Below are 142,196 nucleotides of genomic sequence, written 5' to 3'. Positions count from 1 at the left end.
CAGGAATAATCTTTGGGTGCAAGAGGAGTCTAGAGCGGAGTGTGGAAAGAATAGACCTCTTGTGTCCTCAGTATATTTTACAGTGAAATGCTTCACATAGCTCTACGTCCCATCATTTTATTGTCGAAACGCTAAAACTGCAGGGAGCCAAGGTGTCTCCTAACCATGTGCTGGCTCCCGTCAACCCCACGGTGTTCAGATTTACAGGGCGGAACCTTGTGACCCGCCAACACTTGGCCCCTGCAGCTGTTTCTCATCTTTAAAGCTTGCCTGTGTTCGGCTCATGTGCTGTGGTGACACCACATATGATTGAACGCTGACAGCCATATGCTGCCAAATGGAGCCATGGTCATCCAGACGAAGATAGGGGAAGCAGACCTGGCTCATGCGTGGCTTAACTGGGCCTCAGTTTTATGTTTTTTATGTTAAAGCACAAGTTGTCCCTGACTTCACCAGGTTTAATGAGTTATAGAGATGCATGGAGTAGATGCAAACGTTAGCCAAAAACAACAAAGTCACAAAAGCCAGACTAGTTCAGTTCCTGTCAGGGCCAGCAATCGCCAAAAGCTCTCATGCACAGACCAGTTTTATCCCTACAGAGAACATCTCATACATTCATCTTTTTAAAGAACAGCCTGCAATATATCCATGGATCAAAGGTTATACATACAAATGCAAGGTCAGGTTTGCCACTTAAGTTTTAGTATTCCAGCTAGCTTCTGAAACCATACCTTAGCCTGAATTATGGGAAAGCTGTGACAGAGGAACACTTAAAGCTGCCTCTTCTGTCAGAGAAACATGTATGACCAGAGCAAATGATTAGTTTCACAATCTACTATTGGCAAAATGGAAGAGAAGCACTAGTAAAGGACAACTGCAAGTCAACAGCTAACCAGCCATTTTCCAGAGTTGGGACAGTGGAGACACCACATATTAAAAATTTTCAATGTGAGAAAAGACAAAAGAATTGTTTTGGATTCAAGTAAGCACAGATGTGTTAGCATATATATGGAGGCAGAACCAGAAGGGTCTGAGAAAAGATATTGTCTCATAAAACAAGAATTAGAAAACAAAAAGCAGTATGCATAAGCACTTATGAGGGAAGAGTGAAGGGAACCGTGAAAAGCCTTTGTGTCAGAAGTGAACACATGCTATGCAGCATTAGCCTCGGCTTGGCTGCAGTTGGGCTTTAACAGCCTTATCTTGATGTCTTGAAACCTCCACATCCAGAAACAGTAGTTTGAGAGCTAGGGAAAACAACCTGAACTTATTTAGGATTTGTCTATCATCAGTTAAAAATAAACTAACATTAATAGAAGCAAAACAGATGCATTAAGTACACTAGAGCCATGGCTTGAATCAATCATTAAAATATTTAGCATAAATGGCAAAAAGGTATGGGATGAGAAGTCTCTTAATCACCAATAAATACAGTCAATGTTAACTTTGCGAAAAGAAAGAAAGATGTCATCCATTAGTCTTCTTTGATCATCCCAACAGTAAGAAAAATGAAACCACAGTACCACAGAAATGAAACATCAACCACTGTCCCAGTCATATTTTCTTTACCCTGTAGGTGTCAGACCCTGTTTCCTATTATCATGCCACTCTTGTCTGCTCTTATCATGCAAAATTATATCTTAAAATCTTTGGAAAATTCATTATGCCTTTGATAGCAATTGATTCCATTTAACTCTTTCCTCTACATTTTGATTATTTCACAGGACAAATATCACTACCACACCAAAAAGAAATTACTTTATCATCTCTAACCTCCATGTGTTTATCTTATCAGGAAGAGTGTGTGGTGGTGAGATATGAGTGGCTGAGAGAAAGCGGCAGGGAGAGAAAGTCAAAGGGGGGGTGAGGGTGCCGTGAGACTCTGAGTTAGCAGGACAAAAAAGTTGTAAAAAATGCTGAGAGCAGCAATGTCTTAGGAGTTGGCAGACAGTAGTAGGACAATAAGAAATATCCTGATCTAAAACAAGTTCATCCTAGATTAAAATATAGCATTTTAAGCACAAGATCTTTACTTCTTTTTTTTTTATCAAAATAAAGGGATTTTGTTAAATAAAGGGTTATATATAACCTATATGGGTTATATATATAACCTATTTGCAAATAACTCTGTGAAATGTTTTTAAAGTTTATCAGACTTATTAATCTATGTATAAATAAGGTTTCTAAAATCAAGTTCATTCTGGGGAAATTCAGATCACTGTCAAGTGAATACAGGAATGACTTAATGTATGGTAAATTACAGTGTAATGATTCCAAATAGCAGCCTCTTCCTGTTTATTTGTACCAGAAGTCTCTGATGACTATAGCGGCAAAGCACCCCCCCCCCCCCACTAAAAAAAGAAAAAGAAAGAAAAGGAAATTCTGATTTTGGAATGAGATTAAATTGGCAACAATGTTCTTTATGGTGCATGGTGCATGGATGCATTCCTCTGCAATCAGCATTTTACAGCTTCACTCCATAAATGCTCTCTGGCTTTCTGACACAGACACAAACGTCAAGAGATTTTATCATTAAAAGAAATACTTTAGAATTGAGGTGCACCAAGACAGCTGACTCTGCACACACTGGAGAACCTAAGATTTTTAAAGATAATGCGAAAGAAAACCAAAAGATGAGAAAAGAAAACAAATTAGAGAATTTCAGTAGATACAGGGCTACTGAATAATTAATACAATTAATTATATAATTGTTCCTATAATTAATACAATTAAGTCATCAAAGGGCAGTCAATTAGTTGCTAGTGCAGTCAGAATGACAATGGATCAAATTAATGGCATTTTATGGTGGTTGTATTAAATTAAAATAGTAATTAATACTCTACTTCCAGAGGCTGTTGATCAAAGTTAGAGGGGAGCAGCTTGACAATATAGGATTGCAATGTCCTGTAAAGTCCAGCCTAAAAGCTATTTCCTGAGGCCAGCAGCCTAGGGTGTAATGGAAGGAAAATGACTCCAAGACTTTCTGAAGTTCCTTTCATTATACCCATGTGCATTGATGTCATTCCTAGAGATTCAAAGACTAACGCTAAAGAAGTTCATTAAAGCAACACTAAAACCCTCAATTTGCACACAGTATATTGTCACATAATAAAGTGTCATGTAGTGTCACAGTGCAACCTAGTATCTCCTGCACTGATGGGCCAACTTTATTACACACAGAACATACATAAACTCACATCCACAAGTCAATGTCACGTCTGATCTTTAGGAAGAAACCTTTTACAAACTCAATTCATCTTAAAGGTTACATTGTGCATGAGTTACATGTGTGAGTCAAAATGCCACCTAAGAGTTGAGTCAATGAGCGAGAGCTCTAGTGTTACAGGAGGTGGCTGTGGGCTCATGACAGGCAGCCAGGGTCATGGCCAGCCTCCTCAAACAGGGAAGGAAATCCCATGACCTCAGGGTCCTGCCTTTCCACCCAACTGAGGAACAACAAACCAGGAATATTAGTGCAACCACTCTTTTAATCTATGGACACATCTCTCTCTCTCACACACACAGACTGGGCACCTAAAATAACACCACCATTTCTGGAAACATTTGCAGCAGGAACAAAACAAGCCAAGCAGTGAACATTAGCAAGAAAGTAAAGATAGTAATTGATTACGGCACTAAAAATACAGATAAAGATAAAGATGTTATTGTAGCTCCGGGCTCATGGGATGCATGAAATCTGGAAACTTTGTTGGTGCATGTTACTGTAAACAAAAACCTAAAGGCAGGAACTTGGGCAACTATAGAAGGCCTGTGCATCTGGAATACTTTTCTATTCAGGCAAACTTATGAGAGCTTTGCATTTCATTAGGATCCTTAGTAATTACAGGGCCAGTGTGAACCTCCAAACAATTAAATTAGTTTAAGTCTTAAAACTTTTATAATATTTTCCCACACTGCTCTTTTTAACCAGTGTTTGCAGTTAAGAGAGTTTATTTCCATCTCTTTCCCAATTAAAGTTAGGGGAAAATGTGAGAGGAGGGATGAGGAGAATAAAGAGAGATTTTTTTTTTACAAAAGCTGTGTTGTCATATTGACAAAGAAAACAAATGGTCAGAATTTTGCTCCTCAAGTGGACTACCCTTGTGAGGTCACTATAAGACATCAATCAACCCATTACTGCAACTTTCCCATACAATACAGACCACATCTAATGTTTAGTTTCATGATGCCACTGCTTGAGTCACATGGTGTGTTTTAACATTCATTCAGAGGTGTGAGGTATTTGTTCAATCAATGCATGTTAGTTATCCACCACACTGCATGCAAATGAATGGGTGATCAGTAAACACAAAAGAAAGCAGCACCAAATGTCTGACCTAAGATCTGCATAAGCATAATGAAGTTAGCCATACAAAGCATTCACAAACTCAGCCTAATGCTATCACTGCTATTTGCATACTAATGAAGCAATGTGCACTGCAATTGTCCAACACTGCAAATTGTCCTGCTTATCTTAAAAGCATCAAAATCCCTTTGAAATCATTTGCTGAACCAGAAAGGAAAACTCACTAGGAACAATTTTGTATATACAAATGTCAAGCACTTCTGTAGGGTGTTGTCCACAAGAGAGCAAACTGACAGCAATAAACAAACAACAACAACAACAACAACAACAAGTTTACAAATGTCCATCATTGATGGGCGCTTTTGCCAACTTCCTCATTTCAAGAGCACTCACTTTACATGCGCAAATCACCAGGAGTGGCAAAGCACATAGTATAAACTGATGGTGGTTACTGTAAAGACCTGAAGTTCCAAGCCCTGATGATGAAGGGAGGAGCCCGGCCATGTGCCTGTAAGCCTTCGTAGAAGGCAGTCAAAGCAGAGCATGATAATGCTTTTGTGTGCTAATGCAGGTAACATGCTGAGCCCATGACACGCAGACTAGGAGGGGCAAACGTTTGTTTGCTGTGGTGCCGGTGGGTGTCAGTGGAAGGGCCTGGGAGCAGGGGACAGAGAGGACATAAAGATAAGTGTCCACCCACTGATGGCAGCGTGACCCCCAACACGAAATCACTAGAATACGTTGAATGCTTTAAAAGGAATGACCCTTTTTAGAACAGGTGAATGGTGCAGATACACAGGGTACTCTGAACTCCAGATGCCAGATGTCAAAGAGTGCAAGAAGGTCCAAATTTTCCAAGGAACAAAATGTGCAGGAAAAATAGTTGGAATGTGTCCTCTGTGCCTTTCTCTGACACTATGCAATGTTGGCATGTGTTTCTATTGTTCTGTGAAGTACTCTGCTGAGGGGAGAAGTGGTGGTCAGTCAAATTGAGAGGACAGTGTGTTCCCCCTGGAGTGAGTGCTCCGTCCGGTCCAACCTAGCATGACCTCATAAGTGTTTCTCAAGGAAATAGCTCTCCCATCGAGGCACAATGACAGAGGTTCCTGTTTAAAGAAAGCAGTCCACCTACCAGTCAGTGTAGACTAAATACATAATTTCCATATACATCATTACTTGTAGTTAACATCCAATATGTAATTTTTATACCAGAACTATAAAAAAAATGGTAAAGTACTTTACTACTTCTGTTAGGACAATGAGTCAGTCAGTATCACAAAAAAATCTTTTTTATTGAGCCTTTATTTATGCACTTAGTATTTATTTTTCTTTAAATGTTTTTTTTTTTAACTTACAAGTGGTATTCTCGGAATCTTCACAAAAATTAATGTCTTTGTGCTTAGTTGAGTGGAAAAGAGTTGTACTGTGAAAACATTCAAAACGTAAAAGGTCTGAGTTATTAATTAATTCCTATCTCAGTATTCCGAAGAATCTTTATATATCAAAACACACATCGGTAAGATTTAACAGATCATATTCTGTCTATTTTCATTAAAACGTTTGTTCTTTCATCTAATTTCTACTCAACGACGCTATATAAACTCCGAATGGCTAACATTTGACGAATAATAATGTTTACGTAGGGTAATTCAAAGCGTAGGCTGATTCATTTTTCACCTCCCGTGTGCCGCTTAAGCAACCAAGTAGAGGAGAAGGGAGACTAAGAAGGTTGAGGGCAAGAGCCATCCCACTTCATGTCTAATCCTGTTCGAAACTACTCCTTTTCACCATCACCTTTTGTAAGATCAGTTTGTCAATAGCGCGCAGATCGTGAAGACCGTTCGGGGGCTCCAATTTTTTTGGTACATTTTCGCACATAGGCCTGCAGGAAAAGGTGCGTATATTTTGTATATTTTACAGGTGTTTGAACAAGTTTTTAAAACCTGCGAAAAGGGAATAATGTTGAACACGTTGTAGTAACATGAGCAGCTGTGACATGTTTGCTAAATAAAATGCATTTTGCGTATAGGGTAATGCTTTATTAAATTGTTACTTTTGGTTTTCGATACAGTATCTTATGCTAATTATAATCAAAGTTTATGCCGCGTTTTATATGTTACGCGCATTTTACACGTTAGGTTCACATGCATGTGATTCCTTAAATTTTGTTACAGGCTGTTTATAAGCTAAGGGATACACGTATAAAGTAATAAATACCAGTCTTAATTATTTCAGAAACGACCCAACGATCGTAAGCGTCATGTAAAGTTAATTGTAGATAACTACCTTAGAAATGTAACTAAGCTTCATAATGTTTATCGATAGAGCACCACCACCCCTTACAAACACGCACGTCGTGAAAGCATGATATGTAAAGGTGAGAACATTTTTCATTGTTTTGCTCGAGGGCTTTACCTTCTGAGATATCAAACACACCCGTCTTCTTTAGTCATACTCAGACTAATACTTTAGTTTTGCGTCACTATCTGCCCAACAGATTCTTTACCTTGGCTTCCTTATTTTTCCTTACGTTTCTTCTAATATTAACTCTCTCTATTAATCTCTGATGTGACACAATTAAAAAAAAAGTTTTTGCATATATATTGCAAAAAAAAGTCATTTGCCCCTGCACCTATTTATCTGTTATTTATTTGATTACTGTGATGCTTTTCCTGTTCCTTGTACATTTATACCATAGTTGGTTAGTAATGTCAGTTCGCTTGTTCCGGCATTGCAGCGGTTCATTGCTTCTTGTATGCCCAAGCACTTTTCTGACAATCACTGGAGAATAAATATTGATTTTGATTCTGTTTGTACTGTAGATTTCTATAACATGTTTTAAGCTTTTAAAAATATATATTCTTAATTCCATTCTTTTAGGTTCTGAAAACTCCAAACTGTCCAAAGGGTAAATATTCAATAAATCTTCCAGCCTCAATCTTCTGTGGATTTATTACTTTCATCTTTGATGTTGGAATAATGAGACCCCAAAGGACTAATGTGTGAGCAGAGAACATAAAGAAAGTTTCACATGAACAAATGAAACATCACCCCACACCTCCTACAGCGGTTCTCATGACACCAGCTGCAGGACACCTCAACATGTTTCAGGAGTACCAAAACAATGCAGTCATTGTAACCCATTACAACTTCACAGGGAAGCTTAAAGAGAACAAGTACAAGGATGGACTAAAACCAGAAGCCATTGTTTTCCTCATTATCTGTTTGCTCATCGTCCTAGAGAATTCTGTGGTTCTTGCAGCAATTTGGAAGAATAAGAAGTTCCATCTTCCCATGTATTACCTTTTGGGCAACTTGACTTTCTCAGATCTGCTGGCAGGCTTCACCTACATGGTGAATATTGTAACATCTGGAGCAAACACATTGAAAATGACCCCTATTCAGTGGTTTATAAGAGAAGGTGGTGTCTTCATCACACTAGCTGCCTCCATCATCAGCCTATTGGCCATTGCTATTGAACGCCACGTTACCATGGTGCAGATGAAGCCATACCAGGGGAGCAAGCGTGGGCGCATGTTTGCTCTGATTGTTGCTAGCTGGGTGCTTTCTGTCTTCCTGGGTGTGCTACCCATTATGGGCTGGAACTGCATAGACATCTTGGACCAGTGCTCCACCGTCTTGCCACTGTATTCCAAAAGCTTCATTCTCTGCTGCATCACAGTCTTCTCTGCAATATTATTAGCCATTGTGGTGCTCTATGTACGTATCTTCTGCATTGTAAAGTCAACCACACCACGTTTAGTGTGGGGACCGCAGCGCAAAAGTTCTATAAGGAAAGCCCAGAAGTACATGGCTCTGCTAAAAACTGTCACCATAGTGGTTGGGGTTTTCATCATCTGCTGGCTCCCCCTCTTTGTACTCCTTCTTTTGGACTTCTGTTGTCCGGCCCAAAGCTGCCAGGTGCTCTTGAAGGCAGACTACTTTCTGGGTGTTGCTATGCTTAACTCATTGTTCAACCCCATCATCTACACATTAACCAGTAAAGACATGCGAAGGGCCATCCTGAGGTTGATCTTTAGCTACTGTCTGCTGACTAAGGATGGAGAGGTGAAGAGGTTTGGAGTACTTTTCCTGGAGTGCAGCACAAGTAAGACTGAGATGCCATCCCAGAAGCTGGAGGGCCTGGAGACCACTGTGACATCAGGGAACTTTACACCATCCACAATCAAAGCTATTTATCCCAGAATGTCAAAGACTTGAATTTTTAGAAATTTGTATCAAGGTAATTTCATCATGGACTGGTATAGTCAAGTGTGTTTTGACAAGAAGGTGAAGTGTGAGTCAGTTGGCCAGCTCAAACTGTACTGAAAGTGCTTTCTTATCATTCATTAGAGCTTTAAGCAACATGCACTTAAGACCAAACAAACTGAGATGGCAGCAATTTGTGGTGGCTTCAATGGTGTCCCATATGATTTACTATCTGCAGCTTTAAAATATATAAATATATATAAAATGGGGAGAAAAACAGTTATACACCTGGCCAGAGGTGAGCACCTAACTGCCTGCATACCAAGAGTGCACTTACGAGAGCATCAGTTTCATCTTCATGCAAAGAAAGCTGTTCATCTGTCCCCTTTTCTCGGGACTAACTTCAAATTTTACATAAAGCATATTTTGTGTTCCAAAACTACCAGAGTAAATACATTAAAGAGCATTATAAATTAATTGTAAGGATGCTTCAGTAGAGAGTGAGAGTGCAATGTGGAGAGTGATAATTTCAGCGTTATGTAGTCTTCTGTGTATACTTGTAAAGATTTTAGTGTTGTGAATAAAATAAAGAAGCATTTGTTGGTCGAGGTTGTGTTTCAGCTATTCCTAATTTATACTCATGTGCGTGTGTAAATATATGTACATTGACAATAAAGTGATATTTTTTTTGTATTTTGTTTTACTTCTTTTCACTTTACCCCCACATATGACAAAGGTATTGAACATTTACATTTAAGACATTTGGCAAACGCCCTAACTGTAAATGCTCGAATTCCAGAGTGACTTGTATATTTCAGTACAACAGTACATACTGATTTATTTATCTTTTATATACTTCCACTTCACAAACTGGCTAAAACATGTTCTTGCAATAGGTGTGAGATATAGTCTCCCTTTGATTATTCACATCGCACACATGCTGTTTTGCCTCGTCAACACACGTAAAGAAACATGGTCAACCTTGGAGTTTTACCAGATAATTAAAGGCCTAGTGTTTAGTGACACTGAGGCAAAAGCTAGAGAATGGTTAGCATTGCATACAATTTTTTTCCAGGTTATTTAATGTTGCCCAATAGTTGCTGAATTTTTAAATTACATTGTACAAAAATAAATATTTAAAAAAGTGGTGACAAAAAAACCAAAACAAAAGACAAAAAATAGAACCTAATAATCAGCAGTGATGACAGGAAAGAGACACTATAGCATATTCACTGAAAATATTAAAATATTTGGCATATGTCTGACCTGTTATGCTTGCACTTCACTGATGTTTAAATAGCTGCTGCTTAAAAAAAAATAAAAAAGGTTTTTAATCAAGTTTTTGAAAACAACACACATTTATTGAGAATATATTGATTTAATATGTATGGGGGACAGTGAGACATAGTAAAAATTGCAGAGTAGTACACGAGAATTCTAAAGATATAGGACTAGAACTTCAAAAGGACCTCTGTCCAGTCTGGCCCTGTACATGATTATATATCAATATCCAAAGATTATTCCATGTAATTGTAGTGTAGACATTCAAAATTGCAGTGAAATTTGCCCTTCAAAATGATGTTTCCTTGGTTTTTCCATAAACTACTGAAATTTCTCACAAATTCCAAATAAAAATGTGTGTCATTTAGAGCATTAATTTGCAGAAAATGACAACAAATGGTTTTCAGGCCTCATCTAATGCAAAGAAAACACATTCATTTTAAAACAACACAATGTTTTAACTTAGGAAGCTGGTCCAGGAATCAGTTTGGCAGAATAACCCCAATATATGGACACACACATGAAAACTGTAGGTCTATATGTAGATTAAAATTTTACAGTTCTTTTCTAAACTCAAACTACTGTATGACTTACATCAATCTTTCCCATGACAGTTTCATGCCCTACTGCTCTCTGGCATACCACTGAGATACTCTGCATTCAGTGTGGTTTAATCACTACACAACACATGTGCCAACTGTGCCACTGCTGCCTTGACAGGAAACAGCAAAACAAGGTCACTGGCTCATGCCAGGTCACATCTAGATGAGGTGCAAAGGCCTGAAACCCTGGTACATGCCCACCTCACCACAGAAAGAGAAAAGTTGCATTCTGACTCATTTGTGAAGTAACAGAGAAAGAAAAAACATCAGACCATCACACAAGCAAGGTTATGGCTGTCTGATTTACTTCTGCTGTAACATTTACACATTAAGTTCAACTTAGAAAAAGGGTGAGAAGAAAAAAAAAAAAACAATTTAGGGAAAGTGTCAAGGATGTCACAAACGTCCATAAAACATTTGTTGTTGTACAAAGCCAGTCCATTAAGGCACCCCAGAATGTGGTGATGTACATTAGGAAAACAAAAGATTTAGAGGGCAGACTGCACAAAAGATGAACATCTACTCCACTGCTTCCAGAGTAGTTATAACCAAAATTTGAAGGGTTTATTTAATAAATATAAATGACAGAAAAATAACATGAATAAACAAAAAGAAATTTAAAATAGGATGGCAATGGCTAAACAGAATTCTACCAGTCTGTGTTGACCAAACTCCAGAGCTCATCACTCGTTTCACAGGTGGAGCGAGTGGATGTGTCTATGTTGATAGGGGTTGCCACATCTGCACCATAGTGGACTGTGATTAAATAAATAATAAATTAGTGAAAAGGTATTCCTGCCATAGGTGCTCAAATATGTTATAACCTATTATAATTAGGATTCAACTTCGCACACTCAAGTAATAGGCCAGTGAAAATAGTATACTTATATCTGATAAACATTCAGATCTTAAATCCAGATGTAAAGTTAAATCTTTAAGAACATCTAAAAGGTTAAAATAAAGTGTAATAGATTTGGAGTGATCTTGATCCTCAAGAGGAAATTTGATCTCCTATAATTGGGTTTTGATTGCCCCCTAGTGACGTATTTGAGAGTATATCATCTTCCTTACAATATCACAATGCCACATTAAATCCAGAACATATGAAATTTACAACTAAGGCCAGCAGAGTAGCTTTGTTCTTAAAGTAAATCATTAAACAACTTCCCATTTCACAACTACAAAACACTAACATATAGAAACTGCACTAAATGTGGTCACTCGAACACAAAAATGAAACTCACATGGTGCCACTGCTGTCATACAACTGTAAAATTCACTAAACCTACATAACTTTCATTATCTGATCTCTGTTCTAAGCAAAGTTACTTGAAAGAGACAGAAAGTACGACTGAACTTGAGTGATTTACCTCCCCGCAATATGTGTGGTTCTGTGTCCAACTCCAGCTTTATTCCAGTAACTTTAAGATAGAGCTGAGCTAAATATCTGCAACAAATGCAATAAAGAAAAGTTAATTATAAAGAGATATAACTGTAACCCCCCCCCCCCCCCCCAAATATTAGGGACATTAATACTGGTACTTTTAATCAAACCGATTGTTAGTTCCAGTCCTGACAACGTACTGTGTCAAAGCCTAGTAGTTTCCCTGTCCAATTCATCTCATTATCTAATTATAAAGTAATTCATGTTAATACAGGTATGTTAGAAAATAGTATGACATTAAATGTGAAGTATGACAGTAAATGTGAAGCACATTGCAGGTGACCACGATCCTGGCTAATTTAAATGGCAAGTTAGTCAGCAGTTGGTCCTTACATGGCTGAGGGAATGACTTCTGTAGTGTCCTCATCTACTTCCTGCTGCAGACTTTGAATCTCCTTCTCACTTTCCTTAAGTTTTTCCAACTCTTTCTGAAGGAATCTGATGTATGAAGTCAAAGAAACAACACCAGGAAAAGCAAAAACAACCACAAGTGCATCTACATGCAAATGTACCAAAGTTGTTTTTTTGCATTTCATCAAGTCTGACCAGAAGTTCTTGTGAAACAATCATTGAGATGCACAGTGAGGATAGAACGGTGTGATGCACTCCCTTGGCTGTCAACAGTGTCACATGATGAGGAGGACTACATCCCCCCCTAATTTGGGATTAGTATGCTGATTGTACATACAATTTGTTTAAAAAAAAAAGACTGATTTACAGCTAGTATAAAAATAATAATCTCTTACAATGTGTGCAACTCAGTAACAGGTTTGTTTCCAGAATCTCAAAAGGCTGAAAACCATGCTAACTCCATACCTTTTCCATACATCAAAGACGAATATTCTTTCACATACTGATGTTACTGATGTAGAAGATTAAGATGGTTGAGGTTTGGTTAATTTTGCACAACCTTTCTTGATTTATTACACTATCAATGATAGCAAATGTGTGATAGCAGTCTACAGTAGATGTCTACTGATGACAAACTTCAGATACAATGATATTTAAGACACCAGTAGGTGCTATTCACAAACTATGCCATAGCTTTCACAAACAGGTCTGGTACATAGAACTTGTACCTTTGTAAAAGTTGCAGGACAGAGCACCTTCCATGTGGAGTGTAACTAAAGGATACTCCATCTCTGAGTCCAGAGTGAGACTCTTGGCCAGACTCTGCTGCACCTCCTGATCTACCTTGTATAGCTCCCTTGTCATTTGGGTCTTCTGACCCTCCAAATCCAGAAGCTTCTGGCCTACAACTTCTTCAGAGTGCACCAGGCCTGGGGTGGGGTAGGTATTGGTTTTTACCAACAAGCTTACATTTCCTTTTAATGACATCATATACAATGCCCTGTGAATTCAATATTTGATTAAAGAGAGAAACATTTTGAACTCGGTTTCATAATGGTCCATTAAAGGCTGAAATGTGCATATTACATCCTAGGGTAACAAAATATGCAATATCAAAGACCATCAAACCAAGTGCAAGTTGTATAGTCATTACTTACTATTTAAGAGCTGGGTGACTATTTTCTTGGTCTCTAGGTGGTGGTCAAAGAGCGCCTGCTGCTTCTTTCTTGCTGCCCTCAGCGCGTCCTCGGCTTTACTGCTCTCAATGAGCTTGATAACCATCTCCCCTGTGTTCTCGAGATCATGATCTAATGCGTCGTTTTGTAACATGTTTATCGTGCCGCTGAAGTTACCTTACTCCTACGAGGAATAAAGGAATTATGGCGATAACTATAGCTAGCTATGGAACTTAGCTAGTTAGATAACTAGCTAGCGTTAACCTAGTTAGCCAAGTCGCTCTGGATAAGCGCGTCCACCAAATGCTGAATGTAAATATATATATGACGTTAAGACAGTAAGACAGCTATTGCTAAATCCACTGAGATAACTTAGTTGTCTGCTGTAAACATTCAGAGAAGCTTTCATGCATTCTGGAAATGAGAACTTAAATTCACACTGTCGAGCTACCTAAAGCTACCAATACTTCATGCATAACGGGACAAAACGACTAGGGTTACCACAGACATCCTAACAGCTAGTTAGCTAAAGTAGTTAGGTGGCTAGCTTGCTGTCTAGAGTTTACAAAACAATGCAGTTGTTTTGAATTTTAGCTGAAAAACGTTAGCCTGTTAATTAATAATATTGTATCTGACAACAGACAAAAATAAGCTTTACTCTCTAGATAGGTTATCTAACCTAGATAGGGTTAGCTTAGATACATTACCAAGTTAAGTTAGTTAGCTAACTATTTTCATACTTTAGCTAAGCTATCTATATCAAATTGTATATCTTACTGGATGCTATGTTCCAGTATGCATTTGTTATTAGGTAGAGATACGTTTAAACGTTTGTTTTTCCTGTTCTAGCCAACTACTCAAAAATATATAGCCATCGAGAAGTATTACACCAACCTCCCTCGTTTAGTTTTCAAACTGCGCTGTTCATTGCCGCGCTTTACGATGCTGTGCCTGGACGACGTCTTAGGTCTTTACCTTACGAAGTAGCATTTTTTCTTTCCAAATTCTGTTTGCATAATTAATACGTCTTTTTGCATAATTTAAACACTATTTGTGTATTAGGCACTAGATATTACAAAATCAACACTTACTTACAGATTTTCTTTTTCCACCAGCATTTACTATCAGGCAAACAACCCCAATGCCTCACCTTCGATGACGCTTTTCTCTGGTCAAAGCTGCGACTTGTGGGACTTGCCAAGAATGTCTACAAAACACAAGAGTGGCAGGTACGATACCCCCTTGTGTAGATTTGTATATCCAAGGTCGAGCGCTGCTGAGTAAACCAGGGGCCTCTTTAGAGCTGCTTCCATCATTTTCTTTTTTACAGGCGCCTAAAGCAAACCTCTCAATTAGTTAAAATGCTACTCAGCTTTAACTGGAGAAACATCTCAAAGTGAAGAGATGTCGTAAAATAGAATAAGAAATAGAGGACTTGACGTTGTGGGCTTCGCCACACCCAATAAAACTGCTAAAAATAATTGTATTAAGTCTTAGTAGCATAACTATTCAGATACTTGGAATTATCCGACAACCTAATATTCTTTTTCCAACAAGTCTCGGGGATCGGAATTCTTTCTTAGATACCCTTACAACATTGCCAGATTACCTAGAAAATTATCGGTTTTCCACAACTCACACATACTGTCTTTTATTTTTTTTAAACTAGCTAATGAAGGACCTGTCTGGAACGCCCTGACCAGCGCTAGAATACATTTAGTTATATTAAATACCCTTTATATACACAAACCAATTTTCCAAGATACTATGGTATACTCCTTTTATACAGACGAATTGTTTCAACCTTGATCTTACATTCCCAATTAAATAAGAAACTGCAAAACACTTAACTTTGACACCCCTATCTAACTTTTCTTTTTTTTGTAAGTCTAACAGTTCATGTAGGCCTATTTGTTTTTAATTATTTTTCTTATTTGGTGTACGGCTGTCGTACCTCCATCTTATCTGGTAACGATCACGGACGGACGTGTACTGTCATGTAAGCATCAAGGAAAATCCTTACGGCCCAAATAAGTAATTAAATTAGAGGCTCTAATTATTATTATTATTGAGTTTAATAAGTGTAAAACGAAACGTACCAACCTATATTAAGAAAGGGAATTACTTAATAGAAACTGATATTCTTTGTCATTGCTAGAAGGTAATCTTGTAGTAAAACAAGTAACTAACGTCAAACTAGTTAAAATGAAGAAAAAAAAAAAAGGACACCTAATTGTTGGGCTTGTTATTCATGACGCAAATCTGCTGAAATTACAATCATGGAGGATGCAACAAATGCTCCGATATCAAAGGAGTTGAGTTGATAAAAGATTTATTAAAATATTAAACAATTAAATCAATCAATCAATCTGAAAGGTAACACTACAGTATGTAATACTGAATTTTTACAAATGGTCAGAAATCTACCATTTTTTCTCTATAGGCTTTTGTTACAACAAAAACACGTTCAGTAATCCGCCATTGCTTGTGTGCAGAGCAATAAAAGTTGGTTAACCTTAGCTCTCAGTCACTTTGCTTTTGTTTTTCATCTTTTCTCTCTTTTCCCTGTCTTTTCGTTTCTGCCTGTAGAATTCCCTGAAATGCAGCCTCTTAGGATTCAGGCCATAGGCTCGCAATCTCTGTCCACTAAACTCTTTGCCACCCATTTTCACCTTGAAAAGACCAGGGGTCCTTTTACCTGGTCGCCTCTTCTGCTTCTTTGGCCATTTATCCTTTTCAGTCCGGGGTTTATCTTTGGTGGCTTCTGGAATGCTTTCCATTTTCATCTTTTTCTTAGGCACCAAGAACTCAGCATCACCTTCCTCTGCCGCTGTCTTATTCAAAGCCTGGTCTGCCCTTTTGTCAGCTGAGAAGGGTGTAGGAGCTTCCTGATTAGAGGCCGCTTCTTTGTCCCCCTCCAGTGCCTCTTCCTGTTCACTTTGCTCTCTCGTCTCCTTTTCCATCTCTGCTTTCTTCAGGCGATCTCTCCTCTTCTTACCAACTTTCACCTTAGCATCCATTTGCCCCTCATCATTCCTGAAAAGTACAAAGTACTTGTTAACCTAAGAGGCATGTGCCATTCCCCCCTATAGCCACATAAATTAATATATTACAACTTTTGAAGAAAGATCAAGGTTTTTAAAACAAGTAATCAAATAATAGTGATCTCATTGGTTTGTATTCAACAAGCATAATACCAAACACTAATGCTGTAATACCCTCCCATGTTACAGAAAGCTTTTTGATTTCATAAAACCGTTGGATGCATAGCCTATTCTTGCAATCCACATGGGCTTGAATACTCACTCATTATATAAGGAATTCAATACATGTTTCTTCTTTTTGATGTTCTGAGCTTTGATCTGATAGTTCTTCACATCACAGAGCTCTTCTCCCTCAGGCCTGCCACACATCACCATTAGAGACAAATACAAATGACAGTCTTTCAAAAACATCTTAATTCTCTGTCCATTGTGAACCATTTACCTGTACATACAGGTCTTCTTCAAAGAGCACCATCGATTCAACTCTCTCTCGTCTGCCCCCAAGATCTACAAGGGAGGAGAAAGTTAGCCAAGTAGCATATGATTAGATGCAGTTTAGCAGCGAGTATTCCTGCAATGTTTGCTCAGAGAGAAGATTAAGTCCTCAGGCCCTGGTCAGAGTTATTCCCAGAGGAACAGCAATACCAGGTCAGACAAACCATAGTTCATCACTGCAAGATGGGCTTTTCCCAGTCAAACCTGTGACCCAATCTGGTCAATAATCATGTATGAATAAAGTGTTCTCACCTCTTCAGTGGTCAGACCAAAATCATTGGGTACCACTTGTCTGTAGCGGAACCGGCAAGGCAGGTCATGTATGAGGTCCTCATAGTCCAGTTTGTAGTACTCATCTAGGTACTGCTCAAATGTCTTCTCCTCTGAAAGATGCAATACAACAACAACATAAAATACTTAAAATGTTACATTATGTACAATACCAAACCAAAATATTTTTTGGAGAGTTTTAATACTGCAAGGTGCATCATGATGAAAGCTGGAGAAATCTGCATAAAATGTTCTGAAAAACAGAATGCATCTACAAAGTAAAACTTATTGAACTCCGTTCACTGAGCTAAATTTACCTGGATTAAAAACTGGTTTGTTTTTAGTAACAATTTCAGCAAAGTGAGATTTCTTCCCCTTCTTGCCCATGAGAGGAGCGTCGTCTTTGGTCATCTTTCTCCTCAGATTTTTATCTTTCTTTTTCTTCTTAGATAGTGGCTGCAGACTTGGTTCATAGTCAGCATCCATCTGTCAAAGCAGGTCAACATACCTCAGACAAGCTCCCTCTAGTCAAGACAAATGCTATGAGCTACTCAGCACTGGAACAGACACACAACTGCTTCAAAAAGCACTTACAATGAAATCTGGATCTTCACAGTTAGGCTCGTAGCTCTCAGATTCACCTTCATAAGCCTCCTCCTCTTCGCATCCTTCATCCTCACCTGTCCATGTATCCCAATTCCAGTGACCTGATGCACAAAATGTTGAGACCGCTGCACGCTGGCTCCGCAATACTGTTTCAACCACTGTGCCCCAAAAGTTGGTCACTCAAAGAAAAAAAAACCACCTTACCCTCCAGCTCATCATCATCAAACTGAGGCTTCTCCTCCTCATTCTCTGCATAGTATTCATCTCCAAAAACTTTCTGTAGATGTAAAAAAAATAATAACAATAAAGCCATCATGTTCAATTCAAATGTAACTAAAACATCTATGACAGATAACATTGTAATACATAAAACTAATAAAATAACATCGAGAATCTGGGCCCTGGATAAGAAACAAACAGAGGTAAAAAAAAAATTAGTTACCAACAAGAAAAAATAAATTTGAAAATTCCTTAAATAAATTCTTACAGCATCTTTAGTAGATCTACATGCACACAGAACAATCTCCCCCCCCCCCCCACCCCCCACCCCCCACACCCAGCCCAGCCAAGCGCTAGTTGCAGTGATCCAAACACGTTCATCTGTCCTTCTCGTCACACCTGCATGAGCCGGTCATGTTGCTGCGGGTTGAAGTCTCCCTCCAAGTCTCCCTCTCTGAATGCAAGCTGTTCATTCCCTGTCAGCTCTTGCAGTTTCTTCAGCTTGTCCATGATCTCAGTTCGCTTCAGGTTCTTCAGCTCCTTCAGCTGCTGGCGTTTCTGTTCCTTCTCCTACGCATCCCAGACCAAAGCAGAGGTTGCGTCATACCTTCAGATGCCACTTCCATAGAAGGATGCTTTCTGCGGGTATTTTCTGTGCATGACTACTGGCTACTGAGAGAATTGACTTACAAACCATGACTTGATTGTATCTCCAAGGAGTATGCTTACCACTGAGGTCAAATGCCATGAACTGATCAGAACAGTGTTCATGACCACTACTAAATATATGTAACAAATGTTTAGTATGATTAAAGTTGTAATTTTTCAGTTGTGATTTTTTGGTGAAGCCCTGCTTTACTTGGTCACCATGCCACTGTCCTTTTATACTTGCCTATTAACATTAGTAAATTGATTTAAACAAGGTTGGATCATTCTGCTGTAGACCTGCTAATTAAGTAATTACTTCCAAACAGTAGCAAATGATTAAAAAGTGTGTTTGTTTTTTTTATATATATATATATATATATATATATATATATATATATATATATATATATATATATATATATATATATATATATATATATAAAAAAACAAACAAACTGATCCATCGTAATCCAAGGAGTGTCTGTAGTTACAAAGTATGACTGCCTATTTTTTTAAAAATTTATTCCAAGTTACTTGTAAACACCGATATTAAGTACCATTGATAATAGCTCAAAGACAACCATAAACATATCTGATGTATTAATTATATAATATGAAAACTGATTAGAATTTACCTTTCTCTTTCTCTCCTTTACCTCATCCCTCTTCCTCCTTCTCCTGTCGTCTTTGCTTCGGACAGAAGTGGCAATATTGCGGGGGAAAGTTTGGATCTGGGATTAACAGTGTACACAAGAGAAACTGATCAAAACATCAAATGAACAGAGACTGCCATTCTCTCCCATTATCTCTGACACAGACACATAATGCTGGGTTATTTGCGCCAGCTAGCATGAGCTGGGTGTTACCGTATGAAAACACATTTACTTTAGTCACCACAGCCAACATTTTTGTAGTTTTACACTAAATCTGTTTTTGGAGTTTTACACTATATCTTAATTTTATTCTTTTCTTTTTTTAAAGTAGCTAGTCGCCAGGAACTACACCTGAGCAATGAACTATGCATTTTATCACACACCACAGACTTGCACTTTAAAAACAAAAAGACATGCCTTATGAGCACCAGGCTCCTCAAACCGAAAATTGTAGTGCCTCTCAAATTCCTCTTGTTTCTGCAGGAAGGACTCCCCCTCCTCCTCAGAGTCCTCCACATCCTCCTGCATCAGCTCATCATAGGTGGGAATTCTGAACAGCAGCCACACACAATTCAGTCCAATTCTAGTGCAAGGTTCTGCTATTTAACAGCAATTCAAGAATCTTCCTCTGCTTGTTAGCAATACTTTATTTCAATAATAATGCCATCATCATCATCATCATCATCACCACTCTTGGCCATGTTGAGCTGCCCTGCTAAACCTGGCGCTCTAAAAGAACCGATTAGGCTGAGTGAAAATAATTCTTACATCATGCAAATAATGCAAAATGCAATGCATTTTTACAGTGCCTATGCAGACAGCCATGCAAAAAAGAGATACAGATCAATAAGGCCCACCTTTCTTCCTTATCTTGATCAAGGTATCCCTTATTGAGGATATAGTCACGTAAAAAAGATTCCTTCTCATCCAGATGGGGGTCATTCCAGTAATCTTTCAGATATTTCTGCAAAAACAGTACTAGTGTCACACCAGTGACTCTTCATGGCTACAGCTATGAACTAGATCTTCCTCATATGCAGAAGGCATGCAAATCCCATATAGGCACAAGTTTCAAGCAAACGGAATAACCAGAGAGAAAATGAGGCAGGACTTTGCCACTGTCTTACATGATATGCTTAACCGTTCTCACCTGTGCACCAGGTGAAAGACAGCTGCGATGGTACAGAGCAAGATGGACGTGACTGATGCAGTCTGCACTTACCATGTCCTGAATCTCTTCCTTCTCCTCTAGCTCTGCTTGTCCTTTCAGCCACTCCATGTAGTCGGCCTCCTCTCGGTCCTAGGACAATTATCCAGAATACTTTACACTATTACAGATGCAAACAAGCAGCCAACGCTCATCTTAAGCTCATCAGTCCATCACTGAAAGCATGAGGCAGAGGAGGGTCATGGCTGGGGTACCTTCTCGTCTTGGGTTTTGGTCCTGCGTCTCAGCAGCTGGTCCTCTTCATCGCTGGCCTCAGTATCACTGTCCTGCACAAACCTGCGAAAGCTACCAGGACAACGAGGCAACGGGTCTGCTTAAGTCACAGACATGGGCAAAGCGCTTTTAACAAAGCTCTTTTAGTCTAATACCTTATCAAATACCTGACTTTATATCCATATTCCTACCTCTCTTTCAGTTCTTTCTGTTCTTGGATGTAGCTGGGAGATGCAGCTCTCTGTGAGAGGAAACAAGGTTAAGCAAGACAGTGCTGAAGTAGAAATTTCATTGTGAAATATGACTATAGCACAAGTTACCTTCTTCATCCATCTGGAAACCTCTTCATCAGCACTGTCTTCCTCATCATCATATTTTCTAAAATAAGCAAAAATAGCCAGCTTTCAAGAAACTTTCTGCATGGAATTTCACAAAGTAAAAGTAGAGTTTTAGATCTATTAAAAATGTGACTTACCCTCCCCTTTCCAAAATGACTTTACGCTCAAAGTCCTTCAGGAACATGGCTCTCTCAGTCTTTTTAGAAGTGGAGGGTTTTTCATCGCTGGAAGATGATGCTATCAGTAAAGAGAAGACACTGAAAATCTAGAGTAAAAATGTTTCACACCATATCAGTTATGGATATGCTACTTCACATACCCTGCTCTGTATAGAAATTTACATCCTTCTGATAGATCTTTGGGTCCTTCTTCTTCAGTAGAGAGAGTGTTCTGTAAAAATCCCTCTCAAGTCTGGGATCAAGTTCCTAAAAGTTAATTTAGAAAACATAAGTATTGTTTTATGATGAATACAAGTAAGAGATAGCACAAAACCTGGACAGATCAGCTCGTTATTACAGCAATACAAGTTCTTACCATTTCACTCTCATCATCGGACTCTGAATCTGAGGAGCTGGAGGAACCTTCCCTGTCCTGGTCCCCATATCGATCTTTCACTGGAATTATACAGACAAAAGAACAAGTCAGGTATACATTTTACTTTGAGATTTGCATTAACCGATAGTTTTAACAGTAGTGCGTCTGCAGTAGATCACTCCGAATGGTAATGATAATCAAAAACTCCAAGAAAGAGGTGGGCGTCAAAACAAATAAGAGAGCGAGAGAGAGAAAAAGAGAGAGTCTCAAAGCCACATTCTTGAAAAATGTTTTAATTTCTGGAAATTACAAATATAAGAAACAAAAAGTCTGAAATGTTTTAAAGAACCCTGACGAATGTTGGATCAAGATACAGTTAAATCTATCCAGCTAGCTATATAAAATATACCTCGAGACAGAGAAAGATTATGTGAAATCCACAAATTTATAAGTAGGCACTCCCGTGATTATTAATGCATGCGATCCTTGCGAACGGAAGCACCAAGACTGCATACTGAAAACATTTAAATATCATTAACTTATACAAACATATCCTGGCCTAGCTGACCATCTAGCTAGCTAGATAACTAGTTACGTAGGTTAGCTAACCTCAATAAACAACAATTGCACAGTGATGAGTTAGCCAGCCCGCTAAATATCATTCTATGTAAAAATCCAAATTTCCTAACAGATAGCTAGCTAGCTAACCTACATGTGGCGCAGTACCATCGACAGCTAACTCGAATAAGCAATGAGCAACAAGAAAAAAAAAAAAAAAAAAAGACACCAATTACGACTAGCTGGTTAGCAAGCTAACCTAAACAGCTAGCAAAATTTGCCACATTTGAAAGACCTACGTTTCTGTAGTTCTTCCTTCTGTCTATACTTGTCGTAGTTTTCCGCGAACTTCTTGTTAACTTTCAGTTCCGACATTATAACTCGGTATTAATATTCTATATAGATATCTAATATTCTAAAAACAGCATATTTTTTAAAATACACATAAGGAAGTACACAACGTCCTCACACCTCCCAAACACACCAGCATGGTCAAGAAAGTGTCCTGAACTAGAGATATGGTCGCGAGGAGGTACCACGTGACCACGACGTCATACAGTTCAAGGACCAAACATTTCACGAATGTGAAAAAAAACGTTTGGGTGTAAATATAAAGGTAGATGTTTGTATCAGCGAAGTCTGGTTTAAATCTGAAATACTAAATTACGCTGATGAAAATTAGACATTGGTATATTGTTTTACTACCAGCAGGGTAAGGGAACTGAACTGAACGTCAGAGTTGTAAGCTTGTTTGCATATTACGTCATGTCGGCGTTGCTGTGGCGCGAACTGCAAGTGGAGGGGGAAAAAAGGTACAGATGAACAGCAGGAATTGGTTTTGTGTATGGGACGCACTATTACACGCTATCAAAACGCCTGTGGTTTGCGTCCTTTACAGTTGCTCAAATCGATCTAACCGAAAGAGCACGAGGAGATTTTATCGACTACCCAAAATTGTTGTTCATAAGGGGGAAACTGACCAAAAAATGCTTGCGAACCATTGTGTGCAGTGACCACTTCGTCACAGGAAACGTAGCTTGGCTACCTATTTTATGTGGTTAGCTAGAAAATCGTTTCCATATTTTATAACGTTAGCCAAAGTTAGTTTTTCTTTACTCAGGGGATCCCCGAGTATCGACAAGGTAAATTAATTGTATTATTAAGTGTAGCCAGTATCTTAGATTATAGTTGGATAAGGCAGATGTGATTCTGACAGCGCAATGTATTTAACCTTTGAATTAGGCTTACACAATTTAGTTAACAGTTTCTTCTGATTGAATCTGCAAATACACTGGACTAGACTTGTACTTTTTATAAGTATGTTGACAACTAAGAACACTTCTAGACAACAGTTCACAGCATTAATAATTTGGAGAGTAATTTGAATACCTAATACCACTCTCTACCACCATATATTGTATGCAAATGCAGGATTCCAGACACTACGGCTGACAGAGGATTTAGGATGTTCTGAAGCAAACCACTACAGAACTGGATGATCTTGGGACTAAAGCATTAAAACACACAGTTTAGCCAAGAGTCTTTTCAGAAGAATGAAGGCAAGACAAAAAAGTTTCACACTGGGCTCCCCAACTTCTTAGATTTAATGTAAAAAATGTGAATTAAATGTGATGTGGTGGGATCATCTGCTTGCACGTTTCCTTTGTGCAGGAGGCTCAAGTTGTGCATCTTGCATCTTAACACCAGCTGCAGGTGCAGTGGAAAATATCCACCCCAACATGGGAACGGGGTTCTGACAATCTGTGAGTAGAATAGAATAGACATTTCATTATTGTTTACAAATGGAAATTGTAGTTTGCCCAGTTCATCTGTGGGTCTGCAATGGTGATGGCAACACCACTAATACTTATATCAGGGTTAACAGTTACTCAAAAGACAGGCAAGCATAAATAACATCCTGCCATGCAAGTGCAATGAGCTACAATGCCATCTCGGTCTTGTTTCGTGATTATCCATGACTTTAGTGGCGTTTCACTGGACCTTTTGAAGGTGGTTAAGCTACTGTGGCATATGAAACCCAGCCCCAATTATGCCACTCTCATTTGAGGGATGAGAGCAACATATTGATTGATTGTAGTCACAAGGAAATAGATATAAAGCACTAACAATTAATCATTCCCCCTCACAATTAAATGAATATCAGCTGGCAGAGGTGCAAGAAATAGTTTTTTAGCCAATGTTATAAAATCTGAACTATGAGTAAAAACAGCTCATGTGTAATTTATTTGCATCTTCCAAATCACAAATATTTATGTTAAGATGATCTCCGACATTTCCTAAGCATAAAAAGGATATCCACTGGGGCCTTAGACTAAACCCTCCAATCACAGTAACATCACCAAACCAATAACAAATAGATGAAATCCACAGCAAATCAAAAGAACACACAAAGGAAAACAACAATACATAGCACTCATGCATACCAGTGGGCTCCACCACTATCAGCAGGGGAAAGTGCAAAACTATACTGTAAAAAATAAACTTTAATCTTCATTTATAATAGCAGGCCTTAGAGAGACAACAGAAACCAGAAAATATTACAAGTCCAAAAAAAACCCATACTACAAAACAAAATAAATGTATCACAAAACAATATTACAAAACAGTGGTTAGTGCTAAGTGCTAAGCTGCTGTACACCCTTGGCAAAAGGAGAAAGAACTATCCGAGCCTCCAAACCTTTTACCACCGTAGGCAACTGCCTATGCCACCATAACGCATCCCATACCTGTATTGCTAACGGGCTCTATTTTATAAGCAGTTATTTACCATCTGGACACCCTCCCAGCATCTCAGGATCACCATTACAGTCAGGAAGGCTCTAAATAAATAGAGCACAACAAAAATTAACAAAAAGAAACTAGAGAAACAAAGAAACTAACCTTTACCACTACTCAATTTATTAAAAAAAACAAAAACAATATTACAAAATATGTATTAAAAAATAATAAAACCCCCACCTTTTTGCCTTTTGTCGTCTCAACAATAATAAAATTCCATGGGAACACCAACCAGGTTAAAATTGAAAAGAAACACTGATCTTTCTGGGGCTTTTTGCGGGTCTCCCACTCGCTATAGTTACCCAACAAAACAAGATCTTATTATTCGAATGAACCAACACTGCGATAAAAAGTACACAGCGTATGTGAGCATTTACTCATCTCTGGTTTCTGTCGCTTTAAGGGCAGAAAACATGGGTTAAAACAGCAAGCAAACCTTTCCCGATAAAGTTTACCTTCACTTCCACACAGGCAGGCCAGAAACAAACGGAATGTAAAACAAATGTAGCACTCAATTTCAATTAGACTTCATCCTCTTTTCTAGCAAGCCGATTCAGAACGCCAAACTCACCACGTTCTCCCGTACATGCGCATGAATTACAAACTCAAAATGAGCCCCATTTGTGTTATGAAACTGTAAGGAATTTTGACAAAAAATAAAGACTGGCTTGAGACTATCCATGCTGATGAAAATGCGAAATAAATTTATCGACACGTATTAAACGGCCAGTAGGTGGTGCTACAGCATCCTTTAAATTCTGTGCTCGTCCTCCTAATCACACACTTCTGCAGTATTTGTTCTGTTAAAGAACGTAACATTAATAATTTTTACTGGTCTGTATTTTCAATTGTGCCCATAGCCTTTTTGACCTTATTTTCTTTTTCTGTCGTTTTCACTAATATTGTCTTAGCAAAATCGGTTTTGTGATTGTCTCCCGGGACTAGCAGATTTCCCATAATAACCCTCCGTGTCCTTTATCTGTTTTTGACAGATGTGATTTTTGTATATTAAATCCCAGCTGTTTCTTTGTAATCGCTGGGATTTTTATACATTTGATAAATAATTAAGGATTATTAATACATGGTAACATACAATTTGGTTTCATGATTAAAAAAAACTGTTGAATTTAGATCCACTCAGTTTCTCAACAACATGTAACAGTTCATTATTTGCTCCTAAATTGTCAGTAATCTTAAGTCTCTCTCTCTCTCTCTCTCTCTCTCTCTCTCTCTCTCTATCTTCCCCCCTCCCCACACCACCCCAGAAGATACTTAACAGCAAGAGGATAAAGTTGTTGTTTTTTTTTTAAACCTAATTTCCTATTATTTTTAATTTCTGAAAGTATCATCCACAAGTTTCTTGGATTTCCAGGCAGTTGGGCGAGCAGCTAGGTTCTCCCATAATGAGCTGCTGTTTGTTTGGACTTGGGGTAGAAAACTCCACCTGTGAGCAGTGTGGACAGGCAGGGAAGTTGAAATTTAAATTTAGTTATTGAAAATAGGATAAATAGTAGAGCCAAAATAATTTGTGTATTCATGCTTATATAAATTGAGCAGTGGATCATACCATCAACATATTTCATTGAATGTCCTTAAGATAATATATAACAAACGTTTTGTATGCTGGTTCTATAGCAAGGTGGTATACCTTTGCTTACAAGGTCATTATTGAAGTAAACAGATGAGTATTAAAGATCTGTTATGGGTTTGATCTTTGGGTCTTTTGAAGAACTTGGGAGCTACACACATCTGGGGGAATTCTCTTTGCCTCTAGCCCTGTTTCCCTTCTACTCAGAACTGCCCTGCATCTCCTGGAAATGTAAATAATTTTCACCACACTATATATATATATACACCTGGCAAGGTGCCAAGGTACATAAAGACAAAAAGGGCAGAGTCCTTCCTTGCATGTGTACTGCCACTGTTTTCTGTTGATACAGCTCTGAGGTCTCCCTGGGAAGTATCTGCAGATGGAGGTGTTTGTGAATGTTGGCCATAGAGGCCATAATGGTTTAGTACCACTGTTGCTTTTTCTGTGTGTTTGGAAGTGCAGACAAAAACAGCCATGTATCTTTAGGCAAATAGGTTAAATATGTACATGGCAGGTCAAAGCCTGTTTTTTTTTTTTTTTTTTTTGTCACAAAAATTTAAATATTTGTGTATAATTCACCTTATTTTGCTATAACTTCATAAAGACTTATTAAGTCAGCTTAAATATTAAATTTTTTAGCCTTCTTTTACAAGACTAGGTAAATCTCCAGCCCATCCAAGTGTCCCCTGCCAATTTGGCACACGTCTAAGAATGTGATTTTTTTTGTTTGTTTTATTATCAGAGTTTTGTTGCTTAGTGACTGCTTTTGCCATTGTTTAGAGAAATGTATCAGGATGGAGAATGCACAATAAAGTAAAATTTTAATTTGTTTGTTAAAATTGGTTAATTAAAACAAATTACCTCTAGCTTTAACTCTTATGGTTTGTATTTGAATTTGAGGTAGTTTTTGTACACCTCGGCTGTAACCTTTTTCAAAATTTATAATTAAAAAAAAAAATTCTGTGTTTAATGGTTAATCATTAATAATGCTTTTCTGAAAAGTTTCATACCAGGAATAACATGCTGTACTGGAACTCTGATGTAAGCTAAGCAGTTCTGCCATTGGTCTCATGTGTTTACATTCACATAACAAGAACTTTATAACAGGAATCAATCTCACCGATAAGGGAGAGAGATTAATGAAACCACGCGTTTATCTTATTTTATAAAATTTACTTGGACATGATATCAGCAGGGTGCATCAAATAAGGCAACCCGTACAAACGGACATACACACAGACAGTGCAAGGAAGCCAAGAGCAGGCCCTGGACTTTGCCTGCCAGGGGCAGCTGTGGTAGACTCACATGACTGACGAAACAACACTAGCCCTTATTGGCTGGAAGCCCTTCCCTTTTCCCTTTCACAGATATTGTTTTACTGGACAGCAGGTTTTGAAGGATAATACTCAAAAGAGCCATATGATTATCACAGAAGTGAGTGCCAGAAACTCAAGGCTGACAAAACTGGCCCATCGGAGGTGGAGCTGCTTGACCAATCACGTTGAACAGAAACTATGTGTATAGTTGGGTGAGAGACATCCTCTCCTCTCATTGGCTAGATCTAGTGGTTGGCCACTCTCTCTGCTGGGCTGTTGTGAATCATAGAAGGGCATAGTGTGATGGGTTTATTTGGGGAAGGAAGATATAGGCTAAGGATTCACCTCATGTTTGCTTGTTTCTGTTGTGTCCAAGTCATGGTTTGATATGACTATCTTATACATTCAGACAGTAGCTCTTCCACAGATCTGAAATCAAGTGTTCTCAAACTGACCAGGTAATGCTCTAGTATAAGGACTAGACATGATCCAAGAGAACAGCAAATGAAAATCAGGTTTTCTACAAGTAAATACATGATCCCTTAGTTGTTGTTTTTTTAAACATGCTATTTAAACTGAATTACAACTGAGAAGCTGAGGTTTTAAAATATGACACTTTATAAAGGGTCTCATATTTGATTGTCTTGGTAGCCCCTCAGTAGGAAACAGTATTATAGACCCATATAGAGTAAATATTGTGGTGGCTCATACAAAAATCTGATCTTCAGTGATTCTGTAGTGTTTCATTTGATGTTTTTGGTGACCAAGTAAACCATAAAGAACAAATATTAAAATGTAACCAATAGCATACTTTATAAATAATAACAATAAAGCATGGTTGAGTGGACCAAAGCTAAGAAATATACAAATGTCTGAATAAGATGTGACCAGAAACTCAACTTGAATACTGGAATATTAAGCAGGAAATAACAATGTATGACACTAAAACAACAACAGCAAACATATTTGGAAACATAAATTCTTGGACATTTTCTGCATTTGGAAGATGCAAGAAAGATAACTGTAAGGAGCCTGATATTATTTTTTTAAAGGGCTGTCATGCAACAGAAACACCAAATGAACAATTCTGAGCAAGCTACATTCTCTTTAGCACTTTTAACTTCTGAAGTCTTCTGAAATAACTAGGGTTCAAGTCTAGTAGGATTTCCAAGTGTGCCTCTCACAAACTAAAAATGAGTCATACACATACTTAATACTATTAATGTTTATCCAGTATGTAGTTGACTGACTCATACAAAGCAATTGAAAATAAATAGTTATATGTATGCATTTGGCAGGCACTCTTATCCAGAGCAGCATACAGTCATGTTACAGAGGTATGCGAATGTGGTGAAAGGAGTCTTGCCCAAGGACTTTTATTGTTATAGCATGGTGCACTTGCACAGTGGACAGGGAATCAGTCCTCCGCAGGAGAGAAGAGAGGGTATAATAAGAAACTATCACCCATCTGTGGCCATGCATTATTTGTTTTAGCCAGTCTCCAGCTCTTCACTGCTGGACCATTGTTAGCTAGATGTGTTTGGACAGCGGATGACTCCAGTAACACTGCTGTGCGTGATCCATGGCCAGTGCAATGCCCACTACCATGTCACATGTTTAGAATGGTTTGCCACCAAAACAAAATCCATGGCTGGCAAAATGTACACAGCAGCAGACAAGCTAGAGTTTCACAAAATGCACCTATAAGTGGTTCCAATAAAGCAGCTGGTGCTTTAATGTTTTATATGGTAAATCTTGCTCTTTAGATTGTAGATGGTTTAACCTAATCTGTAGTAATTCATTGAATATAATAATACTACAACAACCAATGAGAAAATATAGCAGACATTTATTTACTTTTCAGAAAATCAGAATGATACACAGGCTAAGAAATATTTTTAACTATTTCATAAAAAAGTGTCAGTCATAGTCCATGAATGCTCAGGGCATGTAGTTCTCTACTAAACAGATCGCTGTGTACAACTATGTCAGCCATTCAGAACATACAATGTTACACGTAGTTGTATACAGAAGACACTGTATACTTTAAGATATTTCAGATTTTCACACACAAGAGGCAATCTATGTAGAGTCTACAATAAATAATGGTATTTGTTTATATACATCAGACTTAAATGTACAGACTAGAATAATGTACAGACAGAATAATAAAGTGCATTTACATTTGTAGATAAACATTTAACAAATCTTCACACAGTACTTTAACCAGCAGTGGTTCAATGCTATAAATGTAGTGATCTAATCCAGCTCCTCATTTATCAAACCAATACACAACACCTCTAAATCTCCCAGAATGGCATCAATCAAAACAACATTTACACATCCCTGCTGCAAAACTAGCCGTAACAGCTAGGGAGACTGTTGTGCTGTCTGGTGTCTAATCCCTTACAGGCCAATTCTGCCTGTAGTATTTTTTATCTTAACATACTGTTCTAAATACACAAATATCAATTTCTACCTATACTTCTCTGTGATCCAAAATTAGACAAAAATGACAGCCTTAATTATTGTATTTACAAGCACTTAACAGTGATATACTGAATATTTGTGGAGGCTTTGTTAAGTATTTTCATCATTAGATGAAATTGAAGAAAGACAGATATGACAGATGTGAATAAGGGATAAAGTTGAAGGAGATTTTTAGTATTGCAGAGAATAATAAAATAAAAAACAAAACAAAATGAAATTCCAACTCACAGACAAAATATACCTTTGTGTGTTAACATCACAAATATTGCCACATTGGTCACCAATGCTGAACATTTTATAAGAGTTTAAAAAGGTTTTACAGTTCTCTATATAGTCAGCAATGGTGTGATGTTAAATTATATTAAATTGATGCTGATTTGTGTCCAACAGCTTTCCAGTATTTATAGACTGTGGGTTATTGATAATCTGCTGTTGTGGTACAGTTAAAAAATTTAAAAAAGTACCACTCATTTAGAAAAAGTATTGTGTTATACATGCTGGCAGAATTGTTTTTTAGGTGGAGGCGGTCCTGGCACTATTCCATTCTACCGAAAAGAGTCTGTTAGGCTTTTGTTTTATGTAACTGTATGTCCTGAGGTTTTGCTAGTTACATGTTAGTAGTGTTAAAAGTAGTATTTACATTTAATGAAATATATTTTAAAAAGGTACACTCACAAAGGTAGAACATAAAATATTTACAATACCTCAAAACTCAAAATGCATTGAAAAAGGTTATTTTACAGGAGAGTTTGCTGTTGTCTGATGTTACTTTGTTTTTAGCCATTTACTAGAAGCTGCTATGAGCTGCACTGGCCTGATGACCTTGTTTGTGCCCCTGGAATTGTCTTTCATCAGTGAAACGTGTTCTCAAACTCTGAATGTCCATTTGATAATGTTGTACAAAAAAGGAAAGGTCCTCTTTTGACCTTGAGGCAGAATTTCATTTTTCAGCCTTAGCAATCTTATTGAATAACTTATAATTCATCATCAAGACTGACAACTTGCCGCTGGAAAAAAGATGAAAGATGAATTAGTTAACAATGTTGTGCACCAGTGATCATGAGCATTGACTTAACACTAAAACTCTGCTTTTCAAAGTTCAAAGATCATTACATGGCCTTTTCTTGACTAGTAAATCACTTTCAATTTTGCCTTTCAAGGGTTTGTTACAGACAACCAGACACTGCTAATTCTAAAAGTACACTAATGAATTATAGTAAAGAAGTTTTCGTGCCTTACAGGTGGATAGGAGTATCCATCTAAACTGTAGCTTCTGCATATATGGACCGTGTCCTCTGTGGTTTTCTGGTAGACTGGGTTCTCAAAGTGAATGCTATTAGTGTTTCTCATCTTCCAGTTCCTCCACAGTAACACAGCAGCAAATGTAACCAAACATGACACCACTTTAGGAAGAAAGTAAAATGTTAGTTAGGGAGTAATCAGGGTTTCTAAGATAAATTATTCGGATCTTACAGATACAATTAATCTATACTCTTTAATTATACTGACCCAAAGGCAAGGCAATATAAAGAGCGACTGGTGTTGAAGATTCAGTTTGGGGCATGGCAACAGCATTGCCATTGTGGCTGCCTACAAGAACAAAACAATCCCAACTCTGAGAATTTCAAATGAGAATTTCACATTTTTGGAATGACTGAAATTCCTTAAATTCATGGGGTTACTGGCTACAATGCTGCAGGTCAAAAAAGTTTATTATAAATATGAAGGGATCCTTACTTATATGAGTGGACACTTCAAAAGGTGAGTTCGTCTGGGTCATTTTGACATTGCCAATTTGTGTGATCTGGCTGTAAAGGACAGGCATGGTTGTGCATGGAGCTGCTGGACTGGTACTAGTAGAAGCAGAAAGTTTTTGAGAAGTATCTGAGGGTATATAAAGATGACCATTGGTCTGGTTTGGACTAGCTTTGGAGTGGTCTGGTGCTGCTGTGGTTGGAACAACTGTCCAAAACAAAAAACACAGTACAGAGGATGAGGACCATGACATTAAAGGTACTTAAATGATTATCTGCTAATAATACATATCAAATAAACTTTGGAATACATTTTGAATGAATTATTCAATTACTGTAAACCATATTATAAATGACTATACTACATTGAGCTTACCAGGAATACATTTCCTCATATCCTTGTCCAGCATCATATGGTCAGGACAGGCACATGTGTACTTGGGTGAGAACCTGCTAACCTGTGGGGCAGCTAAACACAGGAACTCACAACCTCCATTGCTGGCCTTGCACCAATTCATAGCTAGAAGAAGAAGAAGAAGAAGAAGAAGACAATAATATAAAACAAGAATACTGGTCAAACCCTACACCTTACAAGAGGTAGATTAAATTCTTAAGAAATAGGTAAAATACATTTTTGCTGTATTATTTATTGGGGACCGGTATGTATGTAGGACACAATATGTATGTAGGATTTGGCATTGTGGTAAAACTGGCCAACGCACCACTGGGTTGCTTGAGGTTGTGGTACAGCACAATATCCTCTGGAGATGAGAGGTGCTCTGCCATTTTAGTGATGTCTCCCCCTGTCAGACGGTTTGCACTCAGAATGACATTGTTGCTGATATCAGTCCAGAACACTTTCTCCTGAAAATGTGAAATTAATTTAATGTTTAATTTTTGCAAAGTATTTCTGTATTCTTTCCAAATGACACTTCATTAGTACCTGAAATAATAATTTAAAAATTATTTTATATTGTATATTTTACGGTTCCATCTGTCTGAATTTCAGAGAAAGGTGTACTGAATAAATATTAAAGAAATTATTGTTTTAAAGTTCAAAGTTGTGAACTTTTGAACTGGGTTCTAAGTGATATTCTCACTTCAAAAACAGTGACACTCAGTGGGTGGGTCAGTCTGCCCTGGTCTATAATGAGAACCCGACGACTCCCTCCCTGCACATCTATACTGGAGAGGGTATGAAGCTTGGAGTCCACCCAGTATAGGCGCTGGTTCAGCAAATCTGAGCATAGGGAAGGAAAAGGAAACAGGTAAAATTATTGACCAAACTTACCAGCATCCATGGCAATATGGTTCTCAAAGCTATGCAATGAAAGATAACAATTTCAGCCATTAAGGACACTTGTCATTGACCTGTGAGGTGCCATGATACAGCCAAAGATGTTTTTACCAAGCGTTATTCCATTGGGACAGACAATGTCCTCAGTCACTAAGGCAGTACGATCAGCTCCATTCATTCCACCCCTCTCAATCTTAGCTGGTGTACCCCAGTCAGTCCAGTACACAAAGCTATAATAGATACAATATATCATCTACTCATTCTAAATCATTACAGTTGGTAAAGTAGCTGGCACACATGGGTGCTCATTTTGCTTCAAGTTTGGGCCTTGACTCACTTTTTGATTGGGTCAACCACAATAGCTCTGGGCTTCCCCAGGCCTTTTTTAAAGAGTGTCTTCCACTTCTTTCCATCTGAAGTTGTTACAGAGATGGTCCTATGTATACTGTCTGTCCAGTAAATAGTACCATGGATCCAGTCCACAGCAATCCCCTCAGGTGCAGCTAAACCAGTGTCAATCACAACACTATGCTGGGAGGAGTCTGCTGCAGAATCTATAGGTGCTCTAGGACATACAGTGTAGTTTGTAAGGAACTGGAAAGTGATGTCTTTTATTGCTTTGACTCTATGAAATAAAGCAATGACTATGAAATTAAAGTGCAAATAAAAGTAAGCGTATTTGGGTCTATGATTAGTGTATTATCACAGTATTTAAAGGTATTTAAAGTATTTAAATGTATTTTAGATTTTGACTTTCTAAAATACACCAATAGAAGTTCAAAGCTTTCTGTGAATAAACCAGTATCCAGTGTGAAACATCTTTCATATTACCTATAAATCTTCTTCAAGGACAGGTCAGACCAAAAGATCTCTTTGGTAGCAACATTTATGTCCAGTGCAACTACATTCTTCAAGCGAGACATGACACGTGTGTACTCGCTACGATCCAGTGTCATCTTTCTCACCTCATGGCGATTGGTGAAAAATAGGTAGGCTATAGTTCCTGAATATGGTCAAGAGGACAAGGAATAAAGATAGAGAAAACCAGGGAAAAAATGAAACTACACTATTGTAACAGCTTTATAATTTGTGTGTGATGACAATGTAAATCTAAAGTTTCATGCTAGAGTTTGAACACATACCAATAGCTTTGCAAGCTTTGGTTGCTGGATCTATTTTGTAGCCTTCCTTGCATTCACACTTGTAGCTGCCCATCTGGTTGACACAGATTTGGCTGCAGGTGTCTGGGTTGGCACACTCATCAATGTCTAAGTGGGAGAGAAAAACAGATAAGATCCTAATATTCACGTTAACATTATGTGTCAGGGTAGCAAGAACAATGTTAGGATAAGCCAAAATCTGTACACAAAACCATAAAATGATTATTGATGGATTTAGTTGTAGCCTGAATGAAATATGAGCAGTATGATAACTACTTCAGGTATTTTGCAGTACATTTTAGCCACTGCTGTATCATCGCTCTTTTACCTTCACAGCGTTTCTTGGTCACTAAGCGGAATCCATTGGGGCACAAACATTCATAGCTGATCTTCAGGTCGTTACAGATATGAGAGCAGCCACCATTGTTGTACAGACACTCATTAGAATCTGTTGGTTTGAAAGTCAAGACTTTATACATTGTGGACCAAAAACCACAGGTTGTTGTAAGAAAATAGCAAAATCAGGTCTGGAACATTTAAAGAAAAGGAAATGTTTGTGTTAAGCATTTCACTCACCACACTCACGCAAGGGCTCATCAGACCAATCCCTGCAGTCACGCTGCTTGTCGCAAACTTTGTCCATGCTGATACATTCTCCACTGCGGCATTTAAACCTGGATGGTGCTTCACAGTGCGATGCTGAAAAATAGATGGGATAGATATTATTAAGAAGTTAGCATGCTGTATTCATATTGTAGCTCTAACTACAGAGCTTTTTATGAAAAGAACTGGGTGAGTGTTGACTTACCATTAACACAACCCAGTTCATCACTCATGTCTCTACAGTCATACACTTGGTTGCACTGACGGCTGCCATGGATACAGGATCCATCATCGCACTGAAATTCATCCAGCTGGCATGTGGAAAAGGCTATTCAAATACAAAGCATCCAGGGTAGTTAAGCAGCAGTCTGAGCAGAGAAAATCCTCTACAAAGAGTTGAATCATAACAGTTTTCCAAACAGGATGATGAAGACTGTCCCAGACACCAAGAAAGCTTTTTGACTTACAGCAGTTTTTCTCATCTGATCCATCCAGGCAGTCTGCATCTCCATCGCATTTCCAGATGTTGGGAATGCAGTTGCCGTTGCCACACTGGAACTCCATGGAGGAGCAGGGTATGCTGGGAGCCATAGATGGCTGCAGGGCGCAGGTCTGGGGTCTCTCGTCAGAGCCATCAGTGCAGTCCTGGTCTCCGTCACAGGCCCACAAGCGTGGGATGCACATAGAATTGTTGCAGCGAAAGGAAGAGACGCTGCAGGTGGTGGGCGGGCAGTGGACTTCATCACTGCCGTCCTCGCAATCTGGCTCCTTGTCGCAGGCAAATGACCTTGACACACATTGCCCACTGTCACAGCGGAATTCACCATTCAAACACTGCCTGGGACCTATCACAGACAGGTAAAGGAGGGCAAAGACATTGTAGATATATTTTATCCCTTGACGCAGTCTCTCATTGTAATGTTATGAACATGAGTAATTGATTAAAGCTTTTCCCACCACAGCCAGCCTCATCTGCTCCATTCTCGCAGTCTGCCTTTCCATCACACTTCCAGCTGTTGGGCACACACTGGTTTAACCGCCCACCACAGCCGAATTCACTGAGTTTGCACGTCTTTGCTACTGAGGAAGCAAGGACAGAACATAAACTGAGATTAGGACGTACCAGCTCAGTCCTTAGTAGGCTAAACAAAATCTGTTCATAAAACTGATGCTTGCAATATCTACAGTGCAGCGTTGCATCACTGAAAGGGGTGTTGTTGCTCTGAGAAACAATAACAATACCAATAAATACTGACATTGAATACAGAATACTAATACTGAATACTCACAGCAGGCAGCAGGGAGCTCATCAGTGCCATCACCACAGTCATCTGAGCCATCACATGTCCATCTCATCGTAATGCACCTGCCATTGCCACACTGGAAATTCCTGGAGCCACAAGCCACAGCTTCTGTAGAATAGGAATATTTTTAACATTCATTTATCTGTAATGTGCCACACAGACATTTACAAACCCTGCCTTGCTTAACACAGTTTAGCAGCTTATAAGATGAATGTGATGAGAAATGAATTTAGGAAAATGAGCCAACTGGACTGAAAGTCCAGCTCTTTAGCACAGATTTAGCAAGCGTTCCCAAACAGACAGACGCAAAGAGAAGCCCCTGTTAAGCATACAATGTCCTTGCTTATTGGGTGCCAACCACCAACGTTTCAGGGTCCAACTGGTCCAACAGGAGTTAATTGAATCCCATGACCTTTTAATGTCCTTGGTTCATGACCACACATATAAATACAAAATATGAGACAAAGCCTGTTGGGTTTAACCAGTGTGGTAATGGCATATCATGTCCTTCCTTTTTTGCCCCATCCCCCCCACCCCCTTGACTCATTTAAAGGACCACAGTCTGTTTGTTTAGTCAACCAAAAAAAACAAAAAAACAAAAAGAAATCTCTTCCCAACCCCAAGCTCATCACTCAGCCAAGTGAATTATGCCCTGTTCAGCTCCCAGAGAATTGTCAGGGTAGGGATGGTGCCATTGGGAATATCTTTATGGTGTCCTGTAGCCACTGTATAGCTGAACACCTGTTTCTGACAAGCATGTTAGGGGAGGGGCTAATGGATCACACCACTTCTTATTGATTGGGTTAACCGGACACAATGTATAATTAAACCATGCAAGGTCTACAGTGCTTTTACAGTGGGGAAGGATATATGCATAATTGATTCTTTATGATTTTTGCATAAGGTTTTAGGAATCGTTGGGGGACAAATGGTCATTTGTGCACTAATAAACAAGTTTCAAGAATTCAAAAAGAATGCCCTTCCGAACCCTGCATAGCCAGTAGTAATACTCGGCTTGGTTTGTTTCTTATCAATGATAAACCAGTTTGGAAGTTGAGCCCTCTAATCATGCTCTGTTAGAGAATCAGGGTCATAAAGGATAATATCACTCATTTATCATCTATACACATTTATAAAATACATTTTAATCATTATTATCTCTGCAATCTAAAATCAAGAGAGTCATTGGAAGTTATAGGGAGAGCTCTCAGCTTCACACCATGAAGATAAATTGTTATGACAGTTAATCACTGGACATGTTATAAACTAATTAAATTACTCAAATTGGTTTGTAGGCTTTGGATAAACCATTTTAAAATGTGTAGCGTGAGCCACTCCTCTGGTGATCTATATGTTCAGGTCATATGACCATAAGCAGGCAATCTGCCACGGAAGACCTGCACACTGTTTGGCTAAAGATTCTACTGTAGCCAGCTGTCCTGTAGTGACATGGCCTGTAGTTACCATGAGCCATATATTTATCATTTGGTATAATGAGCCAGTTGTTTGTGTCTGAATGTGGAATATAGCAACAATCATGGAGTAACATCGATACTTGATATATCAATAATGCAGACTGAAACAATGACGGACTAAGAAGCAAATAACATTAAACTGAGTAAATAGGAAAAAAGCTTAAATATCCCCATCAGCACAAAACCATAGTCAACACTCGCGTAGCGTTTCCAGATGGAGAGCCCTAGCTGAAGGAAAAGGAACTTCAGAGTGATGACGAAGCTGCATGTTTCTTTTGTAAAATCCAGCTAGCTAACTAATCGAATATATTCTTCCTTATTTCTTTATGCTTGTATGTGTGTGCATAACTCTGCAACAAGAGAGACAAAGATATGATGACACCAAACTTAGAATATGACAGGCCTTGCTTTTTCACAGTTACTCCATTACTGACAAGGTGATTGATTCTTTATATTGAATTCAGTAGTTACTGTGATACAGCCACAATATTGGGTATTACAAGCTTTCCAATTAATTTTTTATCCAGTTACCGGTTTCCTTGTATACAATGTCTCTGAATTGGTATAGTTATCCATCGTATGATAATGTAAACGATATTGTCTAAACCTCTCCACAGCACTGGGGCAGTAGAGACATTACAGTCAGTAGAAACTCTGCTACACCCAAACCAATAGGTGTCAGTACAGAGTGCAAAGAAAACTGATATCAGTTATTTCATAAGGCGAAGAACCTTCAGAGATAATTGCTTATTGCTCCTTTAATGCCAGTGTCTAACAATAGGTGGAGCAATACAGGGGGAGCAAAGAAATGTGAATCTAAACAATGAACAGTGTGGATGTGGGGCATGTCTGTCATTACTCCTGTTCAGGCTCAAGGCCCCCCATAAAGTAAAAATCTCTGTTTTGGTTCATACATTTAGGGGAATGAAGACAATGCTAGAGCTTTCATACATCTGGGGTAACGTGGCAGCACACATACACAGATAATATTAGAAATGCTTCAGAAAAGCATCTCGAGGAATAGGAGGAATGCCACAGCAAAGGAAGCCACACACGTGTTCTCATGGGTGATGGGTCAATGGCATAGAAAATGAGCTGGCGCGCGCAGGTATGCTGTGGTGAGAGAATCCAAAGATGAGCTGCACTGTGTGATGCAATATTAAACCTGTTCTGCAAGCCCTCAACGGTACATAATCTCTTGTAACAATTATTCTCTTTAACCTAGGAAGATGCCTATAAAAGTGTTAAATTGATAATAATTAAAAAAAAAAATTTAAACTTGTGCAACCGCAAACTGAAGTAAAAACGTAAATACAAAAGATTATAAACTGGAAATATATATTAACAACAACCTTTTCGAAAAAGTATGATAAATAATCAATCAAGCGTAAAATAACGCCTCCGGCATCTTACCTGTTTGAATAGGACAGAATAGAAGCACTACGAAGAGCAAAAATAAGACTTTCTCCATTGTTTCGGAGCGTAGTGTCAAGAGCATCTACACTTTGCTCCGTGCGCTGTTCTGTACAGTGACTACCAGCAGTAGAAACTCTTGTCTTTTACTCGACAAGTTGATTCAACTTCGATAAACAACACAGATAAAGTTTATATGACGGGAAATTTTCCTCCGTTGCACGACAGCGCTAGTAATACATTTGTAATATTGTAAATTTGTTCAATTTGAAATGTGTTTGTAGAGTAGGCGGGATTTATTGACGGCAAGGCGGAGTTGGGTGGTGTGATTTTAGAAGTGCATGTTTTTGAATATAAGAGGGCGTGGTTTGAGGGGCCACTAAAATCCCAGTCCAAATTTTCCATCATTATGTTTTTTTCTTTTGTTTTTTTCCCCGAAGATAAAGAAGAGAGGCTCAGAAGATAAGACTCGAACAAAACGAATTAAAATAAATGTATTAGTCTGGCCAGCACTGATATGGTCAATGCTGAATTATAGCCTCAGCGTGGTGAATGCAAAAAGTCACTATATTCAGTCTCACGCCAATTTCTGAAAGAAATGACAGTAAAACTATTCCAGCAATTATTTTCATAAAATGAAGGAACAAAAATGAGGTTTTTGCAGCTACTCACTAAAACATTGCAATACCATCTAAATTAACTGTCAGCAATAAGATAAAGCATAAGAGCCTTGTGTCCTTTTGTTGGCAGGACTATCTCAGCCAATCAAGGACAGGGAAAGTCATCAAAATATTAGAACTCCATCATACTGAATACCATCTAGCCTATTTACTAGTCAGTTTTCAACAGCCCTTATTATGGTAACTAGGAGCCCCAGCAGATGGATTTATGAGGGAAAAAAAGGAAAATAAATAAATAATCAGTGAACTCAAGGCATTTATAAGATCATTTGAAAAGATTATGTTCTCTGGTCTCTGGTTCTGCTCTTCAGCCAAGATATGTTTGGTGTCCAAGTTTTGTTTCTTTACTCTAAGGTAGCCAACAAGCAAATGAAGCATGCGTAGTTAACTGCATTGAGCCATTAAATCATCTTAAACAGACCTGCTTATTTGGTTTCTGACACTTTATTACATACTTAACACCCGCTTGTCCATAATTAACTCAACATGGAGGATTATCACACATGGGTTTGACATGTGCTAGGTTGTGAGCATAAGCTTCCATTCGTGGTTAACTATATTGACCTCTCCAGCACAAAACTGAAGAAGCAAAATTTGGATTAACATGACCAAATATGTTTTGGTTGACTAATTACATCGCAGGAAAGGGTGAAACTGTGTAAATTACACGTTATTCTGAACTGTTCTTCTAAGGATCAAACACTGGTCTCTTCTATTTCCCTGTTCCTCAAAGGCATAATCCTAACCACCCCTTAACTGTTCTGAAGCTCCCTGGTTATGGTTTGGTTTTAAACACTCACAGGAAAGAGAAGAATCACAGCAGCTTTGAACAAAACACAGAGACTACAGAGTCTGCTTAAGGATACTAATAATACCTAGCTCTTAAAAGTAATATTAGTCTGAGATGACTGAATGCAACAGTATATTAGGTTTCCATGTATATATAGGCTAAGGAACACTTAGAAATGAAGACTTGCATCATTCCCTACACATCTCTGAAAGAAACGTCAGGTCGCATGATATGTATCCACATGCTGTCCCTTTAAACAAAATACATGTCAGCCATTGGAAGACCTTAAAGATATCTGGTGAATAAATGAATAACAAACTGACCACCTCCCTGCCATTTGCATGTGGAGTTCTAAAACACTGCTCTGCTCAGTCAAAAACATTACCATACAGAACAAAGTAGTGTGTTAAATGACAAGGAGGAACCAGAATATAAATGATGAACATAGTAAATAACACATGAAAGTGGCCTCTTACGCTCACATAATTCAGCCCATGACAGCAGAGAAAAAACAGTAAGGTGTAACCACAGTACAAATTATCAAATAGATTTTTTTAGCATCAAGATTGCTAAACGAACAGGAACAATTGCAGGTTCTCACCCAACCTTTAACAGCTGAGATATTTTTCTTTACCACCATTTTGAAAGCCGTTGTCTTTTCTGCAAAGGTGAAGTTGGAACAATCTGTTTTATTTCAGCCTTACAAAAGAAGACATGATTTACACAGTACTTTTTAAACAAGGCTTTTATATATTTGTGCATGTGCAATAACATACCACCAGTTGTATTTTGGAGGAGAATTACACTGTAAAACTACAAAGTACAAACTGAAAACACCACAGAAAGGGGAGTGGTCCAGAGAAGAGGAGTTCTCCAGAGTGCCCCTTCAGTGCAGAAACAGAAGCCTGGAGCTGCAGATGGTGTGTGTCAGAGAGAAGGGGCTCCCTCACATTTCCAGGCGTTACATGCAAGGCCTACTTTGTGTTAACTGTGATCATGAACGGCCTAGGTACCATGTGTGAGTAAATAGAGAATAAGAAGAAAATATTACTAAGCTATGAAATAAGCATCAGAGTCATTGGCACTTCTGCAAAGCAAAAGAGAATCCCCTTTGCAAATATTCTCAAAGAATGCATAAATGTGGAAAATAGTACATAAAAACTATTCCAAAACAATTTAAAAAAAAATGATAATTTGAATCAAACTCCCTCAACTTTGTTTGGCTAAGCATAGGTTACAAAAAAATAACATTCCTTGTTGATCTTGAGGTAGGTCCATTCCTGTCCTATGGCAAGAAAACATTAAAAATGGGGCACTACAAAAGCACTACAATGACACAAGCAGCTAATAAAAAAAAGGTACCGAATAAATGTGTCCTTGATGGTGCCAGTTACAGCTGCTTAGACAATTTAAATATACACAGAAAGATATAATTATATACATCATACAACTATGACTGTGTATGATCTGCATCATTCATTTCACAGCCTAGCTCATGTTTATGCTGATCAGATTGAGCTGATTGTCAGATGTTGGAAGAGCAAAATTTGCTTTCTCAGGTTTGCTTAACAAGTGTCAAACCTCCCCAGGTCAGTGTCCCTTGAGCTTTCAGTCACGAATATCGACAATGACCTCTGAGCTGATGAAAACACCATGCTACTTGGTTGTTTTTGCATGTATTGAATTGTAAAACATTTAGTGCAGGTTTGAACATTCAGAATACACCCACATGTGCAAGTGAGTGGATGAGCTACAGCAATTTAGGTGATGCCAGGATAGCTAGCACAAACACTAGATTTACAAGCCACTTGGACATTCATCCAAATGAAGAGGACTTTTGAAGTCAGGCGCAAGACCTTTTTTTTTTTTTACTGCACTGCTGTTATTGTGTAACACAGCCTGACACAGTCACATCAACATAAAAATAATTTGCAAAATCCTTGTCTCTTTAGGGAATTTTAAAATATTCCATAAAAATGTCATAAAAATATGAGTATAAATGTACTTATATTCCTCTTGAATGAGAGCACCACCTAGTGTCAAATTTGCAGAAGCCAATATGAGAAACAGATGCAATATTTGACATATTGCTGACAAATATGTGATCAAGTTCACTCTATTAAACATATTTAAAAACATATTTACAGCATAAATGCATGCAGGCTGTACTTCTGTCCCCCGAGAGCCTACGCATGTGCATTTGTTTTTACTGGGAACAACCTGCTAAATGTAAATTTCTTTTTGTTACGTTAATCGGGTCACTGATAAGTCTACCACATGCTGATGCAGGGAAATAGGGAAACAGTCAAGTGCAAAGACCAACATTCACATACTGCTTTTAGTTTTAACCAGACGTATGGTTAATGCTCCAATACTAAAAATGGTCAGGGAAAAAAACAAAAAACAAAACAAAACTCTGGCCTCATCGGTGCAGAACAGCTTCAACATGTATAATGCATCCTTCCTTCTAAGATAAAACACTATTATGAAAGCAAAAAAACAGCAGCAATAAAAACACCCACCAAGCTTGTTGCATGGAGACCAACTGGAGACAAATAAATCTACATGTGTCCAGAGAAAATATTTGAGAGATGCCTTTATTGTTTTTGAAATCCAGTGACACCGACACAGTACTGAGTTCTAAGCTCTACTCCCCTCTTTAGCCAAATGGAGCTCAACATGGGATGACGTACCTTGATCCTGCTAATATTCTTAAATTAACCTCAGGGAAGAAACAGACAGGACAAGAGAAAAAACACTGACAGAATAAACCATTCACTGTGCTTTTTCTTCACACTCATAGGAGACGCACTCTGGAGCAAGCGTGTAAAAAAACAAACAAAAAAACAAACAAACAAAAAAAAAAACCACCCCAGCAACTATTGTACACTTCTCACAAAATGACAGAGGTCATAATGAAAAAGCAATCCATCTAAAAACACGCATACAGATATTAAAAATAGGAATGCCTGCTTAAAATGTGATACTGGGGTCTTTCCTTGGTCTTAAATTGCAGTGTCTGCTTTTGCATCCAGGATTAAGGGGTTGCTTTTGCTGATCCTCCTTTAAAAAGACTTCCTAGTCAGGGACTGGGCCTTAACTGTGTCTGCAAAAAACTGACATTTAATCATTCTGGATGTAATTTGTCAATAAAAAAAAAAAAACAACAAAAAAAAACAAAACAAAAACACCCAAACAAAAGATCTAGGGTAAAACTAGATTTCATCACTGGGTTGGTCTGGTCTACAGTAAAAATGATGTCCAGATCAGGTTCTCCAAAGTGAGGAGAAAAAGGAAGATTTGATCAAGCTGCAGACTTAATCTTCCTCACTGCCACTAGCAGAACGTTCCTGTGAGAACAAAAGCAAGCAACATGGAGAAAAAGAAGATTAGCACTGCTAGCATGTACCTGTGTACACACACTTTCATTACAATTCCCAGTATTTTACTGACTGGAAAACAAAATTATCTATGCGGTGGATAATATAAATGGACCATTTAATAGAAGGTTCAATCCATTGTGAGCATGTAATTTAATATAAATCGGGTGTGTGACTCCAGTGCGTGTTTATAGATAAGCATGCGTGTACGTCGGTGTGTGCACCTCCATTGGTTGTGCATGGATAAGCACGTGTGTGACCCCAGTGGGTGTCTATGGATAAGCACGTGAGTGTTACCTCCTCCTGCTCTTCCTCGCTGTCGTCGTCGCTCACCACAGGTTTTGGCCGTGAGCTTCGTCCAGTGCGCCGCCTGCCTTTGGCCCTTTCCAGAGCTTTCTCCTTACGGCTGAGCTTGATCTTTACCTTCACCGAGCGCGCTGGACGGACGGACGGACGGACGGACACACACACACACACACACACACACACACACACACACACACACACACACACACACATTCATGCCACTCCTTGGCCCATATATACTCTTATATTATCTCTTTCTCTAGGAATAAGAGGTTGCTCACATTCAGACTCTGACCCTTCATCTGCCTCCTCTTCCTCTTCCTCACTGTCCTCCCCCTCACTGTCCTCTTCCTTCTCAATCTTCTGTCGCACGCTGGTGAACACAGACTGCAGCACAATGGAGTCCTCATAGATCTGAGACACACAGTCACAAAACACTGAGCAGGCTGGGGGAAACTGTTCTTCCTGCCTATGTGCTGTGATATGCTGAGCCTGAGCGCAGCGTAGCTATTTAGAAGCACGTTTGCTTCATGGCTCACGTTGCAGTGGAGACCCTTACCAGCGATCCCTCCAGGTTGAAGGTCTGAGCGTTCTGGCAGAGGAGCATGACATCCTTCTCCAGGTCGTTGAGACTGCGGTACTTGTGGATCCTAATGCGCTCCTGCACACGCGCACACACACACCAACACCTCTGTATGGTTTATCCAACACAGTTGTAGAAACTGCTGATGTATGCATGCTTGAATCCATTAATCTTAAAACAGATTAAATCTAAAAGGTTACAGTCCATGTAATGCTGTCAATTTTCTAACGTAGTAACTTAAATTTAAGTTGTAAGCTGTATTTTTACTTAGAACCACTTACAGGTTTTTTTGTTATTGGGTAAAGAAAAACAAATGCACAAACACACATGCAAGTTCAGTACCAGCTGGTGGACCTGTAAGGTACCTTTATTTTACGGAAGTCCACGGGCTTGCGAATGAGCTCGTAGTACTCAGGCAGCTCCTTGCGAGAAGGCAGCTGGATGAAGACTTCACTCAGTTGCCTGCCATTGCTATCATTGACAGCAAACAAGACAGACTTAGCACACTATACAAGTCCAAACATAAGGACCTGGGAGAAAACTCTAAACTCAACATGAACACTACATCTGTGACTCAGGACATACTCAACAAATCACAGTACTTGTACTACCCTAATCAATCTGGCAAATTAGCTAATCATCTATATTAAACAGTAGACATCATTGGTAAGTCTAGCAAGCTGATATGACTTGCCTGTCCTTATACTTGATGACGGCATCGACAATTTTCTTCATCTTCTTGGTGAGGGAAGGGGGGTTGGGTGAAAGTTTCTCTGCAGGAGGTCGGCCCCGTTTCTTCTGTTTCTTACTGTCATCATCCTTATCTCTGCTCCGCCCACCACTGGAGCTGGGTGTGGCCGGGCCTGGGTCAATGTCCCGGTCTCTTTTCCTCTTCCGAGTCGTCTTCTTGTGCCGCACTTCTTCCTCAATCTCTTCTAGTGTGCCCTCCTCTATGGCCTGAGAGAGAAGAGAGAGCGTGCAATGTCTATGAAAGGTATTTAAACAAAGTAGTTTAAAAACTGCAGGCATAGTGTATGCAATACAAAGCACAATGAATCTTTAAAAGCATGACAGCTGAAAACATAACTGAATTATATACATTCCACACAGAACTCTCAATTTTACTGAGGTTCTTCCATCTAAGTATCTAATCAGAAGGAAGTAGGCAAAACCTGAGGGAAAAGATCAGCAGTGGGATGGAGACAATTGCCCATTCTTTCCACTCACCTTTAGCCACTGTTTCTCTGTGAGTGAGTCGCTATAGTCAACCTCCTTCCTTTGCCGGGAGCCGCGACCAAACATCTTCTCCTCCTCTTCCTCACAGGTGAGTCGCTCAACCTCGGCGTCGTCCTTCATGATCCAGGTGGGCAGCTCATCCTCCTCCATGAGCCGGGGCTTGCGCTTGGGGTTGCGCGCCTCCTCACGGCGCCGGTCCAGATCCATCCGCTTCAGGGAGGGCAGGGCAAAAGAATGCAAATGAGTGTGGTAGAGGAGAAGAACATGGTCAGAGTTTGAACAAAACAAAGACAGGTGTAGTCTGGGTCAGCTGATGTTAGAGCCACAATGGATGTTAGCGAGTTGAAACACTTACCATGAAGTGATCAAACTCCTCCTCACTTCTGGCTATCATCTGATTGACGGTCTCATCATCTGGTACCTCATCCTCCTCCTACATTGAGCGGGAAATAAAACAAAACAAAAAAACAAATCAGGAAACAAGGAAGCCTGTTTAAGCCAGTGGTCAAGGAAAATCAATGGAAAGGAACAATTTATTCATAAAAGAAGCCACTATCATCTAAAATTGACTTTATTTTGGATATCATCAGTTGCCACCTAGATACTCCCACCCCACAAAAAATAGCTGGCATATTAATTATAAATATGTTTTGGGTAGTTGCAGCACATGGATCAGCATATAACAGCCACAGCAGAAAGGAGACTGCACCTCGTCCTGCTCCTCATGTTCCAGGATGGCTTGCAGGAAGGCCCGGCGCTCATGACTGGACGATTTCTGGTCAAACATGCCCGCCTGGATGACCTTCTGGTCCACATTGAGCTTATACTTGGCTGCAGCCAGGATTTTCTCTTCCACGCTGTTGACAGTGCAGAGGCGCAGCACGCGTACCTCGTTCTGCTGCCCAATGCGGTGGGCGCGGTCCTGGGCCTGCAGGTCCTGCAAGACACCAGAGGAGGAGTTAGGAGAACAGGGTGGGGCAGAGTTGAGGAGTGAAAGGAAGAAAAATGCAGGCAGGAGGAAGTGAGCTCACAACAGGAATGTATGAAGAGAGAGAAGGGAACCTAAGGGGTACAAAGTTAACGTCAGGGGGCCCCTCTCTCTCTCGCCCCACTGAGTAACTGGCTTACCTGATGGGGGTTCCAGTCGCTATCGAAAATGATGACAGTGTCAGCAGACTGCAGGTTGAGCCCCAGGCCTCCGGCTCTGGTACTCAGCAGGAACACAAAGTACTGAAAGGCTGGATCATTAAAGTTCTTCAATAGCATGCCACGGTCCTCAGCCTTAGTGGTTCCTACACGCACGCGCACGCACACAAATTTATTTAAGCTCGAAAAAGATCTTAGGTAGCATAGAACAGATTTGATTTAGCTAGATTGTGTCAGGTAATTGGAAAGGCATGAGGCAGAAAGAGGGGTGCACTCACCATCCAGACGCAGGTATTTGAAATTGCGGTATGCAAAATAGTCCTCCATTATAGTCATGAGGGAGGTCATCTGACAAAAGAGCAGGACTTTGTGGTTGGTGGCACGGAGCTTGGGCAGAATGCGGTCTAGGAGCTCAAACTTCCCAGATGCCCGATATAGGTCTGGCCTGGACAGCGAGCGGAAATGCACTGGTTGGTAGGTAGACCTTTATTTGAAACCTCTGTTCAACAAGAGCACTTTAAATATTGTGCTTACCCCTGAACAATACCTCCTGTAAAGCCCAAGTGCTCAGAGAAGGACTCCTAAAAACCCAAGCACAAGAAATGTGGTTTTACAGGCCAAAAGTCAGGCTCATCCAATAAACAAGCAGCAACAGAAGCAAAGATGCTAGATATGTTTGTATTACCTCAATGTGTTGGAACATGTATGGGTGGTTACAGATCTTCCTTAGCTGCATAATGGTGTTCATCAGTGTCTTCGTGCCTCCTTTACCCTGCAGTACATATAATCAATGATGTTACCCCACTTTAGTGTTCAGCATAAGCCAATCCACTGCGCTGATGAAACGGGTCAACCATAACATTACCTTTTTGTCTTTCTCTGAGCCATCTGTGAGCAGGACTCCCTTGGCCTGCATATGCCGGTACAGTACTCTCTGCAGAGCTGACATGTCACACTTAATCACATACTCCACCTAGAGACAGAGAAACAGTCACAGCTCAACATCAGATAATCTGGAATTTCACAAAACATACACAGAGAAAATTGTCACAGTTCAAAAACTGAATGAAAGTGTGTGTGTGTGTGTGTGTGTGTGTGTGTGTGTGTGTGTGTGTGTGTGTAAGCAAGCGACATACCTTTTCAGGCAGCTGGGCCTCTACTTCCTTCTTAAGCCTCCTGAGCAGGAAGGGGCGGAGCACTTTGTGCAGGCGGCGGATGATGAGAATTGTCTCCTCTTCATTCAGGTCCACCTGCAGAGTGAGAGGAAAGGGCAGGGGCAGGCACTCAGTGTCCTGGTCACTAACCAAACACTCAGTTGCCCAGGAGCATGCTTGAGATCCAGAACTTTGCAGAATCAACAACATGAACTGTAATATCACAATATCTAATATCAGAGCAAAGCTGCTACACATTTGCCAACAAGCATTCTCTTTTCATCTGTGAAAGTTTAGTGAAAAACGGGACCTTCTCGCCGGTCATGGCGAAGGGCGCGTTGAACCACTGCTCGAAGGTGCTGCAGCTCTTGAAGATGGTGGGCAACAGGAAGTTGAGCAGGGCCCAGAGCTCAGGCAGTTTGTTCTGCAGCGGCGTGCCCGTAAGCAGCAGGCGCCGGGGCGCCAGGTAGTGTGTGTTCAGCACCTGCGTCAGCTTGCAGTGGTGGTTCTTCATCCGGTGGCCCTCATCCACGATCATGTACTTCCAGCGGATCTGAGAGAAAGGGAGTACATGACATGAAATGAATTCTTCCGAAATGTCTTTATCCTATCCAAAAGAGGATGCAAACCATCCTAAAATGAAGTCTCAACACCTCCACCCTACCAAATAAATAAATAAATAAAAGAGCGATTAAAATGACAAAGCTAACTCTGGAAAACCTCAACTTAAAATGAACCAATATCCCTTCTATTCTAGGAGAATGCAGCTAACACATTCCCATCTCTACATTTGCTCTACTCTGGTGTGAAGATAAGGGCCGCTGGCTCCACCTTGGCCAGCACTTGCTTGTCTTTGATGATGTACTCATAGGTGGTGAGCAGCACATTGAACTTGCCGCTGCGCAGGATGGGGACGAAGGCACGGCGAGCAGCGGGAGATCCCTGAGGAGATGACCACAGGAAACAACTTCACTCAGATAAACACACACCTCACTTCTTTTCCATTTAGAGGTCACCAGGTCCATTTGTTTTGCAAGATACATCAGCCCTGTGGTTTTTATTTTTGAAAATGCCCAACAGATTTAATTACCTTGTATGAAACTTTTACCACAGATGGGGCCCACTTATCAAACTCATACACCCAGTTTGACAGAGTCCTGTGGAATGAAAACACTGATGATGGCATCAGAACAAAAAAGGGATAGGCAGTTTCTGGATTCTATTATATGCTGGGCTTAATATAAACTAGCAAACCTAACAGACACTCTACATCAAGCACGCACACACACACACAAATTCCCATGTGGGAGCACTTTAATGCATAGGAAATGCAAAGATAGATAGACAGAAAGAGAGGGAGAACAGGGACAGGCGAGAAAGTCAGACTCACGAGAGTGGGACGATGATGAGGAAGGGCCCATTGATACGCTTGTACTCCATGAGGTAGGTAATGAGTGCAATGGTCTGGATGGTCTTTCCCAAGCCCATCTCATCAGCAAGAATGCCATTCAGATTATTATTATAAAGAGACACAAGCCACTCCAGTCCTTTAATCTGTTAAACAGAGGGGGGCATGGGAGACAGATAGATGGGGGGTTTGGAGGAGTGGGAAAGCGTGAGAAAGTGAATTAGTTACTCTGTTGGCATAGTAATAAAGTTTGAATAAGATGATGCTTCTCATTCTGTGGGTGCTATTACCTGGTATTGCTTAAGTGTCCCATTAACCATGAGGGAGGACTGTCTGTCCACCTTCTCAGTCACGGCGTGGGCTACAGAGTAGTAGGACTGCAGGCCCACGGCAAACGCAGCGCTACCATATTCATCATCCACATCCTGCTTAGCATTCCTTTAGGGGAGCCAGGCAGGAGACTTAGAACTACCTCCACCTCCAGGATACACCAATACCATATGCATGCTGCACTACAGACTGAAAGGAATGTATTCCAAGGCTATGAAGGTGCTTAGTTACTCACTCAATTATGTGGCGAGCATCCACCTCGGACACGTCCTCGCTGTCAGGATCTGGAATTTTCTTCTTCTCGTCTGCTGGTGTCTGGGCAGGCTGTGGCTCCTCCTCTTCCTCCTGCAGAGTTCAGAGAGAGGTCAGGGAACTGCACATCTCTCTCTACATACACACAGTCACAAGATTACAGGCACTGTGATTAGCAGTTTGTGCATGTATGTGTGTATACATGTACACACACGCGCACTTTAGTACCTCTTCCTCCTCTGAACCACTGTCTTCACTATCAGAGCGTGGGGCCACCTCATACCTACAAAGGACAAACGCATGACTACATTTCTTTCAAAACAGCCATTAACCACAGTGCAACAAAGAAGAAAAAGAGGTCATACTGTATGTAGCAATGTATTGGTGATGGTATCAATAATTAAGCGCTGGGTTACAAATGCTTGTGCTTTAACTTCAATGCAATAGAGTCCACACCTTCACCAGCACATCAAGAAAAAAAGACCACTCACACAAAAACACTACTACACATTCAAAAACAAACAAACAGACAAAACCTCTCAGAACCTTAGGCAAACTAATGTCCACATGGAAACTGATGTCGCAGATTGACCCCCTTGTTCACACCCACCCAGGGTTCATCTCTAGCCAGGCCTCCAGCTGGCCAGCTTTTGGAGCGTCCACTCCGGTCAGGATCTTGCCACTGTCTACATGAATGACCTTCACTGGGAGGTCACTCATCTGACTTGTCTCGTCAAGAGGCTACGGCACATGGGACAAATGTCTGTTAGGCAGGCGTAAATGTTTTAACACAGCACACTTCTAGTGGGCACTTCACTCACAAGCATATACAAATAGATATAAACAATACAGCAGTGGAAATAATGAAACCTTCCCACAAGGCAAGGAACTTGCACAGTGAATTTAAAAACTCTCCATTTGACAGAAACAATTTACAAAACCTTCAGTATTCATGCTCCTTACCATGTTTAAAGGATGGAGTGTGTGCGAGTGTGTTTTAGTTTTACCTCTCCATCTGGACCCAGTGCAGGTGCTCCACCCTCACCATTCTCTGTCTTCTATAACAAGCCAAAAACATTTATCAATATCACTGTGGGGAGCAGTGGAGAAGCTTCCAGAATGTGAGCAGCCTGTTATCCACAGAAGGGAGTTGTACCTTTTTCTTCTTCTTCTTCTTCTTCTTGTCTTTGAGGGCCTGTGCAGCCTTGTGGGCACGGACAAGCTCAGTGAGGTTCGCCACATACTCGTCGGTTTGCTGCAGCAGATAGGCCAGACGCTTGTCCTTCTTCTGGTCAATCAGCTTCCTGTAACCTTCCTCATCCTCAGCCTGGCCAAGACATGTTATTTAGAGGCGAGCATGAATTTGTGCGTCATGTGTCGCCATGCGCTTGCATGCACAGGTGTGTGTCCTCACCATTAGTCTCCGCATTCTCTCCTTCTCAATCCTCTCATTCTCCTTCTTCTGTTCCCTCTCCGTGTTGGCGTGGTAGGTGGCCACAGCTTTGGTCAGCTTTTGGAGCTTTCCTGTGATGGAGCGATGGTACTCCTTGAAATCCTTTGCATGCTGGAGGATACTGTTCAGATATTCCTGAAGGAGGAGGAGGGGAAACGAAAAAACAATTCCATCATCAAATGACCATTGTGTTAAGTTTGCTTTCATCTACTGAGTGAAACCTGTAACTGAAGTGATTTAAAACAATCTTGTACCTGATGTTTCTGACGGCGCTTGCGCTCCTGCTCGATCTTCTGCTGCTTCTCCAACTTCTCTGTGATCCGGGCCTCACGCAATGACTGACGTTTGCTGCGCTTGTACGCTTTGGCGTTGAGCGCCGTCTCCAGTGCTGTGTCACGACGCATGCACACCACCACTTCCTGTCGGAGCTGTAGGGGAGAGAGACCACAATCATAGCCTACAAACAGTCCTAGACAGGGATGGGTGACAGGACAGGGCAATTATTCTCATGAGACTCCGATTTGCTAAGTTCGTCATGGCAGTGTGGTACCTGTCTCTGGAAGTTGAGGAGTCTCAGTGCCTTCAGCTCAATATTGGCTTTGGTCCTCAGGTCTCCAGGCAGAGCTCCAGGAAGGTTATCCAGCTCCTGGATACGATGAGCTATACGTGCTTGCAGTCTAGAGGAGAAAAGCGAAAGTTACAGGTTGGTTTCAAAAACCAGAGTGCAAGAATACTAATCACAAAAATCTCTCTGTCTCACCTGTACTCCCTCTCCTGCAGGATCTCTACAGGGTCAAGGCCTCTAGGCTTCTGGATGGGTGTTATGCGGTTTTGTTTTGGATGAAGCATCATGGGTGGAGGTGGGGCTTGTTGCCCCGGGGACTGGGTCTGAGGCGGCAATACAGGAGATGCAGCTGGAGGGACAGAGGGAGGGGCAGGGGAGGGCCGACCAGTGGGCTGGGGTGGGATTAGCTTCTGAGGAGCACTGGCTGGAGCAGCAGCATTCACCATGGGTCCTGAGTATATGCGCATTCACACGCGCACACAAACACACAATATGAAATACCTGAAAATACACAGGAAATGTTTCAGAAGTATTTGAATACAAATATAGAACAACTACGGGCCTCACCTTCAGGCCATGATTTAGGCGGTCCGTTGGGAGGCTGTCCCTGCATAACAGGGGGAACTCCAGATGGTCCTGGAGGAGGCATGTTGGGTCCTACCATTCCTGCAAGAGGAGCACATACAGCCTGTTGTTTCTATCCCCGTAACACATCATTATACTTAAGGTCTTAACAGCTTCATCTTAGAACTGCACCTGAAACAGTCAAGTGAAGGGCAAGATAAAATCTTTAGCAGTGCCAGAATCTCTCAAACATACCAGTGCACACAGTCCCATGGGCTGGACATTTGGGCAAATATAACACACTGGCGAGGATCGCTAGTCATTTTAGTTGGCCATTGCTATATACTGATGTAACTGAATTCTACAAGACAAACATTGAATGTTAACTGATCTCAGGGAGAGGAGTGGCTCAGTTACAAAATCTACCAGTGATTTAAACGCTGTTTAAGAGAATAGGCATGGATATAGTGGGGCCATTAGAAAGAAATAAGAGTGGGAATAGGTTGGGTCACAATAGGATCACAGAAAATGTAAGCATGACTACTGCTGTTTTACCATGTGGCCTGCTGTAGTTGGGGCCTGCTGGACCAGGTCCTCCAGGGCCAGGAGGGCCAGATCCAGGCCCTGTTGTTGGGGGCATATTGGGCATGCCCTGCTGCATGCCTGGCATGGGCCTCTTGCCTTGCACTGCCATCTGCAGGTGGTCAGGCAGGGGTTGTCCCCGGGCCAGCATCTTGTAGGCCATAATCTGTGCACGGAGCTGGTGGAGCTGATTCTGGTTGAAGGGTGTGGGGCCTCCAGTGCCGCCTGGCCCTCCAGCACCTGTGGGCCCGCCACTGGGCCCCGATCCTGGGCCAGCCGAGGGACCACCAGCTCGGTTCTGCTGGCCCATGGCTTGAGGGTCCCCACCCTCAATGGGCATGCCACCTGGGGCCGAGGGCATCATGGGGCCAGAGGAAGGGCCGTTAGCGGGCACAGGGCTTGGAGCATGTTCAGAACCACCAAGTGGAGAAGGATAACCTGCAGTAACCAGTCAAAGAAACAGACAAAATATACAATATACAATATATACAATAAACAAAATATACAATAAACCAAAACATGGAAAACAAAAACATTTAGTTAATGTGAGCTACACTTTCGATCCAAAATTATCTCTACTAAGTATAGGTTCATATGTAAATATTGGGTGTAGTTGTAAGCAAAGCAAACACTGAGTGTCCACCACATTTGCTTTCTTTTAAATCTTGACATAACTTATTTATAGCTGTCGAGGCTCATCATGCAGAATTTCTCCTGCTTTTCAGTTTAAAATGCTACTGGACACTATCCTCTGTAAACATGTGCACTTTAATAAACAACCTATTCTGGTAGGACAGCAAATAGTTTATTTCTTTAACCAATGGCAGGCCAGTGAATTACCTTGGGAATGTTGATCCATGGGGCTGGGGGGTGGTCCCATGGCACTGTGGCCACCCTGCCTCATGCCCATGCCCTTCATCTGGCCATACCTAGGGTCATCTGCCATGCCCTTTTCGTGCATACTGTCAATAGGCTATATAAAGAAAAGGTAGACATCAGCTTGAAGTTTATTTAGCATTGCACCAACAAACAGAATTCTAAAGTAAAAACACCCAAAAGGTTATGTAAATATTAACTCTGTGCATGTAATCCATATCAAATTTAAAATCAGAATGTCAACACAAATTACAACAAATCACACATTTAAAGATAATATCACTAACACAACAAATCCAAAACAGAGTAGTACAAAAACCAAAAACAAGGGACATTATTTACTATATCCACTTATCCATATTCACCTTGTGCATCTGGTGCATGCTATCTGGGGGGTAGCCAGAGGGTCCCTGTGGTGGTCCTGTATGATGTCCTGAAGATGGTGGTCCTGGGCTGGGGCCCATCAGTCCATGAGCAGAGCCAGGAGAAGGCCCAGGACTAGGGCCCAGCAGGCTCCCTGGAGACGGCCCAGGGCCTGGGGAAGGGCCGGGCCGAGGTGTCCCTCCCATGGGGGGGTCCGGAGTGGACATCTCAGCAGAACCAGGAGGAGTGAGTGAAGCAAAGCACTAAACATGTAAACAGATAATAATTAAACCCTCTTTGAAATGTTACAATTAACATGATATAACTATGTATACAATAATAACACATAGTATGAAGACATCTAGATACAAAAGTAAAGCTTTACTTTAGAATGGGGATTTACAAATATACATCAAGCTGCTTGCACTGGTGATGCATATATCTTTTTTCTAACTCCAATGTTAGCCAAACAAACAAAAGTTCTATGTTAGCAAGTGGTTTAACTTGATTTAAAGACCATTCTTATTAGAGAGAGCAAACTGTAAACAGGAAATTTGTGGACATGGCAACCATGAATAGAATGATTTCTGCTTTAATATGGCTTCTTAGCTTCACCCACAGTAATATACCTGGCCTTGGTATATTGTCAGACTGTTATTAAATGGTATTAAACCAGCATTAAACCAGCCAGGCATTTAATTTCTTTGATCTGAAACAAACGTCCGAATTCCAACATTTCAGAAATAACTTAAAACACAAAAACTCACCACAGAAAATACTTCTCATGTGTTTTTTAAGGTATTACTGGAAATAGACAACTGATTTACGTCTGGCTCAACCCAGGATTTAGAATTAGCAAGCAATTAGACACCAATTAGATATTTGGTATCTAATTTGGAATATTAGCTATCTAATATTAGGTATCTTATCTGCTCTGCTAAGAACCTATTAATCACACGTTGAAATATTTTATATATACACACACACACATATATATATATATATACACACATATACACATATATATATACACACATATACATATATATATACACACATATACATATATATATACACACATATACATATACACACATATACATATATATATATATATATATATATATATATATATATATATATATATACATATACATACACACACACACACACACACAGTTATTAGGCACAGGCTTGTGATATAGCCGCGTCGTTTTACTTGTCAATTGTAGGTTGACCAGCTGCAATACTATCGTATTGCAAAGCACCGAACTGATCGCAGGATAAAACGTTGTGTAATGAACTATACCCAACCAAGTCGAGAATATGCAGCCGTACTAATATTCAGATGCCAAATCCTGTTTATCATTTGTTACAACACAAATATGAATAACTGAGGTACAAAGAGATGTCCTATGTAGATAACTCCATTGTTATACCAACTGGTTTACCTAGCTAGCTAACCTATAGTCGTGTGAATGTGTAACAAGAAACGAAAAAACGTTACTCGAATAAATATATCGCGTGCTACTTAAAAAGCTTTAATTACCACACGTAAACACCCATTTTGATATCACTTTAGCTGGCCTTATCTTATTTGCAAACAAATCATGTAATCAATGGGACGTGTGGGTTCACAAAAGTTAACCATTGTAGCTAGCGTTATATAGCTAGTTCAGGTAAACTACCCAACATTCTTCTATGTATTGCCGTAGCTATTTCAGACGGGTAAAAGAAAAAGGTAGCTTAAACACTCACAACCATTATCATTTCACGGTCAATTTGCATAGCTAACTAGCAAGAATTTTCGGTAGACCGATCGCTAGCTGGCTAACATCTTAACTGCTAACGCTGTGTCTAGGTGGATAGTGAGCCGGCAACTTGAATGGCTCACTCATTAGTTCACTAGTCCTAGCTGAAACCTCTACTGAGTAGCACTTCGGGTTCGCTTCATGACTTGTGTCGCTAAGCATTTTATTAATGCAATTGTTCAATTGTAAACATGCGCTAAGCAGGACAATGCTAAACAGTTAAGCTAGCCAGCTAACGTTAGCTTAGCTAGGGTCTAGCAAGTTCATCGCGTTCCTATTTAGCTAGCGAGCGTTATCTAGCTAGCAGTGAGAGCGAAATACATAGAGACAAATTGGTGCTGAAACAAGTTATGGAAAAACTAGCCAAGTCTCTAATTCTGCCCCATTATATGCCGCTCACACAGCGTGTTCGTGGACAGCTGTGGGAATATTTCGACAAATAAACGACAAAAGTATTCCATACTAGCTAGCTACATATCGGGCCATGCTTACCTCCCCCAATTCCATGTTTAGACAGGGCTTATTTAAATAAAAAGCTACTTTTTAAAGAGAGGAGCAAAAGCCGAACCTACCAACGTCTTTCTTTTTTCAAGCTGATCGACCCAACCCGCCTCCTGTACCCTTTGCTCAGTCCTTCGTTCAAGCTACACTTCCAAATAAAATTCATTCATTCCCCTCTCGCCACCACTGTAGCGGCTAGGATGTAATGTCCATTTTACCATGACTCCTAACCAGGCAAACTGTATCGTTTTAATACTTTAGTTAATATTACATCTTTAGTATTTGTTTAGTTTAAAAGTCAATTATCTATCTAAATTTTCTGTGATGATCATAACAATCATAAATGACTTACAGTCTGTAGATTTACGTTTCGCCGGCGACTCCCCCGTATTCTTCTGCTAGCTAGCTAGCTAGAAACAAAGAGTGGCTCAGCCTGTTTCTTTTTTTTCCCTCTCGCACCCCCAGTCTACTGTCTGATTGTGTTAGTTGCCATAACGCACCATAGTGGATCACTAGCGCCCCCTTCCCCCAACGACCGGAAAGTCATAGCGCAAGATTAATTCTACTTTCATTGCAGGGTGGAATGCGGGCTTCATGAGCACATGGGGGATGGGTTCTGCTACTAGGGAAGCAAATTAATTCTGAAGATTTACAATACCGAAAGGGATGCAGTTATATGGAAGCGTAACTTTTTAAATAACCGTACTGTTATCAGCACCACACAAAAGTTGTGACAAAAAACCCCAAAAACTCTTCCCCTATAGTATGCTGTACCATTTGCTGATCCCACCCTTCTGGCTAGCATATTCAATGGTAAAGGTAAATGGTAAATGGTCTTAAGTTAAAGTCTAAATGAGTTCAAGGATGCAGAATCGTGCAATTGAGTGGAGTGACTGGTAATGACACAAGTTGAAATCAATTATTAGAGGACAGAATAGCAAGCATTTAGCTAAATGTGTTAGAAAATTATAAGGAAATGTGTTTAATATGATAGAATAAAAATAACATTATATAATTGTAAAAAGAACAAAACAAATAAACATTTAAAAACGTTTTAAGATAAAAACAATGACAAACACTAAGACCTGGTTTTACACATCTCTAAAAGTTTCAGGAGAGTCCAGCTCTGATCACAGTAGTGGAAGCTGTTCATGTGCGTAAGTTGTGGCAAAAACCCATGACTTTGCATGGCTTCTTCTTCCCGATATAAAAAGCTAGTCACAATATCTTTGACATTTTTATGAATGTCAAAGTGCATGCTCTGAATATGAAATTCAATTTGCATGCCCCTGCATTACATAATTTCAAATGTACCACAAAAAGTACAATATTGGAATCAATGCAATAGCCATTTCTATGGCAACACATAAGAATCAAGGTTCCGGGTACACAAAGCCAGTCACATGCAAGGCAAAAAATGTCTCTCATAGTCTGAGGGGTGTGGCTGCTCGTCCCATTCCTCATCCTCTTCGCCGCCCTGCTCGTAATCACTGTCAATCACCTGGCTGTAGTCTTTCCTTCTGTGAACCACTGCAGAACTGGTTCTCTTGAATCCTCCAGATTCCTGCTCATGAACTTCGCCCACTCCAGACTCTGGCTCCTCCTCCAGCTGGGCTGGATGCTGCTCCACCTCCGGTACCTCTGGTAACCCAACTATCTGTTTGCTGTCATCCTCCAGAACACGGGGGCTGTCAGAAACTATTACTTCCTCCACATTAGAAATCTTTAAGCTGTGCTCCACAAGGGTGCAAGCAGTAGGCCATGAGTGGTGGAACTGTAATACAAATGTGGACAGACTGTGAAAGTGCAGAGTCACTCTGATCTAATGAAAGGTATCTGCATGTATTGAACAAAAGTTACTGAATTCAAGGTACTAAACTCTGGTTTTCTTAATTAAAAGTGTATAGTGCTTACTTTGTAACACTTGATGACATGCATAAAAAACTTAATTAAAGAATAAATATTGAAGAATATAAATAGCTATCCTCACAATAGAAAATGTGGTAAATGCAGACTATTGGGGATGAAAATTGGAGTAAGTTTATTTCAGAATGGGGCACTGAATTTAATTTGAAAAAAAAAAATTAAGTAATTGAAAAGTTGAAACAAAGATGGCTGTAATGAAGGCTGAAGGCAGACACCCTACCCAGGAAACAAACCCAGGGCTGACAGGAGCCAGCTCCCTGTCACAGCAGCCAGAGCACCCATTTAACTTTCCTAAGTGATGGTCTCCATCACACTATCCTCCCCTTCAGAGGGTGACGGTCCCCATCACAATGCCTTAACCTCTGGGGGGTGCCCCACCACATGACACTGTTCACATGTCCCTCAATACAGAACTGCCCTTTCTATCAGGGCTCCGCCCATGCCCCTGATCAGGGGTCCTCACACTGGGCTACACCATCCCTTCACAGGAGGGGTGGGTTCATTAACCTGGGGCACGTTCCTGATAGCTTTGCCACCATCCCACCACTGCCACCAACTGTGAAAGATTCCCATCAGAGAATAGTATAATCCACAGTATCCCATTTGTGCTTTTGCATCAAGGATGGAGTACGGGGTTCACTGCACCATGAGTACAGGACACCTCCATCATATAAGTTTTTTTAAAAAGGAAAATAAATGGTTTTAAAAGTAAACAACAGTTCAGTAGGACTCTGATGCTCCTCAAACATTAATCAATAGTCCTAAGACTAGGCTTCAGTACCAAGCTGAAATAGAATGAGCAGCTGGTCAGCTGGCAGACAATCATTAAATGACTTAGACTCCCATCTCACCACCCTCTAACTTCTGTTTTACACCCCCTTAAATACAGGAAATCCCCTGCCCTGAGCTAAACCAACATCTCAGGCAGGTGGCTCTACAGAAGAACAATAAAATCAGCCTCAATTTGTTACAATGTGTCAATGTCAGTCCTATGCATGGTTCAATGGCCATTACATCAGTACATTTACCAGTAAATCTGAACATTTATTGACTCCTGACTATTGAGTCCTTTTCTCTATATAGGTGTTCTTGTTTAGCAACTCCCCCTACCCTTGTATGGTCATGGGCCCTTATGACCTGTACAAGGGCTGGAGCTGCTTCAGCTTCCACTCTTTTGGAACTCAGGTAAGTCTACTTATTTGATTCACTGCATGTTGTATCAGGTATCTCTACTCTCTGGCAGGTGACACGGTGATGGGGCAGGTCTCTGACTTCATCACAATGGCTAAATACATTTTACCCCATTAATGCAGACTGTCCCAGTCATAGTCCCAGCATGTCCTTTCACTGTACACTTTGATTCTTTCCCTGTTCTATCACACTATCAATCTGATTCAACTTAACAGCTAATTATCAAGCTCCTTGTGTGCTCCACTGGGAGGGTAAGAACAGGAAACCATTAAAGCCTTCAGGATAGGGCTCCATCAGGACTCGCTCTTGCCTATCCCGTACAAAAGGACGCAAAAAATACATACTGGACTGCTACTCATTTGGGCATGAAGGTTCTCCCCTTTAAACAAGCTGCTGTTGTTGGGGTCTGGAATTCTGTGGGGCCATGTGGACCATTGCTGTGATGAACAGCACCTGGACAATGGAGAGCAGACATCAGTTCTGCAAGTGCAACAACCATTTGGCTAAACTGATATTTTAAGGCTTTAATCGGGATTATTCATATACAGAAACAATATGTAACAGCAACAGAACTTACCAGACAATCACAATTATGCATGAAATGATGAGTATAGAAATCACTATGACTGTGACAAAGATAGGGTTATCTGAAACAAACCAGACACATGGACAAAATATCATGGGATAAGACATCATCCTATACGCATAACATAGTCTCTACTATAGTAAAGGGTTAACAAACATAGCAGATCAAGACCTGGACAAAGAAGACATACGTGTGAGGCCTGGTGATCAAGGCATTGACTTGAGTGATGATATCTAAAAATAGCAGCCATTCTGGTAAATAAGAGTTGCTGCAGTCCCAAATCAATCTGTCTTAACAAAAATGTGAAGTGATATTTCCCCAGATTTCAGGTCTGCTTTTAAACCGATTTCCTTAGAAACAATGATGGGACTGAAGTGAATAAGCCAATAAGCAAAGTGGCACTAGTATTACATGGTATGAACACAGCTGAAGCCAGGCTAACTGCTGGGAGAAGAGTATGTGTTCAATAAGGCTTGAAATGAAGACACCTGTTATAAGTTCAGAAAACATTCTTTTACCTTCATATACTGCATATAATTAGTAATATTTGAAGAACTGGTTCATGTTAGAATACTCCATAAATGAAATGTCCTTATTTATTAAGTAAGTAATAAGTAATAAACATACAGAAACATGACAGTGAAACAGAAATGAGTATTTTGATGCAGAGGAGGTACCAGGGGTTTTTGTGGTGAAACTGGTAGTTGCCTTCTCTCCCTCACCAGCTTCGGTCATAGCGCTGATCCAGACGTCGTAATGCTGACCGGGCTTTAACTCACGCAACTGGACACTGCTCATGTGCCTGCTCACATTTACCACTGATGAAAAGACACAAGCTGCCAGTTAGAGATGGAGACAACACAGTTTTCTCAGCCCTGCATTTGAACATTACAGCTTTGCTAGCACCCATAACACTAAATGGCTTGAACACATAGACAGACAGAGCTCTATTTTAATGAATAAAAACATTTAAATGTAACAGCAGTCATGTTTCACTCTTTCAGTAGTTTCATGGATGCCCAATTAGGAAGCATATTCCTAGGCACTCTTAAGTTCGCCATCAGAAAGCATGGCAAACAAAGTCCAAAGAACTTTGAGTGCTTTGGAATAACCTGGATTTATGCATGAATGGCACCTAAAATGCCCATGTTACTAACAAGGTGTGTCAAGCAGGTTTCTCTTATACCAGGAGGATTCAGTCATTTTGTCCCAGAGGGGCCTCTCAATTGCTTGGACAGGCCCTTGTCATCTCAAGACAGGACTACACTATTCCTCCTTAGCACACCTTGCACACACCACTAGATGCATGCAGATGATCTAGAATACAGCAGCACAACTCATATTCAGTCTTCTCAAGCTCACATATATCATTCCATTTTTTTCACTCTGTGTTTAGCAAACCTGAGATGAGCAGTAATGGATTTTGCAGAGCAAATTTTGCAGGACACCCATTCCATTTTAGAGTAACAATGGTGCTGATTTTTTTTTTTCCTTTTACAAACTATTCTGTAATCTAAAAACAAAACAAAACAATGTGTCTTCTATGTCTCATTAAAATCTTATTTGATAGAGTCACACTGAACATATTGAAACCAAATTCTAAAACCCAACTTGTATGTGTATTTTATAGCAAGTCAAATCAAGTCCAAACCTCATCTGAATTGATCATGAACACCGGTCTTTAATTGACCTCTTTTAAAGGTGTAATTTGGCTAGAAGTCCACATACTTTTTCCATCAACAATCTTGACTTTTTAAACCACATCCTAAATTAAGACATGGCAATGTAAAATATTTTGGGTATTGTCTCTTAAATGCAGCTGGGTTTATTAATATGACCAGAAATGGTCATCAACACATCTAAAAAGTGTATGTGTTGCTAGGAGCTATTTATGCAGAAAACCAAGTGATTCAAAGGGGTTCACAAACTTTTCTTGCAACTGTATGTGTGGCTGTTGTAATAGCAGTTGTCAGAAACTTTCTCTGTAGAAAAGAGACTGCCACTTCACATAGTATTTGGACTGGGGCTTTAAAAGATGGAATGTAAACATCAAACATTATGTCAAACATGAGCCAAACCTGGTCAGATTCGATGCACTGAATGAGTTTGTATGCCTATGATAAATGACTGTGCTAGAGTAAAAAAATAACTCTAATATACTTAAAAGATAAATGTGATCAGAAAATAAGTAACCAGGTCTCTGTCTCTATTTTCAGGGAAAAAAAAACAAAAACAAAAAAAACAGTTAATCACCATTGCAGTTAATACTGTAGGCATGATAGTTCCTAAAGCAGAACTGGGGACACTGATGGTCCTTAAATGCCTGTGGATTGTTTAAGGGTCGTGTGTGGGCATTTATTCCCTTCTGTTATGAAGTCTCAGTACCTGAGCCGTTATCAAGGTGCACCAAGTAATACAGAATGAGGCCTGGGCTTGTATTAAGTGAGATGGGTGTCCATGTCAAGTCCACGGTGGATGAAGAGATGTTCATGATTTGGAGGTCTGTGACTTTCGGAGGGACTGAAGGACGAAAGAGGTGACCAAAATGAAAAGTGAAGATCCACACAATAAAACAGCAATCCAAATAGCATTGATCATGTTGTCCAAATATCTCTGAAGTAATAGAATCAACATACCTTTTTGAACAGTGTATGCAATACTATACCCCAGTAAATGGCTACAGTTATTGACAACTGCAAACAGAGATACATTGTATGCAGTGTAGTCCCACAATGGACCTGTAGATGGAGACAAATATTAATAGTGTAGCACCACTTCCTGAGAACAGGTAATTTACCAATGTACCAATCATTATACAGTAATTGTGAAAAGAAACATTTTTGCAGGTGCACTAAGCACGCTTTTCGGAATTCTAGCCCCCCTGAGTGGCTAACCCAAAACCCAAAGATTCATATACACGTAGAGTGAAATGAAAGTGGAATCCTGGAGAGAGAGCAGTAATTCAGCTTCAGCTATCTGCATGCTTACAAGATGTAGTAGGAGGAAATAAAACAGCTCTTTTTCATATCAACAGACTGCTGTTTAAACATCCAAAGCTTTAAGATGTAGTACAATTGCCATATTTCAAACACATGCATGCTCACATGCCCATACCTTTGACTACAACGGAGCTCTGGCTCTTGTTCACCTTGACCCAGTTCAGGCACAGGATGCGATGTAGTTTTATGGGCTTATGCTGCACTACAAATTCCTGCACTCTCTCAGAGAACCATGTGGGCACACACCACGACACGCTGAGTTCATTTCTTGCCCCTCTCACCTTTGGTTTCACCGTGGGTGTCGGCACATCTAGAAACACAGCATAGAACTTGTTATACCTCTTGCACTCCGAGGACAAAAAGCTTCTGGTCACTATAAGGAGGTATGGTGGCTTGGTGATTAGCCTGTTTGCCTCTCAGCACTAGGGTCTTGAGATCAAGTCCCTATCTGGGTGAAGTTTCCATGTTCTGTCTGTGTTGGTTTCCTCCCACAGTCCAAAAACATGGAAGTTAGGTTGACTGGATACTCTAAATTGTCTTGTGTGTATGCATGTATGTCCAGTGATGGTTAATGTCCTGGTCTTAACCTTTTCCTTGTACCTGCTGCAATCCCCCAGGGGGCTGTGGTTTCTAATTGAGAGTATGCTGTGGGTAAATTGGCTGCTGCTTTTCATCAGGTGTGTGAGTGTGTAAAAAATCCTATATGATATTTGTAAAGCTTCCTTGAGTTTGAGAAATATAGTGCTATATAAATGCAACCAATAATACTATGGGGCTTCTGCTAGACCCCCAGTGGCTCAGAAATAGACCAAGTTTTCTAACCTTTCAAAAGTGAATTTTACAACAGTCTATTTCAAATGTTTAGTCAACTTAGAGCAGAATCAAATGTGATGATAAACTAATGCTCAGATTACAAGTTAGTCAAGTCCAAGTGACTTGGAAAAAAGATGGGTAAATCCTCAATGGAAGCAAAGATACTCCACAGACTATTGTTAGAAGGGGACAATCATTACCTCAGTATGCAAGAAATTTAAATTATTAATACCTCGTGTGAAAAGAGCTTGTCCTGAGAAATTCTTGCTGACCCGTGCCGACAGTGCATGGTTCACTTAGCTACAGTCATTGTGGGAAGGATGGGTTCATTACATTATTCTGGTGGCTCTGCCTATTGTGATTGTGTTTGTTCTCATTGATTGTTTCATGTATATCTTCATATGTACATTATATTCAAAGTTCAGTTTCTAACACTGTAGCAGAAAAGGGGGTAAACAAAAACATGATAAAAAATACTGACTATTTTAAAAAATCTGAATCAGGATATAATTTAAACGATTAACTAATTATTGTTGTGTTTTAGCACTGATTACTCTTGATCTGTGCCTGGTTTTGTGCCCTTATGGGCCCCCGCACTAGGGAGGGGTTGCCATGTCTACCTTAGCACAAGGAGATGAGCAAGAGGAGGGTCATTCGTTAATTACAAATTTTTTCTTTTTCCACCTGGGTAAAACACAAAACATAAGCAGGTCTGGGATTTTACTCTTATAATTGGTACCTATAAGAAGTTTTTCACTCAGTCCTGGTGGGGAATTCTCCTTGTATGTGTTATTCTTAAGAAATAAAAGAGGAGGCTTGTTAGAATTTCCTGTAAGGAGAATATTGTTCTTGTAAACAGATATGGTTTGATCTAGCTACAGGTGGCTGTTTCTCTTAATATACTGTACACCCTACATGTTTGAACACATTGCACCTGCTATATCATTTATCGTATAATTTTCCACTTAACCATATGCTTTGCCATCTATATATACTCATGTAACTCTAAAAAAAGTATTCATGCTTCTCAGCATCTCTGACTCTATCACTTATTCTGAGAACAGTACCCCAGGGCCATGAGGGAGGACAACCAGACCAGGCTAGGCAGACAGTTTGACAAGAAGGGACAGGCTAAGGAAAGTTTTTCCTTTCAGTGGTCTCATGTGAGAATATAACAAAGACCCAGACACACAAAGTTTATGTAAACTTCAGATCAGTTCATCATAAGATGAGTCATATATGCTTTTGTGACACAGGCTAGTCTTGGCTAGTCAGATGTCTAGATGTGCACTTCCAAATAGCTTTTCCTTTTTCCCCCATAAAGATGAGAAGCATTTGTATTGCAGTATTATTCGCAGTTATAGAGACAGGTGCATCCCAGATTTGGCAATGCAGTAGCTATGACTTTGAAAAATTGCACACACTGACATTTTTCACTGTATGTAGGATAATCTTTTTTGTATGAATCTCTGCATGTAACTGGTACCACAGGGGTTAAATATGTATTGGCTAAATGTAGAAAGTAAGGTGGGCATGCCCAGCTTAAAGATAAGGAAGTGCTAAAGGAAAAGCTCAGCTCTAACGAGTTTAGTTTCTGACAAGTTAAAAAAAAAGGTTAAGAATGTTCAGACTAGGGCTGCACCACTGAATCAGTAATAACTAACAAACAATGATGATAAAGCTGTTGGCAGCAAATTTCTTTATCAGGTGTTTTAGGTTGCTGCAAAGCTAGGCAGGTACAAACAGATATGTGGAGCATTTGAAAGCTGGAAGAGGCTTCAGCAGTGACTCACCAGTCCTGGGTAATGCTACGAATGATGGGATCGATTCACCCTGTGTCGTGCTAGCTGCCACAGAAACAGCTTTCACTTCTGTGATGGGAACTTTGAGAGGGATAGACTGGAAACAGCTCTCTTCTTGATCACAGGTTTGTGGGGCACATGAAGTGACATTCTCCACTCCTTTTCCATCCGTTACTATCCCAGACTGCATACATGTTTCTTCAGCCGTGTAGCCTGTTCTGTTCGATCTCATGCTCATGTCAGAGCCATTATGCAGCCTCACTCTCACCATGTAGCTGCTGATCTTGCCTTGTGCCTGGGACACAGGCATCTCCTTGGCCAGCAAGGAAGATGGGACACAGTGATCAGGAGCCAGGCAGAAAGAGGATGGGCCAAATGCTAATCGCCTGTTGAACTGTGACTGTCATGACAGAGTGAGCTGCATAGCTGCAATGATGTGGTGTGTGGATGCATACCTTCCACAGAATTTTGCAGGTAGGTGCCTCCAAACTAGGCTCACAGACACTCCACACATCAAGTTTTCCGAGAGGAACTGAGGAAAATGAGGAAAAGAAAAACTTTGCATCACAGCATTGCACTAATTATAATAAAGTAGATAGGTGATAGTGGGTGTTTAACAAAAAAAGCAAGATGTTTAATTAATCTAGGATTAGTGATGTTGACAGGGATCATGCTGCATTTCCACAGAATAAAAAGTCTTATGACAAGTCATTTAACTTAAACATAGACAGTGATAATCTTGGCCCTGCCTGTTAAAAACCTAGACTGAACTGTATTATAACCAACATTCTCAGAGAAATACAAAAACTATAAAAAAAAACTATAGAAAAATATAAAAACTCAAAAATGAAACCAATGTAAGAATGTTAAAGAATGAAAATAACTTTGCTCTCTTTAGTTGCTGTATTTAAGTGCTGACCTGCAGGAGGAGTCTTGGCATTATATTCCTCACTCCAGTCACTCATAACAACATAATTTCTCATTACAGAACTCAACCAACAGCGAACACGAAATGTGTATGTGGTGAAGGGCACAGGGTCTTCTAGGACAAAATTTGCCTCATGACTGGCTTCATCCTACACCCCAACACATATACACACACACAAATAAAAATCAATTTAATCTGAAATTTCTTCAAAACTAAGAAAGGACACATTTTATCCTGTGTACCATCTCACCTCTGTCCAATCTGGGTCACATGGCCTCCGGTACTGGACCTTACAAAGCCACTGGGCTGGAAGGCCTGCATCCCTCTTAGCCTCCCACAGGATCTCCAGTGGCTTGGGTTCATGGCCAGTGATGAGGGGAGCACTTGGCTGAACTGAAGAAGATGGATGTGAAAGAACAGTAGAAGTTTAGGAAGTGTGAGGTGTGAACAGCATGTGTGGGAGAAGGGGCAGAGCTCACCGATGGCGTCCATGTCGAAGGTAACCTCATCTGACCACACAGAGCCCAGTGCGTTTGAAGCAGAGAGCCAAGCTCTGAGGCCAGAACCAGCATTGTATTTGGCTCGCTGGATAATGACACTGTTGTTGACCCCCAACTTTAGAGGAGAGCCACCAACCCTATAATCATGCACGCACACACATACACACACACAGAGAAAGAGAGAGAGAGTGGTGAGGCTACACTATACTGCAGCTCTAAGCTGAGGAACCACTAGACAACAGAAATTAGAGACAGCAGATATCAGCATTCATTATTAGTATTGCAATTGGCTAGTGTCACAATATGCATTTCTTAGCATGTAATCAGCACGATCAGTACTTCTACAACTGATCAAATAAATATCTCCTTTTTTTTTAGTTACACAGAGACATACAGTCAAATTATCAGCTGCATGATAAAACTCAGCTGACAATGTTAACTCATTATTCTTTTTTTTTTTACCAACTGTATGATTTTTCTTCCTTCTGTTCTTTCTCATGCTAATACTTTTTCATAGCGTTCTCATAGACTTGTGAATGTTTGCTGATACCTATTCCGAATCCCATTTCAATCTTATAGGAGTTTATTCGTATTGTACTTCATATTAGCTTCAGAGAGGTCTTGTACTTATTATGGCACAGAAAAGATTGAACTAACTCTGTTAAAAATATACACCAAAGTGATTAATTTTGTGAATGATTTTACCCATTTCCATGCATGTCCTCCAGATGCAGGGTGAAGTTCATGGGGTTTAAGAGGTTGTGGGGCCAGCTGCAATTCATATTCATTTCAACATCTTCAAGTGGAATTGAACAAATGGGAGGAGGATCTGCAGACAGGAAGATTCAAAAACTGTGTGCCACTGGTAGGGCAGAACCCAACAAGGGTCAAAAAAATTCAGAAAGAAAAACCAAACAAAAATCCCCACCAGCAGCCGTGGGCTTTGTAAGTGTTCTCAATACCTCCAAAACACATTTCAGTGTTTCACTTAAAAAAAAAAAAAAAAAAAAAAAAAAAAAAAAAAAAAAGACCCTCAAGGGAGGGTACATATTATAGCAAATATAAAAATATTGACATAGTCCTATAGGTAGTGATCTAGTCTAATTCTTCTTTAACTGTATGGTCAACAGCTACCATCATGCAACCCCATTAAGTTGCATGGAATCTTGTTACAGTCTGATCTACAGTGGGATCATCACAAATGCTACTGACAAGAAAACCAAGAATAAATTAAACTTTGAGGAGACTGACATGGCATGCAAATCTGACACATGCTCTGTCAAACCAGACTGGCAGTGTTCAGAAATGAGCATGCCAAATAATAATGGGCATAGTATATTTTTCCTTATCAAAAAGCTCTTCAGACTTTATTTTTTAGGTATGGTTTACCAGACAGAGAAGAAGCTCGGTGTATGAAGTTCATATTCAGCCTTTTAAACTCTCTTTAGAAAGTAAACCAGACATCTGACCAACAAACCAGGAACAAAAAGAAATTGAGGATCTCAAAAATGAGAACCGAGATATGGAAAATGACACAACCCATTTAAAAAAAAAATAAAAATAAAAATAAATAAATGCAGACATATTGAGTGGCTATTAGTGGTGTAAAAGTATTTGCCCCCTTCCTGATATCTTTTTTTTTTTTTGCATGTTTGTCACACTTAAATGTTTCAGATCAAACAAATTTAGACAAAGAACACAAGTAAACACAAAATGCAGTTTTAAAATGAAGGTTTTATTGTTAAGGGGGGGGCGGAATCCAAACCTACATGGTCCTGTGTGAAAAAGTGATTGCCCCCTAAACCTAATAACTGGTTGGGCCACCCTTAGCAGCAACAACTGCAATCAAGCCTTTGCGATACCTGGCAACGAGTCTTTTACAGCGCTGTGGAGCAATTTTGGCCCACTCACTAACCTTTGCGGAATTGTTGTAATTCAGCTACATTGGAGGGTTTTTGAGCATGAACCACCATTTTAAGGTCATATCCCAGCATCTCAGATTCAGGTCAGGACTTTGACTGGGCCTCAAGTCTTCATTTTGTTTTTCTTAAGCCATTCAGAGGTGGACTTGCTGGTGTTTTTTGGATCATCGTCCTGCTGCAGAACCCAAGTGCACTTCAGCTTGTACATGTCGTCACTGCGCTCTTGGGGTAATTTTGGTCAGCCGGCCACTCCTGAGAAGGTTCACCACTGTTCCATTTTTTTTGCCATTTGTGGATAATGGCTCTCACTGTGGTTCACTTGAGTCCCAAAACTTTAGAAATGGCTTTATAAAACTTTCCAGACTGATAGATCTCAAATACTTTGTATTTCATTTGTTCCTGAAATTCTTTGGATTGCAGCATGCTGTCTATCTTTTGAGGAGCATTTCGCCTATTTCACTTTGTCAGGCAGGTCCCATTTAAGTGATTTCTTGATTAAGAACAGGTGTGGTAGTAATCAGACCTGGGTGTGGCTAGAGAAATTGAACTCAGCTTTCCAAAGATGTGATAAACCACAGTTAATTTATGTTTTAAAGGGGGGGTTTGATTGCTTGATTGCCGTTGTTGCTGCTGTTGCTGCTAAGGGTGGCCCAACCAGTTATTAGGTTTAGGGGGCCATTAGGTTTGACTTTTTTCCCCCCTTAATAATAAAAACCTTCATTTAAAAACTGCATTTTGTGTTTACTTGTGTTATCTTTGTCTAATATATAAATTTGTTTCATGATCTGAAACAATTAATGTGAAAATCAGGAAGGGGGAAAACACTTTTTCACACCACTATATTTACATGAGATTTAGGTTTTAATTATTTATTCTAGAAGATTTTGTGTTACGGAACGCTCGCCTCCCCTGAGTCACGTGGTTTGGCCTGCCCATGTGCAGTGGGAGGATATGTTTGTGGCCACGCCTGCACACCTGCGCCTCGTCCTGTCTGTGTATTTAAACCCGCATCAGCGTGTGCACTGTCGTCGGTTATTGTTCATGTTCGCGTTGTTAAACGCATGCGTGTTTATCGTGTTTGTTTAATGCTAAGCGTTACATGTTCATGTTCATGTTCATGTTCATGTTCATGTTCATGTTCATGTTCATGTTCATGTTCATGTTCTTCGTTTGTAATACGTGTGAGTGCCGTTATCGTTATGTGATAAATGTTTGTCCGCGTCGCTGGAGGCTGTGCGTCCTGCCCCTCGCCGTACTCGGGTCACCACGCGTTACATTGTTACTACACAATTCAGTCTTGTAGTGACCTAATCCTGCAGGTACTGATCTTGTCCTGCAGGTAATGATTTAGTGTTGAGTTGTGCAAAACAATGCCCCCCCCCCCCCCCCCAAGAATGAATTTACCCTCTAAAATAATTTAAACCAAAAAGAAGTTTCCTCAACGAACCAGACGTGGGGTGCAGCCCAAACCAAAAGCACACACTTTGGAGGGTGTAGGCTGAGGGCTGTATGTCAGGGTCAGAGCCACAAATAGTCAACTGTCCTTTGATGAAGGTGCACTGGACGATATAGAGTGTTGTCCCTATTTTTCTCCCATTAGTAAAATAATTATCCCTTTTTTGTTTACATAAACAAATTATCCCTTTTTTGTTTACATACTTACCTTTATATATATATATATATATATATATATATATATATATATATATATATATATATATATATATATATATATAAAAAGGTAAGTATACACTATTTTCAACACAGGGCATATAGTGCATTTGAATTTAACACCCTTTCCGTTTCCTTTGTCATTCATGATACACAGATATTGACTGAGAGAACTGTGTGATACTCACAGCCTTCTTTCACTGTACAGCTTGCTGGGTCCTGTCCATGGCATGTAACTGTGCATACATTCTGTATGTCTTGTTTTTTCACAGTGGTGGTGAAATGTGCACTGACTGGGTTACATTGATTAAACTTGGCTTGTACTTGCTGTTCAAGCAGGAGTTGAAGGTCACAGTGACACTTCTGCGTGGAGATTGGTGGAAGTGCTTGACACTCAATATACACATTCCAGTCCACAGATTGAACCTTATTCCACCAGCAGTTGATATTCTCTCCAAAAGAGACTTGATTAACAAAGAAACATGTGTGAAAAGTGAAAAACAGGGAAAAACAGATGTTATTAAAAACGTTATTAAAAATGTAAAGTTACGGTATAGTTTTCCAGTTGTTCTATAATGTTCTTTTTGTTTGCAAATACTTAGATTTAAAGTATCTTATGTTTTCAAATGTGAAATTTCAATCCTGAAAGGTTAATGCAAGTATTTAATCATTTATAAGGTCATGTTTTTGAAAACGAAACGCAATAGGATGTCTGTTTTTTCGTTTGATAGAGAGCCTATCAACTATAGAAATGGCCTACTATTTTAGGCACATGTTGCAATTTTGGAAACGCACGCATCCGAATCGATTTAAACGATTCAATACTCATCAAAACAAGGACTGAAAATATCACTTACCGTATAAACACTGCCAGACGACGTGTACTGTGAGAAGAGGTAGAACCAGGGTGCGAGTCTTCCATGCCATCACTTACATCACTATCTTACTTGTTACATCCTTTCCTTGGTACGACTCTTAAGTGGCCTACAGTGAAGTGCAAAGGAGCATTCTAAGTACAAGTTTGCGTGTTGTTACCATTTAGATAATTACAATTTAATTACAATTTATTGCAGATATTACAAAAATAGAATTATTCTCATAGAGAACAGCCAGATGTTCCGCTGAGGGCGAGAACTCCAGTATCTCGCTCGTTTTTCTATGACTATGACTTCCTGTTGTCTTATTTCAGCTTATTAAAGTCGGCGACCAGGCACACATCTCTCCGATCTCCCTTTGTTCACGATTGTGTTTACACACTTACGTCTCAGCCAGGACCATTTAAATACATTTAGAGGGGGTACAAACTGAAACGATTTCATTTTTAGGCTATATCAATGTTTCAAGTCTTCTCTTCGTGTGTTTTCATGTGGGCACTGCTTCATCTTTTCCTTATTGTACGTTTTATAGGAATCAATTAATCCAAAGATCTGTAAGAACAGTTATTTCAAGTCATCATTTAATTCTAGAGACGCGTTTCCGAGCTTGTGTCAGAACGTCTCACTTGACTGTTTCCCTGAAAGGGTCCGCCCATGCTAATCTCGAAATCCACGTGGTACGTAAGATAATATCAGGCTTCTGTACGACAGTGCAACTCGTGGAAGAATCCGTCCCCCTACAACATAAAAAACCTATTTTGACTTTTTGTTTTCATAACTATTTCTCTTTTTTCAAGACAGTTTAGAATTATCACTGTTCATGTAGCCTAACAAAGTTATCTGTGTTTTAGTCGTATTAACTTACTATGTTATTTTTTAAAGTGGCTCAGATGCTTTCACCAAAATGAAATAGATGTGTCTTGGCTGTTCAGATATAAGGAAGAGTGCATTTTCTTTATTAGGTCTCTGTACCCAAAGAAAAGAAATGTCGGGTCAAAAAAGTACTGAATTAGAAATGCATTGCAAGGTCTTTGTAGGCAAATTAAGTTTGTTAGATATTAATCTTTTATCAAAAATAAAACGATAAAGCTATAAACTGAGAAGTATGATGAAAGTAAACAAAAATAAATTAGTAGATAAATAATTAAATAAAGGATACTTGAGTTGGAAAACAGGTACAAATTCAAGAAAACTGCTTAATATTTACCTAAATTTTATCTTTGTAGGAAAATCTAGGCTTTTTATATTTACACTTCTTTGATGATGTGAATAAAGTGTCACTTTAAACTCACTTTACAGTCTATTTTAAAAAGAATATTTATTGTTTATGGCTTGAGGAGATGAGAAAAATATATACAAATGATACTGTATACATAATGCTGTAGTTTTTTATTTATCATGACTGAAGCTAAGTGACCACATGATCTCCAGTGCCACTCTGAGAATAAGTTTGCACTAATTAACTAATTAATTAATTATTTCATGTCTGTCCTCTGTTATGCAATTTGGTGGGCTTTTGTGTAGTGAAATTAAAGATTAGCAAATAATCTACAAAGAAGATGCAGAACTGACAAGTACACACATAGCATCCATGTCACTGTATGACATGTGTAAGCAAGAGGACTGGGAGTCTGTCTAATAAATAGGAATTCAACTAAACCTCAGGAGTGTGGTGGAGAAAATGTGCTGTGATTTGGCAAAAGGCAATTAAATACCTTTTTGGCTTTATGTCACAAGCTTTAACTATGAAATTATATATCAACCAAAGTGCTTCTGCTCACCTAGGAAATATTTATATAACTATGATTCAACAACATGTTTATTCAATGTGCACTAAAAACAAAAAACATAACATACAGTAGAATGAGAAATAGAACATTTTGTGTTTAGTGACAAGCATGGTGAACACTTTAAGACACGTATGACAATGCTAACCATGATCATGAACCTCTCTGTCTTTATTTCATCACAGAGATCATCACATTCTCAATAGAGACAGGAAGGAATAAGGAACATTTGAACATACCCAGACCAAGACCCAAAACACATATACACACAAACACACACAAGTACACACACACACAAACAAACAAACACACACACAGAAAGGAGCAGGGGGGGAGGTGTTCTCAGCACAGAGAGCTTATCTCACTCTTACTACAGCCCCATTTGCAACAGGCATTGGACAGTCCCACCACCACATCCCGTCCCTTCCTATTGGAGGTGTGCAGGGTTTCCAGCATCTCCCCTGAGAGGAGGGAGCGGCTGTGCCGACTGAAGAGCCCATCTACCTGCCCACCTTGAACCATTCTGAAAGAGGTGGGTTCAGTGCCTAGATTGAGGGAGGAGTCTGGGCCAGAGGGCAGGGCCCAGCCATCTGCAGCATCGCTGTCAATGGAGCTGAATGGGTCTATGGTCAGCTCATCTGTAGAGGATTGGTTAGAATTCAAGTTAGTGGATATGTAGCAGATTTACACATTTACACATGTAGGTACAAAGTAACTAATAACAGAAATTAGTTAAGCAACAAGAAGAGTGGGTAACTCAAGCACAGAAAGTAATAGTTCCATTTTGTTCCAAATGTCTGGCCTTATAGATTATCTTAGGCTAACAGTTAGTACTAGTAAGTCAAACTGTCAAAGTTATGCCAGGATTTTTACTCATTGTACCTAAAGTTGTACAACTCCAGTTATGAACATTTATGATCTATATATATATATAGCACATGCCTTCAAAAGAAGAAAAGATGTAACCATAGCCAAAAGTAATATTAAAAATATATAGAAACACAGGAGAATTCATCATTGAAATTCTGTAATGAAAATTCCTTTTGAACTAGGATTGGTTTTCTATATCTGGATTAAGCCAAATGACTTGATCTAAACTTACTTGTGAAAGTCCTTGTTAATCTAGGGTAAAACTAACCTAATTGACAACAAATAGGAAAATAATGAACTAGCCATATAATAGTTGACCGTGATGTATAAAGGTGACTGAGGTATTTGGCAGATATCTTACCTGTGTTTGTGATGGAGCGTCTCCAGCGAGAGCCTCCACAGGTGAAGATGACTGCACGGATGAACTCACGGCCGCACAGTTTAACTCCATATGTGGGCCCATCCATAGACCTCACGCCAGCCAATAACAGACACACAGCTAGAACTGCAGCTTTCCACATCATGGAACAGGTGGAGAGGAACACAGGAAAATAAACCCAAAGGAGAATACTGACAAGAGCTCTGGTTTTGTGGTTGTGTCTGGCTTTGTTGTGGTTCTGGAGATCAGTGACGCACTGAATCTCTTATAAAGGTGTGTGATTCACACACACACGTATGCGCGTGCATGCACACGTGCCCACATACATTGTGCTCATACCTCCCAGGCCTGCTGGAATGGGAAGTCACAGATAACCCAGTGAGACCTTGCCATAGACAAAGCAGATCAGAAAAAAATAAATAACTAGGACACCCAAAAAGAACAATATGAGGTTGTATGGCAATCTGATGGAAGAGGAGATTTTTGTACGTAAGCACCCAAGGCTTTCTTTAAAAAAAAAATAAAAATTTAGCATGGACCTCTTATCCACGGATGTACCCCCACTCCCCAGCCTGTTGCATGTCTCAATTTGTTCTACATTGTAGGTATAATATGAAACTAAAATTTTTTTCTTTACGTTTGTACATTTTTTGCAACCACTATATCATTATTTAGAAAGAATACATGCCAGGCTTTGAAGAAATTGCTTAATAATGAGGGGAACAAAGAATAGAAAATTGTGTGTTTAGCTTAGGCAGTTTACAAAGAAACTAATCTTATCAAAGGAAAAAGTATTGTCAGGATGGAATGTCATGTTTTCTGTCACTTTTATCATATTGAAAAAAATCCATGTTTGTTCACTTACTTGGAAAAATGACCTGGATATAGAATCTAAACATATTCTACAAACAACTAAACCCAAGATGCATAATAATTTAGCTCATGATCCTCTGTTAAAAACTGCAACCTGCTAAAATATATTATTCTTAAGGGATAGGGATGAAAACTCCCAATTAATAAATAGCCTAAGTATGGTTTTTTAAAACAAGCGTAGCCCAGAAATTGTTAAATAATTAATTGTTTTATCTATTGTTTGATTTCATTAAATCTCACTAATGTTACTGTCTCACTTCCAGTAGTCTCTGGCAGGTTCTGAGAGGTGAAAAATGGTGATCAACGCAGGAAGGGTAATGGGGGATGTTGGCTGGGGGCACTGAGAGGAATAAAACATTAAGAGAGCATGACATTTTCAAAATGTGATATCGCATTTGCCTATCTTTCAAACCACAAGACAAAGGTCCCCTATTTCCTCAAAATGTCATGTTGTTGGCATTATTATCAACATACTAATTACACATTCATTATTCCTTTGCCATTTTGAGGGACATTCACCAAAAACGCACATTCCAGATTGCCTGCAGAGGACAGGGGACAGGTCAAGGGTACACTGTTAGAACTGTAACACTATAGTTTTTTGCATTTGTTTTCCACTACCAGTCTATGGCTTAGTGTCATATAAATATCCTGTAATCTATCTTGTTTTAAATCTCTTAAAAAGTAAACATATAAAATTCTATAAAAAAGATGTTGATAACGTATTTATGAAGTAGCCTACTTTGTTATTTGTACACATTGGGAAAAAGGGACAAGAAAGCATGTTGCCTATGAAGTTGCTTTTTAGAGTAATGCACTTATCAGTTACTTTTATTTCATTCAAGAAAATGCAAAACAGTGTCAGTAACTATTATCTTAACAACTCATGAAAGATCAGGCTTTTTTTTGCACCTTCTGCCATTTTCAAGCAATAACAACAGAACACTTTCGAGCAAAAATATGGCATCGACATAATAATGCTTTTGCCCCTTTAAGGCAGCTTACAACTGTGACCGACACAGAAATCGGACAAATAACGTTATGTATCTAATATTGATTCCGCAATTGGACCAATTGGAAAGAGACAACTTAGTCGTCGTTTGCCCCTATGGACCTATCAGACGGAATGAAGGGGCGGGAGGTAAGCGGGTGGGTAGCAACAGTTGCCCGGGTGAGGACGAAGCGCCATAGCCACGGTAGTCCTGGCGACAAGAACCCAGCAACGAGAATCAACAACAACAGCCCGATACATTGAAACAATAAAAAAACCTAAAAGTACAGGTGGAAAATTCACTCGGACTAAGAGGTGATTAAATTTTTATTTTGCCTAACAAGTCATATTTCGTTTGAAGAAAAACGATTAAGAGGACTGCTGGTTTTAACCGTAGCTAGATATTATGTGTCAGTGGCCATTATAGCCACCTGTCTTGCTAGCTAGCTAAGTGATTGGCTCGAGAGCTGTTCTTGAGCTTGCAAAGTATAGCTAGCTAACGGAGATCCGAATCAACATGCTGAACAAAATATTAACTACTATCAGCCTCGTCAAAGCTAGTCGTTGTTATGACGATGTCAAATGCTAGATTGGTTGTACAAAATGGCGGGTGTTGTTAGCAAGAATACGCGAGTCTACAAACTGCTGGCTTCCAAAGCTTGCTAGCTAGTGTTAGCTAAGCTGGCCAGCCAACGTAAGATACCAACCATCACTTCACTAGCCAGCTAGCGTTGCTAGGTAGCCAGCCACTGAAAATAAACGCCGTTGGCATAGATACACCGACGTAGAAGTGGACAAATCAGCTATTTGCCTGTTCTTGTCGACGTTACAAAAACATCGGCTTACACTGTATATCAGATATAATGTTAAGCAAGTACCAAATATACATTTCTTCGACGCAATTTCCAACAGAAATTCCATTTTATTTATACAGGAGTTTGCTTCCCCTGAATTCATTCATTCATTCCCCCTCATTGTAAAGGGTAGCTTTGAGACGGACCAATCCTTTTCACTTCAAGTTTTTGCAGATAAATCCTTTATGCCGAATAGCTAGCTAAATTAAATAATATGCAAAACCGGGCAATGACTAGCTTTTTCGTAATAAAAAATGTGCCCGTGGAAACAGAGAACCTAAAAATAGACGTCAGAATCAGGAACTAACAGGAACTCACTTTACTGGACAGTATTCACCTTTCATTCCTTTTGTTTCCTAGTCTGCATTCTTCCAGCTAGTGTAGGCCTGGAGCCACTGCTTTGCAAACCGTGATCACATTACTTGTAACAGGACACAAAATGCTTTACTAAATTTTTCCCCTTAATCGAGCTGGGCATGTAATAGCAGGCAGGGGAAATCCTAAGTGCATTTCTGATTTAGAGCAAAGTTAAGTTAGTGTAACAATTAGCCAAAATACACAAACATAATTAATAATATACAAATATACCCATAGTGATTTTCATTGAGTTGATCATTCTGAGAATTATGCTCTATTTTGCAGCTTTTCAACAAGGCTAACTTGATGGCAACTACAGCCTATGTGGAGGAGCTGCAACAGACCTCCCAACCTCAAGGAGGTGTTGTTACTGTAACATCAGGGCAACCTGCAACTGCGACTACAGCCCCTCAGCAGTTTCTGGCCGAGCTGCAGACCACTGTAGCCTCTGGCTCAGCATCAACGCCCACAGGCCAGACCACGCCCCCTCCTGCGCAGGCACAGAAAACACCAACAGTTGCCCAGACCCCACCCACTCAAGCCCCACCCACACAGACACAATATGTCACAGCTGAGATTCAGAGCTCACCCACACAATCCAGCAATGCCCAGAGCACACCACAGTACATTGTGGTCACTGTTACAGGTGACAGATTTTATTTTTATTTTTATGAGTTAGGTTTTAGATGTATCCTCCAGTCCAACAGTGATAAACGTTATAGTTTAGATAATCTTTGTAGATATATAATGACATGTATAGTTACTATATATTATAATATTTTATCATGTTACATAAAAGCATTTTTTTGTTAATGACTGGGTACTGACTGTAGTTCTAATATGAATAACTGTTGCTTTTTGAGCTTCAACTTGCCCTTTTCTGCCTTCTCTAATTTTTCCCCAGAGGGCTCCCTCCATTCCAGTGACTCGGTCTCAGACTCCAGTCCTCCTCCTGCCGTGGTGCAGACTGGAGTTCCTACACAGGTGGTGCAGCAGGTGCAGTCAGTCCAGCAGGTAGACAGACACACAGATGCACGCATATGCGTGCAAGCTTCTGGGCTATTGAAACCTTTTGTGTGAACTCATATTCAACAAACCACACCAAATGAATACACTACACTAAACACTAGCCAACATGTATTTTATGTTTCTACCCTACAAAGCTGTGTTATTAGGCACCAGTTGTTGAAATGGGGCTAGAAGCATTACCTTGTTGAAAACTTTACCTTTTGTTGAAAAGTTTTTTTGCTTGTGGTAGGTTTATACAGATCGGACTTAACTGTCACTGTGACTGACATGGTGGATAGTAACTTCCACAGTCATATTAATTCTTTGCAGCCTTGTTCTGCATAGTCTAGCCATACATGACAGTTGCTAGTGTAGCACATATGAGGGGCTCGCTGTTTCTCATGAGAGTTCAGTTTCTTTGTATTCTGTCCACAGAGGTCAGTGGTGCAAGCTACATCTCAGTCAACCAAGACAGAACAGGGCACCCAACTGAGCGTCACCAGCCTACAGCCTGTACACTTGACTCAGGAGGTGATCACACACACACACACACACACACACACACACACACACAGACAGGTTTCTCTTTTTTCATTTTTTTTTTTTTTACCATTCTCAGAGAAAACCACATGATCAAGTAAATTCTCATATGCACACATACTCACGTTCTCTCCTCAGGTTGACATGCACTCACACACAGACCCCTTCACTGGTCCCTCACTTGCCATTTTGCTAATAACACATATGACCAATTCCCTTTCAGTGGGCACTGCTTGGTTTCGTGGAAGAAGGCAGTGCATCTAATGCTACCCCACTTGCTTCCAGAGCACTTCTCAAGGACAGCAGGCGAGGGAGGCAGAGAGGGAGAGGAAAAAGCAGAGAGAGCTAAACGAGTGGTTGCAGCAAAGGGTGGTATTGGCAGCCCTAGCAGATGGAACCGCAGGCGCTTACGCGGACAGCTACATCTTGGACTACCCCTGCTTCCCTCTCACCCTGCCTGTGAGCCTGCCCCTGTCCACTGTCCCCATACCCGTTATGACGGTGGGCTGGGAGTCGGAGCACCCTCTGAGCCCCTCTGCGCACATGGCCATGGCCGGCCACACCTTCATGTTTGAGGCGGCCTCCAGCTATGGAGTAGGTGGCTTGAGCAGGAGCAGGCTTAAAATAGGGTCAGCGAGCATAGAGCTAGAAGGAGGGCATATGTTGGAGTGTCACGGCTAACTTGAGACAAACTGTTCACTCAAGCATTTGGTTCGAGAGGCCTGAGATGGAAATTGCCATGCAGTGTCGCAATTGGGTACTAAAAGAGCTGAAAAAGGGAAAGGCAGGAAGGAAGTGACAATGTTCTCATGTCTGTGTGTGTGTGTGTGTGTGTGTGTGTGTGTGTGTGTGTGTGTGTGTGTGTGTGTGTGTGTGTGTGTGTGTCTGTCTCTGTACACACTGTTGTGTGCTGCAGCTTCAGCAGGTGCCTGTGCAGCATGTATACACTAACCAAGTGCAGTATGTGGAGGGAGGAGAAAACAACTACACTACCAGTACCATGTAAGTCCACAGGGCTGACTAGTATCCCCTAAAAAACCAACAATCAACAAAACAAACAAAAAACTTGAACATACTGTGAGATAGATTACTCCACCGAATTGATTTAAATAATTGCAGAGTGGAATTGCAGATTAGAGCTGATTAAAGTTTTCTTCCACTTTCCAGTCGCTCCAGCAGTTTCCCCTACACAGACACTCCTCTGTACACGCAGACTAATGCGGGCCAGTACTATGAGAGAACCCCAGCCTCTGCTTCCCAGGCCGCTTCCCCCGGTACCCCTCTCACCGTGGCCGTTACCACGGGCTCCACCGGTGTCTCCATGTTCGTGGCGGGCACGGGCCAGATCGTGGCCAATCCCGCATCGGGCACGGCGGGCGGGGCCACGGCGGTAATTGCGGCGTCGGGGGCGGCGGCTAATGGCTCTGGGGAGGGAGGAGGTGGGGCTAATGGCAGCGGCGGAAGCTACGTGATTCAGGGCGGCTACATGCTGGGCAGCAGTGGCTCCAGCAACAGTGGGAATGGCCAGAGTTACTCGCACAACGCCCGTGCCTCGCCGGCCACCGTGAGTATTAGCGAGGGAGAGGAGAATAGCGTGCCGTCGGCAGACAAAAAGGTATGACCCGAAACAAATGAGGAGGAGAGGCGCTGGCCCGGGCTGCTCAGCCACAGTCGTCACTCACGCGTCACCTCACCCCTTTCAGTATCAGAGCGATGACGATGTCATCGTTCCGTTTCACGCATCAGAGAGCACAGTCAAAGAGCAGAGTGAGTCAGAAAGAGTCATACAGTTCAATCATGTTATGACTCAGAATAAATAAACCTCAGTAGCTGTTGAGCCTAATATTCAGTGCAGTCATCGGAGAAAATTTCCAGAAATTTGCATAAATTTGTCTACTTTTAGTAAAAAATGTATGTATCTCTATGACAGCACTAGCACAGATCTTATTCTTTCACTGTGCTGTCATGTTCATTGAATGTGAATGTAGAATTCAGTCATAACTCCATCACGTGTCATGCCATAAATCTGCATGAGAGAGGAGAGTCATCAAATGGCCTTCCAACACGGCTATACACCTTTTTATGGGATCCAATCAAAGCTACAGGCATCACATTTGTTGTACTTTCTGTTGCATACCCATATTGTTTGCGACGGCACGCAGGAAAATATAACTGTTAAAGCATGTGTCTGTATATGATAATGTGCCATGTAGCATGTAATTATATTTGAGTATTGAGGGAACATACTGCTATTTGCATATTATAAGATAATGTGATTTAGAATCTGCATGGAGATGCATATCACTTGGTTATCATACTTTATCTTGATTTGGGTCATTTTTTCCTTTCCCATAAATACACCATAAACACCTTTCTCTGGTGCAGAATATGCATATGTATGCACAGGTGGTGCATGTGCTTTTGTGTGCACACGTGTGCAGGATTTTTTTTAGGTCTGTGTGGCTGTCATTGCCGGCGCGTGTGCGTCAGGCCATTCCTGGGCCCCTGTGTCTGAGTGCGGGCACGGCTGTTTGTGTGTCTCATCCCTGCAGCTCTCCTCTGGCCCCCAGGTGCAGTGGTTGTTGGATAATTATGAGACGGCAGAGGGCGTGAGCCTGCCCCGCTCCACTCTGTATTGCCACTACTTGCTGCACTGCCAGGAGCAGAAGCTGGAGCCCGTCAATGCTGCTTCCTTTGGCAAGCTCATCCGGTCCGTCTTCATGGGCCTGAGGACCAGGCGCCTGGGCACCCGGTAAGGGCATCACTACTGAGATGTGTGCCATGCACCATAAATTGTACGCATGCGTTGTGAGCATGAGACCGAGGATTGTTCAAATTGGCAACAAACATGCATGAATAGTAATGAAGACCTTTCCATGGTCAAATGTTACAGGGGAAACTCTAAGTACCACTACTATGGCCTGAGGATTAAGGCTAGCTCCTCTCTGCTCCGGCTGATGGAGGATCAGCAGCACCTGGCCATGAGACAGCAACCTTTCTCCCAGAAACAAAGGTATACTGTCACTCTATTTGACTTGTCTGTCCTGGTTCTTTCTTTACTTGTTTCCTGTCTTTCAGAGTTGCTGGTTTCCTGTATCCTTGAAACACTGAGCTTTATCTTGATTGTTTTAGGACCTTTCAGTCAATCATGTGATTACGTTATAGGTTGAAGCCAGTGCAGAAGGTGGAAGGAATGACCAATGGAATGTCATCAGGGGCGGGGCAACAGCAACAGCAGCAGCAAGGTTCAGGGCTTTCAGACATCAGTGCTCAGGTGCAGCAGTACCAACAGTTCCTCGGTAGGTCCACTAGCCTGTGTTAACTGATGTGAAAGTCAGTTAGTGGGAGTTAACTAACAGCCAGCAAGACATTAGTATCAAATGTTGAGAAGGTGTCAGGTGGATGTTGAAGAATGTTGTATGCTGTAGGTCCAAACCACAGAAATCCCAAGCAAGTGTGGAAGACCTGCACATTAGCAAAATGTTCATAGATGTAAAAAGGGAACAGCATGTAACTTAAGGACAAATAAGTTAGTGGCAAAACACAAAATCCCCAACATGGTTTTTATGATTGTCTTTTTTGGTTGTTCTGTGGTGCAGATGCCTCTCGTGCCCTCCCTGAGTTCCCTGACATTGACCTGCAAGCGAAACCCTTGCCAGAGGGCATTGAGCTGGAGCACATCAAGAGCTTTCAGCTGCTCTACAGAGAGCACTGTGAGGTAAGGGGCTGCTCTGTCTGGCTGCCAACCAAGCATTTGTTGCTCAGCTATGGCCTCCTGCGTCTTTATTTTTTAACTGTTGACTACAGCAGCTCAGGCCTTTCATTCTTGGAGTCCACCTTTCCCCTAGGCCATCCTGGATGTGATGGTCAACCTGCAGTTCACACTGGTGGAGACCCTCTGGAAAACCTTCTGGAGGTTTAGTGAGAACCAGGCTGGAGATGCAGCCACTTTGGCTGTGTGAGTAGGCCATTCCTTTCTCTCTCTCTCTCTCTTTCTAGCAATTCATGCTTGTCCATGAAACAAAGGTAAAATGCAAAATGCCTTGTAAAAGTAAAAATGTAAAAGTAGCACACATCTGTTCACCACTGTATCAGCTAAGTTTTAGGCAGCTTTCAATTTACCACATCTACAGACTGGTGATTAGCAGAAGAACATGAAAGGAGCCGAGTTCACAGCAAGATCATGAGATGAATGTGTGTCTTTGGGCCTTTGTGAGGGGCACTTGGGGAACTGTGACGTGTTTTTCTGTTTCAGTCACGACGAGTCGGAGAAGCGTCTGCCAAAGTCATGCCTGGTGCTGCTATGTAAGCATGAGCCCGTGCTGCGCTGGAGCCGAGACTGCGACAACACGCTGTACCAGGGCCTGGTGGAGATCCTCATCCCAGACGTCTTGAGGCCCATACCCAGTGAGTTAGACCCTGCAAACGCTGCACAACCTTACACATCTCCATACCGCTGGATTGTGCGTCTTCTCCAAAACCCACTATCAATCCAACACTATTAGTTCATTTAATCTGAGCTCAAGGTGAAGGGAGGATGGAAGGGAGGATGTGTAGCATCTGGCTCTTGAGGACTGCGATTTGTATACCCCTGGCCTAGAAGAAGTGATCTGAGATATAGCTCAGAGTTCCACACCACCTGACGCTCCATCCCACCCTCTCCGCCCAGGTGCCTTAACTCAAGCCATCCGTAATTTTGCCAAGAGTTTGGAGAGCTGGCTCACTAACGCCATGATGAACATTCCCGAGGAGATGGTCCGTGTTAAGGTCAGGCAGCTGCACAGCCCTCACTGCATGTACTGACGTTGGCGTTTCATGCTGTCATTATCACAAGATATCGCAGTGTTATTTTCACAGATTTGCAGGGCAATTTTGTGGGTATACCAATATATAGTTGGCATGCAAACTTGACATTTGGCTGGAATATCACACTTTATCTTGAGCTAAGCTAACGAGAGACAGGGAGGGGCTGTCTGCAGGGAGTCAGCTGTGGCTTGCTGTGTCACTAGAGCACAGCCACTTTGTTGGAGTTCCACACAATCGCCGAACCATATTTCACTGAATTGATCCTTGCACATAGGCTGCGTTTCCCTCAGCGCTGCTCAGCTGCAGCTGATGGTTGGCTTCTGTGCCCATGTGTAGGTGACATGTGCGAACGCCTTCGCGCAGACCCTGCGCAGGTACACCTCGCTCAACCACCTGGCCCAGGCAGCACGCGCCGTACTCCAGAACACTGCGCAGATCAACCAGATGCTCAGCGACCTCAACCGAGTCGACTTCGCTAACGTGCAGGTCTGCCTGAGCCTCTGGGTGTGGGGGCGCGTGCGAGAGAGGGAGAAACTTAAAAAGTGCGTCGCTGATAATACAGTCAGATCAACACGTGGCCTCTGTGTCACTGTTAGACATAACAACGTGGAGTTGCAGTTTCTGCTCATGCATGAGAAAGCCTGTTGGAAGTGCAATAAATGACAGGAGGTTTGAGAGTGATGTTACCACAGCATGTACTGATGGTCAGGTGATTTTGGATGTAGTCCCAACACATCTCAGATATGATATGCATGTGTACTCTCTGTCTCTCTCTCTCTCTCTCTCTCTCTCTCTCTCTCTCTCTCTCTCTCTCTCTCTCTCTCTCTCTCTCTATCTCTCTCGGTCACTTGCTCACTCCCCAGGAGCAGGCCTCTTGGGTGTGTAGGTGTGAGGATCGGGTTGTGCAGCGCTTGGAGCAGGACTTTAAGCTCACCCTCCAACAGCAGAACTCTCTGGAACAGTGGGCGGCTTGGCTCGACGGTGTGGTCTCACAGGTCCTAAAACCCTACCAGGCCAGTTCGGCCTTCCCAAAAGCTGCCAAGCTCTTTCTGCTCAGGTGGAGTTTCTACAGGTGAGGCTTGGTTCAGCTCCACAGAGAGCAAGGGCCTGTGTTTATTGTGATGTCACTATATTCTTGAAAACAGGCAAAATGACTCCCTCTATCTTTTATTTTCCCTAAACATCTTGTGATTTCTTTCTTTTCATCATTCACTTAATTGTTTCCTTTCTTTTTCCCTCTCTCTCAATCTCTCTCCCTCTCTCTCTCAGCTCTATGGTGATCAGAGACCTGACCCTGCGTAGCGCGGCGAGTTTCGGCTCGTTCCACCTGATCCGTCTGCTGTACGATGAGTACATGTACTACCTTATAGAGCACAGAGTGGCACAGGCCAAAGGAGAGACTCCCATCGCTGTCATGGGAGAGGTGTGTCACAATGTGTAAAACAAGAAATCCCACTTCATCATATTGCTTGCTGGAATTGTAAAAGGGCACATACCATACAGTACAGAAAGTTTCTGTAGTTTGGTTTTGAGCGCCTTGACTTTTTGGTTCTGCTTTTTTCTTAGTTTGCAAGCCTTGGACGTAGTCTGAATACACTGGATCCTGATAAAGGTAAACTGTCTCTCTTCTTTCACTCACTCTTCCTCTGTCTTCCCCCCCAATGAACCCTTGCACACTAAGAATATTAAAATCCCCCCAAATTAATGACTACCACATGGTGATGCACAATTCAAGAAACATTTAGATAAATTTTACATTTACCTGTTGCTTTTATTCAAAGCGATTTACAATTCTGACTGAAGACATGTTGAGCAATTGAGGATTAAAGGTCTTGCTCAGGGACCCAACAGTGGCAACCTGGCAGTGATGGGGTTTGAACTGGCAACCTACTGATTACTAGTCAAGTACCTTAACCACTGAGCAACCACTGCCCATTTCTAGCCCAAAATTCAGAACTAGGAAACTGAAGTAGTTTGTACTGCTTGATTACAAACTCTCTCTTTCTCAATCTCTATTTCCAGTGAGTGGTAGGAAAGTGGAGCTCATCACACAGCTTAGCACAGCACACAGCTCAGCACACAGCTCAGAACACAGCACAGCTCACATAGCTTTAGCTTTAGTAGAGATCAATTAATACAGGTGCTACAACAGTGCTGGTGATACTGCACTGTGGGCACTACTTGTTTGTATGTTACAAAAAGAGACAAACACAAATCTCAAGCTTTAATGAGCCTTAATGAGCTTTGTTACTTCACAGAATGTTGCATCTTTTAAAATCAGTTTTTTTAGCTATTGCTTTAGCTTTCCGGCCTAATTTATCGTTTTAACACTAAATGTTCACATTCTCGCACATAAGGTAAGATGAGCACTCCCTTCCCATCTGTGCTGTTAACTGGGGTTATTTTCATGCTTGTGTGTCAGAAGAGGAAGAGGAGGAGGAAGATGAGAGTGAGGATGAGTGTCAGGAGCTTGCTCTGCCCTCTGATGGTGCTGCCCTTGGGGAGGAGTCTCTGGAACCACCTGCCAAGCTGGCCAGAACTGATCAGAGAGTACTCTTCAGCACGGGCAATGCACAGAACTGAGAACACACCCCTTACCACACACACACACACACCTTACCACACAAATGAGCAAACACATATACACACATGCACACACGGCAGTAATATTCAGTATCTACACAAAGCGGAAAATATGCTGCAGCCCACACAAATCTCTATTCTCACACTCCCTCACACTCACAGTGAAACTGAGGCTCACTCACACATTCTCTGCTAGGAGCGCACACACACACTTGCACACACACACTTAAGACACAGACACTGGCATAGTTTTAATATGGTAATACAAGGCAAGCTTACTGGAATGATCCAGTAACAGAAATGTCTTAGAACCCATAATTGTTCTAAACAAACACACACACACACACACACACACACACACACAAATCTCACACACGGCCCAATATCAGAATGTGTGTGTGTCAGTCAGTTCAGTGATCAGCTAAACACTGGAATTAAATCATGGATCATGGAATGACTGGAGATGGTACTCAGCTTTGAGTGCCTACATGCGGTTCTGTGGATATCAATCAAACTCCTGAAGCCTTTGAGGGCAAAACAGGCACATGTAGGAGATGGCCAATTGGCTGTTAACTTGTGTGTGCGTGTGTGTATGTTGTGCACTGTTTGCAGGTGCCCCAAAGTGTGTTGTCTGTGTGTTTGTGCGTGCACTGGGGCCTTCCTGCTGTGGTCATTTTATCAACCTGAGTGGATGTGTGTGCTTTTGTGCTTACATGTGTGCGTGCGTGTGTATATATGTGTGTGTCTGTGGTTCTCAAGAAGTGTTGATAGTTGTTTTTTGATGGTGGATATTTTCAAAGGCATCCCATAATCTCACTTTTTTGTTCTTTGTTGCCTTCGTTGAACACTACTATGTGTTACAGGTGAAGATGCAGTTTAACGAGAAAGAGAGGGATATTTTTCCTCTCCAGCGTGTCACTTTAATTCTGTTTCCCCTGTATTTGGGCAATGCTTTCTTTGAGATAGTCTTGTCCTGTAAACTCGTTTTCAGCCTTATGGATTTATTTTCTCTATGCTTTGTCTTTTTGCACTCTGTAGTTTCTATATGTGCTGAACTTGGTATGTGACTTATTATGAGCATCAGTCTCTTCCATGTTCCTCACGATGTGGCACTATTCTCTATGTTAGAATGGTGACTTGCACCATTTTTTTCACATTTCATGGTCTGTTGTGTATTTGATGTCTCTGGTTACTGATTCTGACCTCTCTTTCACGAAACTGCCTACACAAACTGTTAGACCCCAGAGGGAGGGAGGGTGTAAACATATATGTATAGGAAAGTCATTTTTGCAGAGCATACCAGGGGCATGGGGAGTGGATACAGGATTGGAGCAGTGTAGTTTTCCCAAGGCATTGCTGTCTGTCTTTGCTCTGTCTGCCTTCATCTTCCCTTCAGCATTCCGAAGCGGAGACCAAGCCACTCTCAGAATCCCGGTCTGCCTTTTTTGGAGCAGCTTTGTTTGTTTTAGTCTTTCCTTGTATTGTAACAAAAACTGTTTTCTGAATTCTAATTTGTCTCCCATTGTTTGAGGGATCTTATAATATGTCAAATCAGTTCACTGTTTACTTTAATACATGTTTAGCATTATTTATTAGACTGAAGCAACATTGGCTGCACAGGTGTTGACCTGCCAAGATAAACACAAACCAGCATGTACTTTTCCTTCCCGAAGAATCTACTAATACAAAGAAAAAAAGACATATCATAAGACTTCTGAAGAGCCTTTCAGTACAATAGCCATTTTCAGAACTTAAAGAAATTCCCTTTTAAGGTTGTTTCAGTTTCTTATTAAAATAAAAGAAAAAAGAAAGAAAAAAGAAGGTTAAAAAAGAGTGGCAGTGTTTTATGAATCTTCTGAACCACGAGAATGATTGTGCCTTTTGGAGTAATCAAATGAAATTCAAATGTTTTGAATTTAAGATGTGAATAAATGAATTTCTAAAAATGTGAGTTAGTGCAAAAGCCTTTCCTCTCTTTCTTTGCTTGTCATATGCTGTGAAAAGATTTCAAAAGGAGTTTTGGATGTGTCTGAGATGGTGGAGGTCAATTTTGTCAACTAGACATCTGAAGTTGCTTAATGGCAAACTTTACATCCTGTTTATAAGAATGAACATGAACGTGTGAGCTCTATGACACAAACATGCACACTTGCTAAGTGTGGTTTGAAGAGAGGATTTCCTCTAAAAATGAAGCTGTTGTAAGAAAGTACTAAAGAGAATATTGCTCAGATTCCTGGTAAGAGGGTCAAAAATCCCCTCAGAAAAGAGCAGTTCTTAGTATATGCAGTAGATCATTCAGACACCTCATTCTATATGAGATTCAAACTTGTACTTTCACACTGCTGCTGTTTTTATGTTTGACCTTTCACATTACGCATTACAAAAGATCAAGCCCATAGTTGTCCATGTATGTTACCAAAGTGCAGTATATATGTTGATCTACATAGAAACTTAATGTACTCTTTTCTATGCAGGATTTGTTGACTCCTGATTCCTCATGTTTAGAAAAAAAAAATCCTTTTAGCAAACAAAATAGAACTAAATAGACCTAAACTGTAATTTTGGAGACATAAAATTATGTCCATCTCCTCTCTAGAAACTGCTGTATGCATATGTCCCCTTCTGCTGTACTCAGAACTATTACTATTTCCTTTACTAACAGTATGCGCACCACAGGAAGTGTCATAAAAATGCCTGTTCCTATTAGATAGACATGCAAGGGTGGCTTCAAATCAGCAAGAATGAGCTACAGCAAATGATAACACTATGCTGAACTGAAGTTGATGTCCACGTTCATGCCTGTAGAGGGCAGTATGACACAGATGTTGAAATCATGACAGCCTGAAAACCTACACAGAACTGTCCGTGTGAGCGCTAAGGTGCAGGAATACCAAGCCATGGGTTACACCATGCAGTGTAATAAGGAACAAGAGAGTAGATAAAAAGAAGAACAATATGGGAGGTGAGAGTTGGATGGATCACTGTGCCACAGAAAATTAACACATTGAGCTTAGCATTATGATTTTGCATTACTGCTTTGCATTTATTCTCATGTAGATTCTTTGAGATTCTAACAACATACAAGCCAACAATACTATTTTATATTCTCCCATGTCCAAAGCTTTCTTCTATCCTCGCGAGTCCTGTTCAAGTGTAATATGTACCATGTTCTGTAACTTCTGTTCAATATGAAATGAGGCCTTAGATGGATTTTCATGTTTCAATTCCAGAGAACAGCTTGGACATCTTTTGTAATTTAAATGAAGTAACTCCACCTAGTGGTATTCTGTAAAGCACGCATGGTCTGGTTTTAGAAGAAACACCTGTAGATATATGCATGCACATACACACACAAACATAAATCTGAAAGATGCACCACTCTCAGCTCTAACAGATAAGATAAACAGAAGTTAGTAGGTAAATAAAATATTCCCAGAGTTATTGTGAAAATAGTCTAACAGCTCCCTCATTCCTGGTGAACATTATCCTTTTCAATTGATCTGAGGCCAGTTTTGACATTAGGATTAGAAGGAAGGGTTGAACCTGTGTAAAGAGCACATTTTGTCAGACAGATTATAGCACAAAGTGGACTACAAGACCAAAAGACCTCACAGTTCAAGATTTCCTCTACCTTCAACATGAAGACATGTTCAAACAGTCAACATTAAATTTAAAAGCAGTCTTAAATTTAACTGCATAATAAACAGCTAAAGCACATATTCCACCTCACAACACACATTCTTTAGAAACCCCAGTTGTCTGCTGATTATATGCTTTCCTGGCTATTCTCTAATGGTCATATCGAATAATCTGTATTCTGCAGAGCATTGCTGTTTTTATGTTATCATATTGGAGCAAGCTCTTTTTGTAATGAAATCATCAAATTAAGGGCTGTTTTTCCAAAATTGATTAATTTAGTATAGACAGAAATTGTCTTTGTACTGTCATTATTCTACAAGTAACTGGGTCAGTGCTTTTTTTGTAGCCTACTTCTCTTGCAAATAAATGCAATTTCATTTTTTTGTGAATTTTCATAAACTGTGGTTCTTGCTGCTGACATGTAGAAGCAAACTTAATAAAGTACACAGGTGAGGTGGCATCTAAACACCACCACCTTCCAGCCTTCATTTCCATCTAAATAATAAAACAAAAAACAACAGGTTTAGAGTCTGGACATAGATCCAGAATACACAGATGTTTCTAATTATACGTGTTGTTGAAAACTATACTGGCCAAAATCATCTCCCAGAGGTAACTGGCACCTGTTCATCTCTGACTGATAATGTAGTGGAATAGTCCACTTTAGTTCATGGGAGTCTGCAGGGGAGTCAGCTATTACACCAATAAATCGCTCTGATATAAAAAATTGTCAGATGAATAAAAGCATGTGTGAATGACAGTGGAAAAGTCCCAAATGAATACTGATTTCTAGAATTACAAGGGATTAACTCATATAAAAAATCCAATGAAAGTAAAAATTCACTGAACACACCGGCAAAGGGCAGGTATCGAGAGATAACCTTATTCCATGTAATTGCCAACAGGAACAGTAGTCTATTCTCAGTGACCTAAATATAGTCATTGGGCCACTGCATTTATATGCCTCACAATACATGAGGGATCATTTGTTCCTGAGCTGACCTAAAAGAGAACTGCAAAAAGACAATATCCATTACTAGACATGCCAATAAAGGATGGGTGCTCACCATTCTCATCCGTCAATAGAAGCAATAACCCATGATTTTAGTGGCAAGTTAGAAGAGCATGTATAGAGAGAGAAAGAGAGAGACAGAGAGAGAGAGAGAGAGAGAGAGAGAGAGAGAGAGAGAGAGAGAGAGAGAGAGAGAGAGAGAGAGTGAGATGGAAGTTGGAAGGAAAGGCAGGGCTGAGGACGTAAGCTGAGCTGCCGTTGGTCAATACTCAGAGACGTCTGGCTATATTTGGAGACTCCCCTGAGGTCTGGCCGGAGCTGAGTTTGGCCCTATTCCCTCCTTTTCCCTGTTTCTGTCACATGAGTGAGGCTAATAATACTGACTGATTCACTCAGTCACTGAGAAGGAAGAGTATGTACTCTAGCACTGGGACTTCACTCATGCCAGTAACTGCTAACTTCTTGTCACATTCTAATGCTTCTCTGTTTACTGTATTTCCCTGTTCTCACTCGTGTCTTTTTAGCTATTGATCTGATGTGCTTGTCCTGCTTTCTGGCAAGTGCAAGGCCGTAAGCAGAACTGCAGAGAGGGAACGTATGCTACTCTCCTCACACCCTCATCCTGACACATATGGTTTCCTCTGCCTCATGCCCACCTGTTCCTGCCAGGCGTCTGCTGCTGCTCCACTAACACTAGCACTAATCTCCTAAGGACCACCAGCAGCTACTGCTGACGTGCTAACAGCCACAATCAGCACAGAGCCTGACAGTAGCCCATGTGGCACTCCGCGGAGAGAGGCACGTCAGCCCCAGAACAGCCAGTTACAGTGAATGAAAAATCAAAAAATGTTTTGACACAAATGGTCATGGGTGGCATAGAGCGACCAATTTGGCTGCATACTAACAACAGCAAAGTTAGTTACATTGTTACAAAACTTAATCTTACAACTTCTTACAAAAGGTATTTGATAGACCATATTCTAAAATGTCTGAAACTCACCTCCAAACTCTGATGTTCAAGACAGGGATGGCTTACTGAGCGAGCGAATGTAGCCATTGCCACAGGGCCTCTGAATGCTAGGGGCCTCAGGTGGCCTCAAACCAAAGGGCCAGAGGAAGCTCAAAGACTGTGGAAGCACCACTGGAGGTCTAAAAATTAGATCACTAGATTATGTACAAATCACTAAATCCAGGAATATAAAAAAATAAATGAAATATGTCCCCAGGCCCCTCAGTCACCACAATGCCCACTGAGCTCTGGAGCCCCTGTGCTCCAGATTCTCCTTTTGGAAATATAAAACAAAGAGCAAGCTTTCTCCACACATATCTACACACATCCTTTTACTGAATGGCTTTCTGAGGAGGAAGAAAAGAAACAAAGAAATCTGTATAAGGTAGGAAATACATGGTTTATTTTTCTGCTTTGATATTGAAGTTTAGCACATGGTCTGGACCAGAAAGATATGGAGTACATTATGCATTTAATTGAGCTTCTGAAGATGGGTCATTGCATCATTTCGATTTTGTTTATACACTCATGGAATACTGTTGCTAACACTCTAAAAATATATTTTGAACAGTGTGTGGTCATGTTATTAACATTTACTGTGTGTGAGGCTACTTTCTGTGCATAGTGTGTTCTTACACATTTTGCATGGGGGATTGGGATGGGAGGGATGCTTCAAAGATGCCTGTGCTCCGGGAGCTCGCTAGACCACCCTGGTCCAGGCAGCTCCGTCATCGGTATATGTCACACCACTGAGCTGGAGTCTCTTCTCCTGTTTAAGAGAAGGAAAATCAAGTGTCAATTGCAGGTCGGCCATTTTCTTTTACTGAGTCTAATTACCAAGAAATTGTAGCTCATTTGGTTGATTAACACTAAAGATCAAAACAAGCAAAAAAAAAACAAACAAAAAAAAACCTTAGAAAAATCTTTATTCACAATCATTGTTCCAGCAATAATTATATCTAGCTTTACTGACCTGTCTGTTTTTCTTATTGATCATGCATTGATTAGCAAACACCAACATTGTACTAGAAGAGTGACAGTAAATACAGTGGGTGCTTAATGCTCCAGTTATTGATGAGGTCATCAAGAGAAGCCCACCAGCTCTTGGCAAACATATATCATCACAAGTTTTTTCAGTGCAGACGTGACAGGATTATAAAATCACGGTGCTATTCTTCAGATTTGTTACTGAGAAAGACAAATGGAAGATGCACAAAAAGGCTTATATGGGAGAGGCACTTAATTGTACATAATGTCAGATTTCTGGAGCACACTTGAAGTCCAGGAGCAGAACAACTTAATTGCTTCTGTTTTCAGAACTATACTGCCCACAGTTACTTTTCTCGAATACAGTTTTAAGTGTGAGAATATGTGTGAGGCGAAAGCTATTTATGTGAGCATGAGTCTTTGTGTGAAGCAGAGAAAAGGGTTTTTTGAGCATTTTTCCATGCTTGTGTGTGTGTCTGTGTGTCTGTGCATGTGTAAGAAAGAGAGAGTCGTGGGAAATAGGGGGGTTGAAATCATTTGCAGGCCCCTCAGGTTTCTAATACTGCTACCCTGTTATTGGAGGAGGGAAGGAGACAAAACACTTAGCATACATTTCCACCCAAGCGCTGTGTTACTGCACAGAGGCGCTGCTCTACATGCATTTCATTAGCTTTGCATCATTTCCCTTATACTCTCACACATAATGCATTTTTTTATTATATGATGTGATGCAAGTTAAAAGTCCCGTGCCTTTGGCCAAAGGGACAGCGGATTATAATGGACAATATGAATACTGAAGACAATCCCAGCCCAAATACCACGATCCTAATGTTTAAAAATGGCCATGTAGGTGCAAATCCTGAATTTAATGTACTGCTAATACATTTGACTTTAGCAGTTTCATTTCCACTATACCACAGTGTAACTCTTCTTCACAGTACTGCACAAAAAACCATCTATGACCCGTCTGAGAGAGCAAAACTGGATTGATGCTGATATGATTTTAATGCTGATATGAGATCAATTGTGCAGTTTCTTGCAATTACTGACTGAGATATAGTTTAAGGATATATCACATGTACTTGCCTATTTTGTTCTTAGAATTTCAACCATTAAAAATTATTTCGGCCCAGCAAACAAATTCAGCACAATAATTTTAATATCCATTAGACAATCGAACAGAAAAGACAGCAGCTGACAGGGTTCTGTTAACCTACAATCCTCTCAGTTGTCTGAGCAATTTTGAGTGAACAGCTTTCATAAAGAAATGTATGAAAACTTTAATTTCTTTCAACCAACAAGTATCATGGAATAGAAACAAAAAGTCTCATAAATTTTTAAAATACTCTGAAATAATAAGGAAAAGAGAAACCAAAAAGATTTTTTACACCAGACTCATAGTATTCCCAAAATATGATCGAGGCATTATAGTGATGCTATTTATAGCTTTTCCAGAAAAACTAAATTGTTCTTTTGCTTTGCACCATTAATTCAGCCTCTTTTCTCCTAACCCAAATCTCTGAAACGTAATCAATAACTGGAAGCCCTCCATGCCTGTATTCCTCCCACCTCAAAATTAGCTGCTTGGAAAGTGTCCCATCCAGAGGACGAAGTGAATCAATCACGCTGCATACACCAGAGATGGGAAGGAGTGAGTTTATATGAATGAAGCAATGACTGCTTTACACTACCAATCAACACCTTCCTCATCATTTATATGGCACTGCTCTCAGTCTTGACAAGTTGCAGTTATTTTGATATAATCATGGTTAACCTTTTAGCACTGTGCCCAGACCCTGTACTGAGATAAATAAACAGAGAGAGGCTAAAATGAGATTGTACAGAAGGCAGAACAAGGTGGGTTTGATCATTCTTGGGTGTTTACTATATTTGTGTAAAATGGGTGTTGCTGTGTGTATGTGTGAATGTTGACATAACATATGCATATCATATGTAACAGAGTATCTATCTTTCTGTCATTGGACCTGTTGATAAGTGGTGTCCCACAAGGACAAACAAGGAGAACAGGGAGAGAAATGGCAGATGAAGCAAGATGACAGCTGAAACTGTGGAACAGCCTGAACTGGGAGAAAAGCAAGGCAAGAAATAAACGATACACACCCAAGGGGGATCTTTTAGCTTGAGAAATACAAGTAAGAAACAGTAGTACTTTGAGAGGGAGGGACAAAGGGTGGGAGAGAAGAAAACAGAATGGGTGGGAGAGGGAGAGAGAGGGAAAGAGAGAGAGGATGAGAGAAAAAGGAAAAAGCAGAGGGAGGGAGAGAGAGAGTGAGAGGGAGAGAGAGAGAGTGAAATTGAGAAACAGATGCAGGATAAATCCTTACTACATAATCGTTATGGCTCACAAGACCTTGCTCTGACATGGAGTGCAGAAGAAGGTAGGATTACAAGCAGCACAATAATCCAAGGGCCAGGACTGCACACAACTACAACAAGTACCATCTACAACTAACAGCTAAATAACAAAACAAGCCTGCGCTGGACTTCAACTGTACTCCACAGATTCAATTACTTAGTGTCAAGAGAAAAAATCTCTGTGTCAAAACAAAATTGGCAGTGAAACCAGGGCTGTACTACACAAGAACAGCATAGAAAGGCAAATAGAGAGAAGAAAAGAAGAAATGCACTGAGGCTATCACTGGCCAGCGGTGACCTGAACAAGAACATGAGCAGTGTCGGCCCTGCCCACTGCCCTGTGCCATCTGTCTGTGTGGGTGCTGCCAGCCTCCATGCCCTGTCTGCAGCTGGAGACGCTTCTGCCCTGCTCTAATGGAGGAAACACAGGGGGTGAACGAAAGGAGAACAGGTGAACGAGGTATCCTGGAGTTCTGGGCTCTTCTACAGACTAACTGAGAAAAAAATACTTTCTAGTAACCACTTGCCATCTGCCTCAAGAAAGGCTTCTTTTCTGGCTCGTTTGAGGGCTCTGTCCTTTTCAAATTGCACTCAAGGATCAATGTGTTTATATAGAAGAATTAGTCAGCACTCCAGGCTGCTTCTTTCAGTCTACATGGTGATCTTGTGGGAAGTTTTGGGGGGAACTTTTGGATTGCACCTGGACATAGATGTGCACATCATGCAGGAAGGTGAGAAAAACCCTCGAGATGCAACATTTTTAGTGACAACTAACTCATACCCAAATACAGCATACACCTACTGTCCTTTGATGTGCTTAACTGTCTTTATCCTACCAGAAACAATATTTTTAATCAGGTGGCAGCAAGAGCACAGGGCTGTGCTTGTATTTATTTATTGTCTTCTTCATCTCCTGGCATCGGTGTACTTACTCTCCCTCCATCTCTCTCTGAACACTCCTCCCCTCCCCTCCACTCCTCCTCCCTTCCTCTCTCCCCTCCCTCCTCTCTCCATCTCACTCCCTCCCTTCACAGAGCAAGATGATGTGACCTTCTGCCAAATTGGTTGAAACCATGCCACAGACACAGCGGACTCCTCTGTCCACATTGAAATATACTCAAACAAGTGCGGGCTAGAGAGAGGGAGCAGCAGAAAGAGACGGAGAGGGGAGAGAGAGTGAGAAAGAGAGAGCGGGGAAGGGAAAAAAAAAGAAAAAGAAGCAGGACGTTGGAGTCATAAAGGAGGAATGTGCTGTCAGGAGCCTGGACTGGATGCCGTTTGCCATTGCAGGTAAATCACCTTCACTTCTCATGCTTGTGCGTGCGTAATCGTTAGTTAAGTTCCGTTAGGGTGTGCAAGTGTGCCTTTGAGGTGGCAAACCTGTCAGATTCGCATGTGTCCGTTCTGCTGCTGGGAGTCAGGAGCATGTGCTACTGTGCCCTTATGTATGAAGAGAGTGGCAAAAGCGACCTGCTGTATTTACTCACAGGTGTTAATCAGGTGCTACGGATGTGTGAGTTCCACAGGTAGGATGCTCGCTGGGCCAGTGCAGACCCCGTGTATGTGCCCGCTGCTCCTTCTCTAAGGTGAAATGAAAAACATGGCCCTCTTGAGAGAGGTGTTCAGAGGCATAAGGGTGGCTCAATCTAAACCACCTGCAGAGGCATGAAGGCTTAGGCAAAAGGGCTGATTTATCTTCCCACACTGCAGTACTACATTATCAGTTAAAGTCACTGTTCTGGGACACTGAGGGGAAAGGGACTGAACTGCTATTGAGAGGTGAGTGGAGCTCCTCAGAGACTGAGGTAGAGATTCCCTGCAGTAATTACTGCTGTGGCTGCTCATTACTCCAGCTAGAATATATTACTGGAGCGTTTAGGATCTGGCTCATTGTGGATATGATAGCATGCTTTACCTGAGGGTGCTGCATACCATGGGTGAAAGGGCTTTATCGTCTTTTAAGAACAAGACAAATGAGGGGGCAATGAGATAAAAACAACAACAACAACAACAAAGGGTTAAGTGAAAGACGGTAGTGAACAATTTAGAGGAAAGAAAGAAAGAAACTAGATGACTAAAAAAGCGGTAAACTAAAACAGAGGCCCAACCAAAAAAGCAAATAGAAAAATTTAAAGTTTGCTAACAGTATGCCAAATAAACGTATGACACTACTACTATAAATATATATATTTTTATATATTAAACAATGTTGTTATTTGGTCACTGGCATGGCAGTGTGTTAAAATAATCTAAATCAGGTCATGTGAAAGACCTAGACAACAGAAAAACTGAAGGTCAAAATATTTATTGAAGATAAAAGTGAAAATATTTTCTCTCATCTATACAGTACAATAGGTGTATGTCGCATAGCTGTGATGAGAAATATTCCAGTTTTATACAACTTTGAAGCACTTCAGGGACATTTTGTCTAAGCCTTTCAGAAACTGCCCCCCAGACTCTTCAGCTCTTTCCTTCTTTTTGTTATCATCCACCATACCTGCCCATTATTCACAGTGATTATTTTCCCCCCACAAAATGGAATCTGTCTCATCTGTTGAAAATAGACAAACACTCCTTTTCTCAGCAGAAAATGCACATTTCTGATGCACCAGCTCCGTATATGCTATGTTCATTCCCAGAGAGTGGCTGGTATAACTAATGCAAAGAAAACAGAACAACCCAGACATACTGTCTTCTCCACAATATCTGTGGCTCTGAAGCTCTGTGCCAGGCTGGCTACTGCATTAGCATAGATGGTGTGTGACGTATATGGCAAAGCATTATGGGGAAAACCTATCAATCTCAGTGCAGAGTGTGGGGAGTGTATAAATTAGTAAAGAGTAATGAGTTTCTGTCAGGGTGAGAATATATTACGGAATGGTTTTGGTAAGCAAAGGGTTAAGAAGAAAGGCCGAACAGCTCAGTGGTGACTGTGCTCTGTGTGAGGACAGAACAGATGCATTGATCCCAGGGTATGTTGGCTCCACACGCCAAAGACTGGTCCACCGCACAGCAGGGTGGACACACACACATTTGAGAACACACTCTCTCGCTAATGCACCAAATTCTCAGCACATTTTTCAAATGTGGTGTGGATTAGTAAGAGCTTAATTCTGGTCATTGTGATGTTTGGATTGAAAGCAGGGATTTACTTTAGAACAGAGTGCAATAGGATTGGATTGATTCAATCTAGACTGACCACAAATAAAAATATCAAAGTGGCTCTAAACTTCAAATTAGGTGCTGATTTAATCCTGCCTTTAATCTCCAGCATACAACAACCATACATCCACTGCACTACACACACCAAAAAAGTTGTGTTACAAGTGCCGGACACGTGCAGGACAATATGAGTGAGGAGTGATGGATAACTTACAATTATGGCTTTCACCTCTTTATCTGACAAAATGTGGCCAAAGTACATTGCATTTATATCATTACTCAGGACAAAGATATAGCTTGCTTCTAACATACAGGCTATCGGCATTTGAGGCAGTAACAAACCTGAACTGATGTCAATATACCAATATTGCACTGAGGGCAGAAATGACATTGTTCTGAATGAGAGGGCAATGCATAGGCAATGAAATGTTAACTTTACTGACCACTCAGGCAATGGCTCCATTTCTTGCCTATAAAACCTGTCACACCACTGTCTGACTTCCAAATGAATGACTTTTATGTCTCACCTAGCTCCCATAGATCTCAGCACTATCTCCTTGTTCCTCACCAGTGACCTCCAGAGCTGCGTCACAGCATTAGCGGATGCTTTGTCAGCGAGCTGCTATACAGCATTCCACAAAGAACTTATCAGCCTAATGAAATGTTAAAGATTTCAGAGAGCACTGCAAACACATCAGTATACACACACATATGCACACACAGTCTTGTTTACTATCATTGTAGGAACCTTCCATTGATATGATTACTGTAGCTAATCAATGCTACACATAACCCTAACTCTAACCTTAACTTCAGTAACTAAAAGGAAATAATTTGGCCATTTTAGTTTTTCAAATCAAAGTACAAATTAAAAAAAAAAAGCATTTGTATGCAGGGGGACGACAAGGTGGTCCCTACAAGGTCAAAAATGTCACATGTTCCTATCTGCGAGTACATTTGTTCCACCCAGAGATATATAAACACATACACAGACATGCACTCTCTCTCTCTCTCTCTTTCTCTCTCTCTCTCTCTCACACACACACACACGCACGCGCGCACGCACGCTAATATTCTCTAGGCTAAATATTTCCTTTCCATTAATTGAAGGAGCTATATTCTATGTTAAGTAAAGCTCACTGTATACATATTAAATTAGGAAGAGAATGTTTAATTAGCCACACAAACGCACATCATTGAAAGCTTACAGTTGAAGAGACTTAACAGTCTCTTAAGGGTTGGATCAAGGTCATAAGAGTGAAGTTTCTGTTTTACAGTCATGGGAATGAAATTTCTAAGCGGCATGCTCCATAGCCTTATGACTGATCATCAGCCTGTGTGAAACAAGAAAATAGCAACTTTCCTCTCAGGTGATAAAATCCGAATCTCTCTAGCCTCATGTGCGATAACGTCTTAGCAGGAGCTCCGACAAACCGCCTGTGCACCGGTCCTCTTCGTCACGCGTTAAATCTCGCGCTCGTAACTGTGGTGACTAGAATATACCACACGCTCCTCGATTTGTATTCAGACTGTATTACACACTGCACTAGTCAGTGATGAGGGAGGGAAAACTGACAGACCGTCGAGCAAAAAAAAAAAAGTCTCCTTCTCTTCTTCAGTTGCCGATAAAAAGCTGCCTCATAAAGCAACGTAAATGCTGTACAGGAGAATTTAGAAGTATGTAGGCTATTCACGTTCCGCACAAGTAGGCTACATGCTGGACGTAACAAATCTGGTGAATGTGTCATAAGGCTGCAACATTTGAAAGATTATATTAGACCATTTCCAAAATGTGATTGATGGTTCTACATGGCATTAGGTGTTCTCTTATACCTAGCCATAAAGTGGCAACAGTAGATGCAAGCTAAGGATGCAGTGATGGGCATGGAAGACAGGGATATTAAAACTTGTAATTGGTTTTTCATAAACACATAGGCCAAACTTTCTTTACACTCTGCACTGGCTATCACCAGGAATTGATTAAGTTAGGATTAAGATATGGCTCTGGGCTATGAAAAATGTTGGACCTCCTTAAAATTAAGATTTTATATATATGCAATATACAAACTATGACAGCATAATGAGTAGGGCAGTCTGATGTATTCATTAGTTCTCATGCAAAAAGTAGGCAAATAAAAAAACCAAAAGGAATAGACATGCAATGTTAACAGGATTACTATTATAACCTAGCAAATGCTACTAAAATGACAGCTGTTTGACCTCTTATGAAAAAAGAAATTCTGCTTAATTTGGGGGTTTTACATATTATTTTATTAGTTTGTTCTCTTGTTGCAGCTATCACTTGCAGGCCCCACACTAAAATTTACTGCCATCATTTAACATTAAATTTTGCTTGCTTGTCTGATGAAATGCTAAACAAAAAACAGAATTTAATAGTAAACAAACTTGATATTTTAGAGTGCTCTGTATCTTTCAAGATGGCATGAGTATAATCGAAGTAAATGCCAAAAAGGATCCAAACTTGTTTGTTTTTTAACCTGTTGATGTTAGGCCCCATGCATTAGTGAAGCCCTAGACTGCAGCCTTTAAAACCTATAGGCTTAACCCAGCCATAACTTTCACTAAAATACTTGCTCTGAGACTCTGTGACATTTACATGCTCTGTAATCTGAAACTTTCAGGATAATCCAGCTGCATTTAAGGGGTGGGCGGGCGGGGGGGGGGGGGTGTCATTAGACAGCCATCAAAACAGCTGATGCAATGACGCATCAGGATGAGATTCAAGTGAGATTCTGTGATGGGTGCAAAAATTCCATTTTAACCAAGCTCTTATGATTTTATCCTAATCTGCTCCTCCAATACCACACGCACACGCACACGCACACGCACACGCACACGCACACACACACACACACACACACACACACACACACACACACAAACACACATTCTTAGACTTCTCTCACATACATCATCCACTTTTATGACAGAGTCACGGGCTATATTTAATGCTGTATACACGCCAGGTTGGCCACTGTTACATATGTACATTAAAATGGATTACTGGAATCGGTGTAACATTACACAGTGTCCGAGTAATCTGTTTCCTTTCAGAGGTGATTACTGTCAAACACTATGTCATGTAATTCCTGCTGAGTATACATAAATGTTTTCTTTACCTGAGGGATATGTAGAAGAGGTTTATAGAAAAGAGACCACTGGATATGGGATGAACTCACTCTTTATACACTTACATCTGACCTGAGTTTATTCAGATGTTTTTTTTATTTATTTATTTTGGAAGCTGGTTGGATACCATCCAACCAAATATTTGGGATTACCCTAATTTAATGACATCCTTCATACTGTCTATCTTTCTAGTGCTCTACAAGTTCTATTCCTGCACACTCTCCTGTAAGGGTTAAGACTGGAGTAGAACATTTTGTCAACTGCTATGGCCATACACTTCATTATTACCTTGTTTCACACACTCAGCAAGACATGGTTCTTAGTTACTCCTCTTCAGCAAGGCTCTTGCCCCATTATTTTGAGAATATGCATTAGTTTTAAGGTTACACATACACGAACAAGACATACAGTGGAGATGGCAGCAGTGTTTGTACTCTGTGTGAACAGCATTGGCAGTGACAGTGGGAGCAGGTGACATCTTATACTCCCCCTGTGTTTAGCGTCTTGATTTAACAATTAAGCACAACATTTAGTTAACAGTGCATGTTTTTGTTTGTTTATTTATGTTTGTTTAAAGTGTGATTTAACAAATGCACAGATTATTTTCTTATAACACATTTCAAGTACTCTCAATATCTATGCAATGCTGACATAATTAACAACAACAGAAACAGTCAGTGAAGTGGACTACGTAATAGCATTTATCTTGTGCTGTTATAATCTAGAACATTGAATCTTCTTGACAAATCTCTGATCAATCACTGTTCAGGGTGGTTATTGTACCACCCGTAAGCACCAGGCAGCAAGAGCTTTTGCCCATGTTTGTGTAGGTCTGTGGATCACACAAACAAAGATGTTTGTGTATCACCTGGCAAAGATGTACCACCTTATGTAACACCTTACAAAGATGTTTCCAGCGTGTAACTGAGATTAAAGATCTGATAAGGGGGCACAGTAGGATGGCTAGGGTAAAGGGGTTTATTTCTTTGCCTAAGAACTGCAGCTAAATTATCAAACTGACCACCAAAGACTGAAAATTAAATAATGTGGTACATGTGGATCAACCAGACCAGGTTTTTTTTCTGTGTGAACACACATCAGCAGATAAATATACAACAGGTGAGGCATGGTACACTGCTCAAAAGAAAGTAAAAATCCCTGGATTTTGTTTTTGTCTTAGCCATATATCATGCTCAGCTGGTCACTTACTGTCACTGAGAACAGTTCTAAAAGGGATGTGTGGTTCAGGCCCACCAAACAAAGTATTCATCATCAGAAAACAAAGTCACATATTTCACTCCAAGACACACTTAACCATGACGTATTTATTTTGTAATGGTAGCTCAATGACAGTGACTTTATGAACTAACGTGGTTAACCTATGACTGAATTAACATGGTGATAGAACTATACTGTTTTAACTCTTTATTATAGGTGCAGTCTCCAATTATTTCTTGTAGCATGAAGTCTGTGATTATAGCGAGAAAACAAAAACAAAGCACTGTGTAAGCCTAATTATACATTATGCTTATCTATATCTATATTGTTATCTAATGGTAATTTGATTGACTAACAAATGGCCTAAATGGTTTGCTCAAAGGAGGGGCACCACAGTTGAATCTGAACAGTACTAAAATACACTTCACTTATTTCATAATCATCAGAAGGTATATCCTATAACAAACTGACTAAGCATAATTGTCAGTTTTTTTCCCTGTAAGTGAGAAAGACACATGAAAATGTGTAGTCAGGTAGAGAACTCCTTATTAACCAATATTATGAATATTATGATGTATCTATCCATGTAACTAAAACAAATGAAGAAAGTATAGATAAATGCTATGCTCTGATTAAGTATAGCATTTAGCACATGCAAAGCTAATTGTACCTACGGACATGGCTACATTTGTCACCTGTCAACCTAACACAACAAACAACAATGTCTTTTATCCCCATGCCTTTACAATGCACTATCGCCAAAATGGTTATGAGGGCTGTGTTAGGTACAGGGTTAGAAACTAATATTACTGAGAGTGAAACAAACCCCTGGACCAGAAGAGGCATGAAGTAATATACAAAGAGAGAAGAAGAAGGGGAGAGGCCTGTGTGGATGTGACAGCTTATTACTAAACTTCATCATGAGACCGTCACACCGGGGAGCATTCCATCAGACAAAGGGAATAAACCTGAACTGAGGTTGTCAGGGACTATGACAGGCCGCTAGACTCTTAGATACTAGTGCCAGAGACGATTTGTTGACAAGCAGACATGAAGGTTATGGTTTAAATATCTGTCTGTATCACAGGTCGTCAGTTTAGATTTCAAATGTGGAGCTAACCTGATAAAATGTGACATTAAGAATGCTCTTTGCGGCAGACTTACGAAGCACTGTAAGATAAAAAAGACACCTCTTTCCTTGATGACATATCCATTTCATTCTGTTTGTTTCTTCTGTTCATCATCTAATGTGGGCCCTGAACACTTATTCTGCAGCTGGACATTAGAGATGAACTTTAGGGGACATCCAACTGTTTAGTTAACTTATGTTTAAGTAAGATATCACTTATTGTCCTCAACATGAAGAATAAAACGCCCCTTTGTTTGTTCCAAAGATTCTCGTGAGTGATACAGTCCCATGATGTAGGCACACATTTATTATGAAAAAAAGAAGGCTGTGACAACATTTTAAAGCTCCATTCTTTGTTTGTATCTTGTTTTATCCTAAGCATATAAAACTTTCAAAAACCTACAAATCCCCAATCCAGCCTGTGGGAATGCATTGTGCTCCATCTGTTTTTAGCCCCTGCAAGCTAGTACCAGGAATTCCTGTAATATGCTATAATATTTGTCCAATAAACTTGCATTCAATTTGATTTAATCTGATATGTCAAATGTAGGGAGGGGGAGAACCGCTTTTGGGTTACTGGATTATTGCTTTGGCCAGATATTGCATTATGTTTTTTTCTTCTTTTGATATTACAATTGGAGTGCATGGTTATTGGAGATATGAGTGGTATTAAGCTGGGACGGAGAGCAGGAGGAAGAAGGGAGTTTCAAATTATATGAGGATTCAGAAAGAATAAAATGTAGGATGCATTGAAGACCCTGCTAAATGGGGCAGTGGGTTAGTGAAGACTGCTATGATCTAGGTAGTGTAGTGACACATTTGTATTGTAAACTATAAAGAGATAGTGGTTCTTAAAAATGAATGAAAGAAATGTCTAGAAATGAAGGCAAAGTAAAATACGTCATTGGACAATGTTACTCTTTAACCCTTCATTTAAATTTTTTTTAAATTAAACGGTTTTATTTAATTTTTTATTAAAGTATTCAATATTACAATTCTTATTAATAATATTAATGCGATATTAATTAGGTTTTTTTAACTACATTTATGCACTGATTAAAATATCTATTCTATCATTTACAGAAAACTTTTACTTCCTTGGTACGGAGTAATGTTCTTCAGAAACTGTATCTCCTCCACAACTCCCACTAGAGGGCGCTAAACACTTCCTTAGAACGCTTCTGGAAGTCCTAGATCTAAAGCGCTGTTTTATCGCGATCCTGCTGTCTGGAAGGAGAAAAACAGACCATTTCCTATTTTCTGTCTTGTCCCCATTTTGCAAAGTTTGAGAACAAAAATGACATAATAATCTTCTCTGTCCTAGTAAGGCCTGCAGTTGGAGCAAGGGATGCATTGGAGAGGGGACTTCATGAACAGTTGGGTGCTGAGCTTGAGCTGTGAATGCTTTGATCTAATCTGGTCTGTGTGCTGTCAGGCCAACCCGAGTACAGAAAAAGCCAATGGGAGGAGAGAGAGACACAGAAAGAGAGCGAGGTCACAGATTTGAAATTCCCACTGACAGGAACTGGGAACACGCAGGGAGTATGACACAGTTTTAAGCACCGAGAAAAAAAAGATGGAGGGAGGGAGGAGAGAGAAAGACAGAGAGACGAATCATAAAAGCACAAATTTGACATGACTGTGTGTGAGAGCAATCTAAAAATCAGCAGAAAATTATAAGGGTCATGAATACTGAAGGACCATGATTTTTGACTGCCACTAGTGTCAGGTTGCATATGTCAAATATCAGGTTGCAAAGACTAATTTAACTACAGCTTGTGGGTGTGTTTCAATAATGCTGCACTGAAACTTATTGCAGTTGACTTAAGTCCTTACATGACATCATAACTAATAAAACATCATGAGAAAATACTTAGAACTTGTCAAGACAGACGATGCCCAATTTTAATGCAAAAAATAATTAGCAGTTTTTCTCTGTACTCAGGTATCATGCAGCTATGTTAACCTCTTTCAGAATCAGAGTAAATAGCACTGAATCACACAGCCCCTTCTCTTTAGAATTGGGTGTGGCATAATCGAATCTAGCCACATGATAATGTGTGTAATGTGTCTGTTTGTTATGCACCTGTGCTAAATGGGCCATATTGACAAAAGCAGAGCATTTGATTAAGTCAGTGATGAGTCATTCGGCCAATCTGTTTAAGACTGCGCTTCGATTTATTACAGTAATCCCTCATGTAGCCAACTTCACATATCCTCCTATACACTCCTCCTCTGTCATGATTAAATGTGTTGAAGGTCAAACGATTTTAGAATGTATGACATGTCCTGTTCCAATGAGGAATTCATCCTTCCTCTTTTGATAATAAGGAGTTTTTGTGACTTACGGTCTTGCAAGGTCGTTAAAATAAAGATTGTTAAAACATGTAGCAGTAAGATATTCATAGTACCATTTTTACCAAGTGATACCAAATTATCTTAGTTTGATTCTATATACTTGATGGTAAAGAGATTCTATATGTGTTCTACTAACATGGGTGTTCATGGGTGTTCAAATCTATAAGACACAGCATTTGAAATTTGCACATAATAGCAAGAATTTGTTAACCAGTTGCAATGCCAGTATAAATACAGGGGACTATTGGAGTGTCCACCTGTTATATGAGACTAATTGATGAGGTCATTAGGTTATGACAGACTGACAGATTATGAAAGGTTATATGGTGTTTGGTCAACTACACTGTATATTTGATCAGTATGACAAGTTTTATCTTACCTCCACTCAGTCTCATAACACTCTCAGATCCCCTTAAACACTGTGTTCAGATTCTAACAGATAATACAAACATTGCCTGAGGAATACTAATTAATTGTAAATAAAATTTAAGTAATATCCACAGGTTGGGTTTTTGTCTAATAAGAAGCCTTTTCAAATTGCAGAGATAAAAACCCTCGATAATCTCTCCTTTATCAAAGCTAGTAGCAGAATTCTGAGTGAATAATGAACACTCAGACAAAAATACAGTTCATATGATAGAAAAACAAAAAGAAAAATGTTTATGCTGTACCTTAATACTAGTCTTAAAAGAACACCACCACCACCAAGTCTGATAACACAATTTCTTTGACACCACAGCACTGGCTACAGCTGCCTTGTATTAAGTCGGGAAAGAGAGCAGGAGGGAGCATCTTTGTCTTAAATTGAGACCAGAAAGGCCCAAGTGACTTGGAGCATGAACCCCCTCTGTTTTCCACAGAGACCTGGTGTCTCTCATGGCCTGCCCCGGTGTCTGCTCTGGTGTCTGCCATGGCCATGCACCTGTCTGTAAACCCAGCATTCCAAGCTCTTCCTCCAACTTATACACTCTTACACACTCATCCAATGCAGAAATAGATCTAAAAGAAAAGTTGCCTCAAAGCTAAATGCAAGCAAGGCAGGGATTATAATGCATTATAATGCATTATAACACTATTATACTACTTAAAGCAATACGTCACCTTTAACAGCAGACAACAGACTCTAACTAGAACTTCAGACAAAAATCTAGAGGACAGTGATTTTCTTGACTAGACATGTTCCAGTTTAATATAATCATTGTCACTGCATGTGTCTTTTTGGGAGCTGTCATATAAACATGCAATAATTTCTGGCATGAAACAATATAAGACTAAAACTAATAAAGGAGGACAACAACTGCCTGCTAAACAAAAACAAATCCAGGACAGGTGCTTAGTGTGACATAGCTAACGCAAACTGAAACCTTCCAAATCACTGTGAAAGGCAGTGATGAGATATATGCCTGGAGTCTGGAGGCTTTGCAAATGACACTGAAATAGGCCTATTTCTAGATTTAGGTGAAATTCAATAATATTTGTAGCACAGAGACAAATCATAGGCTGTGGCAAAACAAGTCTGTTAAGGGCTGGTAATACCTTTATTAGATGAGCTGGGTGGTATAGTTGGTTCAGTGTAGCACAAGGCATTGTGGTTACCTGAGTCTTTTAAAAACAATTTTAATTAAATTGTTTTTTTACATTATTGATAAAAGGTCTCTTTCTATGTCTTATATGATGTCTTTTGTTGATCCTATAGTACAGGGAAACATAAAATTAAAAAATGGAAAAAATATTAAATATTTCCTTTATATTTCCTCCTGTAAGAACTCTAAATATGAAAATCATGGCACGCCTCCCTGTTGTCTACCCTGCCCCTGATCTGTTGTCTATGCAGGCAGTAGGCGAGTGAGATGGGCGTTCGTCTGGGCTGTCTGAGCGACACCCTGTGGCCGCTGCTGCCACTGCCACTGCTGCCACTGCTTCTGCTGCCTCTGCTTCTGCTGTGTGCCTCTGCGCCCTGCTGCCATGGCCGACCCTTCAGCATGGCTGAGCCCGCCGTCAACGTGGCAGTGGTGTTCAGCGGCTCCGCCTACCAGGTCGAGATCAAAGGCCGTCTGAGCCGGGAGAACTTCCTGGACCTGCCGCTGGAAGTGAATCCCATCACCGTGCTGGTGAACAACACGAACCCTCGGACGCTGCTCACGCGTATCTGTGACACACTGGCAGCGAACAGGGTGCATGGGGTGGTGTTTGAGGACAATATTGGCTCTGAGGCTGTGGCACAGATCCTGGACTTCATCTCGACCCAAACGGCAGTGCCTATCGTGGGCATCAGCGGAGGATCTGCAGTCGTCCTGCCACACAAGGTCAGATGCAGGTGCTGATGCCACCAGGCATCCAGTAATACCACTGGTCATGCAGTAATGCCAGTTTTAAGCAATGGTTAGACAGCCTGTGTACAATGGTTAGACAGCCTGTGGTTTGAATCAAACTTCTTTTAGAGGAAAATGGATGCTAGGACTCAACATCCTAGAGCATCACTGTTCACACAATAACTACTATGATTATTTCAGATTTACATTGTACACACTATGGCTGGTAGCATGTAAACAAATTTAGAACAATCTTTGAAGTACATTTACATTTACATTTATGGCTTTTAGCAGACGCTCTTATCCAGAGCGACTTACAAAAGTGCTTTGTCATTTACTCAGAATATATCCAAGTACAGTATAGTAGGTTAGAATTAAACATACCAATGAACTAGAATACTGTAGAATACAGGGATAAATGCAAAGACAAAGACTCACAAGATACAAATAATGGCCTCTGGGGTCTAATTTAAAAACTCTGAGTGGGTTGAAATTGAAATCTGTATCTGATAAGAATATTAAAAAATAATACTCGCCAATGGTCTACTTAATCTCAGCCATCTAAATTTGCAGCTCTTTATGTTTATTTCAGTGATAATCTTCTGAGTAATCCCATGACTACATTATTGTTCAAAATACCTCATGTAGATTTTCTCCAGCATAAATATAACTGTGAATCAAGTGACTGTATTCCAGCTAACAATACATTTTGAATTTGAAATGTGATGTGAGACATTTATAAAACAGACTGGTGTAGAAATACAGCTCAAATCAAGCACAGCTCTACAAGATGGGGAACTGTTATAGGTCCCTGCCTCAGGGCCAACTTTTAATTATATTGTAATGACTTCACTAACAGGGCCAAACAATCAGTATGGTCTATGGCCTATCTCAGTGAAACATAACAATAATCTGTCTATTTCCAGATAGGACAGAAAAGGAGAATGGATGGTAATACACACATCCTGGTACTGGCTCTATACAAAGCACTACAAGGACATAGTGTATTACCAGTGCAAAGTTTAGTGATTTCCTAAAGTAATATCATAATACTTTGGGGCATTTTCATGATACACGATACATAGACAATCACTATATTTAGTTTTTATGGAGTGGTGTGATGTAGTTATTTTTTTAAAATTGAGTTAAATTATTCTATTATTCAATGTTTACAAAAATAGGATTATTGGGCAAGTATCAGAAAAAAAGAAACTTTAGCTACTTGATACTCTATAATGTTAACTTATTAGTAGAGTATTAATTTTGCTTCTAGTCTATCTAGAGGCTACAAGAGTATTATGTTTCACTTGGTTTTGACCATATGGTTTAATTTAAGGCAGGAGTTGGCACATGTGTACTCAGGAGTGCACATGCCAGGAAGACTACCTATCTTTGGAGTTTTGATTAAAGTGTTTCTAATGTGTCAGCTTTATTTTGTGAATCATTGGTTATCTAAAAGTTTACTGTAACTGTGAGAGCTGGACTTTGTCTGGAATATGACCTGTAGTCTTAAATCACATTTAAACTCAAATTTACGTCAGCTGGACTGTGTCAATAAATGCTGGTAAACACATCCCCACTAGCATACAATACCAGTGTCCTGGCAAGTTAGTTTTGGACTTTTCTTCAGCTGATATTTCACACAGGCCAAGCCAATGGCATATGAAGTTCAACATTGTCAGAGCACTAGCAGTAATATATCAGAGTGTACTTAATGTATATGACAGTGTGTCCTTGCTTATTAAATATGGAGTCAGTTAGTGATCAATCAAGAATTACATGATGCCTGTGAAATATGCTCAACATTGTGACTAGTTCTTGTGATAATTACAGCATATCTGCCCACTGCCCACCCATATGTTCACACATATAGTCCAGTAATGGAGAGGTAAAGCAGTATGTTGCTCAGCCAGTTATAGAGTTCTCCAGAGTGCTTCCATGGTACACGCTGCATGCAGCAGTGGGATGTTTTTTTTTTTGAGAATATACTAAATGAAAGTGCTACCATTTCAACCATTTATTCATCTAGATGAGACATCTTCCAAGACAGTTAAAGACAATAGCAAGGCTATATAACTTTTAATAATCACTATAATGCATTGAACAATGAAACCTTAGAAGAGAAACAGAATTCAACAGTGTGTGCACAAGAAAGATATTAATTTGAACAGATTTTATAAAAAGGTATTCATCTTAAAGGACTAATAAGTTTATATAATGTGTCAAAATGCTTTTAGTGGATGAAAGGTAATAAACGTTTTTCAGTTTGAGAATCCTCAAACAAGTAAGACACGGAAGATTGGATATGGTGCTCTGTGCAACTCTCTCAGGCACCAACAGCTGCTGCAGTAATAATGCTTTTCTTTTTCTTCTCTATATGCTGCTTGAGTTCACTCTCCTGTCCAGATAACTATGATGGGGAATATGAGCAGCTGTACTGTTTCTCAGGGGCTACCAGGTGTGATTTGCAGTGTACTATACTTCCCAGAGGTCATTTACCTCATAATTACCCCAACTTGGCAAACACAGCAGTTTATAATTTGTAATAAACTGCAAAGTAATAAATAACAAAGTAAACAAAGCAGTAAATGAGAGGGAAGTTTATGTAGGACGATTTGTTTCCTTGTTATGTCCTGCTTATATAAATGAATGCTGTCTATGCTTGTGCTAGGGCACTGTGCTCTCTTCAAATTCCCCAACACCACCAAGATGCATCACTAGCTGCACTGCCTACAGTTAAAAACCTGCCCTATAGCAAAGTTTGAATCCCAGCTGTACCATATGCCTTCCATGATCAGAGATTTTCCAAATTCTCTCTCCAGCAACACAAGGTCAGGAGACTGTCTAGTTCATTTAACAAAGCAGCACAAAAGTACAGGGTTTCCTTCATCATTTTCTGCCTTTTTTAAATAAGAAAATTATGACATTGCACTGCTCAGGCAGATTCTGGCTGTTGAAATGGCCAAATATGTCAAAGACATCTTCATGTGATATATCTTCAGGCTATATATATATATATATATATATATATATATATATATATATATATATATATATATATATATATATATATATATATATATATATATATATACAGCACAGATCAAACAATACAGTTCGTAGTAATCTAAAGCTGTTTCAACTCAGCAGGCATAAGACATAGTCAAGTAGCTCAAGGGTCAGTATTGCCAGGCAGAGTCAGGTGGATATCCAAGGGTTAGGCAGGAGACGTAGTCTGAAAGGGAGGCTCAGGTAGGCAGTACCTCAGTATACAACATAGATTCAGCAATGCAGCATATGAGAAGCTGAGGAAGGAACGTGATTGGAGGAGAGAAGGAGAGAAGATGGGGAACAGTTGGGACAGGTTAATATTTAGGTGAGCTTGATTGTGTGTGTTGATCAGAGTGTGAGTTAGAAGCTGGTGCATTTCTGGGTAGGGGCACAGTGGTCTGTACATCGGGAAGGTGAGAGAGTTTGTGACAATTTGGCAATAATCCTTCCATAATAAGCATTCAGTCCATTCCATAATAATCATTCACAATATTCCATGACAGAAGATCTTTTGAAGATGCCACTACAGGCAGTGTGAGAGCACCCAGCATGAGCTGGGCTAATCTGGCAGAGACCGACTGAGTGTGTGTGGAAGTGGGTGAGACACCAGGGTTGGTGTTCAGAGTTGGAGCTGATGGGGCTCTGCTCTCATTAGTAGTGGCCATGGCCAGACCCCATGACTCCATGACAGCTGTCTCAGGTTTAGCCTGATTAATTCCTTCTTTCACACACTGCCATGCTTCTGCCCACTCTGCCAGTGAGAGAGGAGAGAACATACTTGCCAATGCAAGCTGCAGAGTTAAGTGCACTTGATTTGTGACAAACATTAACCTTTGTACAGAAAAATTATGTCATAAACAAGTCGTGTTAGGGGTAAATTATGCGCACTCAAATGAGAACATCTACTCAGTTTGACCATCCTTTTATAAGTGAAATCAGTCAGATTTTATTGTGTAATGGCTAGATAACTGTATTTAACAGTGTAATAGCACATCTTTTTACAAGGTATCTGATTATAGAAACATAAAAAGAACTGGTCAAAAGAGATGCACAAGGTAATCATGGGAGAAGGTTCAGTTAAATAATCTGCATTTTATAGTCCTGAGTGTGAGCATGTGAGGGTTTAAACTCTTAATAAAGTTCCCTGAAATGAAGATGGAAGGAAATGTGTTGCTTGAGTCAGCAGCAGGTAATCAGATTGGCCATTCTGAAGACATATGTGACCATAGATCTCTACAGCAGAAGGACGATGACTTCTTCACTCTTACTGATACTGCACTTTGAAAAAGGCAAAGCTCTGCTTCAGATAGGTTTATAAATGACGCATAAAATCTGAACCTAATTACTGACCAAGTTTGTGGCCAGAATATCTCTGCCATCAGTGTGTCTTCATCCATCTCTCATGCCAGTTGTTGATTACCACAGACCTGAAAGAGAAGCAGATAAACCCATTTTATCCAGGAGATATTTGCTGAATAAGTATGCTTAATAGGGAAAATAGCACATACCATTAGTGCCGGATTTAATTCATTTGGAGATGAAAGTCAGAAAAATAAGCAAAACAAACAAAATAACACCCATTTTCACATGACAAGAGAATGGAAAGAAAGGAGGAATGGGCTTATTCAAACGTTACAGTTCCATTTATCATGCAGAACATGTTGCATCTAATCATTCAAAAGAGCAAATGTCCATAGAACTAGACTGTGATGAGAATGAACTCAAAGCACGTTTTCTGTTGTCATTCAATCACAGATTGGTGCATTAGCCATTCTGCTGGCTGCACATACTGCAGATAAATAAATGATAGTAATCATTTCTCGGCAACGTGCATTGAGGAGTTTAATGTAGGAGATCATGCTTGCGTAGGCTACACGCAGGGCATTTACAAGTGAAGGACACCACCTACCAGTTAGTGTTGGCATCAACAAAGAAGGTGTGTTCACAAATGAAGAGAAGAAATGATCATTTGAATAATGAATAACACATATATTGCAATAGCTTTTAAGTTACCAATAGTGATCATTTCAAAATACTGCAACACATGTCCCAGACAAGAATGTCACATAACAAGACACTACAGTGTGTGTACTGTAGTGGCTTAGGTGCTTAGGTTACAGTTTATCTTGGAGGGAGAACAGTGTGTTAGAGAGAAGTGTGTGCAGGTTCTGCTTCACTGGGTCGCACTTGCTGTTCATTTGGCCTTATAAGCCCTGAGACGCAAAAGAGAAAGCTGATTTTTAGGCCAATAATCAAAGCCAAAATACCCTGCAGAAACTAGAGCAGTTTATTCTCTACCTTATAATAAATACACCCTTCCACTCAATTTTTGGGGTAAGCTTAGGATATGAAATATGACTGAACTGTGCTAGGTTGGAGACAGCATATTTGAGTTTTATGAATAAAGCATGTTACAGAGAGTTTCAAGGGACTGTTTGTCAATATTTTTACCTCTCTGCCCACTAGTCTGCATATGAGAAACAAAATAATGTTTAGTGCTCTATAACTTTACAGCCAAAAATACACCACAGTGAAATAACCAAGCAATGTCACCAATAGAAGGGTTTGTATATCAAATGAGAAAAAAAAGTAGGATTAGCTTTCTATGGTCTGTTCTAATTTATTAGAGAATCAACAGAAAAGCAAAAATGGATCACACATCTTTCATGAAATACACACAGTCCCAGGTTTTATGAAAGCCTCAGATCAAATAGCAACACCGACTTTCTCGGCTTGACATTAAGTCTAATATTATATATCTCGCCAATGTCATGTCAACACATGACGTTTATGATAAGGGGATAAAACATGACTGACGGGTGTTCCTTGGTGACATTTATTAGGCTATACCATAAACATCAACCATATACTAGACATACACATGACGTTTAATGCAGTATCCCAGCATTGTCCTAGAGGATGTGGCTGAAACTCTTTACCATGCTCCTGCAGTGTTCTAGTGGATGTGCATCGCACACAAGAAGTGACGCTTGTGAATGGGGAAAGAGCAGGCAGCGCAAAAGGGTGGGAATGGAGCCACTGTCTGCTGGGAGTCACAGGCAACACATATGTTACAGCATGCTTGCACACACACGCACATGCATGCTCTTTATGAAGAGTGTGTCAAGAAACTAAAGGTCAGTTGGCAAGACTTCTTCAGCTTCATCTTAAAGTATCCTCAGCTCTGCTTTCATTATATCGCACAGTTGCAAGGAGGGCTTTTATGTTCCATGCCCCACAGCTTATTTAAAGTTTATCATTTATCATTTACTTACAACACTAATAAAAAAGAAAACAACAAAAAAAAAATTGTCACCAAATGTATATGTATTTAAAACCTTGATGCTCACCAAAAATGGTCCTGCCCCTTCCCTATATGATGACAAAGCCCCATCCATACCTCGAGTACTTCGAACCTCAAGTACAGCTCAGTATGAAACACCATGCTTCAAGTCTCATGGAAGACAAGCATTCTTCTCTAACTTGGCTCCCAGGTGGGGGAACAAACTTCCATTGGCTATCTGACCAGCAGAGTTCCTTGCCGTCTTCAAACACAGACTGAAGACTGAATTTGAGGAGTATTTGAAGAGTTTGAATAGTATTTAAATAACCACTAATACTGCAGTTATGGAAAATTTGTACTGCTATTCATTAACTGAACACTTCTATTACTTATTGTTTGGTATTGTTTGATATTGCACTTATTGTTGTTTGATATAGTACTTGCATATACACATTCACTGATATTTTAATTTGCTTTTGTATCATAAAGGTTTGTGAAGAGTTCTGTGAGTAATCCTGTTTTGCTGACTAGTTAAGGTTAACATATTAAAATACCTTAAATGATCAGTACTGTGAAAATATTGAATATGTATTTGAAAATACAACTGAACAACCTTACAGCTAGAGTGCAAAATCTATTTGATCTCACTTCTCTAATTTGCCCTTAAAGTGTTACATATTTAGGCCAAAGATCAATCAGTGAGAAAGCTTTGTGATTTTTAGAGCATTGAAAGGGGTCAATGCAGACGGGGTGGAATAAACCAGAACATTTCTCATTCCTAGTTATAAGAGCAGACTTACCCTACTTTCAAAATGCTCCAGGAGCTTCTCTGAAGGACACAGGACCGTGATAGCAAAGCAGTATTGTGTGAAATTGTGTTTCTGAGCATTGCAAACATGGTTACTTGATAGTGGTCAGGTTGAAAACGCTGATCAAAAACAGGACTTGAAGTCCTTAAGTGAAAGCATGTCTAACAGGCCCTCTGCCAACCCAATACTGGATATGCTTTATATTCTGTCCAGATGCCATAGAAAGTCAGACATTTTGCTGAAATATGGGAAAAATAAATTCTTCTCAGAAGGGCCAGTTGTCAAAATTATGCTCAGCAACCAAATTAAAAAAACTGTTTAGAATTTGACAATTTTTCTGCGTCCTTATAACAAGGACCTCGTATTTTACAAATTTCTAAGTTATTGATGTCCATGTGCATTTGAAATCCAAAAATAACTAACAGGACCAGCCCAGGCAGAGATTTTGCAAAGGCTGAAATATGTTCAAACCCAGTGCAAAGCACTAAGGGTTCAGCATAGAGCAGATGGCTCAGCATAAGACTATTAATTTGACTAACACTAACCAAGACCATACAAACAACTAGTCTGAGAATGATTTGTGAGGTAGGTATAGCTGGTTTATCTGAGCTTGCACCTACCTGAGGTCAATTGGTGGCATTTACCTTGACAAAGCTTATTTGTTCTTTGTCCACATTAAAGCAGGGTTGCTCTTATCACAGTGGTTTCATGTGATCGTCACTCAAGTCATACTCTCTGTATCCTCTTCAGGGTGATGGCTCCACCTTCCTGCAGCTGGGTTCATCCATTGAGCAGCAGATTAATGGCATGTTCAAGGTGATGGAGGAATACAATTGGGACAGTTTCGTGGTCATCACCAGCCAGTACCCTGGCTACGAGGCCTTTGTGGACTACATCCACTCTTTTACGGACACGTCATACTTCCTGTGGGAGTTGCAAGATGTCCTGACCTTTGATATGTCATCCGACAGCTTGAATGACCTGCGTGCACGGCGACTGTTGCAGCAGATCGACGCCCAGGTTTTGCTAGTGTACTGTTCACATGATGAGGCCCAGTACCTGTTCAGCATGGCCAAGGAAGTGGGCCTGCTTGGCCCTGGTTACATCTGGATCATCCCCAGCCTGGCAGTGGGAAACCCCAATGTCTCACCACCAGACAGCTTCCCCGTCGGGCTCATTAGCATCATTACGGACCGCTGGAAGACGAGCCTGAGAAACAGGGTGAGGGATGGAGTGGCCATTGTGGTAAAAGGGGTGGAGAGCTTCCGCAAGCACAAGGGGTTCATTCCTGATGGACACGCGGACTGTCAGAGTCCACAACGGCCAGACATCAACGACACACTCTTCAGGTAAGTGACAGGGAGGTGGATGAGGTGAAGGGGCACAATGGGCACAAAAGGTTCAGGCTGCTGCAATCTCTGAACTATGATAGAAGGACAAAAAAAAGATCACTTGTTGGTTTCTGATAGAGAGTGCCAAAAGTTGTAGCGTAGCCTCTGCTCTGAGAGGCACCATACTGCATCTGTCTCACCCTGCTTTAGGCACAGGGATGAGAGGCAGAAATAAGATCTGCTCTGTCATGCCAATGCAGCCTGAAAGTGCAATCTGGTGCCATCTGTGGCAGGGAACACACAGCAAATCCTATTTGGTCTTAAAGATTTTAATCAGCCAAAATGAAGCTGAGTGTCAAGTCATAGACAAAGGGATATACTTATATTTGGCAAGTCAAGGTCACTGAAAATGGTATCACTCTGTGGTGTGTATGTGTGTGAGCGTGTGTGGAATGTGGTGGGATACAAGTGCTCAAGTTACAATTCTTCATCTAGGATCTTTTTCTTTTTAGTTTCTTTAAATGGTAGTTAATTTATTGCATGAGTACAGCTAAAACAACATAGTTTTAATCTACTCCATCAAAGATAAGTTACAGTGCTGTCAGTAGTTTTGTATTGGTTGGCAATGTATATTTCCATAGCCTCAGGTTCTCTGTCTTTCACTGCACACAGATTAGCTAGTCAGAAAGGCAATTTGAACTTATGTTTAACTGTGCAATACTGATGCACTGCTTGAATGAAAACAATCAAGAATCATTGCAATAGCAAGGGCTACCCCTGGAGCAACAATAAAGCTGTTTCAGCCAGTTGTTTCAAATCCTGATGGGAGTAAGGAAGAAAATTTAAATTTCCTTTTCAGAAACATAAATTAGTATGAGGACGAGTGCATGTTTGTGTACCAGGAGCTGATGGCAACTAGACTGTATTTGATGATGCATGTGTAATGACCTCAGGTAGTGCTAATTTAAAGTGCTAATGAGAGCAAACAAATTGTACTCAAACAGGCTCCACAGCCTCAAACAAGTAACTAAACTACATTTAAATATTCCTGTCACACACCAACTATGAGTTTGAACCCACATTCTACTCTTAGCATCTTAAAAGTTCACAGTTTTTTTTTATTATTACCTCCATCATCCCATAACAATGTCCCATATAAAAATCTCTGCAAAACCCTTGAAATGTCCCTTAGTGAGAGGTGATTTAGTCAGACTGAAGTTAGAAATGTTGCAGCACACACACTGTATATCACATTCTCATGCAGTTATCTCATGCTGTGTGTATCTTTACACAGTGGCTAACGGAACAGGACTACTGGCATTCACCACCCCTTTGTTGTCTTCCAGACTTTTAAATGAACCAGCTTTCTTCCCTCTTGGTTGCTGTTTGTGTCTCTTGAGTTTTCATTACAACAACTTGCACCTGACATCCTACGATCTACTGTATTCCTTTAACTCCATTACTACTGCATGTGTGCTGGTATATGCAGATTTTTTTTTTTTACAATTTCATGGCTAAAATCCTCATGAGGGACAAACTGACAATGAAAAATTATATTATTTCACCAATAGGCAATGGGCTGCTTCACTTTTAATTAAGTCTTACATTAGTGATCGTGTGATGAAGTCATTTTGCATGTTAATGAGATTACAGCAGATTATGAGATTATGTTGGCTTTCTACTAAGACAACATGAAACCATGTCCACATAACCCAGGGGGCCTACAACACTGCTGGGAACAAATAAAATTAAATCAAATCGAATCACTTTTTTGTTACTTCACTTTAGAACAGGGGTGAAGGTGAGAGAAAGGTTTGGTGAAAAGATGCATAGTCACCCCAGTATGTAGGTACACAATGTATATACATTAAATACAGAAAATATCCACATTAACATACACCCTATTTTCCAAGATATAAATATATGACCTGAGAAATATACACCTCCATAATAGAATAATTAAATTATGCTCAAATATGCGAGATGGAGTTGCATATCTGTCAGTGCACGTGTAGAAGTACTGGAATTGCAAGGTATTATCCATTTAAGACCCTGATTTGTCCATGATGTATTGTATCATACCCAAGGCAGTTTGGAGGTGAGTGGGATAGAAGGTCTGTGCTGGTGTAGAGTGTAGTGAGTTGAGCTGTATAGTTACAGTTCTAGTAGATAATGTGCAGAATGAGGGAGGGTGTGATGTGGATTGTATATCAAGATCATCAAGATGAACATTCAGGTGAGAAATGTGAGTGACGGGTCATGGACTGCTACTGGTTGATGAGCAGTGCGATAGCCAGGGGACAGAAGCTGTCTCAAAACTGGTTCTGGACTTTATGCTTCTGTGTATCCTGCTGACTGGTAGCTGTGAGAGCAGACAGTGGCTTGGCTGGGTGGGACAGTGTGTTCAGAGGTTACAACCCACAAGGAGACACACTGTGCCATATCCACCAGCATTCAAATGTTATTGTATCATGCTGTTCATTTTTACAATCCAGCTAAGAGGTAATACAAATTTTCTCCCAGTGGATACCTCCTTTGTCTGTGTTCAAATGCTTCATTAGGGGTTAATAAGAAGATTTAAATAAGTTTCAGGGTGTGTCATTCATGGGGTTACAAACAACAGTATCCTTCCTCTTTTTGATCTCCTTCCACAGACACATGCTGAATGTGATGTGGGAGCACACAGACTTCTCCTTCAACAGTGATGGCTACCTCATCAACCCCTCCATGATTATCATCACCCTGGACCGAGACAGGCAATGGGACAAGGTAAGCTTTACAATCCTTTATGCATTTCTTCATTTGTACATAAACATATATATGTAGACATTTCCATATAAATACATATACATACATTCATGTTATAATAAAAAATTTGATATACAAGGTTGTCAGGATAATTTTACTTACATTTGAAAAGAGATTATATGAATATAATAACTCTATAGAAATATCAAACCACATTATTAAACGTGCTATATAAACCGCTGTGCTGTGCATATATAATAACTGTCACTAAAAGTTGGTTACCCTTTTAAAAATTACACTAATACACTCTAAACATGCAAAATTAATTAAAATCCTATGCGGTATCATTATAATCTACAATATGTGTAACTAAATGATAATGAAGCCTAAGTCCAGACTGAAGCAAGGATGTTCTAGTCCATGTGATGAAAGGTATGATTTGGGTCTTGGTTCCCTAAAACCACAGCCTTTAGCTGCACATAAGCAATTACTTAGCTATTGATGTTTTCCTCAGGGTTGGTTTCTGGTTATTTTGGATGTGGTGTATTCCACTTAAAGGTTTCTCCTGAGTGACTGGCAGGGCTGGCCTAGGTGGTGCAGCTTCCACGAGACGTTGAAATGCTAAATCAGGCCTGAGTCTGGGAGGATGCCAGGGATCATGGGTAGGGAGGGCAGATTCCCTGAGGGCTGTGAAAGGGGCCATGGAAAGCATCATGAAAAATAGAACAAAACCATAAATGAGAGGGGTGCCATAATGATTTGAATCCATAGGGTGAAACCTGACATAAACATCAGTCCATGCTTCACATGCATAACCACACACCGTTATCATTTGGCAGGTTCTTCATATGGTCCTGACATTTTAAGACTTCACAGATGTAGATGAGTGTTGTATCCACTAACATTTGATTTGAGACACAGTCACTTGCTACCAGAAAAACGCAGTTCTTTATGACTGTGTTGTTTGCATGAGTGATGTGAATGTACTACTCTGGCAGTATCAATAAACCTTCAGGGCCATTTTAGCTGGGGGAGCCATGCACAATCTGTTCCAATATTCAATTTCAGCATTACTGACTTCAATCTAAATGACCTCTCACACACAAATAAAAAAGAACCTATAAATTCCAAAGGCACTGCTGTCTGGCCTATGTCAAGTAGGCTACATGTTTGAGATGAGAGAGCACTACAATCCAATATATTATTATAAAAATGTCTGTGAGTGTACTGCAGGCTATCTGAGAACAGCTAGAGACAATACACACAACAAATTAGTTTGCAAAAATAGCAGCAACAACAACAACAACAACAACAACAAAAAGGTCAGAATAGTGAAACTATCATATCAAATTGTCAAAAAAAAATTAATAATATGATTCCACACATTATTTAGAATTTACATGTTTAAAATAATACAAATCCATATTCACCTATTCAACCAGAGCTGCCAGTCTCTCAGCACTGACATGCAAATGAGATGTCAATGATATGAAAATAAAACTGAGGCGATATAAGGCTATAATAGGTAGCTATAAGGGGGGCAGGTGATAACCCATATCGTTTACATTTCCCTAGAATTTGGTGTATATCTGAGCAGCCAATAATGCAGTCTCCCCTGAATGCTAGATCAAAAGTTGGCTTATATACATATGACTTCTTGTTGTTGTCATAAGATAGACTGTTGTAAAGAATCCAGGATTCCTTAAGACTTTTATGGCACTTTTCATAATGGGACATTGTTTTAAAGTGTCTATTACACAGTAGATTAATCTAGCTTCAAATTTATTGTGTCATCATGCTGGTAAAACTTTCTACCTAAAAGGATTTTTTTCTTTAGAAGCACCTATTCAATATGCATTCAAGCAGTAAGCATATTCAAGCACTGTTCAACCATTTCTCTCACACAGGCACTGAGAGAAGTAATTGCTGTGATGGTTCCACCATGAGCAGATAAATTCAATCTATTATCTCAGCCACATTATTCGCTTGTCTCATACAGCCATCAAGCTGTTTGCTGTCATTCTGGCACTGATAACCCTTGCCCAGGATTCAATTCTTGTCAAATAACAAGAGTGACTTGAGTCACAAACCTTAGCATCAATATCCAACACATATTCCGTTCCTAATCGACTCTTCCAAGTGGATTCTTGTTTTACAGATTCAGGTAGATTTTATGAGTGTCTAATACTTGACCAGATGTATACTTATTATTATAGATCAATACTTATTCATTCCATTTGCTTTGTCAATACTTTATACAAATAAAAAGAAGGCTTTCATTCCATGGTTGACTTTAGCTTCTCTACTGAAAAGTCATTTAGGTGGCATGTAAAGCAGCAACTTTTGGAAAATGGCCTTTTGGGAAAAGCTGAGGCAGGAGATCTATGTGCTAGATACACGACTTTCACAGTTTTTATTCCATGGTGAGTCCCCTGAGGCAGAGCCCTGTCTCTGGACTCATTGTCTCTAGCTTACTTGAGAGACATACAGCCCTCTATGTCTCAGTCTCTCTCATCTATCTCAGTACTGGCCTGTAGAACGACACCTCCCTCCATGCTCTCCTTGTGCTGCAGACGTAATTTATTATGCAGGTAAATCACCAGATAACTCTTTTCAAAGGAGTCTGGCTGACAGCTGACAATGACTTGTTCTTCATAACTGTGTCAGAGTCGTCTCGTGGTGACACCTCTTCCCGAAAAAACGACAAAGTATCCACAGGCACATGGGGAGAATTTTAAACAGAGAGAATCAGAGCCCGATGAGAGCTTATATTGAAAATGATAGTGAGGAATAAAGTGCTGGTCCTCCACTGTGATTAAAACTGAAAACCTGCACATATAACTGTTTTTCTCACAGCAGCCCCTCATAGAATTACTGCCAAATGGAGGGAGGCTTTATTTTCTAGGGGAAAAAAAACACTGCAGAGCCAAAAGATTTGTTCAATATCTGTCTTTTGATATACACTCTGAAGGCGACAAAGTCAATTTAGCTTTTCCTCCAACATGCCTTTGGGAGAAAATAGTGTTTTCAACCTTCGAAAATCCATTTTTGCAATTTGAGTCAAGGAAAGAGACCAAGCCTCTTTGAAGGAGCTATCCAGAATCCTGTTCGTCTGTTGACTTAAAAAAGAAAAGCCCCATAGCCAAAACCTGTTGAGAGACAAGGCACAAACTATAAATATTGTTTAACCATCATAATGGCAATCTATTGCACAACAGTGCCGTGTGCTGGTCAAAATTCTTGTAAGGGGTAATAGTGAATTCCATCCACACCACCCCAGGATCTTAATCCACCATGTAGCGCTATGGCTAAGGAGTCACACAGTGCAGATCTGTTTCATCACAATGGGGTTGGTTGCGATTTAGGCTCATGAGTCTTAGATAAGGCCCTTATCTGCTCTGAGCTAAACAAACAGATACATCAAAACAGAAGGAATGGTGCAACAGTGGAATGTTTTTGTGTCAGAAGTGGGACAGAACAGGGACTAGATCCACAAGTTTTAACACATTACTAGGGAAAATTTAAATGTAATAGCACATTCACTGCTATCTGTGTCATTCACAGAGCATGTTATATGCAGAGAAAGATATTTTATCACCAAATTACCTCGATTTTTTCTGTTTTTTCTTGAAATCTCTGAAATACAAAGTTAATGTTTCAGTGGAAGATTAGTTTCAATTTTATTAGTTTTGTCCATTGGGCTTTAATTGCATGCTTTCTATGGCTGGTGGCAACATGTTGATTAAAACATTAAGGCAGATTGGTGTATGGTATTATGTCCTTGACCAAGCATGTTAAAAAAAATGATTACAATTATACGAAGGACCATTCCATTAGGCACAAAGTAATCATCCAGCAGTAGGCCAGAAATGTTCCCCATTATTTCCCCCCTAAATTGTTTTTTTTTTCTTTTCATTTTATAAAGGCTGACTTGTAAAATTTAGATGTTTTCTTATTGTTCATATTTATTCAGATATTTGTTATAGTCTACCAGTGTTTTGTTCAGTTAACAATATCAAAGATTTGTGTTTGTCCTGATGAGTGCTTAGAATCATATTTGAAAGCAAATAATGACAAAAGAGCACTATATTTCAGTCCTTTGACTTCGCTGATAAGGAAGGTATTGAAAAATAAAACAGTTTAATGAATCTTCTATGTCACTGCAAAGAAAACAAAATTAACTATAGAGCTTTCTCAGTACCCTGAATACACCAAGGAGTACCCATTGATGACTAATTGAAGCAGATGGTTGTAATGAGATGGGTCTTCTTTGATGTATAGTCAGGTTTGTGGGAAAACATTTGACAGTGACGGTATAATTTTGACAAACGATTCCTCGTAGGTGCTGAAGCTGTTGAGAACCTTATAATTAACAACTGCTACCTTATGTTCAGCTGCACATCATTTATTCATGGAATTCTAAATAATGATAAACTGACTGTGGAAGAAACAATCTTTTTATCCAGTATGTAATAGGCAAGGTAAGGCCAGGCAAATCTTTTGTTTAGCACACACTTTTCATACACAGTGACAATTCAAAGTGATTTGAATAGAATAATAATCACCTCAGGAAGGTTTTTGCCAAAAAATAAAATAAGAAAACATTACAAGAATTTATTCAAATAAAGTTAAATATAGTTGATATAACTAGAAAGTCCTTTGGTGCTTGCAAGTTTCGCACCAAGAAAATTAAGATGAAAATGCATTGACTGTAGTGTGCAAAGTCTTTGGCCACCCATTATATTTTAAGTTATTGATCTGTATAGTAAAATTGATATGTTTATTTACATTTAAATCACTACATATCACATAAATAAACAATAATACAATAAAAATATTAATACAAACAATAAACATACAATACAAAGTAACATGTTTGTGTGTTTTCCAAGTCTTTGATGTCTTTTGAGATGACTAGAATATAAATTTGGTCCCAATACTTTTTCTCAAGGTATAACAGCATTTGAAATGCCTCAAATACACTGAAATATAATACATAACTGAAACTATGTTTACCTGGACAGATAAAAGGTTTAAAAGCAAACAGGGCAAAAGAAGAAGCAGAGAACAATTCCCACAATGCCACTGTCTGGAGAAAAGAAATATTTACTAATCTGATCTTTTTTTTAGAAAATTAAATTTACATGTCTAAGACTTTTACACTGTATTTTTAAGACCACACAGAAGTGTATGTACAGTCTCTCACATAAACCAATTCTTGTCCATTGTATTGTCTAGGTGGGCAGTTATGAGTCAGGTATACTACAAATGCGGTATCCGGTCTGGCCTCGGTATGGGACATACTTGGAGCCAGTGTCTGACAACCGTCACCTGACTGTGGCCACACTTGAAGAGAGACCATTTGTGATAGTCGAGGCTGTGGACCCCATCACTGGCACCTGCCTCAGCAACACCGTACCCTGCAGACGCCAGTCAAACAAAACTGAGATGTAAGTAACAATGGATTCATCTCTTGTTTAAGTCTTTCTTTGAGTGAAGATTCTCAAAAATAATCGATGAACACTAAATATAAATAAAACATTACATATTAAGGAGGTTATAAGGCATAGTGTTTAAACCAAGCAAAGGGTTAAAAGGATGTTCGAGACATTGAACATGTTAGTTGATTATACCACACACGTTATCCATAATCCCATACTGAATCAATTAGCTCTTAAGAACACAAAAAAGCTGAGACATCTCAGTGATAGCATTAGTGGGCATGTCCCTTAACACGGTACCAGCAGGAGGGTTTATCACTGAGTTGGCAAGAGGAAACCCAGTTAATGTGGCTGTGTAACAGAGAGGACGGCCACTTGCTCTATTCATAATAAGCAAACTGGGCAGTTTGAATCTCTGTTTACACAGTAAGAATCCTGAACATAGGCTGAACTAGTCCATTTTGTTTGTTTGTTTTTATTGTCTCCATGGTTTCAACAGATGTAGCACATTATTCCTATTTGGAAAGTGTATTGTCAATTTAAGTGATGTGACTGATATTACGTCTCTTGACTGGTTAGGTCCACTGACCTAGAAAATTAGCCAAGCACTAATAGCAAAGCTAACAGTAAAAGCATACATAGAATAACAGTATCTTAATTCAAAATTAATGTATTAACAATTTAATGTTGTTGTTTTTTTTGCTGATATGGAAATGTATTTACATGCACAAGAATTACAGCACTGGCTACATTCACATTACAAGCCACATTGTTCAGTTCCGTGTTATTGCTCAGAACTGGATTGGCCTATCCTGATAGTTCACATTCTTTAATTGCTAATGACTTGTATCTGTCTGTCATACATCCGTCGTCCAAATGGCTAGCATGTGCACACTAATATATTTTCACACAAATCATCTGTGTCACCACCAACAAAAAAAGTCATATTTGTGAGATGACTCATGATATTAAAAATGGTCAAGTGTGTAGTTCATTTTTGCATTGCATTTTGCTCTGGAGGTCAGGTCGAGAATTCAATGAAAATTAGGATGGCTAGATTTTACTGTTTTGTGGGCTACTATGAATTCTGATATGACATTCTCATTTTTGTTGCCTGGCCATGAATTTGGTAACCTATATATCCAGTCTAGGACCACATATGAACGTGACTCACACTGACGTATTTGAAGAGATCACACACACACACACACACACACAAAAAAAAAATCACATCTGTGCCACATTAAAGCTATGTTCACCAACCTGAAGTGTCTCAGATCTGATTTTTTACGCTGTGTGGATCTTTTCAAATCAGTGAGTCACTTACATATATGAGTCTAGATCAGATTCTTATCTGATTTATGGCCATTCAACTTGAATAAGAATGCTTGCATACATGAGTTACTAGTGCATCCATTCTGTGGTTTTAATACCACATATATGATGTTTTTGTTGGTGGTAACACAGGTGAGTTGACCAAAAACATAACAATGCATGCATACATGCCAATTCAGAGGACTTATGAGCTACAGCACACATGCAGTTATAAAAGATAGGCAATTCTCAACTGAGCAAAAGATCACAACTGAACAATGTGGCTTGTAATGTGAATGTAGCCTAAGGCAAAAAAATCAAACTTGAGTCATGTCAGCCTGATAGTGTCACCTTTAAAAAAAGAAACTAGCATGTTTAAACAAAAAGGGTACACTGATGTCTGAAACATTAATGTTGCATTATTAAAGACTGATGCAGCTGTTAGGTTCTCTTCTAGGGCAAAAAGAGTCAGTTTCTCTAATCCCAGTTGCTATGTAAGACTTGTGTAAGGGATCCAACATAGTGCATTAATTATAGCTTTAAGTGTCCCTCCTGAACCTTGCGACATAGGCACTGACTCCGCAGACAGCTCCTAAGGCTTTCTCTCAGCTTCAACTGTATTTGCCCAGGTTGGCCCAGCAGAAGAGCATAAATCAGTGCGTATGTCCTGTGTAGCTCTACTCTAAAGCACGCTAATACCTGAATAATCCTCTCAGGTTGTGTGTGTGTGTTTGTAGGGCTGTGTTCAGTCTTGTCTCTCAGCCATCCTATACTAGCTCCTCTGCACTACCACTGCAGTGATGAACTGCTCTGAGCAGTGCTCTCTCAGGTGCCTTCTGACATAGCCCTGAGAGATAAAACTGTAGCTCCAGCCTGCTGCCGCTGCCCAGTGTGAGCATGCCAATAATTAGCTGAGCTGACCGAAGTGGAGCTTGAGCCTTCAGAGAACGCACAAAACCAACAAACCCTCTCAGTCCACCGGCAGACGCATATGAAAAGATATACACATAAAGAACACCCTGAGCCAATTAACTCTATTACTGAAGAATGGATCTCTCAGGAATTTTAGCCAGTGACTTGGCAACCAAATCACCTCATCTGTGGTCCCGTACAGCTGCACGGTGACAGGGCGTAGAATCAAAAGCTCACAAAAAGCACACACCCATTAGAGTGCTTTTGGAAGCAGTTAACCATCAGTGATAAACTCTGCCAGGTGGTGTCACGGGAGCAGAATCTTGAGTTAGTCTGTCGCAGCATCAGAGGGAACGTTCATTTACACCCAGGAGTTCATTTGTTTTGTGCCGTGTGTGTTAACTCAGTCATGTGTATGCATTTGTATGTTTAGTTCAACCTATTAAACCAACCCTATGGGCACAGTTCTTTAGCCCGGTCTGAGGGAGGTTATTATGTGTCAATAGAGCACACTACATTTGCCTAAATCTTATACTAACACTCTCCTTTTTTGTCACTTAGTTCACAGGAACACACACACACAGACACACACATACATGCACACACACACACACACACACACACACACAAACCCGTTTGTTAATAGGCATTTAACTGTCAGAACAAAGGGAGAGTAGAAGTAACATATGGAAGCAGAAAAGAAGAAAGCAAATCAATAGGAGTGGGTAAGTCAGAGGAATGATGACAGTGGGTCAGTGTGCGTATTACATTACTGAGCTGACACTTGTGAGGGAGGCACACCTGTGTAGTGACAAGGACATTTGGGGAGGTTGAGAGTGTGTACAGTATTCTCACTGCAGTAACTCTTCCCCGGCATGGGCCAGCCCTCCATTAGCCAGTGCAGTAATCCAGAGTTGCTCTCCTGCCTTTGTTTGCTTGCGATTAATTTGCGTCGGATTTGTTTTGGCCAGGCCAGACTGTCCTTCCATCTGTTGTAGCCATGACATAACAGGAGGACCTGCCGCGATGGCTGGTACCCGCCCACCCACTGCCGACGTCACCCATCAACTCACGCTCTCCTACTATCTCCTTCAGCTCTACCTCTTTTCGCTTGCCTTGCCTTTCTTTTTCCCCATCCTCTACTCTGCTGGCTGGGTTTCTGGCACTGGTGTGTATGTGTGTGTACGTGTATGTGTGTTCTCGGTTAGTGAGGGAGAAAGGCAGCCAAAGCCAAAGGTGCAGTGCCACAGCGGAACATGATGCAATTCTCTATTCCTCAGTGGAAAGCCACTGAACGTCTTCATCAACACTACCAGGCCATCTGAATGGATTTACTGGGCCTCTTGTTATCAAGTCCTCATAGTTGAACATGCATTTGATTTCTAACATCAGCCATGCACTAGAGATTCCTAATGAACAGAACACGAAGAAAGCCTAGTAAATAGTGTCCTTTTAATGAGCCAGGGTTTAAAAGCTTTTCTCTCATTTAAGACATTTACAAACAAAAATGGCCTCTTTTATTTTCATTTCCCAAAAGTGTCAACAAGCAACAAATGACAAACTAAGAAACTAGCATGCGGAAATTTATGAGGAGCAGTAGTGAATAATGATGATGGAACCCTTGGCTGACCTATTTGAAACATACTGAACAAAGGCATAAAACTTAAATTGTAATTAGGCAGTGACTTAGGAGGGACAAGTACCCATTTTGCCATCCTACAATAAGAGCAATCGCTGAACACGGAATAAAAAGAGGTCCTGGAGGAGTTTACATACTGATTTAGTTTTTGGCTTCATTCAAGACTAAATTATAAAAGAACTGAACCTTAAAGAAGTATCTAAACATATGTGCAATGCTGTTTAATTTACAGGAAGAATTTACTTTACTGGAAGCACCCTGCTGATGAAACGAATAACCTTTCAATTTACAGGTCTGCCTCAGAGGATCTGATGCAGGAGACATACTATAGACATACTTCAAACAGTAGGCAGTGAATGTCCTTTCTTATGCCTCCAGGATTGTTGGAGACACAGAGCCCTACACCAAACTTTGCTGTAAAGGTTTCTGCATTGACATTCTGAAGAAACTCTCTCGCAATATCAAGTTTTCCTATGACCTCTACCTGGTTACCAACGGCAAACATGGCAAGCTTGTTCGAGGCGTTTGGAACGGCATGATCGGAGAGGTGAGCAGAATTTACATTGTGCAGCTCTTCTCATATTTCAGTCTCTTTTTGATGTCCTTAGCCTAGAGTATCAGATTTATGTGTATTTAAGAACATAGGTAGCAAGGTTCCTTAATGAGTTCCTAATCTTATGAAAAGATCACTATTCAGATGAGAAGGCATGTAAACAGAAAAAAAAATTTTATGGTCAGATTTTAATGCACAGAGATTATAATATGAAGATTGATAATTCATAATATTTTTTCTTTTAAGGTGGTCTATAAGCGAGCAGATATGGCCATTGGCTCTCTGACTATAAATGAGGAGCGTTCTGAAATCATTGACTTCTCTGTGCCCTTCGTGGAGACAGGGATCAGTGTGATGGTGGCCAGGAGCAATGGAACAGTCTCTCCCTCAGCCTTTCTAGGTATGAGGCTTTTATTCCACAGATATAACATAGGCATTAGTGCTTGCTTCTGATTTGCATATTATTTCCTAGAAGTAACAACAATGTTTTACTTACTCTTGATGCAATGTTCTGGTGTTCTAGATATAATTTATATTGTTATATAGCTTTAGTCTCAATACAAATTATTATCACCAAAGTGCCTGAAATTGCAGTCATGAAACTGGAGACTGAACTCATATCATATCATTAAGATAAGACTCGGATTCAATTTATTGTCGTGACTGAGAAGACCTACAAGGTAATGAAATGCAGTCTTCACATATTTCAGCTTTTTTGTATGCTGCGACCAGAGTGCAGGTGTAACGTTGAGCGGTAACGAGGCGGACACATGTGCGGAGAAGAGCGAGATTTAATAGGGGCAAATCCAAAATCAGAGTTGTTAAAGCAGTCCAGGGTCATAGAGCCGACACGGAGAGTACGTGGATACATGACTAACAAACAAAACACACAAAGGCAAACGGGAAAGCAGGCTATAACTAAGGCTAGGAAAACACTCGGGGCTATATAAGACAGGCTAACAAAAATGAAGGCTAAGATAACACAAAGGCATGGAGTACAAAGAAACATCCATTCGAATAAACATGCAAACGCAATGAACTAATCACATTCAATAATTCAATGACCAGCAAAAACACAGGGCTCAAGACATGGTTTAAATACATGAACTTACCGAGGGACAGGTGTAGAACATCTAACGAGGGGCGGAGAAAACGAAACTAAGGCATGGAAACCAGGGAGTGCAGGAAAACAGACGACAGGGACGTGGCCATTTCTGACAGCAGGGTTAGCTATTCTACAGCATCCAATGGGTTCCCTGGAGCTGAGAGGTTTAAGGACCTTGCTCAACAGTGTTCCCATGGCAGAGCTCAGATTCAAACCACCAACCTTCTGTATAATAGACCAAAGCACTACCCATTAGGCTCTCACCTCCCCTAGCAAGCATATGCCATGCCATGCCATGCAATTCAGAATCTGCCCTAAGTCTAAACTGAATCAGTTCACATGATCTTGCTTCTTCTCTTTCTGTGACAGAGCCCTACAGCCCTGCCGTGTGGGTGATGATGTTTGTGATGTGTCTGACTGTGGTGGCAGTGACCGTATTTGTGTTTGAGTACTTCAGTCCCGTAGGGTATAACCGCAGCCTGGAGAGTGCCAAAGGTGAGCTCTCGTTCTGTCTGATAACATTCCAGAAACAGGGACAGATAGTCAAAGATAGTCTCACCCTAAAATAGCTGCATCACTCTGTAATGACTGGCCTGACAAAACCTGTGTCTGTGGTCTGGCTAAAAAGGTAGTGCTCATGTGGTTAGCTCTTGTGGATTTTGCCTATTTTCCTCTGATTAATGGTTTGGGTTTGAGACAGAAAAACTTGTCATTTTGCAACTTAATACTGGAACCTTTTGTCTGAAAATGGCAAAAGGAACCACAAAATTAGTAGAAAAACAGTAGCAATCAGGCCTATACCAAATTAAAATTTAGCTAAGTGGTAAGAATAAATGTTTATGGAATGTAATAAGAAACATAAAATGGGATTGTTCATATTTTACTGACATCCTATACACTTCATTTAAGATCCAGGTGGGCCGACCTTCACCATTGGGAAGTCAGTGTGGCTGCTGTGGGGAATTGTCTTCAATAATTCTGTTCCCATTGAGAACCCCAAAGGCACCACGAGTAAGATCATGGTACTGGTGTGGGCCTTCTTCGCTGTCATCTTCTTGGCCAGCTATACAGCAAACCTGGCAGCATTCATGATTCAGGAGCAATACATTGACACTGTTTCTGGACTGAGCGACAAAAAGGTAAGAATATTGAGGCTGGTGTCATTTTCTCCCCAATAAATGTATTTTAGTGACACCACAGTCTGTGTCTGTCTTTCTCCCTGTGTATTAGTGTACTAGGATTGTAATAAAATGCATATTATTTCAGAACATAAGCAAACTGTCACAAGTTCATGAAAATAAAATCATATTTTTGTGCATAAAACACATGAAATACAACAATAGAGGGACAATAAAATGCCTTTAAATAATAATTAAATAATTAAAAAATAATGAGATAATTAATTCCCTTTTTTAAGTGCAAAAGTCAGTATTTGATGTGACCTCCCTTGGCAAAATCACATCTTGAACTCAGAAGTCATATTTTGGTATATTATACCAGGCTTTATTCAGCACTTCCCAGAGTTTGCCTTTTCCTGCTATTGCTCAAGTGTCATACTAAATATTTGCCACTGTAGCCCATAGAAGCTCTATTTTCTGATTTATTTCTGTTTTTTAAATACTGCATACAAATTTCCTGTATTTTCTGGTTGTATTCTAACAAAGAGACTTAGATTTAATTATATATAGTCATTATACCATTACTAAAATAACAAATCTAATGGTAGCCTAAGACTTTTGCACAGTACTCTGTGCAGATTATATATATATATATAATTTACATCATTTGAGCAGAGCCATGATTTGTAGAAAACTCTAGTAGAGAAATGGCAGCAAAATAAATCCTGACTTAATCCATCAGATCTAATACTGATTTCTATACTCTTGATTTAAGTATTAAGAACTTTTCAAAGGAAAAGACCAACCTGTCTATCTCTCATTATGACTCCTGCAAACTCACTGCATGATCCCTCTGCATGCTCTATTAAATTGGATTCCCTTTAACCAGAGAGAGAAGTGTCTTCTTCTGAGAAATATTTGCACAAAAGGGGAAAGAGTTATTAGAATTATTAAATGTGCAATAGCTTACATGCAAAAGAGCACATATAGCCCTGGAAATTAAAGTGCCCCAAGGATCTTAGTTTTCAGTAAAATTATTTTAAATAAAAACACTGCTAATCTAACAGTGAATGAAATCCATACATTTTTATAGGTCACACTAGATAAATTTTACTGATGTTTGGTATTGCATATTAGAATATTATTTGGATTCCTGTGAACCTGGAATGTTAAAAACAGAATCTGAATGTTTTGGTCCAATCAAAGAGGTGGCAAAATGATACGGATTTTCATTCTACACTCCTCAAAGCACTACAAAGCAAACTCAAGTAATCTCTAAGGGTATGATATGATTAAAGTGATCTGGGTTGTCTTTAGGTCTGGTGGAAGGTAAAATGTGAACAGATATAAATTTAATGGAATTAACATTTAGCTACCTAAATTAGTTCAGTATTTTATTTCTTGTATTGTCTTGTGGTAATTGATTTAAGGGCTACTAATGTGCTTTTTGAATGATTGATTCCTTTTGATGTGCCACCAGCTTGTTTTTGACATGTACAGCAGAGCACTTTAGTGTCATGTCAAATGTAGGGTTCCAAGTATTAAATGATTACTTAAATATGATCATTTGTGCATGCTGTCAAAAGAGAAAATCATATTTGGTACAAGTATAATCATTACTATTCCAGAGCAGGCATGCTGTGAGTACATCATTATGCATTCAAAACAGGAAGGCAGCAACAACACCCTAGAGGAAACATTTGCATGGCAATGCTTTAAAAGCTGCTCTGCCACTGCAGAGAAGCGCTCTCATCTTCCTCGGTCGGGTTCTTATGATGACTTTACTCTGCTTCTCTGACTCTTTCACACATCATCGTGAGCTTGGTTCAGCAAACACTAATCCTCATGCTGTTCGGGCACATTGGAGGAATAAGGTAGCAAGACTCTCGCCCAACAGCTCCTGAATCCCACAGGCACCATACTGCAAGTGCAAATGCACTCACTCCTACTGCTCTCATTTACTTCTGCTCAGCTGGGATATTACCATTGTCCTTTACCCCAAGAGCCTACCCTGCACCGGTCTGCTCCTACCTATGTTACCATTCAATTCCTCATACTTCAATTTAAGAGGTGCCATTTTGGCAGTAACATTCATTTGATGTTACATTAATGCCATGTTGTAATGAACATGAGCAAAATCACATAAAAGCAAATGAGAAGAAATGAGATGAAACCCATTTCTAAATGGAGGCAAAGAAAGGAGAAGGTAATAGCCTGCTGAAATGTCTTGGCAGCAGTTAATTCCTCTGCAGCCTAATCAGAGATTTGAGTGATGAAATTAACAAGGAGGGAAATTACTTAGCATATAACCTTAGCTGACCGGCTAATTGACTGAGTAGAGCTTGTTGGATAGTGAGAGGGGAGATATGATGACTTATATGATGAGATGAAAACTGTCTTTCACTTGACTTATCTATTTATTAGCTATTTCCTCTTCTCCTGCAACAGAGGAATAAGGCCAGTTAAATTCTCACAATTGGTTGGATTTAGATTTGCAGTTTACATAGGAAATCTAGAAATATGAAATCCTGACAATCCTTGGATGAGAGAGCAAATACAGACCAAATCTGTATATATAAATCAATCATATTATAATCTATTTTATGATGAATAAACTAGTGAAAAGCTTTCTCACTAAGGCTATTATGAAAGTCAATTTTTCTTTTGAACCAAACCAGTGTCCTCCAATGTGTTCATCTTGTGTGATGTCCTGCCTGACTTAGTTTCAGAAGCCGCAGGAGCAGTACCCCCCGTTCCGGTTTGGTACAGTCCCTAATGGCAGCACAGAGAGAAATATAAGGAGCAACTACCCAGAGATGCACTCACACATGGTCAAGTATAACCAGAAGGGTGTGGAGGATGCTCTTAACAGCCTCAAAACAGGGTACATTTTCTCTGTCAGTTTGACACTGTTAAATGTTAAAACTCATTCGGGGATGAAGTTATTGTTTGTTAATATGATCAGCTGAACTAAACTTAATTGGACATGCTAACTGCATATGTATGAATTTTCATATGAATGTGTGTGAGAGAATATATTTATAAGGATGTCTGCTTGTCTGTGACTGTGCATGCATGGAAGATTTAAGAAAAGATGCTTGTGATTGCAAATTCTGCTGTGTGTTGCTAGGTACTGTGTAACCAAACACAATTTGTACTTGTATGTACAAATAAAGAATCCGGCTAATAAAGCCCAATTCTAAAATTAACAAATAGTTCTGTGTATTATATATTCTATTTTAACTACTACAGTACTACAACACACTTCATGTTCATGTTGCTGGTGACATTAATAGTCATTTCTTAATCTTTCATTCCCATCATTCCTATTGACAGCAAGTTGGATGCCTTCATCTACGATGCAGCTGTGCTAAACTACATGGCTGGTAAAGATGAGGGATGTAAGCTGGTGACCATCGGCAGTGGGAAGGTTTTTGCTACTACTGGATATGGCATTGCCTTACAGAAGGAATCCCGCTGGAAACGCCCCATTGACCTAGCTCTCCTTCAGTTCCTGGCTGATGGTAACTATACATTGCCAAAATCTTTAAACACTTTGTACTGAACTTCCACAGTTACTGAGCAACAAAATCTATGTAAAGTGTGGTGACTTAAAATGATACAAGTCAATACAAAATGTCTCTCTGCTTAAACAAGCCAAAGATATATTCATGGAAATAATAATACAGAAGGAAACAAAGAAGCCACTTGCTGTAAATTAACCACAAAGCACTGGCCTGTACCTCATGACTCAAGAATTCTCTCAAAGGAACAAACTGATTGTGTGTTTCAGGTGATACTCAGAAACTGCAGACAGTATGGCTGACTGGAATCTGCCGTAATGAGAAAAAGGAAGTGATGAGTTCCAAGCTTGATATTGACAACATGGCAGGAGTGTTCTACATGCTGCTGGTGGCCATGGGTCTTAGCTTGTTGGTCTTTGCCTGGGAACATCTGCTTTACTGGAAACTACGGCACTCTGTTCGCAAGTCTGAACGCCTGGACTTTTTACTGGGCATCAGCAGGGTAAGTGCTTTCTGCCCTTCAGTTTTAACTTAACTGTGAATGTGAGAGGTTTTTTTTTTTTCCTGTTATTATTTCTCAACATTATATCTACTTCAGAGCAATCAGCTGAAATGTTTATGCCTAGTCGATCACTGAAATCATCAACAGCATAAAGCACTTAGATCTTGAGAGCACCTGCATTAAGTATTAAGGTATTGCATCTACATCTCCAGCACCTTCTGTTAACTTTACAGAAAATGCAGTCACATGGTCATGACTATATGGTTCAAAACTTAGGAAGTGTGACATTTTACATTACAGCATTCAATTTGGAGATGCCTCAGTATTATTTGTAGATGATTATGTAGTACATCACTTTTTAAATAAAATTAAACAAAATAGGTTTTTGTGTGTGTGTGTGTGCATAGTGTATATGGTGTCTGAGTAAAATAGGGATGTTTTTCTTTATTTACTTATTTCAGTAATCTTAGCATTTCAGATGTTTTCTTCCATTTTTAAAATAGAATACTAATAGACTCATTAAGAAAGCTGCATCTGAACATAATGGTGATGTTAGATTAAGTATTTCAGGGTGAGATCAAATTTGAAAGTAAAATCTGTCAAGCAGATTAAATAAATGAAACATTATATCACAAATGTATGGTCACTGACTGGGTTTAAATGATTCTTTAACATATGCAGATTTTGTAGCAAATGAAAATGTCAATAAACAATTCCAAGCACTTCTATCATTTGTTCTCTGAAAGTATCCAAGTAAAATTATATTTTGCTTGTCTGATGAACTGATGGAATTTTCACATGACGAAAGTAAAGAAAATCATTTTATGAAGCTACGAAGTAGAAATAATGTTAACGTATATTTTATACATGGAGAATTCTAGTTTTACACGGTGACACTGTCGCAGATGCTTGATTCTGGGTTAAATTTCTCCTGTTTCTTCTCTGCAGGGCATCTACAGCTGCTTCAATGGGGTGGAAAATACAGACCGCAATGGAAGCATGCAGAGCCCTGACGTCACCACCAATTACACCCAGGCCAACATGCTGAAGATGCTCAAGACAGCCAAGGACATTGTATCCTCTGCCAGAGTGGAGAATTCCTTGGACAATGCCACTAAGACCATTGAGAACTGGAGTCGTCGAGGTCCAGAAGCTACTAAACCTAGTCTTCCAACCCGCTTGATAAGTATTGATTCCAGTCATGGCCGTTTGCCCTACATTTCTAGTGTCACAGACAATCAGGCACCCTACTCCCAGAGGGTGCTCACTCCCACTTTCCCTCTACATTATGGAGACAGCATCACCCAACCCTTGCCTGAGAAACCTCGGGTCATCACAAGGCCCACCCCACTGCGTTACACCCTTCCTGCAAGGACCAGCCACCATCATATATATGAACGAACGCTGCCTATTTCCAGCCTAAGCAGTCCCCATATTGCTATGAGGGACCCACCACCGCCTACAGCCCCAAAGCCCCACCACTTCGGCAGGCTGTACATGGACAACCAGGTCTGTCATCAAACAACATCACCCTTGCTCCCTTACCGTGCATTCCATGTCCCTGACATCTATGTTGAACACCAGGAACCTCCTGAGAACCGCAAGCTGTATACTGAAAGTCTGGGCCGCAAGAAGAGGTCTCAAAGCTATGTGGCACCATCACCAGAAACTCGGCGCAGAACTGACTATGAAGAACCGGAATCTTGCTTGGTACATGAGCTTAGAGCCAGTCACCTCTTGAACAGCCATGCCCACACCACACACTGCTTGGGAAGCCACTATCAGAGGCCCAGTGCTAGCTGTAACTCCTGCATGAAACCATACCTGGAGCCTGAGATGGATGATGTTCCTCTACTGGGGAAGGAGAAGCTGAACCGCCGTGCCTCTTTCCTCAGGGCCACATGGGGGGGTGACAGGATGCAGCATCTAGATGAGAAACCTTCCACCTCTGCAGCTTCCTCCGGTCGTATCAGCACACCTGATCTGTTCCCCCGTGTTGTGGTGGCCAACCCCAAGCCCTCAAAGATGTACGCTAGCACTGGTAACAACCTCTGCTACAACATGGCTGTTGAGCCGGCCTATCTGGACCCGGCCCACATGAGCTCATACCCATACAGACCCCAGAAACTCAAGTATTCTCAGTCTACTCGCCTTCCCTCATACCGAGAGGCGATCCTGCAGAATGCTGCAGCACTGCGCCGGTCTTCTTCCACAGTGGTACACAGACATTACTCCACTTACCTGAACTCATACACTGACCTTCCAGTATATGTAGGTCCCCTGGCACAGGGGCCTGCACACTTCTACGATCACCCCAAAGACATGTGCCATCCAATCCCCTGTGTCAGCCACTGCCCAGCTGATGCCACCCTGGTACCGCGCTTAGGTAGCAGGCCTATCATGTACCAAAACACTGCTTTCGAAGGCTATGAGGGTGCAGGGCGCTCATGTGAGGAGCCACCACTGCTGCCACTGCACACTTTACCAGCTTCCTCTGGGAACAGGGAGCATAGGCAGGTTTTGCTGGCGCGGAGGGCAAACAGTCCCTATGTGCCTAAGCCCTGGGGCAGAGTGTCTAGTCTGGAGTCAGAGGTCTGAAACCCTTTCTGAGCATCTTTAAGCTCAGAGACTTGTCACCCAATGAACACACAGGGAGAAATGCCTGGAACTGCCAAACAGCCTTTGAATCTTGCAAAAATCTAAGCTGTGCTGTGCTGACGGTGGACTAGAAGGGATATTCTCAGTGCAATAATACAGAAGGCACAGGGATGGGAGAGAGGGCGTGACTATGTGATTACTGCTGGGACATATGAACTTTTAGTGATTATAAAATTAAATACAATATTGAATTATTCTTAATATATTAAAATTTAACTTATAAATTGTAATTTAATCAGGTTTTTAATACCATTTAAAGATGCAGTCATATGATTACAGTAATTCTCCACACACAAACATATGGAGCAGGTTGCAAGGCAGCTTTAGAACAGGTTTCGAATCATTTTCATGTCTTTTGTTCTGTTTTTTCTTTCTTAATGAATTAATTTATTGCTAATTGAGCTCTGTGAAATTTTGAAGAATTGCAATGCACCACAAAATTTTATAAACCAGCCATTCAAAAATGTCTTCCAAAAATTTTCTAAGTCCAGGATTTTGAGAGAGCCGCCTGTTTGAGGCTTTTTATTTGCTCCAGAAATAAGACTGGTGAACTTTAACCTCCATATGTATTTCCATTACTATTTCACTGTTTAATAAAAGGCCATGGGCTTTAAGAGCCTTTTGAAATGGGCTATGTTGTCCTTTCTGTCAAAAAAACCCTTTAACAAAATTGTTTCTAATGATCAAAACAGAAAGAAACTTCTAAATGCTTGTTATTAATTGTACATATATGCAGAATGTCGACTGAATAGAAGAAATAATGCTGTAGAAAATTCAGAAAGTCAGCTGTTCAAAACCAAAAGGCATGTGAAATCCTTCCCTTGAACAACAACAACAAAACAATTAAAAATGAAGCCTTTCACCTTGGCACCATGTTCCAGGAGGGCTTCCCACTTTATTCAGGTTGCAAGATTTTATTTACTAATGCAAACAAGTGTTGCAGCTGAAGGTGATCCTTGCAGCATTTATGTTCCTGATAGTATGATTGATGGGGCGCAGGTGATCTTTCTCACTGATGAATGAATGCATGCAGATATAATAGTCCTATAACAGGGAAAAGACAAATGCAAGGGGAACACAACAGCTAGAGATCAAACACTGAATAGAGAATGTATAACCAGTTAAATGTTTCAGGGTTATGTGGACTTTGACATCCAACTGTCTTCGTAGATACAATGCTGTATTACACAATTATGCAATTATGCCATACATTTTGCAGTAAAACAAAGAAATGGAACAAAATCCATGCAAATCTTCCAGAAGGGCTTCATGGAGTAATGAACATGTCGAGAAGGGTACCACCTCCTGCCCTCTGCTGCATGTTGTCCCTGCTATCCCTGAGAAATGGGGCACTATCTCAGAAAATGTGATGTCCAACAGAACCAAGAAAGATTAATGCCTTCGGCACTTAAATATGAAAAGTGCCTCACCGTTAATCAAACATAAAAATTATCTTTACATAAATTTGAACTTCTCTATATTCAGATTCCCAACCCATTTAATTCATTAATTACGTATAGCCCATCATTCTCTTTCTTCCTGAAATGTTAAATCTTGGGAAGGTCAAGGCACAAATCCAATACAAAAGAAATCCAATACATAACCAGTGCATTGCAAAATGCTGCCCCAATATTCCAAATGAAATATAGGCTGAGATTATGTATGACCTGGGGGAAATATTTTATGAATACAATTTCACTCATGGTTCACTCTGCACTGTGCCACATACATTACAATTTATGCTCACAGAGTGGCAAAAATGATTACATTTGCAGATCCTGATGCACTGCAGTTATATATCAGTTAGGCAGAATGTTAAATCTCAGACCATTCTGCCAAGCCGTCATTCTGAACAACACAGGAGGAGGATTCAAATGCAGTCTATACAGGATCTTAAGCAGCATGTGTACTAACCTGGTAAGAGCGAAGATGAAAACCTACACATTAGACAGCAAGATTTGTTTTACTTACACAATGAGAAAACTTTCTTCAAGTATTTTATCAAATCTGGCATGGAAAAAGTTTTCAGCGTGGCCAATAAACACTCCCTTTGATGTATAGTACTATCTTGCATTTGAGAGCTGAACGTTGACCCCCTGCTTTGAAACAGCCCACGTGTGCTGCAAAGGCATGGCGAATGCATTAAGATACTGGTGTAGCATAGAGCTTGCACACTTGAAGTGCATATTCTTATCTTCCTCACCCTCACATGTCTTTAAGACGTGATTAGGGGTGCTAA

The 142,196-nt window shown here is 40.1% G+C and overlaps 9 protein-coding genes and 1 non-coding gene across 32 annotated transcripts; 3 read left to right on the top strand and 7 right to left on the bottom strand.

The window, feature by feature from the left end:
* Nucleotides 1-5,471: 5,471 nt before the first annotated feature.
* Nucleotides 5,472-9,208, top strand: s1pr5a (sphingosine-1-phosphate receptor 5a). 2 transcript variants are annotated; one of them, XM_081711167.1, is made up of 3 exons: nt 5,472-6,200; nt 6,632-6,683; nt 7,187-9,208. In XM_081711167.1, exon 3 carries the CDS (start codon nt 7,346-7,348, stop codon nt 8,525-8,527), a length of 1,182 nt encoding a protein of 393 aa, XP_081567293.1. In that variant the 5' UTR covers nt 5,472-6,200; nt 6,632-6,683; nt 7,187-7,345; the 3' UTR covers nt 8,528-9,208. The 2 variants fall into 2 exon arrangements, with proteins under 2 accessions (XP_081567293.1, XP_026859134.3); XM_027003333.3 differs by lacking the exon at nt 6,632-6,683.
* Nucleotides 9,209-9,334: 126 nt separating this feature from the next.
* spc24 (SPC24 component of NDC80 kinetochore complex) lies at nt 9,335-14,722 on the bottom strand. 6 transcript variants are annotated; one of them, XM_081711168.1, is made up of 6 exons: nt 14,519-14,722; nt 13,351-13,552; nt 12,978-13,122; nt 12,176-12,280; nt 11,769-11,845; nt 9,335-11,154 (listed from the first exon to the last, which is right to left on the bottom strand). In XM_081711168.1, exons 2-6 carry the CDS (start codon nt 13,520-13,522, stop codon nt 11,048-11,050), a joined length of 606 nt encoding a protein of 201 aa, XP_081567294.1. In that variant the 5' UTR covers nt 13,523-13,552; nt 14,519-14,722; the 3' UTR covers nt 9,335-11,047. The 6 variants fall into 6 exon arrangements, with proteins under 6 accessions (XP_081567294.1, XP_026859123.1, XP_026859124.1 ...); XM_027003322.3 differs by having other exon boundaries at nt 14,460-14,561; XM_027003323.3 differs by having other exon boundaries at nt 14,464-14,539.
* Nucleotides 14,723-15,683: 961 nt separating this feature from the next.
* kri1 (KRI1 homolog) lies at nt 15,684-22,693 on the bottom strand. Of its 3 annotated transcripts, XM_027003321.3 has the most exons (19): nt 22,474-22,693; nt 21,617-21,696; nt 21,402-21,507; nt 21,220-21,319; nt 21,065-21,122; nt 20,936-20,985; nt 20,726-20,816; nt 20,526-20,603; nt 20,161-20,267; nt 19,721-19,853; nt 19,286-19,381; nt 18,402-18,572; nt 17,988-18,060; nt 17,772-17,884; nt 17,495-17,663; nt 17,160-17,290; nt 16,855-16,919; nt 16,675-16,770; nt 15,684-16,404 (listed from the first exon to the last, which is right to left on the bottom strand). In XM_027003321.3, the coding sequence occupies exons 1-19, from the start codon at nt 22,547-22,549 to the stop codon at nt 15,885-15,887; spliced, it is 2,313 nt and encodes a 770-aa protein (XP_026859122.2). In that variant the 5' UTR covers nt 22,550-22,693; the 3' UTR covers nt 15,684-15,884. The 3 variants fall into 3 exon arrangements, with proteins under 3 accessions (XP_026859122.2, XP_081567291.1, XP_081567292.1); XM_081711165.1 differs by lacking the exons at nt 19,721-19,853; nt 20,161-20,267; XM_081711166.1 differs by lacking the exons at nt 21,617-21,696; nt 22,474-22,693 and having other exon boundaries at nt 21,220-21,306.
* On the bottom strand, nt 16,993-17,089 carry LOC113573278 (Z30 small nucleolar RNA). Its single transcript, XR_003410194.1, has one exon. It is a non-coding gene; the product is annotated as a Z30 small nucleolar RNA (small nucleolar RNA).
* A 7,020-nt stretch (nt 22,694-29,713) lies between the features above and the next one.
* Nucleotides 29,714-39,601, bottom strand: ldlra (low density lipoprotein receptor a). Of its 2 annotated transcripts, none has more exons than XM_027003356.3 (18): nt 39,377-39,601; nt 36,474-36,596; nt 36,142-36,264; nt 35,652-36,029; nt 35,390-35,512; nt 35,158-35,280; nt 34,910-35,029; nt 34,564-34,689; nt 34,253-34,424; nt 33,759-33,986; nt 33,533-33,651; nt 33,225-33,364; nt 32,847-32,988; nt 32,501-32,644; nt 32,108-32,332; nt 31,880-31,960; nt 31,610-31,773; nt 29,714-31,377 (listed from the first exon to the last, which is right to left on the bottom strand). In XM_027003356.3, the coding sequence occupies exons 1-18, from the start codon at nt 39,459-39,461 to the stop codon at nt 31,345-31,347; spliced, it is 2,649 nt and encodes an 882-aa protein (XP_026859157.3). In that variant the 5' UTR covers nt 39,462-39,601; the 3' UTR covers nt 29,714-31,344. The 2 variants fall into 2 exon arrangements, with proteins under 2 accessions (XP_026859157.3, XP_081567290.1); XM_081711164.1 differs by having other exon boundaries at nt 36,142-36,261.
* A 4,402-nt stretch (nt 39,602-44,003) lies between these two features.
* Nucleotides 44,004-57,848, bottom strand: smarca4a (SWI/SNF related BAF chromatin remodeling complex subunit ATPase 4a). 3 transcript variants are annotated; one of them, XM_035525056.2, is made up of 34 exons: nt 57,709-57,848; nt 55,047-55,307; nt 54,646-54,778; nt 53,779-54,243; nt 53,227-53,325; nt 52,855-53,110; nt 52,645-52,771; nt 52,349-52,522; nt 52,056-52,229; nt 51,798-51,968; nt 51,649-51,699; nt 51,252-51,382; nt 50,870-50,924; nt 50,625-50,734; nt 50,350-50,497; nt 50,042-50,205; nt 49,742-49,808; nt 49,483-49,593; nt 48,962-49,204; nt 48,634-48,747; nt 48,363-48,470; nt 48,183-48,269; nt 48,032-48,078; nt 47,776-47,942; nt 47,480-47,643; nt 47,061-47,288; nt 46,707-46,784; nt 46,343-46,561; nt 45,810-46,072; nt 45,481-45,586; nt 45,092-45,193; nt 44,814-44,946; nt 44,524-44,663; nt 44,004-44,196 (listed from the first exon to the last, which is right to left on the bottom strand). In XM_035525056.2, exons 2-34 carry the CDS (start codon nt 55,269-55,271, stop codon nt 44,164-44,166), a joined length of 4,893 nt encoding a protein of 1,630 aa, XP_035380949.1. In that variant the 5' UTR covers nt 55,272-55,307; nt 57,709-57,848; the 3' UTR covers nt 44,004-44,163. The 3 variants fall into 3 exon arrangements, with proteins under 3 accessions (XP_035380949.1, XP_081567288.1, XP_081567289.1); XM_081711162.1 differs by having other exon boundaries at nt 51,649-51,696; XM_081711163.1 differs by lacking the exons at nt 50,042-50,205; nt 50,350-50,497; nt 50,625-50,734; ... (11 more) ...; nt 55,047-55,307; nt 57,709-57,848 and having other exon boundaries at nt 49,548-49,593; nt 49,742-49,762.
* A 452-nt stretch (nt 57,849-58,300) lies between these two features.
* Nucleotides 58,301-73,204, bottom strand: il12rb2l (interleukin 12 receptor, beta 2a, like). Of its 3 annotated transcripts, XM_027003381.3 has the most exons (16): nt 72,956-73,204; nt 72,552-72,678; nt 71,883-72,158; nt 68,807-68,930; nt 68,081-68,238; nt 67,852-67,994; nt 67,593-67,749; nt 67,129-67,205; nt 66,665-66,986; nt 64,174-64,368; nt 63,696-63,797; nt 63,445-63,579; nt 61,737-61,877; nt 61,051-61,120; nt 60,818-60,926; nt 58,301-59,130 (listed from the first exon to the last, which is right to left on the bottom strand). In XM_027003381.3, the coding sequence occupies exons 2-16, from the start codon at nt 72,619-72,621 to the stop codon at nt 58,756-58,758; spliced, it is 2,454 nt and encodes an 817-aa protein (XP_026859182.2). In that variant the 5' UTR covers nt 72,622-72,678; nt 72,956-73,204; the 3' UTR covers nt 58,301-58,755. The 3 variants fall into 3 exon arrangements, with proteins under 3 accessions (XP_026859182.2, XP_026859181.2, XP_081567287.1); XM_027003380.3 differs by having other exon boundaries at nt 72,552-73,204; XM_081711161.1 differs by lacking the exon at nt 64,174-64,368 and having other exon boundaries at nt 72,552-73,204.
* A 721-nt stretch (nt 73,205-73,925) lies between these two features.
* On the bottom strand, nt 73,926-92,930 carry rln3a (relaxin 3a). 4 transcript variants are annotated; one of them, XM_081711159.1, is made up of 3 exons: nt 92,324-92,478; nt 75,588-75,731; nt 73,928-74,994 (listed from the first exon to the last, which is right to left on the bottom strand). In XM_081711159.1, the coding sequence occupies exons 2-3, from the start codon at nt 75,691-75,693 to the stop codon at nt 74,699-74,701; spliced, it is 402 nt and encodes a 133-aa protein (XP_081567285.1). In that variant the 5' UTR covers nt 75,694-75,731; nt 92,324-92,478; the 3' UTR covers nt 73,928-74,698. The 4 variants fall into 4 exon arrangements, 3 of the variants coding, with proteins under 3 accessions (XP_026859190.1, XP_081567285.1, XP_035384290.1); XM_035528397.2 differs by having other exon boundaries at nt 73,929-74,994; nt 75,588-75,737; nt 92,324-92,476; XM_027003389.3 differs by lacking the exon at nt 92,324-92,478 and having other exon boundaries at nt 73,926-74,994; nt 75,588-75,750.
* rfx1a (regulatory factor X, 1a (influences HLA class II expression)) lies at nt 77,648-89,568 on the top strand. 7 transcript variants are annotated; one of them, XM_081711158.1, is made up of 19 exons: nt 77,648-77,784; nt 78,966-79,326; nt 79,585-79,694; nt 80,124-80,219; nt 80,514-80,822; nt 81,145-81,230; nt 81,396-81,792; nt 82,799-82,980; nt 83,122-83,241; nt 83,394-83,527; nt 83,828-83,946; nt 84,077-84,186; nt 84,484-84,635; nt 84,898-84,995; nt 85,371-85,520; nt 85,898-86,106; nt 86,304-86,457; nt 86,601-86,646; nt 87,457-89,568. In XM_081711158.1, the coding sequence occupies exons 2-19, from the start codon at nt 78,987-78,989 to the stop codon at nt 87,615-87,617; spliced, it is 2,973 nt and encodes a 990-aa protein (XP_081567284.1). In that variant the 5' UTR covers nt 77,648-77,784; nt 78,966-78,986; the 3' UTR covers nt 87,618-89,568. The 7 variants fall into 7 exon arrangements, with proteins under 7 accessions (XP_081567284.1, XP_081567283.1, XP_081567282.1 ...); XM_081711157.1 differs by having other exon boundaries at nt 82,781-82,980; XM_081711156.1 differs by having other exon boundaries at nt 81,396-81,843.
* A 3,560-nt stretch (nt 92,931-96,490) lies between the features above and the next one.
* Nucleotides 96,491-140,584, top strand: grin2ca (glutamate receptor, ionotropic, N-methyl D-aspartate 2Ca). Its single transcript, XM_027003384.3, has 14 exons — nt 96,491-97,371; nt 97,675-97,930; nt 109,492-109,963; nt 117,863-118,461; nt 121,098-121,212; nt 126,430-126,641; nt 130,876-131,044; nt 131,297-131,450; nt 132,525-132,650; nt 133,065-133,294; nt 135,997-136,157; nt 136,610-136,797; nt 137,067-137,299; nt 138,248-140,584. Exons 3-14 carry the CDS (start codon nt 109,508-109,510, stop codon nt 139,895-139,897), a joined length of 4,293 nt encoding a protein of 1,430 aa, XP_026859185.2. The 5' UTR covers nt 96,491-97,371; nt 97,675-97,930; nt 109,492-109,507; the 3' UTR covers nt 139,898-140,584.
* The last annotated feature ends 1,612 nt before the right edge of the window (nt 140,585-142,196 follow it).

This window comes from Electrophorus electricus, chromosome 3 (genome assembly GCF_041902795.1).
Source record: "Electrophorus electricus isolate QZ-2024a chromosome 3, ASM4190279v1, whole genome shotgun sequence".
In the NCBI taxonomy this organism is placed as follows: domain Eukaryota; kingdom Metazoa; phylum Chordata; class Actinopteri; order Gymnotiformes; family Gymnotidae; genus Electrophorus; species Electrophorus electricus.
Note: the sequence above shows the minus strand (reverse complement) of the source record. Positions and strands in the feature narration are given on the sequence as shown.

Coding starts and splice junctions, on each gene's coding strand:
- s1pr5a (XM_027003333.3), top strand. CDS start 7,346: ATGAAACATCACCCCACACCTCCTACAGCGGTTCTCATGACACCAGCT.
- grin2ca (XM_027003384.3), top strand. CDS start 109,508: ATGGGCGTTCGTCTGGGCTGTCTGAGCGACACCCTGTGGCCGCTGCTG. Junction 131,451..132,524: donor CTCTCCCTCAGCCTTTCTAG/GTATGAGGCTTT, acceptor TTTCTGTGACAG/AGCCCTACAGCCCTGCCGTG. Junction 136,158..136,609: donor CTTAACAGCCTCAAAACAGG/GTACATTTTCTC, acceptor TCCTATTGACAG/CAAGTTGGATGCCTTCATCT.
- spc24 (XM_081711168.1), bottom strand. CDS start 13,522: ATGTTACAAAACGACGCATTAGATCATGATCTCGAGAACACAGGGGAG. Junction 13,123..13,350: donor AGTCACCCAGCTCTTAAATA/GTAAGTAATGAC, acceptor ACCCCACCCCAG/GCCTGGTGCACTCTGAAGAA. Junction 12,281..12,977: donor ACTCTGGACTCAGAGATGGA/GTATCCTTTAGT, acceptor TTCATACATCAG/ATTCCTTCAGAAAGAGTTGG.
- kri1 (XM_027003321.3), bottom strand. CDS start 22,549: ATGTCGGAACTGAAAGTTAACAAGAAGTTCGCGGAAAACTACGACAAG. Junction 18,061..18,401: donor AACATGACCGGCTCATGCAG/GTGTGACGAGAA, acceptor TTACATCTACAG/AAAGTTTTTGGAGATGAATA. Junction 17,664..17,771: donor GTGAAGATCCAGATTTCATT/GTAAGTGCTTTT, acceptor CTGCTTTGACAG/ATGGATGCTGACTATGAACC.
- smarca4a (XM_035525056.2), bottom strand. CDS start 55,271: ATGTCCACTCCGGACCCCCCCATGGGAGGGACACCTCGGCCCGGCCCT. Junction 52,230..52,348: donor AGCGCCGTCAGAAACATCAG/GTACAAGATTGT, acceptor CTCCTCCTTCAG/GAATATCTGAACAGTATCCT. Junction 46,073..46,342: donor CAGAGAAACAGTGGCTAAAG/GTGAGTGGAAAG, acceptor CTTCTCTCTCAG/GCCATAGAGGAGGGCACACT.
- rfx1a (XM_081711155.1), top strand. CDS start 78,987: ATGGCAACTACAGCCTATGTGGAGGAGCTGCAACAGACCTCCCAACCT. Junction 84,187..84,483: donor GATGCAGCCACTTTGGCTGT/GTGAGTAGGCCA, acceptor TTTCTGTTTCAG/TCACGACGAGTCGGAGAAGC. Junction 86,647..87,456: donor TACACTGGATCCTGATAAAG/GTAAACTGTCTC, acceptor CTTGTGTGTCAG/AAGAGGAAGAGGAGGAGGAA.
- il12rb2l (XM_027003380.3), bottom strand. CDS start 72,621: ATGGCATGGAAGACTCGCACCCTGGTTCTACCTCTTCTCACAGTACAC. Junction 68,239..68,806: donor GAGGACATGCATGGAAATGG/GTAAAATCATTC, acceptor GCATGATTATAG/GGTTGGTGGCTCTCCTCTAA. Junction 64,369..66,664: donor CGTAGCATTACCCAGGACTG/GTGAGTCACTGC, acceptor CTGTGTTTCTAG/ATGTGCCGACACCCACGGTG.
- rln3a (XM_027003389.3), bottom strand. CDS start 75,750: ATGATGTGGAAAGCTGCAGTTCTAGCTGTGTGTCTGTTATTGGCTGGC. Junction 74,995..75,587: donor ACGCTCCATCACAAACACAG/GTAAGATATCTG, acceptor AATCCTCTACAG/ATGAGCTGACCATAGACCCA.
- ldlra (XM_027003356.3), bottom strand. CDS start 39,461: ATGCTCTTGACACTACGCTCCGAAACAATGGAGAAAGTCTTATTTTTG. Junction 34,690..34,909: donor GACCAAGAAACGCTGTGAAG/GTAAAAGAGCGA, acceptor TCTCCCACTTAG/ACATTGATGAGTGTGCCAAC. Junction 33,987..34,252: donor TCCTTGAAGAAGATTTATAG/GTAATATGAAAG, acceptor TGTATGTCCTAG/AGCACCTATAGATTCTGCAG.